We start from the raw sequence: 143,403 nt of genomic DNA, 5'->3' as shown, positions 1-143,403 counted from the left end.
GGTGAGCTCAACCCCGTGGGTGTGGTTGGCAGGGCAGCCAAGGGGGGATGGGACCAGCCTGATGGCACAGGGCGAGGCAGCCCGTGTCACTGTGCGAATTCGCTGCATGGCGTTTTAAACCCGTTCAAATTTCTGAGTAGATTTAAGATGTGTGTTGTCACTTTTCAAGGCCGTATTCAATAAAATATTTCAGCAATTACTACATACCCTCGGGTAACTGGCTTAGGTCCACCGAGGCCTAAAAATAGAAAGTTTACAGACCTGCGGGTTCTCTCCTCCTGACTGTGAGGCCTCGCGGGCCCAGCCAAGCAGTGCTGGAGGTGAAGGCACAGCTGGGCCCGGAGACTTGTCGGCAGAGGCGTTTCTGGTGAATTCCATGCTGCCAGGAGGGCAGATGCAGGCGGTGCTTGGAGTCTCCTAGTCCAGCAACCCGCTATTCGTTGAGAAAAACATTCTCATCCTAACGTCGCCTTCCTTCTGAACTTGAGCCATGACAGGATCATGGCTGGAGTCCCCCATCACGAAGGGCCACAGCCCTTCATGAAAGAAAATGGTAGGTGGACGGTCACAGGACACAGGACGGTCACCTTCCCTAAAGCACAGGGCACCCTCCCGCCCGAAAATGAGGGAGCAATCAAATGAATCCATTTCTGAAGTTTCAAACCAGTACACGATGCCTCAGTGCTTCCTTAACAGACCACAAGTTGTGAAACAGGCATGGGTTTCACCACCAGCAAAGAAACGATGACAAGTACCGTGGTTTAAAAAATGTATTGGGCTTCCTTGGTGGTGCAGTGGTTGAGAGTCCACCTGCCGATGCAGGGGACACGGGTTCGTGCCCCAGTCCGGGAGGATCCCACCTGCCGCGGAGCGGCTGGGCCCGTGAGCCATGGCCGCTGAGCCTGCGCGTCCGGAGCCTGTGCTCGGCAGCGGGAGAGGCCATAGCAGTGAGAGGCCCACGCACCGCAAAAAAAAAAAAAAATGTATAGGACAGGATGCTAATCATTGCCGTTTTCCGTTTATTAATTATCTTGAATTGGAGGAGTGTTTAATTTTAGCCATGAGGTGCCTTAGTGCAGCTCAGAGAGAACATGGTCATTCTATGGGAAGTATTTTTGGGCCGGACTCCTGCTCTGGACTTACAGTTGCATTTCAAAAGTTTGGGATTTGAAGGGAGTGGGCAGGGTTATCAAATACCCCTACACAAGGGGGCTGGAAGGAGGGTGCTCCAGCCTGGGGGGCTCTGCATGATGCATTTGCCTGTCCTGGCACAGACACTTTGAAGGAGGACCGTGCCCTAAGGTAGAGATGGGCCAGCGCCACCGGAAGTCACTTTAGCCTTCCTGGAGGGGAGGGTGAGGGCATCGAGCTGCAAAGAACACGCTTGCCTGATACACGCTTCCTTTGGCCTACACTATGTTGTTTAACGTTTTAAAATATAAATCGCTGGAATTCCCTGTCCTTCCAGTGGTCAGGACTCAGCGCTCTCACGGCCGGATCCCTGGTCAGGGGACCAGGATCCCGCAAGCTGAGCAGCGTGGCCATAAAATACCATAAAATACCATATAATGAAATAAAATAAAATAAAATTCACTTGATCAGTCAGCTTTGCTTGTTTATGCTGCAGTAACAACCCCCAGCCCCCGTCTCAGTGGCTTCTAGGAATAACACGGCACACTTCGGCAGCACCTCCCAGCACTGTTCCACATCATACTTTCTTCATTCAGGGACCCTGGCCGGAGGATCAGTCCCCAACTCAGTCACACGGCGAGGGAAAAGGAAGACATAGCCAAGCCGCACCTTGGCTCTCGGGATTCTGCTGGGATGTGGCGATGCCACATCAAGTCACACCCCACTGGCTGAAGCCACGCCCAAGGGAGAGGATGGGGTGCGTGATCCTCTGACAGAGGACGGAGAACAATCAGGGATAATGGAGATCCAATACCACCTCTGGACAAAGGGTGTCACCTTGCACGCTCCACATCTCACCAGTGGTCCACCCCACTCATAGACAATGCTTCTGTGTTCCAAGGTGGCGCTGGAATTTGCAGACTCTGGGCTCATAAATGCAGGCCTGTTCATTGCCTCAGTCTGGCTAAGTTTAAAAACAGCCATTAATAAGTCCATTTCTTTTTATCTTAAAAATATTTAAGACTAGTGGATGTTCTGACCTCAAGATGTTTGGAAACAAGAACGAAACCATTTCAACTGTCAAAGCTTTGCTTTGTCTTTGTGGTCGTGTCTTTCTCGGTTCTTCTGTAGATAAATTTGTCCACTTGTGCATTCATTATGCAATGACTGAACAGACCTATGTGGAGTCCTTTTGCCCCCATGGGATGGGTACAGGATGGACAGCAGGGAATACCGCAGGGATTATCCTCCCATCAGAAAGTCAGAATGAGGACTCGAGGTCAAACACCTTCCTCAGTCCCGGGGAAGGTCCCACCCCCCATGAGCAAAAGGCAAATGCCTGGGAAAAGGAGGTCAAAGTTCTGGGTAGAAGGTTTCAGTGTGACCGACCCTGTGCACAAGGGATGGGCCATGAGCCATGTCAGAGTGACGTGACCTTGGTGACGTCCCCTTCTGCTACCCCGGCTGGGGACAAGGACAGTGCCAACCTGCTCACCCTTTGGCACAGCTCAGTGGGGTGTCACATACACAGTTGTCAACTGAATAAAGCAACCGACATTCAAAATCCTCCCAACCGGACCTCAACCTCCAGACCAGCCTTCCCTCCAGGCACTCTGCCACTTGCTGGTGCCCAGGGTCTCAGAGTTCTTTGCTCACAGCCCCTGAGCTGAGCGAGCCGCAGTCTTTCTTGTCTCTGACCTGCGTTCAAGGTGCACCAATTTTCTGGAAGTTTCTCTCAACCTGATCTTTCCCTCTCCCAGTACAACTCAAACCTCCCAGACCCAGGTCCAGCCAAAACCTTTGCAAGGCTTTCCTGGCCACATTAACTCAAAGTGATGGAATCAGGAAGTGGAGATTTACAGTCATTCTGAACGTTACTGTAGTGATTTTGAAAAGGAGTGATGGACTTCTCCCACTGCCTGGAATCTGGCAACTGTGGGATCCCTTGATTTTTCACCCTTTTACTCGGTGTCCCAGGTGGACCATAGGCTTCATCACAGCAGGAGTCTTACCTCCTGAGCATCTGAGCCCTGCACTGGCCCCAGCCCCTCAGCTGGCCGGCAGGAGGCGCTCAATCCACGCAGGTGTGACGTGTTTCCAGCTGCTTCTCTGCTCCTTTGTAACTCACGGGACAGGCACAGGTCCTTCTGACACTGCCTGGGATAACCCAGTATCACAGGGGAGGAAATGTCCTTAACCGCAATTGGGTACAGATCTTTTAAAAGAACTACAAAAGTTTCAAATTAACAGAGGACAGACACCATTCATCTCCAAGTGCTCCAGGCAGCAAAAGGGGGAATCTGTAAGTATTTAAGTATTTAAGGAGTAATCACCGTGCCAGGCTCTGAGCTGCCCACTATCCGGAAGACCTCAACTTAGTGGATGAGAGAAGTTTTTCCACACTGGTTTGAAAACATAAGCTCTTATTAAGCAAAAAATCAAAAGATTGAAACGGGTCGCTTGTAGGATTCAGTGAACTCAGCACAATTGCTGACATGGATTATCTGGGTGCTAAAATTTCAAAAAATTGTCCCAGAGTAGAGGGAGATATTCAATTTATTTTGTTTTCATCCTTAGCTCAATCAAATAATATTTCTAAAATTCACTTCCAGAAGCCAGACAAAGATAAATATACGATATCTCTCATATGTGGAATCTAAAACAAACAAAAAACCCCAAAAAAGATACAAATGAACTTATTTCCAAAACAGGAAGAGACACACAGACATAGAAAACAAACTTAGGTTCACCCGAAGGGCAAAGGGGGGTGGGGGAGGGATAAATAGGAGTTTGGGATTAACAGATACACACTATTACATATAAAATAGATAACCAACAAGGATCTACTGTACAGCACAGGGAACTATACTTAATATTTTGTAATAACCTATAAGGGAAAAGAATCTGAAAAAGAAAAAATATATATATATATATATATATATAACTGAATCATTGTGCTGTACAGCTGAAACTAACACAATATTGTAAATCAACTATGCAACAATAAAATTTTTTTTAAAAATTTGCTTCCCATCCTTTTGAAACAGAATATGTGCTTTATAATGAAACACTACATTTTATCATGAAGTTAGCAAGTGATCTTGGCTAAGTTTTTCCCAGAGAAGCGGGCTCTTTTTCAGGACAATGCACTCAGCATGTTTTTTCAGGACAATGCACTCACCATGTTTTTTCAGGACAATGCACTCAGCATGTTTTAGAGACACAGACCAGAGCGTGTGTTCTCCACCAGGCACACGGCTATTGGAGGGAGACGGGAGAAACTTTGACCTCGTTTCTTTACCACTAATTTCTAAGAATGAGTTTGTGAAAATTTGAAGTGTCATAGAAAATATATGCACGAATCCTGTAATTAGGTCATTACTGAATAAAGGCCTGTGTAGTAACAGACAGGTGAACGCATTTCATGTCTAAACAATAAAATGATAAAATCATTTGTTTTTTCCAGGGGAGTTAGAAAGTTTTATTCCAAAAGCATCTTGTTTGCAAAATGTCTAGAGCAAAACAAACATGCTGTGGAGACAAAGACATTTCCAGAATTCAAACATTTTAAATTGCGGTAAAGAATTATTGCCAACACTGGTACATTACTTACAGCTGCTACTTAAAATGTTTGAAAGCTAGACATGTTTAAATCCAACCCCTTAGGACCCCTTAGGCCCCAGTCTCCTGACGTCTAAAATGTGACGTATAATTTCATGGGAGAACAAATACTTACGGTAAAGTTAAGCCCAGTACTGAAAAATATCTTCTACATTTGTGAATTTTTTATGAAAAAGTAATTCGAGAGGAGAACATGTATACTGTTTTCAACTGGTGGATCATGAAAATAAAACAAGGGTTCAATGGGTTAGTATAATATTTTGAGAATAATGATCAACCACAGTGAAGGGATAAACAGTTCATAAAATACTTCTTCTGACTGTGAGTCACACTTAGAATTTCTTCACCCATTCAAATACATATATTTATTTCCACCATATATGTATGCGTTTATGTTATGCATACACAATGGAAATAAATATATGCGTTTATGTTTCACATTTAAAACTTTAATGCATTTGAATTGATTTGTGTGTAAACTGTGAGATAGGAAATCTGATTTAGATTTTCCAGATAATTAGTCATTCAATCCAATATTTCTGGGCTTCCCTGGTGGCGCAGTGGTTGAGAGTCCGCCTGCCGATGCAGGGGACACAGGTTCGTTCCCCGGTCCGGGAAGATCCCACATGCCGCGGAGCAGCTGGGCCCGTGAGCCATGGCCGCTGAGCCTGCACGTCCGGAGCCTGTGCTCCACAACGGGAAGAGGCCACAACAGTGAGAGGCCCGCGTACCGCAAAAGCAAAAACAAAAACATAAACAATCCAATATTTCTCTGACTACTCTGATTGTGACATACTACATTTTTACAAACACTTGAGTATGTTTCTAAAGTTTCTTTCTGTATTGATAATTAGTCTGTCCATTCTTAAACCAGAAAATTACCATTTTAATTATTAGATTGTACATTGGTATGTCTAATGTCTGGTAAGGGGGGCGGTTCCTCTCCAGAGTTTTATGTTACTTTACAAGAAACAAATTATCTTGTATGTTTCAGTAAAGGTATTGTTCCAGGTAAATCTTAGAATAATTTTGTCAAGGTCAAATAAAGACCCAATAGAGTTCTATAAATTCAAATGTATTAAATTATATTACATTTTTAGATCCTATAAATCAATTCTATTACATTGTATTAAATATATATAAGAATTAATGTAAGTCTTCCCACCCTGAAGAATGTTATGTCTCTTCACTTATTCAAGAATTTTATATCTTGGGACTTCCCTGGCGGTCCAGGGGTTAAGACTCTGTGCTTCCAATGTTCCAACGCAGGAGGTGCAGTTTCTATCCCTGGTTGGGGAACTAAGATCCCTCATGATGCAAGGCGGGCCAAAAAAAAAAAAGAATTTTATGTCTTGAAGTAAAGTGCTAGTAGCGACTTGACAGGGACTCTGCACATTCTGTGTTTTACTAGTATCTTTATTTTTTTAATTGAAAATACGTAGATGATTTTTTAACTTTACTGCTATTGCTGCTATTTCAGAAAGATATTGATCTCTGTGTATTGGATTGCTAACCAACCACTCAGTTTGAGTTTGTCATTAATTAAAACAGTTTTAATAAGTTGATTCCCTTGGGCTTTTCAGGCAGTCAAATTGCCTGTAAAATGAGATAACATTGTCTCCTACTTTGCAATATGCAGCTTCGTGTTTTTTTCATCTTATTTCATTGTCTAAAATTTTCAAATGAATGATTAACCATAACAGTGATTGTAGGCATTTTTCTTTTCTTGATTTTAATGGGAGTGCCCATATTTTTTCACTGCTAAATAAATTTACCTGCTTATTTCCAATAGGTTTTTAGATTTTTAAGAAAATGGCATTCTGGCTCTAGAAGCTTTTTTTTTTTAATTCAGAAATGAATATTATCAAACACCATTTTTATATTTATCAAAAAATCATAAAGCCTTTCCACTTTTTGTGTGTGTGTGTGTGTGTGTGTGTGATACGCGGGCCTCTCACTGCTGTGGCCTCTACCGTTGCGGAGCACCGGCTCCGGACGCACAGGCTCCGCGGCCGTGGCTCACGGGCCCAGCCGCTCCGTGGCCTGTGGGATCTTCCCGGACCGGGGCACGAAGCCGCGTCCCCTGCATCAGCAGGCGGACTCTCAACCACTGCGCCACCAGGGAAGCCCAAAGCCTTTCTACTTTGACCTATTTATTCATTCAAGAATTATAGAACAAGGACTTCCCTCATGGTGCAGTGGTTAAGAATCCACCCGCCAGTGCAGGGGAGAGGGCTTCAAGCCCTGGTCCGGGAAGATCCCACATGCCACGGAGTAACTAAGCCCATGCACAACTACTGAGCCTGCATGCTGCAACTACTGAAGTTCACACACCTAGAGGCCATGCTCCACAACAAGAGAAGCCACCGCAATGAGAAGCCCACACACCACAATGAAGAGTAGCTCCCGCTCGCTGCAACTGGAGAAAGCCCGTGCACAGCAACGAAGATCCAACGCAGACAAAGAAAAAAAAAAGAATTGTAGAACAACTTAATTTATGTTAAATCTTACTTAGACATGGTGGATTATTACTGGACTAGACCACTAGACATTAATATTTTATTAAAGTTTTTGCATCTGTGAGACTCATACGTAGTTTAAATAGCGACATTTGTTCCTTAAGGATTTCATGACAATGATTTGTAAAATTATCTTGTGACAGCAATGTACTGAAGACTTTTAAAATTTCCAGAGTTCTTTGCTGGCTTTCTATTTCTTATCGAATCCATTTGAGTTATCTGCATCTTTCTAGCAAAACATCAGTTTTCACATTTCTATAGCATAAAGTTGTGTTTCTATCCATTTCTGTTTCGTAGTTCTAAATAGTTGTTGCCTTTTTAAAGCTCTGTTGTTTGGTCACTGAAGAGTCATTAAAGTTATATATTTGTTCTGAACTGTATAATCTAACAATGTAAAATGACACCCCTGTGCTCCATTCAATCCGCTTCTTCTCGCTGGTGAGTCAGCATTCTATCAGGATAACAGAGCCACTGTGAGCATTATGAGAATGAGGGACTTATTTTAGGACCCAGGGCTGACAGGTGTGGGAGAGGCTCGGGCACTGAAGGTCTGTGAAGGGGGATGAAGGATCTGAGAAGCGGTCACTCACCAGCTCATCTGAAGCTGGTGGACATACGGGGGCTTGCAGGTCTTGCTTCCAAAGTGAAACCACAAAGGACGAGTCCTTGGTGAGGGCCAGGGATACTTCTGCCTCAAGGGAGGCGCTGCCTCTGAGTACAGCCGTCTGTACAGGTCTACAACCAATTGCCTGGTGGTGGCCTGGGGACACGGTTTCTCAGCAGGACCAGGAGTCAGGAGCACAAGTTGGACCCAGAGCCAAAAGTTAGCAATATATAAACATGATGATACGTCAGGTCAAGTTTGGGGTGATTACAATAGAAGGTTTAACATTTGAAATCAATTTACCTAGTTTACCACATTAACATAAAAAGAAGAAAAAGCATATGATCATCTAGATAGATTCAGGGGAAAAAAGCATTTTATGAGATTTAACACCCATTCATGATTATAAAAAATCCCCAAAAACCTAAACTCTTGAAAACCAGGAATATAATGGGCCATCTTTAATAAGAAACATCAACAAAAACCTTGAAGTAAACCTCTTAATGATAAAATATTGGAACTCCCCCCATAAAATCAGGAATGAGACAAGGATGTCCATTGTTACACATTCATCATTATATGGTAGGTCTTCCGTTTGTGACAAGCCAAGCAAAAAAAGGCAAGAGAATTATAAAGAAATAAATAAACCTCATTATCTGCTGATGGCATCATTGTGCACATAGAGAAGCCAAAGCAATCTACAAAGTATTCAAATTAATAATCAAATGGGGCAGAGTGACTGAATACAAAACCAACACACACACAAAAATCAATTGTACTTCTATATGCCAGCAATAAAGAAGCAGAATACGAATTTTAAAAAATGTATCATTGACAATAACATAAAAATAAAATACCTAGAAGTAGATGTATCAGAATATGTGCAGGAATTTTACATTGAAAATGATGAAGCATTTCTGAGGGAAATTAAAACAGACCTATGTGAGTGGAAAGGTACATCATGTCCATAGATGGGGAAACCAATATGCTAAGGATGCCAGGCCTCTCAAATTGATCTGCGCCTTGAATCCAACCCTAAGTAAAATTCCAGCATGTCTACTATTGTGAAACTTGGCGAACTGATTCCAAAATGCATATGGAAATGCATAATGCTGAAACAGCAAGAAAATCTTGAATCAGAACAAAGCTGGAGTCCTTCTCCGCTTAGTTTCTTCCTTTAACTTTCAATCTGCTAATATCAGATTTTGTAGGCATGACTCTCATGAATAGTACTCACATTTTCAGAACTTTCTGAAAATTTTCTTTCTGATTCTGGGTTATTACACCATTTATATTTTTTATTCTAGTTGATAAATAATTGCTTGCTTCTGTCTTCTTGTTCTTTGCATTTATCTTCTACGTCTTTGTTCTTTCTCCTCGCCTTAATTTTTTTTTTCTTGATGGTATGGAGCAGAAGCTTTATATTTCGAAGTTAGATATCCTGACCTTTAATTCTGGAAATGGTTATATTGTTGATTTTTAATACAAGCTCATGAGCTAGCCTTCTCTAATTCTCAGAGTAAAGATCTCAATGTTACTTTTTGATTTACTATCTATTGCTCCATCTCACCCAATCCCCCAAATACACACATGCACACATACACACACGGACACATGCACACCTTTGCACACACATACGCATACACAAGCACACACCACACTGTTTTTCATCCTATCTTCTCCCGTCCATGTCTCCACATTTTAAATATAATCTTATATCCACTCATTTAATTTCACCATTTTTCACTTTCTAAAACTTCTCCATTGAGAATAAACTCATTATTTACATTCCAAGAGTCCTGTGCTCACTACATCACATCTGCAATTTTCTCATTCTCAGGCCCCAGCTTTGGCTGTATGTCCCAGCCAGCAGGAGCCCATCTTCCTGTAACTCATTTCAGTGTCCTGCACTGAGAAAACCTGAGTATTTACTACACACTGGTAAAGTGCATTATGGGGTGTTTTTGGCTCTTCCATTGGCTAAAAATTAAAGTGGGATCAACTTAAAGTGACATGAAATAACAGAAACAATACATTTATGGAAGCATTGTTTTTTTAATTTTAAAGAAAAACATTTTTAAAGAAAAATAATTACAGGGGACTTGTCCTTCCAGACATCAAACAACACTGTAAGAGTATAGTCTTCCAAGAAATCTTGTATCTAGTAAATTAATAAGCAAAGTAGAGAACGCCAAAACAGACCCTAGTAGATTCGGAATCTAGGAAATGAAAAGAAGTGGTATTTCAAAAACCTGAGGAAAAGATGAAATATTGGCCTTTCCCAGGAAAAAAAAGATACCCACGAAGCCCTGAGGCAGCAGGTCCTCAAACCTCAAATACTTTGATCTCAGACTTCCAGGCTCCAGAATTGTGAGAGCATGAATTTCTGCTGTTTAAGCCACCCCGTATGCAGTATTTTTCAAGGGCAGCCCCAGCTGACTAAGACAGTGAGTCCTACTTATTATCCCACCGCTGGTCCCGGGGGCTGCAGTCCTGCCTGAATCAGACATTTGTGCAAACCACACATCTATTTACGTGTGTACTGACTCATTAACAACTCCCTGCGAACGGGGCCTCCGCTGACTCAGCAAAGAAGGCTCTCAACAGATGACAGTTACATAGTGACGACTCATTAATTCTCCCTCGAGTATAAAGGCTCAAACCTGAAATATACAAAGAAATCCCGGTGGGTTCTTCAGTTCTCTGATTCCTAAACATGTCTCGATTGATTTTTTAAAAGACACTCAGCGAATTCAGGCGGCATTGGACTCGCTTTGCATCTGTAATGGTGATTTTCATCCTTTTTGGAAATGTTAAATGCCATGTTGCTTGATTTTTAATCACTTCCCCCAACTTGCTCAATTTTAAGTGGCCTCATAGTACTCTCATGAAATGAGTTTAAATTCTTCTGAAGAGATTTCTATGACCTTCCTAAAGATAATTTCAGATAACTTCACGTCAAAACACAAGAATGGGGAAATTCCCTGGCAGTTCAGTAGTTAGGACTTGGCACTTTTACTGCTGTGGCCTGGGTTCGATCACTGATTGGAGAACTAAGATCCCACAAGCTGTATGGCCAAAAAAAGCACAGGAATGGGAAAAGGGTAAGCAACTGGGATTGGAAATTGTGACACTCAGCTGGGACTATTTATGTAACCATGTTATAGAAAAATTCTTAGGTCTTTCCTGCAATCACTTTGAACCTTAGCAAACAGGTGCAGGTCATTTGTGGTTTGATCTTTACAAAATTGCTGGAGGATTCTCAAGACTGTCCAGGGGTCACCTCCTCCGAGAAGACTTCCCTGAACTTCCTGGGGTGCAGGAACATCCCTCCCCCGCTAACTCTGGAGCTTCCACAGCACCCTGAGTTTACCCTAACTCCGCCATCACCGCCTGGCAGCCTCCCCCTTCTGACTGTGGGTTCAGCTTCCTGGTCTTCACATCCCCAGGGCCCACTGCAGGCCCGGCCCCAGCAGGTGCTCAATGAATATGAAGGATGGAATAATCCACCGTGAAAGGAAGAGTGACACAGGTGGGGTTTAGAGAGCAGGAATCTGCCATCCTAACTGTTGGCGCCCCTCTGGTCCAACCCCAAGTACGTAGCAGCAGGCGGAAACCCAGTAAGCCTCTGTGATTGATGACAGCCCCCCAGTGGGGATGGGTGGGTGAAGGAAACAGAGCAGGTGCAGGCCCTGTGTCCTGTGCCCCGGCTCTTCCCTCCGAAGCGTCCCTGATTCTCCAGGCCGCCTACACCACCCTTAGCTCAGCCTCTGCCCAATTCCCGAAGCCTCAGATCTGCCCAGGACTGTTATAAACTCTTATTATGAGTTTCTCTCCATTAAAGTTTGGTGTTATTTTAAGGACTTCCCTGGCGGTCCAGTGGTTAAGACTCCGTGCTTCCACTGTAGGGGGCATGGGTTCGATCCCTGGTTGGGGAGCTAAGATCTCCCATGCTGTGCAGCGTGGCCAAAAAAAAAATGTAAGCTTAGTATTTTTTTTTTTTTTTGCATATATGTCATCTTTTCAAGATCTGAATTCTCCAGTGGAACTCTGGTGTGTCTAGGGGACAGCTATAGCTTATCTGATCCATAGGGGCAGCACCCTTGTCTCTGGCTGGGCCATTTTGAAACTCTATAGAGATAGGAGTTAACATGCACAGAACTGAGGAGTCCCCTTATTAAACATGCAAGTGAATCTTGTCCTGTCAAGATACAAGTGCTTTCTACCCTGTAGAAAGGATGATTCCAAACATCCTAGGGCCTCAATTGGCAAATTCATCTATATATATATCTATTCTGCAAATTCTCCTTTGAGCTGATTGTAACGTCTTAGCAGTTCTCTCACTAATAAGAGCCCTGAGTAAAAAAAAAAAAAAAAAAAAAGATCTGAATTCTCTAAGAAGAGCAGGACCCTTGCTTGTGAAGTGTGCTGGGAGGCTTAATTTTATGTGTCAACTTGGCAAGGCCATGGTGCCCAGTTGTTTGGTCAAACATGAATCTAGGTGCTCCTGGGAAGGTATTTTGTAGGTGTCATTAACATTTACAATCAGTTGACTCGAAATAAACATTCCTCTTGATAATGTGGGTGGGCCTCATCCAATCAGTTGAAGGTCTTAAGAGCAAAAACTGGTTCTCCAGAGAATAAGGAATCCTGCCTCAAGGCAGCAGCAGCAGCTCCTGTCTGCGTTTCTAGCCTGCCCTTCCTGCTGGCCTGCCCGATGGAGCTCAGACTTCTCAGCCCCACGATTGCATAAGCCTATTTGTTCAAATAAGTCTTTTTGTATCTATTTCTCTGTCTGTGTGTGCCTGTCCCTCTGTCTATCTATCCATCCAACCATCCTAGTGGTTCTATTTCTCTGCAAAATCCTGACTGATATAGGTACATATTTAAAATATAATGCAGGGGCTTCCCTGATGACGCAGTGGTTGAGAGTCCGCCTGCCGATGCAGGGGACACAGGTTCGTGCCCCGGTCCGGGAAGATCCCACATGCCGCGGAGCGGCTGGGCCCCTGAGCCATGGCCGCTGAGGCTGCGTGTCCGGAGCCTGTGCTCTGCAACGGGAGAGGTCACAACAGTGAGAGCCCCACGTACCGCAAAAAAAAAAAGAAAAAAAAAAGAAAAAATATATATATAATGCAGGTTTCCAAACAAGTGCACCTGTACAAGGCATAGTCATTCCGGTGGAACTGTCTGGTTGACTTTCTCTCTCAATTGAATAAAATGTACGGGGAAATTGCTTTACTTTCTGCTTTTCTTATACCTCAGAAACCTGGCTGAGATTAAATCAAGTTGCTAGTATGTAACTGACGCTTCTTGGCTACAAGTTATAAAAAGTTTTGACAGACAATATTAAACTATGACTTTTAACTTTTTATTGCTTATGCATATGACATCATGGCTACAACTTTCATTACTGAATCCTGTAGTTTTATGGGGAAAAGTAATATCCTTCCATCGTTATTGGAGAGGGGTCTGCAGACCTGGGGATGAAGTCACTCTCTGAGAGGGAATCTAGGCAGAGTCATGAAAAGCAGAGGGGACCAGCTATGAGTAGATACTTCAGATCCAAAATGCTTAAATCTGAAGCTGCATCACTGTTCACAACAGCCAGGACATGGACACAACCTAAGTGTCCATCGACAGAGGAGTGGATCAAGCAGATGTGGCACATATATACAGTGGAATATTACTCAGCCATAAAAAAGAATGAAATACCATTTGCAGCAACATGGGTAGACCTAGAGATTATCACATTAAGTGAAGTAAGTCAGACAGAGAAAGACAAATATCATATGATATCACTTATATGTGGAATCTAAAAAAAAAAGTGATACAAATGAACTTATTTACAAAACAGAAACAGACTCACAGACATAGAAAACACATTTATGGTGATGAAAGGAGGAGGGAGGAGGGATAAATCAGGAGTTTGGGATTAGCAGATACAAACTACTACATATAATATAGATAACAACAAGGTCCTACTGTATAGCACAGGGAACTATATTCAATATCTTGTAATGAACTATAATGGAAATGAATCTGAAAAAATATACATATACATACACATACATATATATGAATCACTGTGCTACACACCAGGACCTACTGTGTAGCACAGGGAACTATACTCAATATCCTATGATAACTTATAATGGAAAAGAATCTGGAAAGGAATATATATGTATAACTGAATCGCTTTGCTGTGCCCTTGAAATGTAACATTGTAAATTAACGATACTTCAAAAAAAAGATCTGAAGCTACTGCTCCTCCCAAGAAAGCCCCCGTTCCTTTAGCCCCCATCTTTGCTAACAATAGCACCTCCATCTTTCCAGTTGCTCAGATCAAAAACCTTGGAGTCATCCTTTCTTCCTCTCCTTCTGTTTCACTCTGGCTCTTCCTTCCCTGTGCACCCAGGACCCACCCCCTTTCAGCATCCCCGCTGCGAGCACCTCAGTCCCAGCCACCATCACCTCTGCCTTGAGTTCAACCATAACAGCCTTGTTACATACAGATTGAATCTGTGCATCCCCCCAAATTCATATGTTGAACACCTGATGCCCAAAGTGATCCTATGAGGAGGCGGGACCTTGGGAGATGATTAAGTCATAAGGGTGGAGCCTTCATGAATGGAGCCAGGGCCCTTAAAAGAGGTGCCGGAGAGCTCCCTGGCCCTTTCTGCCATTGGAGGATGTGGGAAGTCTATGACACAGGAAAGGACTATCAGCCCACCATGTCGGTACCCTGATCTCGGACTTCCAGCCTCCAGCATTGTGAGCAGTCAATTTCTGCTGTTTATGAGCGCCCCCAGGGGTGGTATATTGGTACAGCGGCTGGCCCAGCTCCCCCTGCCCTGTCTGCCTCCTCTGCCTAGCTCTGGCCACATTGGCTTCCTTGCTCTTCGCAAGCCCCCCAGGCTCCCACCTTAGATCTTTGCCATGGCCCCTCCCTCCGCCCACCCCCCTCCTCCACATATTCCCCTGGCTCCTTCCCTCCCCTCCGTCTCAGCCACGCCCGCCTCGGTAGCCCTGATCAGTACGCCTTTCTCTCCTCCATGATCCTGATGCCCCCAGTCCTGCCTGAGTCTGTCATTCTTCTCCCTACAGCACTTTGCAACTCCCAGCGTGCTGTGGAATTCACTTCTTTACTGTGCTTATTGTTTCTGTTCTGTCTTCTTCCACAAATGTGAGCTTTGTTCACTGATGTTTGCACAGTGCCCGGAACACACACACAGTAGGTCTTCATTAACTGTTGGTTGAGTGAATAAATGAAGGGTGAGTAAAAGTACTTTGTACTTGGCATGGGCCTGGGGCAAACAGGGACTCTTCCTACAACCACCTGTGATGGACAATCAAGGATGCACTGGTCAACCAGGCCAGGAGCCAACAGGAAGAAAGGATGGCTCCAAGAGATGAAGAAGTTGGCACTGACCAAGGGAAAAGGAAGCTCCCTGGCAACCAGCCTCTCGAAGGCCAAGCGATGTCTCCTTGGAGAACACCTTCTCCCCTTTGCGCTTATTTCACATTCAACCAAGGAAGTTCTGACCAATAGCAGAGGCTTTGGGGTACCAGAAGGGGTGCTGGGACAGGAGGTCTTGTTATTTTGGCTGATGGACAGAAGGATCCCAAGTTGGATGTCTCTCGGTGGCGCTCTGACGGGTACATTGTCCCCGTGGCTGGTCCTGCACTTCCCCTAAGCAGACCTGTGGTTGTGAAATATTGCACCCCACTCTCTGCCTGCCCAACAGCCTGTGGCCTCCTCTCCACAGTGCCTGGTGGTCGGGGAAGAACAGACACTTTGGGAGAGCAGTTCTTGAGCCCAAGGCTCTGCCACTGATGCCCTGAGCCCCTTGGGTCAACGTATTACAAAGGGAAGCAACCACAAAGACCAGCATCGGCCTGCATGCTAGGTTCCCTGCAGGAAGGGGGGACGGTCCAGTCCCCAGCTCCAGACATTTCGAAGAGCCATTCCATCCTTGGGCCAGATGTGGTCCCTGCAGAGATGCAGAGAGCTGTTTGTGTGGATGGAAGGTAGCACCAGACCTGAGGTGGGCAGCCTGAGCTGTCACAGCTGAAGCCAGAACCCACTGTGCCACTGCCCTGTGTCCAAAAAGGTGGAAGGAAGGAAAGAGGGAAGGAGGAAAGGAGGGAAGGAAGGAAGGAAGGGAGGAAGATAGGAAGGAAGGAAGGAAGGCTGGAAAGAAGGAAGGATGGAAGGAAGGAAGGCTGGAAGGAAGGAAGGAAGGAAGGCTGGAAGGGAGGAAGGCTGGAAGGGAGGAAGGCTGGAAGGGAGGAAGGATGGAAGGGAGGAAGGCTGGAAGGGAGGAAGGATGGAAGGAAGGCAAATAATTACTCACCTCCCTGAAATAAAAATAAATATCAATATTTATTACCAATATTGAATATGAAACTAACAGCTGTTCTGTGTGTGTTACTGGTGAAAACACAGAAGTGCGTGGCACGGCTCTTGCAGTCACTTTTCTCTTAGGGGGAGAACATGAGAAACAACCATGGAAGAACCCACTGAATCACTCTGTACAAATGACAAGTGTTACTCTGAAGAAGGCGAGTGAGGAGAGGTCAAGTTCACTGAAGAAGGCTTAATAAATATCAGAAGCAGACCCTGAACTGGGCTAAGAGCCACCTTGCTTGCGGGGTGTCCCTGTTTTGGCTGCTCAGATACTGTCTCATATAATCTTTTTTTTTTTTTTTTTTTTTTTTGCGTTACGCGGGCCTCTCACTGTTGTGGCCTCTCCCATTGCGGAGCACAGGCTCTGGACACGTATGCTCAGCGGCCATGGCTCATGGGCCCAGCCGCTCCGCGGCATGTGGGATCCTCCCGGACCGGGGCACGAACTCGTGTCCCCTGCATCGGCAGGCGGACTCTCAACCACTGCGCCACCAGGGAAGCCCTCATTTAATCTTAACAACAACTCTGCAAGGGAACTACTATCGTTCCCACTTTACAGACAAGGAAAGTGTGGTGCAGAGCTGTAAGGGATGTGAGGAATCCCGTAACTGGTGAGGTGTGGGGCTGGGAGTCTGTGCAGAGCTCCTGGCTCTTACTGTAGCACCACACTGGCCTCCACCAGTGGAGGGCAAGATGTGAGAAAGGGATTCTAACCTGGCCTTGAGGGGAGATGCTATGGCAGGGGTGCACCCCTCCCCAGGACCTCTGACGTCCTTGCCCACTGCGTGGCCTGCAGCAGTGGCCAAGGCGAGCTCCAGGATGGTAGTGGCCACACAGTCGGTAGAGAGAGGAAAAGAGAGTGGGCCCTCAACACACACACACACACACACACACACACACAGAGAGCAGCTCAAGGCCCAGAGAAGCCCCGCTGTTCCGTTGGTTCTCTCCCTTCACCATTTTGAAGTAGATTAACTATAATGCATCAGGTTAAAAATGTTCCCCTACCTACTTACCCCCTCTATTGGAAATTACAGTTGCCAGATCCACCACAGTGAATTCAGGCAGGGATATAAATATTTAAAGAAATTCAAAAGCAATGTCTTCGAAAAGTGAAGAATTACTCCTTGAAAACGATCACTACTGCATTTATTATGGGGGTCACAGATTAAGGTATTTTATAATAAAATATGTCTTAAGGGTATTTTTATTTTTTTTTAAGAAAACCTATTTCCTTTTAAATTTTTATTATTTATTTTTTTATTTTTGGCTGTGTTGGGTCTTTGTTGCTGCGCACGGGCTTTCTCTAGTTGTGGCGAGCGGGGGCTACTCTTCGTTGTGGTGCGCGGGCTTCTCATTGCGGTGGCTTCTCTTCTTGCAGAGCACAGGCTCTAGGTGCGTGGGCTTCAGTAGCTGTGGCTCGCGGGCTCAGTAGTTGTGGCGCACGGGCTTAGTTGCTCCGCGGCATGTGGGATCTTCCCAGACCAGGGCTCGAACTCGTGTCCCCTGCATTGGCAGGCGGGTTCTTAAGCACTGCAACACCAGAGAAGTCCGTTAAGAGTATTTTTAAATCCTCTTACAAATGGAGAGTCAATTTAAGATTTCCTTTTAAATGCAAGTAAGAAATGATTCACAGCAAATGGATGCCTCAGGCATATGTCAAGTCTCAAAGTGGTTTTAAGATTCTCAGAGAGGTTATGGAGAGTCTTTGATGGCCAGTGACTCATCTTATTCATCAATCATTTCACTGTCTGTCTCCCATGGATAGGGGGTCAAGAATTACGGACTGTGGGCCAGGTCCAACCTGCTTCCTGTCTTTATAAGTAAAGTTTTATTGGGGCATAGCCATGTGTATTGGGGCCATATTGTCTCTGGCTGCTTTTGTATTAGGACATCAGAGTTGAGCAGCGGTGGCTGGGACTCCCCTGGTCAGGCATCCACATCAAGGGTTTCTCCACGTTGTGTAGAACCAACTATAAAGCAGGCATGAGGGCTTCTCCCCAGTCAACTAGACATAACAAATCTCCCACGAGGAAAATGAGGCAGCTCGGCAGGGACGGAGGTCAGAATCTGAACCACATACTCATGCAACTTCCTTGTGCCTTCTGTACCAGCCAGGGGCCAAGCACATAGACACAACATCTACTTGGTAATGAAATACTCATGCATCCACCCACACTTGGTAGCTTAGATAGCACCTAGTCCAGAATGAGGCATTCAGCTCTCAAGGACACTGATCCTGTGGTCAAAGTTCCATAGTTTCCAAGGCCTATTACCAAGCCAGGTGCTTTTATTCAAAGAGAAGTCTGTTGCTCTGCAGAAGAGAGGTCTTTGCTCCAAAAGTGTATGGTTCTGTCCCATGGTCCTCTTGTTGGGGTTTCCCAGAGAGGCAACACACAGGGAACATCACCCATCTGCTCTGTCCTGAGGCTCAGGTGGCAGGGCAGTTTGGATTGTAATCCGCACCTGCTACAGAATCTTCTCTCGCTCTGAAACCCCACTGAAAACTGGGGGTCTTTCTGATTTTCTGTAGATAGGCTGGACTAGCAAACTCAAACGTGGTATGTGTTGCCTCCAAATTCTGAAAGTGCCCCTAAGTATTGAATCTGTTTTAGTTTTAAGTAGAAGTTGTGTGCAGCAACTTTTCTTTAGCCTTCAAAAAGTATTCCAGGGCTTCCCTGGTGGCGCAGTGGTTGAGAGTCCTCCTGCCAATTCAGGGGACACGGGTTCATGCCCCAGTCTGGGAAGATCCCACATGCCGTGGAGCGGCTGGGCCCATGAGCCATGGCTGCTGAGCCTGTGTGTCCAGAGCCTGTGCTTCACAACGGGAGAGGCCCCAACAGTGAGAGGCCCCAGTAATGCAAAAAAAATAAAGATCAAGGCTTGTGTGTCTATCTTCCAGTTTGACAGGATCAGATCCTAGGTGTCCAGAACACTGACTCTTGACCATCTCTCAGCCTTCTTTTTACCTAAAGACAGACCCCTTTTCCCTGTTTACCTCACTGCCTCGTGGTATTCTTGGCAAAGCAATCATCTCAAAAACTTAATGACTGCTGATATATTTGCCTCCAGTCACTCTCAGGTACCTATAACTGCACCCAAAGACTTTTCCTAAGCACTGTTCTGGAATCTCCTTTGTTTTCTGGCCTCCTCACTCCTGTGACTCTCTCTCAACAAAGAGGCAGCCTCTTGGAGGCCACTGGGCTTGAGGGGCAGTCTACCCGCTCACTCACACCTTTGTCCCAAGTCATGTTATTCCACTCAGAAAGTTCACCAAAATTGAAAGGTCAGCTCAATTACATTTTATTCCCATATTTTACTGTTTGGGGACTAGAAACAGTTACCTTTTGCAGCCTTACAAGTTCCTGAATTTCTGGACTCTCTATTACCTTTCATTTTCTGCTTAAAAGCAGCCAACTATTTCCTGAGTTCATCTCTTCCTTGGATTGCCTTGCCAAACAGAGCCAAGTCCAATTAAAACACGCTTCTAACATTCCATTTTCCAGTACACCCCTTATCGTGATGGGGTCTGCCTTCCAAATCTCTGCAGGTGACCCTTTGGTCGAATGATTTATCACTACATCACATAGATGTCCAGCCACCCAGCATGCTGTTTGTTCACCCTCTCTTGCCCAGCTGCTAAGAAAATAGCCACCTATTTTTTGTCACCCAAACAGCCCACTGCAAAACAGCAATTTCCATGGTGTTAAATAAGTTACGGTAGTTGTTGTAAACAACACCCAAATTTCAGTGGCTCGACAAAGTAAAACTTTCTCATGCACTTGATATCCAATGCAGATTTTCCAGCTGGGGCACCTCCCTCAGGCAGTGACTCAGCAATCCTGGCTCCTCTGTCTTGAAATGCTGCCATTTCTAACATGTGGCTCTAGATTTGCTACAGCAGAAGAGGAGAAAGGATCAGGTGTGCAAGGTATTTTATGGGCCAGCCTAGAAGTATCATCTATCATATCTGCCTACCTCCCACCGGCTGGAATTAGTTTCAGGGCCCCATTTGTGTAAATGGAGCTGGTAAATGTCCTGGTTGCACAGGAAGAGAATTAAATGGTTGATAACAATGAGAATTATTTCTGCCAAAGACTGGTCTGAAATGTTACCTGCTGTCTTTGCAGAATCAAACGTTTCCCCCTCCACTTACACATGTCTTGAACATAATTTGTATCACATACCTGCCACCTTGTGTTAAAAATTTATTTTACTGACTCATCAGGTAATGAGTGCCTCAAGGTTGAGAACTGTCCTGTATTCATCTCTGTAGCACCTGAGCCTGAGCTCTGCCTGCCACTTGGCAAGAGTTGAATGAATGCTTGTCAGGAGGATGTTGAGAGGGGAGGGAGGCGAGTGGAGGAGAGTGGACATTGAATCTATCCTCTCTGCAGGGTAGGATGGGTGTTCTCTATTATGTGAACTAAAAATGCTGCCTGCCATATCTATAAACAAAGGATGTAGCAGCCATTAAGCCATCACGTTACAGTCTCCTGACGGTGAGCCCTGAGGGAACTCAGGATAGAAACAGGATGCCCGCCATCAAGCCCTCAGTCACTGCAGTCACCCCACAAAGATGCACCCTGAGGAGACTCAGGATGGGAAAGCACAGGATACCGGCCCCAGACAGCTGAGGTGCACATCAAAGGAACAATTTCAGTGAGTCCAGACTCTTGCATCTTCCCATACAGAGAAGAGCACCAATTTCCTTAACTTGAGATGTCTGGTTTTCTTTAATTAACAATAATCTTTTGACATTCCCACTACCCAGTCTTTTTTTGCAAAAACTCCTCTATAACCTGGCTCCCCACCTTGTCTCTTCAGAGTGATCTGAGATTCTTTGTCCCCGGCTTAAGTCCTCATTTTTTGTCCACCGGATTAAACAACTCTCAACTTTTAGGTTGTGCATTATTTTCGGTTGACAGTTTGAAAGAGAAAAATTGGGAGCTATTATAAGGCATATTTTCTAATAAAAATGAAAGTAGTGACCCCTGAGAACATGGCTCTGCGAGCAGCGCCGAGTGTGTCAGCCGTGGTCTGCAGCCCGCGCGCCATCTCTGTGCCCAACGTGCCCTGCCCGCCGTGGCCCTGGGGACTGAGGGTGGGCGCCAGCGGGGCTCTGCGCACCAGCCCCGCTCTGCTGTCGGTGCGTAAATTCACAGACAAACATGAATGGGTAACAACAGAAAACGGTGTTGGAACAGTGGGAATCAGCGATTTTGCACAGGAAGCTTTGGGAGATGTTCACTGTAGGCTGCCTGAAGCTGGGACAAAATTGAACAAACGAGGAATTTGGTGCTTTGGAAAATGTGAAAGCTGCTAATGAACTCCATTCCCCTCTATCAGGAGAAGTAACTGAAATTAATGAAGCTCTAGCAGAAAATCCAGGACTTATCAACAAATCTTGTTATGAAGATGGTTGGCTGATCAAGATGACACTGAGTAACCCTTCAGAACTAGACGAACTAATGAGTGAAGAAGCACATGAGAAATACATAAAATCTATTGAGGAGTGAACATGGACCCCTAAGTAAACTAGTTTGAAACAACTTAATCTAGCATAGTTGTCTTAAATTAGTAGCTGATAGATTTTTTAAAAGCAACTTTTAGCAAAAGAAACTACTTGCTACAATATTGCCTGAAGAAAATACCCCTTAACTTTCTAATGATGTCAGATAAACCCTATGCATCTTTTTCACAACAGCCTATGATTTTTAGGCTAGTCTCCAGTTATAACATTCAGAATTCCTGAAATTATCTGTGGTAAAACTAGTTATAAAAATTATGTAATTCAAGAATAACATTGTTATCTTAACCTTATACAATATTGTAAATTGCTTACAGCCATCCCTGGATTTGGATCAAAATACTCAATGATTTTCCCACTGGAAATAAATGGCAGTGGAGAAAAGTTTGTGAGTTGTATAGTGTCCAATGAAGAGCATTACTCTCTTAATTTTGCGATATACTGTATTTGCTGGTACTATTTTTGTACAGTGAGGCAACAGCCTTGCAGGAAAATAAGAAACGGTTTAATAATAAAATATTCAACTTCTTAAAAAAAATGAAAGTAGCAGTATGCTCCTTTTCATTTATTCAAGAGGGAAAATTGTCCCCGAGCCCCACCAGCCTTGGCATTCACTTGCCAATCTTGAAACTCCCAGTGCTTTATTCTCAACACAATGAACATTCTTAGTAGAGGCTATTATTTATATGTCTTTGAATAACATCTGTTGTCCTGAATTAAATTATTACCTATAATAGAAAAAACAGCTGTAAATTATGGGCATTGGACATCCTCAGGACCCACGTTGCACTCAGTACTGGGAGGGTAATGTACGGGGAGTCTGTCCCCTGAAGATTTAGGACGGCACCCCAAGGCTTCTCTTCTCAAGGAGCCCAAGAGAGAAAACCTTCTTATTCAGGCAGAACCAAGTCCAATTAACTGATGGAAATAAACAGAAATGTGGAACAGTAGCCCATTTTTGTGCTATTAACCTAGGAAACTCCTAAGGACTCCTGATGAAGCTGCACGAAGGGATTCTGAACATCATCTGTGAGGTCTCCTGGTCCCTCAGCAGGGACGAGTGAGTGTGGAAGAGGATGCTTCCTGGGGGACAGAGGGGACCAGCCACCAGGATGGATATTCCAGGAGCTGTCGGGTGGTTGGGGAGTGCGGAGGTGGGCATCACGTCTAGGAGGTACCATCAGAAGCGTGGACAGTGCAGGTTTGTACTTATCTTGACAGTTTTCTAGCAGATGCAAGTGTCTTGTTCTAAAATCAGAACAAGACTGTTGGTCCAGTGGTTAAGACTCCGTGATTCCACTGCAGAGGGTGCAGGTTCCATCCTTGGTCAGGGAACTAAGGTGCTGCATGCCTTCAGGACGGCTAAATAAATAACTAAATAAGTAAATTAAAAAATGTGTTAAGTAGATAGACTACACTTAAAAAACTGGGTGACTATTATTGGTATATAAATTAAAATAAATAAATAATCAGAACATGTGACAATTTTCTGACAGGTAGACGCGAAGTGTCTTGAGGAAGGGCACATTTTTATAACTTGCCCAGCCCTGGCCATCCCCACCAGCCCTCCCTCCCCAGAGCCCAGCTTGGAAAGGGGATTAGCTGTGCAGATGGGGGCCACATGTGTCCAGCTCTGGAGAAGGCACTCCCTAGCTGGAGTTAGGCACCTGCCTTTGAGAAATTCATCCAGCAGAAAGCTCTGCGAAGCAACTCATCAGTCACCTATCCATTTTCCCTGGGCACCTTCAGCTGGAGGCAGTGGACAGCTCAGCCCTGGGAGAACCAGAGCATCAGAAGCTCAGGGTGCGGGCAGCCTCTCTTACCTACCGTGGGCTCCGCCCCAGGGCATCACACATCACACGTCTGAATGGTCTGTCCGAATGGGCAAAATGCCCTCATTCCACTTAACTATTGTTTCTTTAATTAATTGACTTTACTTTTTAGAGCAGTTTTAGGTTTACAGAAAAAAATGGAGCGGAAAATGGAGTTTCTGTATCCTTCCCTCTCTCCACACATAGTTTCCCCTATTATTAACATCCTGCGTTAGTGTGGTGCCCTTGTTACAATTAATGATATTAAAAATATAATTTAAATAAAGTAAAACCTAAATAGCATTTACATTTGACAATTAAATTATTTAAATGATGAATTAAAATAAATAATTATAATAAAAATAATACATTATTATTAACTAAAGTCCATAGTTTACATTAGGGTTCCCTTGATGTTGTACATTCCATGGGTTTGGACAAATGCATAATGACATGTGTCTGTTAGTATAGTGTCATACAGAATAGCTCTATGGCCCTAAAAATCCTCTGTGCTCTGCCTACTCAACGCTCCCCTTGCTCCCAACCCCTGGCAAGCACTGATCTTTTTACTGTCTCCATATTTTGCCTTCTTCAAAATATCATATAGTTGGAATCATACAATATGTAGACGTTTCAGATTGGTCTCACTTAGCAATATGCACTTATGTTTCCTCCATGTCTTTTTGTAGTTTGAGAGCTTTTTATCTCTGAATAATATTCCATTGCATGGATGTACCATAATTTCCTTATTCATTTATCTTTTGAAAAACATCTTGGGGGTTTCCCTGGTGGCACAGTGGTTAAGAATCCGCCTGCCAATGCAGGGGACATGGGTTCGAGCCCTGGTCCGGAAAGATCCCACATGTCCCCGTGGGGCAACTAAGCCTGTGTGCCACAACTACTGAGCCCACATGCCACAACTACTGAAGCCCACACGCCTAGAACCCATGCTCTGCAACAAGAGAAGCCACTGCAGTGAGAAGCCTGTGCACCGCAACAAAGAGTAGCCCCCGCTCGCCACAACTAGAGAAAGCCCGTGCACAGCAACGAAGACCCAACGCAGCCAAAAATGAATAAATTAAATAAATAAATTTTAAAAAATCTTGGTTTCTTCCAAGTTTAGGCAAATGTAAGTAAAGCTGTTATAAACATTCATGTTCAGGTTTTTGTGTGGACATAAATTTTCAACTCATTTTAGCTAGGTTGGCAAACGTCTAGGAGCGTAGTTGCTGGATAGCATAGTAAGAGTATGTTCAGCTTTGTAAGAAACCGCCAAGCTGTCTTCTAAAGTGGCTGCACCATTCTGCATTCCCTCCAGCGATGATGAGACTTCCTTTTTTTTTTTTGCGGTACGCGGGCCTCTCACTGTTGTGGCCTCTCCCGTTGCGGAGCACAGACTCCGGACATTCAGGCTTAGCGGTCATGGCTCACGGGCCCAGCCGCTCCGCGGCATGTGGGATCTTCCCGGACAGGGGCACCAACGCGCGTCCCCTGCATCGGCAGGCGGACTCTCAACCGCTGCGCCACCAGGGAAGCCCGATTAGAGTTCCTGTTGCTCCACGTCTTCACCAGCATTTGGTGATGTCAGTGTTTTGGACTTTGGCCATTTGAATAGGTGTGCGGTAGTATCTTGTTTTAATTTGCAATTCCCTACTTGATATGCTATCAAGCATTTTTTCATATGCTTGTCACTCATTTTTTCCCTATGGGCCTAAGGGAGATATTTGTAATTCAAAGCAGAAATAATTGGCTTGTCATTATGGGAGAAATACTTTTCTAGACTGATTGGGCCAAACACTCCCTTAACACATCTTTCAAAAGTGATGGGAAATGATACTAATGCCAAGTAACATTTTCTTTTTTACATGCTTTCAAATTAGACAGTACAATCAATATTAAAACAATGGGGAATAATTGATGCCCTCTCCAGAGGATCCTAGCTGGGAATGGAGTTTTCTCAGCCATGTGGAGCCTTTGAGACCAAATCTTGCTGATGTGCAATGTGCGGAAGCAACCAATCTAGACTGTTGAATACTTTGCAAAGAGCTAGACACGAATTAACTTGAGATAGTTCTACAATACTGCCTCCCACTTGTGTATTTTAGGTCATGCAAGCTAGAGTTTTAAAAAGAGAAAGGCAATTGTCACCTCATTGAGAGAATTGGCTTGTTTTCAATTCTATCAAACTGAAGAATTTATATTTAGTGTCTGTGCTTGCTCCAGCAAATTCTCCATGAGCCAATATTTATTAAGACGTTAACGTTATCTCTTAAGGACCACCCTGTCAGCCACAGTGAGAGACGCAAAGAGCAAAGAGTCGTGGCTCCCTTGTCACCTTGATGGGAAGACGGGATTAATACACAGACAACAGCCCAGACAGCAAACATCTACAAACAGGAATGCAACTGCCAGAAGTTTCAACATCCAGCTTGACCATGACGCTTGAGCTCTTTCTGTCTCTAGTTTGACATTGACAATGGGAGCTGTCTGCCCTGAAGCGTGCCACCCCAAAGAAGGACCTCCTCTTAGTGGGACTGAGTGACAGAGCCCAGTGGCTGTCTGTCTGAGATCCTCAATGTGTCCTTGCAATGGTCAGTGTGTGGGCACCATGGTTCCTAGAGGCCCCCTACTCACAGCTTGAGTTTTCCTCCTTAAGCTTTGGGGGATAATGAACTGTCAGGTCTCTGGAATGTCTAAGTCAGCGTTTCCAGGAATCCAGGCCAGACTCTTCCCAAATGCACCCAGACTGTGGAGCTCGACTGTGAGCTTCGTTGCTGCTCATCTTCATCCTGGCCAAGCTCTGTCGAGCATCGCTCTATGAGGCAAGACGGGAAGTGAGATGTCTTTAACACCCTTGGGCTTTGTCTTTAGCCCAGGGGCCCTTCATTTATCATGGTTTTCACTCCGCTCTGGGTATTACATAAAACTTTTCCAAATATTCCCTCCAAAATATAGAGTTTTAACAATCTCATTCATTCATTCTTCCTCAACCAACTCATTCATAGATACTGAAGAACCCACTCTTCCAGTGTAATCTATACAAAGCAGCTGGGTTTCCAGTATCTTCCTAGAGGAAATGCAAACTGAGGGAGGTACCCTGGCAAAGGGCAGATCTCTTTGACCAGAGGGCTTCATATATACAGTCTTCAAGAGATACCACCTCCCCTTTTCCATTTGGAGCAGAGCAAATGCTCACCGGGGGACTAGCTGCATGGATGATGTAAACCCTTAGTCCTCAGCCTAATGCTAAGGCAGCCCTCCCCAGCACCCATCAGCTCTCCATGTTCCAGTCCTGTTGAATCCATCTTGCTTCATTTCTGGTGGGCTAGAGAGTCCCATCATCCTTCCTGAAAGCAGAAGAATAGTATCTAATCCTTCCTGTTCTTCCCTATATACAGACACCTGTCCATCTGCCAACAGACGTCTAGATAGACCACTAAGTGCTGAGGGATTTTTTATACTGCTTCTTTAAACATATCTTCATTTTATGTAAAAACTGACTGCTTTAGGAGACCCAGGAATTGATGAGGTAACAATCTAATATTCCATTCGTATTGTATTTGACAAAGGTGAGGATTTTATAAATGAAGGTGAACATTCTGAAATATTATCTTTGAGTTCCATTAGTCAGTGGCAATATAAATATGATTTTCCAACCCCATTTTCTTCAGGGAAAAGTGAAGAATGTCATTTAAAAAAAACCTGCTTTCAGCAGTTTTTAAACTGGTTCGTAGTTGAATGATAGTGTTAATTAGATTCCATCATTCTGTGGGCAAGGTCCTAGAAGTTCAGAAAGACTATTTTACTGACTTAGCAGTTCCATTTACTATCTTCTGACAAGTTGGGTTTTGAAATGACTTAAAGCAGGAAGGACATTTTGACCAAACCTGATGTTAGCACTGGGGTTAGAACAAGGCAGTTTTACAAAATGTTCTGGTTCTTTGTGAGGTTAAGAGGATGTCCTGATATGTGTATATTTGTCTTAGCTGCTCTGAAAAGTTTTCCATCCTCAGTCCATTGTGGTTTTCAAACAAAAAAGCAAACCATCATACTCTTTATAATTGTATTAGTTACCTATTGCTGCATAACAATTGTACCACAAACTTTAAGGTGTAAAACAACACATGTTTATGACCTCAGAGTTTCTGAGGGTTGGGACTCAGGGGCACAGCTTAGCAGGGTCCTCTGCACAGGGTCTCACCAAGCTGCAGTCAAGGTGTCAACTGGGTTGGGATCCCATCAGAGACTCTAATTGGAAAGAATCTTCTTCCGAGCTGGTGTGGTTGTTGACAGCCTTCAGTTCCTGTGGTTGTAGGACTGAGGGCTTCAGCATCTTGCTGTGAGTCATCTGGAGGCCATTTTTACCTCCTTGTCATGTGGACCTCTCCATGGGGCAGATTCCACCATGGCAGCTGGCTTCTTCAAAGCAGAGAGAGCATCTTACAAGATGGGTGTTACAGTCCTATATGTCATAATTACACATAAAAGAAATTGAATCAGTAATCAAAACCTCACAAGAAACAAAAGCCCAGGGCTTCCCTAGTGGCGCAGTGGTTAAGAATCTGCCTGCCAGTGCAGGGGATGTGGGTTTGAGCCCTGGTCCGGGAAGATCCCACATGCCACAGAGCAACTAAACCCGTACGCCACAACTACTGAGCCTGCACTCTAGAGCCCACGAGCCACAACTACTGAAGCCCACATGCCTAGAGTCTGTGCTCTGCAACAAGAGAAGCCACCACAATGAGAAGCCCGCACACCACAACGCACAGTAGCCCCCACCCGACACAACTAGAGAAAGCCCGCACGCAGCAGTGAAGACCCTATGCAGCCAAAAATAAATAAAAATAAAATAAATAAATTTATAAGAAAAATAAAAAGTCCAGGACCAGACAACTTCACTGATGAATTCTACTAAACATTCAAAGAATTAATATTGATCCTTCCTAAACTCTTTAAAAAAACAGAAAAGGAAAGTAATCTTTCAAACTCATTTATGGGGCCAGAATTACTCTGATACCAAAACCAGGCAAAGCTGCCACAAGAAAAGAAAATTACAGGAAAATTTCCCTGATAAACACAGATGGAAAAATTCTCAACAAAATATTAAAAAACCAAATTCAACAATGCATTAAAAGGATCATACGTGGACTTCTCTGGTGGTGCAGTGGTTAAGAATCCACCTGCCAATGCAGGGAGCACTGGTTCAAGCCCTGGTCTGGGAAGATTCCACATGCCACAGAGCAGCTAAGCCCATGCACCGCAACTACTGAGCCCGTATGCCACAACTACTGAAGCCCACGCACCTAGAGCCCATGCTCTGCAACAGGAGAAGCCACTGCAATGAGAAGACTGAGCACCGCAACAAAGAGTAGCCCTCTCTCACCGCAACTAGAGAAAAGCCAGCGCGCAACAATGAAGACCAAATGCAGCCAAAAATAAATAAATTAATTAAAATATTTAAAAAAAAAAGGATCATACACCATGAACAAGTGGGGTTTATTCCAGAGATGCAAAGATGGCTCAATATCTTCAAGTCAGTCAATGTGATATACCACATTAAACAAAATGAAGGATAAAAATCATACAATCATTTCAATAGATGCAGAGAAAGCATTTGACAAAAGTAAACATCCTTTATGGTAAAAACTTTCGACAAAGCAGGTATAGAGGGAACATACCTCAACATAATAAAAGCCGTATTTGACAAGCCTACAGCTAACATCATACTCAGTGGTGACAATCTTTTCCTCTAAGGTCAGGAACAAGACAAGAAATCCTACTCTCACCACTTTTATTCAACATATTATTGGAAGTCCTAGCCAGAGCAATTAGGCAAGAAAAAGAAATAAAAGGAATCCGAATTGGAAAGGAAGAAGTAAAACTGTCATTATTTGCAGATGACATAACATAAATATAGGAAACCCCTAAGACTCCACCAAAAAACTGTTGGAATTAATAAACAAATTCAGTAAAATTGCAGGATATAAAATCAATACACAAAAATCTGTTGTGTTTCTATACACTAATAACAAGCTATCAGAAAGAGAAATTTAGAAAATAATCCCATTTACAATTGCATCAAAAAGAATAAAAAACCTAGGAAGAAATTTAACCAAGGAGCTGAAAGCTCTGTATACTGAAAACTACAAAATATCAGTGAAAGAAATTGAGGAAGAATGCAAATAAATGGAAAGATATTTTGTGCTCATGGATTGGAAGAATCAATATTAAAATGTCCATACTACCCAAAGCAATCTACAAATAAATGCAATCCTTATGAAAATTTCAGTGGCATTTTCACAGAAATTGGACAAATAATCTTAAAATTTGTATGGTACCCCAAATAGCCAAAGAAGCCTTGAGAAAGAGCAAAATTGGAGGCATCATGCTCCCTGATTTTAAACTATATTACAAAGCTATAGGAATTATGGTATTGACATAAAACTATGGGTTCGACTCTAAATTTTGTGGAAGCTTGATTCGAACGAGGTTTTTAGAGCTGAAAGTCTTGTCTCCAACTCCCAACAGTAACTGCAAATCTCAGAGTTTGTGTTGTAAGTATGTATCAGAAGTGGGCTTGATCTGTAGGCACTGTCCGCGATGCTGGGCTTACCAGGGGAAGGTGAGGTAGCCTGCTGGAGATGCCTTCTCCATGAGCTGACCCATTGGGTATCCATCCGCTTTGGCATTTCTCTTCTCACTGAGATGTAATATCAAGAGGGTCCTACCCCATAAGACAGAGGTTTCTAGAAATGGAATCAGTGGGCAGAGTGATTCAAACTGCTGTGCTGTGGAGCCCGGGACAGACATTCCCTCCTGGATCCAGCAGAAATGGAAGTCACAGGAGGAAGCCTGGCCCTGGAGAAGCAACCTCTGAGGAGGGCAGGTATAGTAAGCTCTCTGCCTTGTTGGATTTCAGATTTAGCCGAGACAGCCAGTGGATTGTTTTCCCATAAATAGCAGCAGACTGAGTAGGTAGCAGAGAGCAGATGACTGACGCCTTGCACAGTCATGGGAGGGAGGAGCCTGGGACTCAGGTGGTTTGGATGAGAAGCAGGTAAAAGGTAGAGAGAGAAGTCCCTGCCAGGCAGAGTGCCAACTGCTGCCAGGTCAAGTGAGGAGAAGCTTGGCACTGAGCCCTGGGGGTTGCTGGAGGGATTCTGAGTCAGTGAAGGAAAGGGACCATCTGTTGGGGCTGAGGGAAAAATCACTTGGGGTTAAAACAAATAAGGCAGCTGGCAATTGTAAAAGATGACAGCTTCTGCAATACTGCTTGACTTCAGTCCCTTCATGCTAAACGAGTCCCGCATTCTGTCCTGCACCTTGTGCAGCAGCAAGGCTTAACCACAAAGTTGAAGGGCAGAAAGAAAGCCCAGTTAGGCAAGTGAGGACAGCGTGGGAAGCCTGCCCCTTCCAGACCTGGGCACAGTGAGGGGAGGAAGGAGGGGCTCTCTGAAACTGCCCCCGGCTTGGGCCCCTGCTCCAGCCCCAGGGCTGCCACAGCAGAGTGATATTGGCAGAGGGAGGCCAGGTATGGGAAAGCATGCTGCTTATAGGAGACTGCAGATACTGAGAGGCAGCTCAGAAGGCAGCAGGTCTGTGGGCAGGGCGGCCAGCTCCTCTCCATGCTGAATGAAGAGCTGTGGGTTGGACCCCTGGATGCACCTGGTTCCCCAGGGATCCTGAACGATGAGGGAAGACTGCCCTGGCCACTAGAGAGAGGCTGGGACGCTGGTCCCCGAGGAGAGGCTATAGCCTCAGCAGTAGCAGGGCAGTTTCCCTGCAGACCAGCCTCCTGCCTGGGATGGGTGGACAGCGTCGGAGTCCAACGTTGAATCTCAGCTAAGAGTTGGTCCCAGTCGGGGAGGGAGACACATGTTCCGACGGGCAAAACAAAGACAGCGGATTCTCCCCAGGGGCATAGCGGAAGGCTGGAGGAACCAGGGGCCCCTGAATCATGCTGGAGCTACAGGCTGTTAAGTCGCAACTTATTTGGCAATCTTGGACTTCATCGTAGCGCAAGGATACCCCAAATCTCATCCTTAGTGATGCTAGTCAAGGCTGAGTCTGTGCTTTGAGAACAAGATCCAGGTAACAGAGCAAAGAGGCAGACATGAGGGCCCCAAGCTGGCCCAGGGTGGGGTCTTAGCTTCTGGAAGTTGCTTCTGTGCAAGAGGGGTCACCAGGGGACACCCCCAAGAGCCATCAATCATGTGTACCCACTCACTCGCTTCCAAGCATGCAGGATTCCAAGACGATTATGGGTCTAAAAATACACAGACCAGCTGTGTTCGGCAATACACTTGAATGACCTCCAGCCAGAGGCAGCGACAGGCACGCTTGTCCAGACTGTCTGTGTGAAAGCCACCAATTCCCCACAGGACACTTATTTCAGGATCCAGACCCTCGGCCCAGGTTGGCCCGTCCTAAAGCAGGGAGCTTTTCTACCTTGGTTTTCTTGTTGAGTGAGAAGCAGTGTGGGAGTCATTGTTTCATTTAACAAGTGTGTTTTGATCCCTGACTATGCCCCAGGTTCCCTACCAGGTCTTCAAGTGGACCTCGATGGACGGGCCCTGGGATAGTGCTGTCCAGGGGGGATAAAACGTAAGCCGCGGAGGCCACGCTGTGCTCATATCTAATCCTTGGAACCCAGCCTTCTGGGCACTGATCAGCCTGGGTGAATGGAACACTTGAGGTTGACATCTCTGTGTATGATGGCTGCTAGCCTGCTGTTCAGACAATCACTTGGGAAAATGCCAGAGATTTCTATCATAGGAAGGCATAAAATGTCTATCAGGGGAGGATTTCCCTGCAGGAAGTGGGAAGAACAGCTAACCCTCTGCACATCAAAAGAAGTAGTCTCCTGGCAGCCGCTACCTATTTTTCATGCTGGTGAATCCATGTTCTATGTAAATAATTAGCATATAACCAACCATTTGATGTCTGAATAATTTTAACAGGTTAACAATCAGCGTCCTGGTTTCATTGCCTACGTGTCCAATAGGCTCATACACTGTCATCCCCATAACTCATTCTGCAAATGCTCTTCTGGTGTGTCCGAGAGTGATTTCGTGAGGAATTCTGAGGCATGTGGTAGAAAATAAAATAGAAAATGACTTACGTCTCTTTCACTGTGGTTTGGAAGAGATGCATCTTTACAGGAAAAGGCCATTTTTGGACTAGCTTTTTAAATTAAATTTTAAAAAAGAGGGTTAAAATGTTGTCAATAAAGATTATATTCTTAGTAAGGTTTGCTTTTCTCTGGTCAAACAAAGTTGCATTGTACTTGGAGAACCTCCACTTTGAACAGACCTAGTTTTTAAATGATTTGAAGTAAATGTAACAGTATTTAATGGGGGGAAGTAAATAAGTTATGACTTATGAATCTTACTGAGGAAAATGTTCATTCTTATTCACTACTTGACCAGCTTCAAGTCTCTAGAAAGAGCAGAGGGACACTGTGAAGTAAGGATTCTTACTGTGCACGCCATCCTTTGTGGTGCCAAGGCTTTGAAAATGAAGTTATTTTTATTTATCCAAATTGAAAATTTATTTTCTTTTTAAATACAGCATTTTAAGTCTAAATTATATTTTGCCTGCCAACTTGAACTGGAGTCTCTTACGGTACTATGGTCTTTACTTCGTATGTGATAAACAGTTTCCAAATCCTCTAATGGCACATTCCCAGTTCAGTATGCCATGAAATCAATACTTCTGAGCTTTGACAATGAAGGAAAGCTTTCAGTAATTTTAAGTCCAGGCAAGATAAATATTAGGAATGTAACTCCTAAAGCTTCCAGCGGTGTGCTTATTAAATTCACACTGTCAATGGTCTTCAAAGAACAAGCAATACATTTAAAAAATTCAATCACTTTTACAGTTAACATTTCCTAAAATTCAATAGAAATTCAGCTTAACTTTCAAACTCAGAATTAAGAGCCTAAGAATATGTTACAGTGTTTTTGTATAGAGATAGATGGTATGTTGTAGACCAACGATGTTTGCTGTTCATGATCAAATAGTGATAAAAATGTAAGACCATTGGGTCTTTAATTAGCATTAAATATTTGACAATTCAAAACAAAATAAGGAAAAAAGGAAGGGAGAGAGAGAGAAAGAACATAAGAATGAAAAGAAGAAAACAAGGAAGAAACGAAGAAAAGACAGGGAGGGAGAGAGAGAGAGAGAAAGAGAGAAAAAAGAGAGGAAGGAAATTTCTGGTTTTCCAAATTTGTCTTGCTATTTTCCATTCCCCCCAGCAAGGTGGGTGAGACTTTGAGTTGCTTCTCATCCTCACCAACACTTAGTATGCTCAGGCTTTTCATTTGAGCCATTCTATCACATGCGTGGTAGTATGTTTGTGGTATCAATTTGCATTTTCCTAATGACTAAAAATGTTGAACATCTTTTCATGTGCTTATTTGCCACAGGTGTATTTTCCTTAGTGAAGTTCAGATCTTTGGCTCATTTAAAAATACAGCCTTTCATGGGACTTCCCTAGCAGTCCAGTGGTTAGGACTCAGTGCTTCCACTACAGGGGGTCGGGGTTCGATCCCTGGTCAGGGAACTAAGATCCCACAGGCTGTGCGGTGAGGCCAAAAAAAAAAAAAAAAAAATTAAAAAGAAATACAGCCTTTCAACTTCTACTCCTCGGTATTTATCACGCCCACCCCTCCCCCAACACCTGTCTGTGCAGGTCTACCCCTCCCCCAACACCTGTCTGTGCAGGTCCACACCTGCTCTTCTCCTGACTCCTCACCCATCTCCCTGTCCTGCCCACTCCTCTGCATCACGCTCATGGCTACCAGAGAAACCTCCGGAGCCTCCAGGTCTGATGTCATAGCCCCTCTCAGGCGTGTCTGTGGGCTCTGAACGACGGGACTTTCTGTCCCTTGCCTGCCACATGGTGTCTTCCTCACACGTGCCTCACCTGTTTTATCTTAGCCCCTCCAATTCCCCCTTTCTCACTTATTTTCACCAACATTGGACTAAATTCGGTCCCAGAAGCCTCCTGGCCTTCCACTCCTCTGGCCTCTACAGATATGGCCTCTGCCCAGACTGTTGTCCCCAAATTGTAAACATACAATAGCCACTGAGCAGACTGAGGGCCCTCTGTCCTTTTCATTTCCCATAATGCAGCGTCCCATTGTATTTTCCTTCTACACTAGACCCCAGATCTACTGGGGACACAACTACATTGTGCCTTTTAGCCCCCTTGTCTAATTCCGTGACTGGCCACGGTGGACCACAGGTTTCTCCAGAAACGTACTGAGTAATCTAACCCTGTATTTCTCTTTTGGGATACAGGGATACAGTATCTGTCATCTGTTAAACTTCCTCATTCAGTGTGTAGGAACTGTCGTCAAATCTCAGTGGTGTTCATGAACTCCTTGTGCTGCTTCTGACGGCCCTAACAACAACAACGACAGCAAAGGAAGGTGTGAGACCCTCTGCCCTAAGAACAGGATGGCTGCCTGTGTGGAGCTCTCCAGAGTCCTGTGAGTTTCCATGTGTACGGCTGCTCCAACTCAAGGCACGCCTTGCTTACAGCCCGTTTCCTCCTTTCCTATTTACAGCATCCTGGCTTCACTTTCCTCACCATCCAGACTCCACTGTCCACTTCCGTATTCTTTTCTTTTTTTAATTAAAAAATAAAAACACATAGAACTGCAAAGTATAACATAGCCACCCAGCATAAATATTATATGAAACATAGATTTGATATATTTGCTTTAGATCTTTAAAACAAACATGACTGGAAGCCTGAAGTAGCCCAGATTCTCCTCCCCATTTCCAGTCTCCTCTCCTTGCTGCCGAAATGTTGGCTTCCCTGTGCACCTAGGCTGAACAGAAATACGGAGATAGGGATTTTGGAGGAAGAGAGAGATGGCTTTATTTTTCTGCCAGGCAGAAGGGAAGACGCAGCAGGCTAGCACCTCCAGAGCTGTGTCCTCCCTCCTTGGGAATCAGGGAAGATTTTATATGTGGGGCTTGCAGTCCAGGGTATATGATAAGGATCAAAGTAGTGAAGGTCTTGCATTCTTCCTTTCCTTTGCATTATTTCAAAACAGTCATAGCTGGCGTCAGGCCGCCCCGTAATTGGGGTCCCGCTGTCTGGTAATTGCAACCGTTTGCCTCTGGTTTATTGCCCGGTGACCTTGTTTCTGAAATGCAAAACCTATAGGGGGTGATTTGTTACAAGGGGCGTATAGAATGTAAGTGCTGGACATAATAAGATTAGGGAGTGAGAGGCAGGGGATGTAACTCACACAGAGTTAGGGGTGATGGGTACTGAATGTAAATTACACAGTGTCAGGGAGTGAGGGAGTGAGGTTAGCTTTGTAAAGTACAAATCTAGTTACTCCAAATTAGTGACAGTTAAAGTAAACCAAGGCGTGATTAACTCTTTCAGGCCAGGTTATGTTTCTTCTCTAGCCTGTTCGCTGTCCCTTTGTTTGCCTTGCTCTCAGGGGAGGGAGGACTTCATTTCTATTTTTTTTGCCGAAACATCCTCCTCAAAGACAACCATGATCAAGGACTTCTGTGTATCCAATCCCTGTTTTTATGCTTTTACTACATGTGCACGCACATTCTCCACAGATACAGCGTTTTGTTTCCCTCTCAACTTGCAAACACTGTATCATTCTCCAGTGATTGTCGTGCCGCTTGCTTGCTTCCTTCACCAGAAGGCCAACCAGGGCTTCCTGTCTAGTCTGAGTCCACCTTGTTTCACAGGTCACCTTGAAGCAATCCTCAGATCAGCTTATGTGGACTGAGGTTCTTGAAATCATCCCAGTTAGGGAAGAATTGGGGAGAAGGCTTTTCTGTTATGCCCATGAGTCAAATGTGGGACCGTCTACGTGGTGCTGTGTTTCCTTGTTCTTGGTCGTTATATTTTCTAGGACAGCCTTGATTTTGCCTTCTACCTCTTCTATCAAATTCTCATTTTCTAAGTTCCTAGATTCATTGTTCTCAGATAAGTTCGTTTTCATAGCATTCTATTGTTTTGCAAGTGTAATAACATGATTTTTTTTAAAAGCTCGAGATATAAGGGACATACAATGAACTGCATATATTTAAAGTGTATAATTTGATGCACACAGCTTCACATAACCAAGATAACAAACATCAACCCAAAGGTTTCCTCATGCCCCCTCCCCCTTGCCCTCATTCCCAGGCAAACGCTTATCTCCACACAATGCAGCAGGTACTCTTTTTTATCTGGCTTCTTTCAGCCAGCATGATTTTGAGACACATTCATGTTGTTGCTGAGATCCATAGTTTATTCCTTCTTATGCAGGGTAGTATTCCATTGTATGGATACACAACAACTGGTGGACAACTGGATTGTTTCCAGGTTTGGGCTACTATAAATAAAACTGCGATGAACATTCATGTAAAAGTTTTTGTATAGATATGTGCTTTTATTTCTCTTGGGTAAATACATAGGAGTGAAAATTTTGGGTCATATATTAAATGTATGTTTAAGTGTTTAAGAAACTGTTAAAGTGTTTTCCAAAGTGGTTAGCTCATTCCCCATTTCCTCTAGCAGTATGTGAGGGTTCCAGGGTCTCCACATTCTTGCCAAACCTTGGTTGGTCATTCTTTTTAAGTTTAGATATTCAAAGAGATGGGCAGTGGTATCTCCTTGTGGTTTGATGGGTGTTTCCCTAGTGACTCAAGATGGTAAACACCTTTGCATGTGCTTACTTGCCATTCGAATGTATTCTTTGATGAGTGTCTGTTCAAATCTTCTGCCCATTAAAATATATTTAAAATATCTATTACTGAAGTTTGAGAGGTCTTGACATATTTGGATACAAGACCTCTATCAGATGTGGTTTGTAAACCTCTGTCAGCAGGCGGAGGAAGTCAAAGCATAAGTTCAGCTCATCATATTTAACTGGGAGCTTCTAAGTGAACTCCTAAAAACATAAAATCATTCCTAAGGTGCTAAAAAATAAAGGGAATTTTAACAATATAACTAACATGTTTGAATTAACTATAGAACAAACAGCACCAACTTTAAAAATGGTGTTATTTTATAAAAAAGGTTTGAGCCTACAAAGGAAAACTCAAAATCCACAAAGGAGAAATCTCACAGAAAATGGTCTCTACTATATCCACACATGTGAAAAGAACAAAAAATGTTTAAATAAAATCCCCCCAAATGGTTGAAAAGTAAAAAGCACCATTTCAAACAAAAAAAACTAGTTTCCTAACAATATTTGGATCAAAGCAAATCTAAGAAGTATAGCTGGGACTCCTCAGGATCATAATTATAGGAACTTGGTTAAACTTAAGGAAATGTGGTCAATGTTACTTAGCAGAAACACAGAGCCTTAATAAAAGCCAAAAAATACAGATGCTCAGAAGAGAATAAATGAAGCACTCCTTCTCAACAGCTATGAACACAATGGAAAAATCTCCCCCAAATTAGAGGAGTGAAATTAGAATAGTGAAAATAAGATCAAAGTGAATATTAACAAATTAGGCAATACAGAGGAAATTACCATAAAAAACATAGAGTAAAACAGAAAAAGATAAACTCCAAGAATATCTAATGAATAACCTACAAGACCAGACTGTCCAAGTGGGCCTGTTCTTAGTTTGCCATCTTCTCTACGCCTGGCTGGCCAACCCTTGTCTTCATTTCTGATTTGTATGACGTGCATTTGAAATTCTCAATAAAAAGATAAACAAAAAAAGCAAAGACAAGATCCCAACGGCTGAAGCTTAAACAGAACCATAACCACACAAGAAAATGAGTGCTCAAAATAATCATTTCACATTAGGCATTCCTGTCAAAATTATGCAAGAATCCTAGCAATCACCTCTATTATTTAATATTGCTTTTGAATTTCTTGTTAATATAAGCAGCAAACGACAATAGCAACAGCTTCCAATACTGCAAAATAAGAACTACTTGTTGAGAAAGGCATGACTGTAAAGCTAGAGAACCTAAGAATAACAGCAACAAAAGGTGGGAATTCATAAAATAATCTTAGTAGCATGGCTGGATGTGACAAATATACAAACCTCAATAGGTTTGATTTATCCTGGTTATAAAATGTATTTTGGGACATATTCTCATTCACATATATCTAAAAATAACCTTAAGCTGGGACGAAGTGAGAGAGTGGCATGGACATATATACACTACCAAAAGCTAGTGGGAAGCAGCCGCATAGCACAGGGAGATCAGCTCGGTGCTTTGTGACCACCTGAGGGGTGGGATAGGGAGGGTGGGAGGGAGGGAGACGCAAGAGGGAGGGGATATGGGGATATATGTACACATATAGCTGATTCACTTTGCTATACAGCAGAAACTAACACAACATTGTAAAGCAATTATACTCCAATAAAGATGCTAAAAAAATAAAATAAATAAAAATATCCTTAGCAGAAATGTACAAGATTTATACGAAGAATGTCACACAGCTCTACTGAGAGATAGAAGAGAATATTTAGCACTATGAAATATTAATATGGGTGGGAAAGAGATTTCAGGGCTGTCTGAACTTCTAGCGTGAAGAATTGTCCACACAGAAGGGTAACAAAACAACCGAACGTTTACCAGTAATTTTATTAATCTCCTTAATTATTATAACGAACACAATAACAAACTGTCATAATCTGCTAGTTACAGTTTTTAGCAAAGGGAAGACAGGCAGACAAGATAGAACAAGATTTCGTCCTGTCAGTCATCCACCCAGCACATGACAGTGAAGTAGCAACCATTCATCAAATCCCCACTTATCCCAAACTTTTGGTCACTCAAATAAAAAAGAAGCACCAACAGAATTAAAAGTCACAGTGAGCATCTCTAGCTCTCAGACAAGCATCTTTCTGGCCAGGTACACCTTCCAGAGCCCAGGGGCCCAGATCCGTCAAGACTTGCTCAGATTTCTGAGTTTTCTGGAGGAGATCCTAAATATTTATTGTTTTATGGTTTCAAGTAATTATTCAGTCAGAAAAAGGGCCAAAGTTTATTTGATCATAAAATTTCCCCACAAAAGCATTCCATTTTTAGTTAAAAATGAAGCACGGCCACATCAGGAAAAGTTTTCCGTGTCATTCTAAAACCCTAAGGGACTCTAAAAACCACCAACACCAAGAACACAGTTTCTACATGAAACCTCATGGGGAGGGAGCCCCTGGTTGGGAAGGTGAGCCAGGAGAAGGGGGGAGGGAGCTGATGGGGTGCCCAGGGGCCCCGGGGTGCAGGGGGCAGGAGGGCCTGCTCCCTGCCCAAAGGTGGCAGTCGGTCGGAGAACATACAGGACACAACGTCAGGCATGTCCCGGGGGCCTCTGCCACCCAGCATCGTTAGAGATCGTTAAGTGAACACGGACCCTCTCCACTTACACCTTGCTCGGTTCCCACCCCTGCAAATGCGGGAGCAATAGAGGTAGTGCTGTCCCAGGTGAGGAGGGGTCCGTACCATGTGTTCATTGGATTTTCACAGAGGGGGCAAGAGACTCAGTAGGTAGCCTTCCAGTGGGGAGATTTCTTTCACATATCTGGCAATAAGTAGTACATTTTATTACTGTCATTCATCTCCATGGAGGTTTTGAGTGCATCTAAAATAAGAAATTCTGCTTCAAATTATAGTTTTGCAATATTGAGAGGTATTTTAAAAGAAAAAGTGCCTTTAAAAAATGTTAATTCTACCTAGAAGGAGGAAGAAAAATCATCCCAAGCCAGAGACTCCTAACGGCTCATGGCGAGTCACCCGAGATGGGACGGCTGCCCCGCAGCACCCTCGTGCTCCCAGCTGAGGGCCTCCAGGAAGTAAGTCCCTTTCGTGGGGGACACAGCAGCTTGCTCCTTAGGAATGCCCCCAGCGCCCTGTCCTGCCAGTGAAGCCACCTGGTGGTCCAGGCTGGAGCAGGTGCCAGAGGCCTTTTGCATCGGCCTCCGCTGGGCCTCTCCTCTCTCTACGCCCAGCTTCTCTGCCTGCCCAGCACCCAACAGTGAGAGGCTGTGGTGGGTACTCTGTGGGGACCCGGGCCTCTCCGACCTAGGGGGATGAGAGGGACATGAAGACAGAACACACCTCCATAGGGGGAGGGGACAACATCACCTTTGACCTTAAACCCATTGCTGTAGGGAGTTGTGCAAGGGGTAGAGAATGTTTTGGTCCAAAGAGGCAGACACATGCGAGGAGGGTCAAGCTGCAATTAGAGTTCCAGATCCGTGACCCGGTATGCAGCGTCATACTTCCAGCTGCCATTTCAGTTTGATTAGACTGTTATTAGGTAGCTTACACATTGGCTACTGTTATTAGATAGTTTACTCATTTACACAATCCTAGAGCAAATCTTGAAAAAGGTGAAGTAGCAGAAACATTACAGAGACACACATCCATTTATATCATCCTGAGAGAAACACGATCGAAAAGCTTCAAGTTGAAGGTAATCCCATTGACAACGAACTTAAAACAAAAATGGAATCATAATTTTTCTGAATTTGGGGTAGTCTTCAAATTTCTCATGGTACCACCTGAAATAAGACAAAAACATACATTAAAAAAACCTTAATTTTCTCACTGAAACATCTAACAGTTGCTAACAAAACGGACAATATTTCTCATCATAAAGGGATACTGAGCTTCTTAAAAGTAGTAATACAAATTCTGGCAGCTCAGACACATAGCTTGACTTTGTATCATGAATGAACATATCAGACGGTACAGCACGATTCACGAAGATGTGACTCATATAATTCACCTTTATATTGGCAGAGAAAACTACAGGCATGTGATAAACACGCAGATCAGGATACCGGGGCGCTATCTTTGCAGATCTTGGGAAGCAGGCTGACTGGGGGAGGGGAGAGGAACCGAGTAGGTGTATCCTGAGTATCTCTTAGTTACCCCAAGAGTTTTCTCCAGTTCCCAGAAGAGAACTACTGCTCCAGACCCAGGGTCTGTGGCAGGGGCACACAGCTAAATGCCAGGTGACTCTCAAACAAACCTAGGAACACGTGACACGGGTCGTTCATAATTCGGCCCTGCACTCAAACAGGTATTTTCAGTTTTGATATAAATTAAATCAACAAAGGCACACTCATTCGTTGTGGGGTAATAGCCCGTTGGGAAGGGTGGCAGCTAAGTGGGTGGAGTAAAAGATTAAAAATAATTTGACAAAATGGAGAAATAGGCAGAAAAAAGCCTTTCCATAAGTACAAAAGAGTGCTAAACAGACTAAAAACAATGATGAAAAATAATTAGCTATTGTAGAGAACAAACGTATGGACACCAAGGGGGGGGAAATGGCGGGGGCGTGGGGGTGGGATGAATTGGGAGGCTGGGATCGACATATACACACTAATATGTATAAAATGGATAACTAATAAGAACCTGCTGTATAAATAAATAAATTAAATTTTTAAAAAAATTAGCTAATTTGTTAAGATGGCAGAAACATATGAAAACAACAACCTGAAAGTGAGTCAACAAAATCCTGTCGATTTTAGATCAACTAAACACTGTCATCCACAAATACAGAATTACAACATAGCAGATGCCATGGTGCTCTCATGTGCTGTTCTGTGTTCCCCAAAAGACATATGATGAGAACCACCCACAGAAGCTGGTCACTGGGCCTCAGATCAAGCAGCACCTCCCCTGACATGAGGCCACAGTAACAACGGACTTTTCCAGATCAGTGATGTGTGTGGAGACAAGAAGGGCTACGGGCAGCAGAGGTGCCAAGAATGTGTACAGTCCACATATTTACTCATGTCAGCCTGTGCTATGGTCTGAATGTGACCCCCGCAAAAGTCATGTGAAGGACCTAACGCCCGAGGCAATGATAGTATTAGGAGGTGAGGCCTCTGGGAGGCGAAGAGGTCATGAAGGTGGAGCCTCAAGGATGGAGTTAGTGCCTTGATTAAAGAGGCCCCCCGGCTCTTTCTGTCCTTGAGGTTACAGCGAGAAAGCAACCCAGAAGAGGGCCTTTCCCGGAGCTGCCAGTCCTGGCACCCGTATCTCCAACTTCCAACCTCCAGAACTCTGAGAAATAATCCTTTGTTGTTTTGTTTTCTTCTTTTTTCCGGCACGCGGGCCTCTCACTGCCGTGGCCTCTCCCGTCGCGGAGCACAGGCTCCGGACGCGCAGGCTCAGCGGCCATGGCTCACGGGCCCAGCCGCTCCGCGGCACGTGGGATCCTCCCGGACCGGGGCACGAGCCCGCGTCCCCTGCATCGGCAGGCGGACTCTCAAGCACTGCGCCACCAGGCAAGCCCTCGTTTGTTGTTTATAAGGCCCTGGGTTATGGCATGTTTGTGACAGCAGCCTGAACAGACTAAGACAGCCCGCTCGGGATCCAGGACACAGACCCGGCAGCCAGTTCCGAAGAGCCTCCCGTGGGGCAGCAGTGTGGACAGCACGCTAGGAGAGCAGGAGGCAAGCCCCTGTCCTGAAACTGCCCGGGGACCTGGGACACCGGCCTCAGATGGGCAAGAGTGAAGGCGGCGGCCCAAAGACAGCAAGAACAGGACAGGCGCTCCCGCCCACGCCCTCGGGACGGCTCCAGGCGCTGTGCAGCCACCCAGGAAACTTCTCATTTGTTTGATCACTGAGACCACAAACCCACCTCAAGAAAACATACTTTAAAGGACTTCCCCGGTGGTCCAGTGGTTAGGACTGTGCTTCCACTGCAGGGGGCATGGGTTTGATCCCTGGTCAGGGAACTAATAAGATCCCACATGCCACGCAGCCAAAAAGAAAAAAGACTTTAAGTATGTGTGTATGTATAGATACTTTTAAAAGGACAAGCGGCATATTTCTATTACTTTTCTCATTCATTTTGCTACCCTTAGAACCAAAGTTTATGTGACACTGACCAGGGCTGGATACCAATTTTTTGTCTTGATTTTATTACTGTGGAGACTGAACTAACATCTCACTGCCTTTCTGTTGAATGCAAAATAATCCCTAACCGTTTGTGTGTTTCGGGCTCAGAAACAGCTTTGTGTTTGTGAACACAGGGACGGGCCACTGACAGCTGAGTAAGCACTTTCCGAGCGTTCACAGATCACGGTTATGCACCCACGTCTCATGAAACAGGCTGTGACAAGATGGCAGCATGTCATATTCACATGGGTCTTTTAAAAAAAAAATAATTGTGTCATCAACGAGTGTCTTGAAGACTCATTGTGTTCATTTTTAAAAATGACATTAAAGTTAACAGATAAGCATGCAACAGAGTCTGCCCTCAAAGACTGTGCTTGAGGCCGGCCCCAACCTCCAGTGCCCGGGTGTGAATGAGCACACGTCTGAGTTCATCTCACACAGCTGTGAAATCACATGCAGCCACACCCTGGCCCCATCCAACAAGCATGGCTGCTGGAGGCTGGCAGGGAAGAAAACGGTGAGAAAACGTGCCCCCCTTAACCATTCCTTGAAATGTGGCCCTCGAACCTGAATATCTGTTAGCTACTCGGAACAGGTGACCCTAAGTTTCTGATCTACAGATCTAATTATCAATATAACAATCATTTATGGATTTAAACACTTCACATCTAGCTGTTACAGAAAGAAGTTCATTGTAATAAAGTATGGCTTTAGGAACATTGTCAGTAAGTCAAATATAGTGCAAGGACTAGTCCCAGGGATTGTTTCCTTTTGGAAGCAATTTATCTGATGGTTTCATTAGTTGGGTTGACTGGATTTAAAAAAAAAACAAAAAACAAAGATAGGCTTAATTTTGTCCTCAGCTTGTAAATCTAACATTTCTGAACATACTTCCCCTAAACCGAATTAATTGTTCAGCAATTAAAATTGCTTTCACACTGACATCAATTTAAACAGCAAATGAACGAAAAAGAGCCCTTTCAACCCGTGAATCTGCAAAGAACACCTTTGGGTTTTCTTTACAGAGACTTTCATTTGGAAAATAGGATTATTTTCTATTTCTATCTGTGTCACACTGCAGCACTGAGAGGGATTTTCCTGTGCCCTGTTTTCATTTGAGAAAACATCTTTACAACTGACCTAGTGTGCTCTTGTTCAATCTTCCTCTGTTCCACTTTCTTAAAATGTCAGGATTATCTCTTTTGCTTTTATTATTAGAAACCAATCAATATTCACTTTTTAATATCTAATATAACAAATGGACAGGAATAGTATCTCCCCCATGGCCATGAGAAGGTGGTCTTAGGCCCCTGCACTGGGCTGTGTGGGGTAGGTGCTGGTGCTGAGGTGGGGGAGGAGGGGGAGGGGAAGAGGGAGGGGAAGAAGGGGGAGGGAGAGAGGGAAGGGGGAGGGAAGGAGAGAGGAAGGGGAGAAGAAAGGGGGAGGGGAGGGAAGGGGGAGGGAAGGAAAGGGGAAGGGGAGAAGAAAGGGGGAGGGGGAGGGAAGGGGGAGGGGAGGAAAGGGGAAAGGGAGAAGAAGGGGAAGGGGAGGGAAGGAGAGGGGGAGGGGAGAAGGGAGGGGGAGGGGAGGGAAGGGGAGGGAAGAAAAGGGGAAGGGGAGAAGAAAGGGGGAGGGGGAGGGAAGGGGGAGGGGAGGAAAGGTGAAGGGGAGAAGAAAGGGGGAGGGGGAGGGGAGGAAAGGTGAAGGGGAGAAGAAAGGGGGAGGGGGAGGGAAGGAGAGGGGGAGGGGAGAAGGGAGGGGGAGGGGAGGGAAGTGGGAGGGAAGGAAAAGGGAAGGGGAGAAGAAAGGGGGAGGGGGAGGGAAGGAGAGGGGAGGGGAGAAGGGAGGGGGAGGGAGATGGGGACACAAAGGGGAGGGGGAGGGGAAGGAAGAGGAGAAGGAGAGGAAGGTGGAGGAGGGGGAGGGGACGGGATGCGGGGTGGGGGTGGGGAAGATAGTTTGCAGTTGTTGTCACTGCTGTTACATGAACCTAGTTTTGCTTTATTCATTTTCTAGGACGTTGTTAGATACTTTTATTCTAAAGTGATAATAACATATTATTTCAGCCAGGCCTGCTGAGAGTATGAATCTTTCTGGTTCTGAGAAAAGTGTTTCATAGGCATGAGATCTGGGGAAATCATCTAGCAGAGGAGAAAACTGAGGACCTCAGGCTCACTGCCTTTGCTTACAGCCCCATGGACTGTAAATCCTGGAAGGGCTGGTGTGCTGGTTTCTCAGGGCTGCTATAACGAAGAGCCACAAACCCGGGGCTTGAAACAACGGCATTTATGCCGGGCGGCCAGAAGCCTGCAGTCCGGGTGTGGTAGGGCCACTGCTCTCTCCCAGGCTCCAAGGGAGGGTCTTTCTGAAACAGGAGCGAAAGAGGCAGGGCACAACCTTTGAAAGAATGACACAGCCCGAGGACGTGACATAAACGGATTAGAACCAAATGGGTCCAAGATGGCGGACAAGTCGACTTTTTCCACTAGACCTTGAGCCTCGGTATCAGCAAGCTCACGTTAGCACGCTAAATGACACACCCGCAGGCGCCATGACAGTTCCAGGACAGGCCATAACGATCAAAAAGTGGGCGGTGGCCCAATTCCTGGAAATCCCCGCCCCTTCCTGAAACAACTGGAACACTCCTCCCCCTCATTAGCCTATGAAATTACCCGCTCCCATACCCTGGTGCCTCTCTCACCTTCTGAGATGGCCCACACTCTGTCTGTGGAGTGTGTTTCTCTCTACATAAATCCACTTCTTACCCATCACTTTGTCTCTCACTGAATTCTTTCTGCCATGAGACATCAAGAATCTGAGCTTCATTTAAGTCCTGAAACCCGGTGTGTGATCTCAGTTGGAAGACTGTGGGTTTTGGCCGGGTTCGAGTCCCGGCCGGCGTGGGTTTAAGTCCCAGTCTGAGGTGTACGGTTTCACTTCCAGCCTTTCCCAGCTTCCGGCAGCCTCTGGGGTTCCTCGGTTTGTGGCTGCATCACTGCCACACTCTTGGCCCTCAGCTTCCCTCTGTGTCTGTCTGCACGCAGCCGTCGCTTCTTTTGCGTGCATGTCTGTGTCCAAGCGTCTCCTCTTCGTAAGGACACCAGTCCTACTGGACTAGGGCCTGACTCCAGGGTGACCTCATCTGAACTAAGCCCGTCTACACGGACTCTGTTCCTGGGGTTAGGACTCAATCCAACCCTAGACGGCGAATCATTCCTGAACGTTTGTGTGTCTGAGCCACTTCTGACGCTGTAACCCCTTTCCTGAGCCCTTGCTGGTATGGGCTTCCTTCCCACCCCTGTCTTCACAGCAGCTCCGGGATACACACGGGACCTGGCTTTGTGGCCCTGCTCCCCTCACTGGCAGGAGGGAAGCTCAACAACTCACCAGCGCAGGGGGTACTTCAAAGAACAGAGGTGCTGCTCTCAGGATCTCAATAACTCTCACGCTTTTGCTGTAATGTCTTCAACTATTAGCTAAACAGATATTTTTAGCTCTCCCTTACTACCTCCGATAATAATCCTCTGTGTCTTCAAATACATGGTGAGCCTGGGAAATAAACCCAGGACTTCTGACTCTAAGAAGTCTGTGTTTCCCACTGCACCGAGATATCATCTATTCTTCTGCTGGCCTTCCAGCTCTGTCCTGTTCCCCAAAGAGATGGCAAAGTCCGTGAAGCAGGACAATGATATACATTTTTGGATGCCTCTGTGTCAGCAGCCCTGGAGGTCAGGATGGAATGTTTCCGAGTGCATGAAGCCAGGGAAGCAGAGCAGCGTCCCCTCGAGCTCAGAGGACACGAGCTGTCCATGTGGGCACTGGGGAACGAGCTGCGCCAAACTTCCAGCATTGCTGTGGCATCAGGGGACTGTCCCGGTGCTCAGATGGTCTGCGAGCTCTCCAGTCTCAGCGAGACGTGACTTCCATCCTGTCTGAGCCTGAGCCTCAGTTTCCCCACCTGTTAGATGGGGAAGATGCCCTCCAAGCTCACTTCAGCTTTAACATACTTTGTTTTCTATACTGTTGGTCAAATGGATCACAGACCCTTTTGGGGATCTGATAAAGGCCTCACACTCTGGAAAACAATGTGACCTCGAGGTGTGGTATCCCAGGAGTCCATCAGGGACCCTGCACAGTGGGATGCCCTTGTGGGAAGGGGCTCTGCCAGGGCCAGACACTGATGCTTCCAACTGCAGCCGCCCGAGGGCCTGCTGCCCGGTCAGTGTCCCCTGTTATCATTGGCGAGTCCACGTCAGACCCTGAATCCCCCTGCCTGACATTCAACTTGACCACCGAGTCCAGCAGCAGACATTCAAAGAGGCTCAGAGCAGGGTGGAGCAAATGATGTGGCTGACGTGTACCTGACGATTACAGCTGGGCTATACTTCAGACATTTGCGTGGTTCCATGCTCGTTTAGCTAAAGCCTGGTTTAAACTGGGATTTGGCAAATTGATATGAACATTTCAAAAATCTAACCTGCAAATTGCTCTACCAAGGTCGGAGGACAAATTAGAAATGCTAAAAGCGTTTTCAAACGTACTGGTGATGCTGCTGAGCCCTGGTGAGCAGGACACAGAAGGTGAACACAGCAAAAGCCCAGCCTTGGATGGACCAGCTGGCGAGGGCGAAGCCACACCACTCGACGACCTCTCCGAAGTAGTTGGCCGCAGTGATGTATTCAAACAAGCCCCCTAGAAGAAAACAGAGACCCAGCAGTGCGTTTACTATGAAACAGTGCCTAATGAAATCCTGACTTAAGAGATACCAGTGGATACGTCCTCGGAGAACACACAAATCAACTCTGGGGAAATACAACCTTTACAGAATTTTCATCAATGAGACACATCTAACATGACCGGTTTTACTATTTCATATCACAACTTCTGGTAGGAAGTACATGCCTGTATCAATACCTATCTGTTTGTCTGACTATAAAATGCTACGGTTTTAACACACTTCAATATATCACCTCCCTGGTTAATGAATCACGCTGATAAAACTTAAACAAGGATGGGGAACACAGACTAACAGTAATGAACCAACTTGATAAAATGGACCTAAGGGACCCCTACACAAAGAGCTGGAGAAAATACAGATTTTCAAGGACAGACTCATTCATTCACTCCTCACATCTTCACAGATGCATCAAGTCTACATGACAGGCCAGACCTTTCTCGAAGCACGTGGGGTGCTGTGTGGACCAGACCCCTCCCCCAACATCTGGGCCATTACACCCCAGGGAGGGGGGGGCACCCAAGGGGCAGAGCAGGGCGCGGGGGCCTGGAAGTCATCGGGCCGGAGAGCAGAGCTGCACACTCCAAGGGGAACCCCAGGGCCACAGTTTAAGTCATTTGAGCTGTACAGGGTTTTTTGGTCATTTGTTCTGCTGTTGTTCCTGTATGGTTTCCAGGAAGATAGGCTGAAGGATTCCAAACTAAGTGCTGCTGTGTGCTTCTCACGTTCACTCTAGTTGTAGTCTTACCTACTGATATTTAAAGAAAATTTTCAGAAGCTCTGTTGTTTTCCAGCTTGTATCTATGTTGTCCTTTTTAGAGTATATTGCTCCTTTGCTCATAATTTCAATCCCTTTTTTATTTTTTAAATATTTAAGTATTCACTTTACAACTTGTGTCTATGAACTCTAAGATCTGAGCTCGCTCACGTTCATGAAGCTCTTGTTCATGGTGCCCTTTTCCTCATGGGCTCTACAACTTTTGACTGCGGCCCTTATTCTGTGGCGTGTGGTCTGCTGGGCTCTCGGAGGCCTGAGTTGAAGGCAGGTTCCCTGGGGATCTGGGCTTGCGTTGGCCACAGGCATGAGCGCATCGCCCCCAGGAATACATGGATCCTAATTCACAGCTGGACGTTTCTCAGACCAGGCGAGTGGCACGAATTTGGGCCACAAAACCAGCATGAGGGTCAGCTAGTGGTTAAAACAAGATGCACTCCGGACTCTAGCACTCACTTAGATTTTGCCCTCTGATGATTACTTGCTTTCTTGATACCACACTGACGCATTTAAATTTTTCACCCAACATTTTAAATTGTTTTCGGAGGGAGGGTCAATCGAGCTATCGATTCTATTCTGTGGCTAGAAATGAAGTATCGGACACCCCTTGTAGACCACAAATTCCTACTAATCTCTCTTTCCAAACACAGATATAACTAGAGCTTCCTTTCTGCTTAATAAGCGTCCCGTTAGTCAGAATTGCTTCTTCTATCATTTTAACAAAACAGTCATCAGTCACTGTTACGAACAATAATGGTGACTCACACTGCAAACCTGCAGCTAAAACATACTGGCCCTTAGTTACGAGATCTGGCAAAACTAAAACAGCAAAGCATCGTTCAATACGATTTTAGAATAAATTCCCCATCTTCGGTACATACCCCTTGGTATTTTATATCCAGTCTCCCCTGGTTTCCTGAGGTTCCTTAGGACATGGTCTGAATGGATGTTAATCAGCAGACCTAACAACCACAAGACAAAACCTAAAGAAAATGAGATATAAAGAAAATAAAATATTCAAGAGTATTACGGTTAATAAACTACAAAGTTTACAAACCCAAGCCTGAATGAAGGGTATTATTGGTATAACACATTAGCCATGACGGATAGCAAAAATCATTGTATATAATAAAACACTGTGCTTTATTGAGGAAGATGACTTAGAAGCACTGCTCTAGGCCTGCTAGATAGGGCTTTGCTTTTCTAATAATACTATTAAATTATCTAAACTATTTAAGATAGCTTGACCGGATGGCCACAATCTATGTTTTTAGGATGACTGGTATGATCAGAAATTTGACTTATGACTAAGGCACAAGGCTCTTTTCTAGGAAGAGGTATTACCATTGTCAGTGGGTCAGCCCACAACGTTTATTTGTCCTCTCAAACACTGTCTGAAGCACGATGCCCCCTCTGGCCCCTCTGTTTCGCAGAAGAGGAGACGGGAAATCCCAGCGCGTGCCTTACCATGACTGGTTGCATTCAGGCCCCTTGAGGGGCGGTGCGGAGGAGCTAACCTCTGGTCCTCTTCTCTTCTTTCTCCATAACCTCATTTGAACAATTTAACGCACATCCCCGGCCTCCCCCACCCGACTTCCTGCTTATTCATCAGTCGGTGTTCCTGGGTCTGTTCGTCCACCTCATCTCCCCCAACTAAATCTTCAACTGCCAGCCGCCCAGCTCTGCGTAGATATTCCACAGCATCTGAACATTTTCTCTCCAGTTCTCCAAAGCCTTCAGAGGTTTCTCATCACTTAAAGGAGACTTATCAGTATCATACCAATTAATTCCAACAAGAAAAGGCAAAATGTCAAAATAGTGCTTGATAAAAGGAATAACTTGATTTCATAAAAAGAGTTAATTTGATTATTCTGAGATACTTAAAACAATGTGAAAGGTAGATGGTGCTTAATGGTGGCATTCAATTCAATTTCAAGGGAACGTACACTTGGAGTAACATTATTAGTTACCCCCGTGGCATTAAATAGTTTTCCACAGTTAGAACAGGGACATATGAATCATGTTCAGGTCTACAGTAAGACCTGCAAGATTTCTTCCTATTGATTTCACTAGACAGCTTCCTTTCTAAACAGTTTGTACCAAATTGTCTCATACGTTTTGTAAGTCACTTATTGGATCCATCAATTTATGGCTGACTCGCTACCTTGTTTGAATTTCAGTATGTCCCTTCTAGGTGATTTGGCCCCCAATGTGATGCTCCAGAAAGCATCACGTTCTCAAAATTCCATGCTTCCTTTATTTGTCTTCTAAGAGACAAGCTCCCTCTATTGCCTAGATTCGTAGGAAAACTAATATTTGTGCTTATCTGAACTAAACATTTAATTCCATGGTTAGGGATCTTAAAATCTCTGTACAAATTCTTTTAGCTTAACCACTCTTACTTCTCTGGGAAACTTTTTGTTAGGGTTCTATTACTATTGATACTTGCTTAACCTTTTCATAATAACTATTGTAAGTATAATTAATTATGTGATTTCCAAAATTATTCATGTAATTACAAAATCTATAAACTTTATGAAATGAATATGAAAAAAGTAACCCAGTTTGTTTCTCAGTTGGCATATTTCCTCATTTTCAATTACTTCTGTTCAATCATAGAGAAGTCAAGAAGTCTGTATACAATTTATTGATGTCTTAAATTTTAGACCAATTTCAAAGGCACCTGCAGGTAACATGGTCTATCTATAGAGCTCCTTTAAATGACACTGAAATTCACAGACCAAAGAATTCTTTTGTTTTGTTGTTCATCAAAAGTTCAAACAATTCATCATAAACACGATTCCCATGAGAATCTCAAATAAACATTTAAAACCTTTATCTTTTAGTTTAAAAAACAATCCCCTTTCTCTGTCCCTCATTGCCTTTTGTGGGCCAGTGTGATGAGCTGGTTTAAACCACCACTCTGCTATTACTCGATTTAGATCTGGGGCCAGCTGCTTAACCATATGACCTTTCCTTCTCCTGTGAAAAGGACCTAACTTTTGCCCTTTTCTGAACCTCAGACAGGCAGAAGCATGGGTACAGCTCCTGGCAGATGGCCAAGCCTGTTCTGTCTCCTTCTGAGAGTTGGGGCAGAAGAAAATCAGACAGTCAGGGAGCAGATAAATCAAGATGATATTTGGGGGCAGGGTGCAAACGAAACAATTTAGTCTGGTGTTTCATGGAGGCACAGACTTGTGGAGCTAGAAAAGGCTCTTGAAAATTTTCGCATTCGTCCCCCCCTGATAGATGAGGAAGCAGATCCCTTGTTGTCACAGTTCTCGGGTTCGATGAGGACTCTGCCCTGGGAGCAAAATTTTAATTCACAGAAAAAATATGACCGAGAAATGTGAAACTGCTTCGTCAACAACAAAGTACTACTCAAATGTTCGTTTTCTCTATTATGACAAATTCATACACATGGAGAAAAAGCCAGATGAAACGTAAGATCACTTTATGTACTTTAGGGTGAAGGGCTCTGGGGCAGTTTGAGAATTTGATGGACCAACTGCAGATCCTTAGCATGCTACCTTGGGGGTAAGCTATACCTGAATGTGCTAGAATGTCTAAATGTTAGGAGGGTAAACATATAGAAGAAACTTCCTTACAAACAAGAGCTCCCAAATTACGTAGTTTTAACATCCTTGCAAATATTTTTGATGGCTAATGTTCTATCATCATTTTTGTTCAGAACTTGTAAGGTTATACTTAGAACTTGAAAATGTACATTACATTCATTGATAAAAATTTAAAAAAAATTCAAAAACCTCACAAACCTCAAAGTTTAAAGTCAGTATAACCATAAAAGTCTAATTACCTTGTTGGAAGATGACCCAGTCTGACTTTCTCTCGCTTTCCGGAAGAAAGCGTAGGAGGTTTAACCACTGTCTTAGATTACACAGTCAACTAGTGCCCAAATGAACTCACTCTCCGTCCACTGCTCACTCTGCTGGAACTGGTTGCTATTTTTAGGCTCACCTTAAGAACAGGTATTTGTGCTTTCAGTGCTTGAGTGGGCAAGGGTGAGGGGCACCTGCGTCATCTCCTGCTACTGATGCGGCGCTGGGACAGCCTGACCCTCCCTCCCGCCAGTGCTTGGCCCCCTGCTAGGTCATGGACCTACGCAGACTCTCTGTTCTCTCAAGAAGTGTGCGCTTTCTCACTGGACACTACTGGAAGGTGAGCACTGAAGTTATGATTAGGAGGATGGAGGGCATCACTAAGGACACTCACCTGTTAGAAATCGGGGGTCAGTGAGCCAGTTGTCAGCATACACCGCATACTGGCTCAAGTATCTGCTCTGCAAGTAGCCATTATAGGTGCAGAACATGAATGCCAGGATAAAGGTGTACAATGGCATGGGCTTTCCTCCTCGGATCAGAAATGGGAAAATCAAGGCCCTTCGGAAAAAAGAAACATACATATATATATATATATATATATATTTTTTTTTTTTAAGAAAAGCAACAACGATAAAGAATCTAATTTCTGCAATTCTACTTTAAGTGTCTTGGGTTTTTAATCCTGCTTTTTGTACAAAAGTCATTCTTAGTAATACTTGCCCAGAGTACCACATCTGTTAAAAGCAGCATTTCTAGTTAAAGAATTAACCGTGTTTCAATAATGGACACCACTGTGCACAAACTCAGGATTCCAACTGTACAGAATGCGAAACAGACACACTGAATGAGAGAGACTGAAGGCTTCAAGAGACTCTCAAAATTCCCACCATCCTAAAACCAGTAACTCGTTCTAGTCTGAGCACTACGCGTTGGGGACCACCATCACGTTGTCCATCACCATCACAGTGGCTCTCATTCCCTGAGTGTCCATCACAGCAAGGCCTCCCAGCTACCTGCACAGGAGATAGCGTTACGCACATTTGACAGAGGACAAGATTAAGACTCAGAGCGGTTAAGTAATCTGCTCAAGGCCACAGGGCTAGAGAGTGGCTGAGTTTCCGTGTAAACCTGGGCAATTTGACATCATGTTCTTTGGTTATATCACGCTGGTGTAGGGGCACGTTACTAAAAATTTGAGGGAAAATACAAGGACAAGAAACGTGAAATGTATGAAGAAAACAGGATGCAAAATTTTATTCTGTGTTTGAATTTTCTCTTTAGAATCAGTGTGTAATACATTTTAAAAAGGGGCATCACTATGTAACCTACAGCACTTAAGAGGATAATAAGAAACTATTTTCAACAGCTTTATGTCAATACATTTGACGTGGATGAAACAGACAAAATTCTTAAAAGACAAAGGTGACCAAAACTGACCCAAGAAGAAAGTGACAACTTGAATCCCTCTGTCGGTGAAAGGAATTGTTGTACACCAGTTCTGTATCCAGATTGTGGCCATGACTACACAACTTAATCCAATCACCAAAATTGATCAAACTATAGACTTAAAACGAGTGAATTTTATTTATGTAAATTATAGCTTAAAACAAGGAAAAATGTAAACACTTATTGTTTCCATTTTGGCCATCTACTCTAGAGTAAAAACGTAATTGATTGTTAATAGTAATAGTAATAGCATGAGAATAGTACTATAATGTTGGCTATACATCCTCAAGGGATTCTCTCCCCAACAGTCTCACTCAGCATCTTGGGAGAACTTTCACACGAATCACAAGCAGCCTTCAAGGTTCTCATCTTGTTCACGACACGTCCCCCAAAGAAGACCTTATTCAAATTCAGGGCAAAGCATCCCTTTGGTTATGACATCATCAGTGAAGTAGAGATTTACCTGGAAACTATAGTGTCGACCAGCCCCTCAAAAAGAACAGGGAATCTCAACCATTTCTCTCTGCCTCGGGAAAACACGGTTCCTATCTGGCAGACAGTTGGTACAGTGGGCTGGCACTGGGGATGCAGGTTCACTGCGAACACTCACACTGCAAGATCAGGACTTGGTCTTGATTGGGGGTAAGTGTGCGCGTCTTGGACCGGCAGAGGCTCCCTTAAAAACAGGCAGGGATTCTGACGTGTTGTGATTGGGCACTGTTGTCAAGGTGCCTTTCTGCCTCTCCCTGTTTCTCAGCCCTGGTAGGGGCCCTTGTGTGAGACCCAGGGAAAACGATAGATGGCAGAATACAAAATGGTTCTCACCCTGTCCCTGAGTGCCCAGACTTCAGAGGTACCAGGAGTGAGGAGCCTCATTTCCACAGTCAGCATAGGGGATTCTCTAGCCGTGGGAAAGTAGAAAGGGGACAGTATGGTGAGAAAGTTAGGAAAAATCTCCTCGGGGAGTTATGGTCTCAGGGAAATTTCCAGGAGGCAAATTGCAGGACTGAACTGAGAAAGTGTTAGAATTCCAAGTTTGGAGAAACATGGAAAAAAAAAGAAGAGAGAGCAGGATATAAGACTTGTGGTAGACGCAGGGGTTGGACTTGGTTTAGAAAGATGCCTGTTAAAATGTAGAATGCTCCGCTCCTGAAAGACTGGGACTGTTGACCTGAATGGAACATGCCGAGTTCAACACAGGCTAATAGAAACGCAGGGTCAGAGAGTGGAGGGAAAAACAGTAAGCTTGGAATAGGAAAAACAGGTACTAAAAAATGGTGGGAGGCAACCTTCTAGGCTAGATGTCACAAATTTCTAGATTATAGATGTATAAAGTGTTGTAGGAGCAACTCTGAGGAAACATTCTGCAAAGGTGGTAGACGTTTCTGTACAGCAAACTTTTGATGGATTTCTCCCAATCCGGTTTCAAGTTCAGGGCTGAATTCTGAACTGGCAAACATTGGCAGGCACACTGTAAAGGTGAAACCCAAACCTCTCTTTTGTTTTGCCTTCACAAATGTTCCTCATCTGTCACTAATGTTCTATGCCTGTGATATCAAAACGTGAGTCTGGATCAGGCGTCAGCAAACAGCCCCTGGGACAAATCCTGTCCACCACCACTGTTTTTTACAGTCTGTGAGCTAGGAATGCTTTTTACATTTTTAAATATTGGGGATAGGGGAATCAAAAGAATATTTCATGATGCGTGAAAATTATATGAAATTCAAATCTCAGTGTCCATAAATGAAGCAGTACTGGAACGTGAGCATGGTCCTCTGTTTACACGTTGTCTGCGCAGAGTTCAGTAGCTGTGGCAGAACCTGTACGTGACCATCTTATCGCTTTGCACTGCTGCTTGGTGTGCTCGCTGCCCATCACCGTGATGCAGTGACCTGAGTACCAAGCACAGCACTGGGCTGTGTGTGACCAGTGCATACCCATCCTGTCAGAACAAGAAAAGTTGACGGCCTCTTCGTGCTTTGAAGGTACAGTGGAGTGTGGGCTATTTTGTTACTGCATCAGAGGGCAAAGCATTCTTTGGGATGCAATGCCACTACAGCTGTGCCAGGAGAATATAACAGAGGTCCCCACTACCAGGCTGAGCCGTCATCACAATGTCCCCAACTCCCAGGAAAGCAACGATCAAAAAAATCACAGAATATAAAACAGCACCCCATGACAGAATTTCTTTACAAAAGAAATGAAAATGAGGCTACGGACCCCCAGGAAGCTACCAAGCAGTTCATTTTGTTAGCCAAACAAGGAAAACCATATGCCAATGGTGAGGCAATTAATTGCAGCAGCCAAAGAAACATGTCCAGGGAATATAAACTTGTTGTACATTATTATTAGCCTTTTGGGGAGAACAGCACTTGAGGAGTTAGGATACCAGGAGTGATGTCTATAGTTAAAAAGCGAGGCAGGGGGCTTCCCTGGTGGCACAGTGGTTGAGAGTCCGCCTGCCGATGCAGGGGACACGGGTTCGTGCCCCGGTCCGGGAAGATCCCACATGCCGCGGAGCGGCTGGGCCCGTGAGCCATGGCCGCGGAGCCTGCGCGTCCGGAGCCTGTGCTCCGCAACGGGAGAGGCTGCAACAGTGAGAGGCCCGCGTACCGGAAAAAAAAAAAAAAAGCGAGGCAGAAGATGCAGCATGTGAGCATCCTTGGCTCTTGGTGTGTCCACGGAACTGGATGCTATCGCTCAGCTGTTCATTCTAGGGTTCAGTGCCGAGGCTGGAGCGACTGCAGGCTCAGGCTCTCTAAACAGTCTGCGTGGAACAGCTAAAGGTGAGGATACTTCCAAAGAGGTTGAGGAAACACTAGTTCAGTACAGCCTAAAGGGGAATCAGCTAGGATGTAATTACTCATGGTGGTAAAAATGTGTGGGACAGACACACAGATAAATTACAAATTTACAAAGCTTGTGAAAATGTAAGGTGTTTAAAGCTATCTCCTATACCATCAGGTACTCGGCAAAACAAACAAAATCTATTGTGTGTGACTGAATCAATAGTGTCAACAGTGCATGTGACATTCCCTCCATGGACCTGACCACTATTTAGAGCTCAAGACAAATTTTCTCATTGAGAAAAATTGCTCTCAACCACTACTGAGTTTTTTTTTTAATTAATTAATTTATTTTTGGCTGCGTTGGGTCTTTGTTGCTGCGCGTGGGCTTCTCCTTGCGGTGGCTTCTCTTATTGTGGAGCACGGGCTCTAGGCGTGTGGGCTTCAGTAGTTGTGGCTCGCGGGCTCTACAGTGCAGGCTCAGTAGTTGTGGCGCAGGGGCTTAGCTGCTCCGTGGCACATAGGATCCTCCCGGACCAGGGCTCGAACCCATGTCCCCTGCATTGGCAGGCAGACTCTTAACCACTGTGCCACGGGGGAAGCCCACTATTACTGAGTTTTAAAGGGTTTGGAAATTAGCTTTTGCTGCAGGTTCAATTCACCTTCTTAGTGAATCCACCTAAAACTGTAGGACAAAAATCACTCAGGTGCAAAATTTACACTGTGTTAGTTATTTCAATGACAACTGACACTGTTTGAATCACAAGTCATGTCAGAGTGCTCTATATATTCATACTTTCCGTGCTGTTAAAATTAAAAGCAGCAGCAAGATCTACTTTCTCACATCAATGTGCAGTGGACAATTTCTAAGCCCAGACTAGTTCTAGCAGTGCTTCTCGAACTTTGGTTTCCATACTTCAAAATCCACTTAGCTGTGTAATCGAGGAGCTGCCACCTGATATTCAATCTCAAGATATTAATCTACAATGTCATGACCCACTAAAAGGCAGATATCAAGAGAGAAAAATGCAATAGAATTTCATGGGACTTCCTTGGTGACTCAGTGGTTAAGAATCCGCCTGCCAATGCAGGGGACACGGGTTCAAGCCCTGGTCCGGGAAGATCCCACATGCCGTGGAGCAACTAAGCCCGTGCGCCACAACTACTGAGCCTGCGCTCTAGAGCCTGCGAGCCACGACTACTGAGCCTGCACTCTAGAGTCTGCGAGCCACAACTACTGAGCCTGCGTGCCACAACTACTGAAGCCCACATGCCTAGAGCCTGTGCTCCACAACAAGAGAAGCCACCGCAATGAGAAGCCCGTGCACCGCAACGAAGAGTAGCCCCCACTCGCCGCAACTAGAGAAAGCCCACGCGCAGCAACGAAGACCCAACGCAGCCATAAATAAATAAATACATTTATAGAATAAAGTTTAAAAAAATTTCACAAAAGGGTTTCAAGCCAGGGTTGTGTTAAATTGCAATCATAAACTTGTAGACTGATACGAATATTTGGCAGGACATACATGCGCGAAAGGACATTTTCAAAGATAAAATGTCATCGCGGTAAGAGGTAGACACAAGAGATTTTCATAGGAAGGTGCCCTAACCCTGATGTCCAATTAAGTTACATGTTATTCCCCAACAAAAAAAAGAACCCCATTCTTCTCATTACACCTGTATTACCAAAATTGCACTAAGGTATCATATTTCAAATTTTGTCAATACAACTTTTGTGAAATCTTTTCTCTTTTGTTATAAATTCCTACACCATGTACTTTATTTTGTCCTTTGGCCCAGAAAGCTTAACATATGCACTATCTGTCCCTTTCCCAAAAAGTTCACAGCTCTTGGTCTAGATTAAAACAGGAGATCTAACCTAGAACCATCACTTTGATTTTTTAGAAAACACTCCTGCCCGTGGCCCCAGCATTTGGACTTCGGGCGGCCGCTGCGTCCCGGGGCTCACTGTGGCTTGGTGGCTGGCAGGGACTGCGCACCCGTGTCCTGTTACCTGACCAGGCAGGAGAGGTGCACTGACTTCTGCTCCTATGCATGCCCTGGGGGGAACCTGGGGAAGACAGTCATAAAGAACCTGGGGATTTACCTCTCTTTGGTCTCACGTGAATGTCAGTAAAGGGGCAAGGACTGGAAACAGGGCCTTATAAAGGTTGACACAGGCCTCTTCCGTTGCTCTCTGCTCTCTGCCCTTGGAGGGGACAGCAGTGACCCTGATGTCCACAGGTCTGGCCATAAAAACCATCGAAGTCAGAACAAGCTATGCTGAGCAATGCCACCTATGCCTGCAGACCTCTAGGACTGCCTCTGAGGACATGCCGGCCAGGGTGTTCAGGGGCCAGATGTCCAAATGCAACATGCCTTCCAGAGGGGAGTGCTCTGCCCCCTCTTGGCATCTTTTCGATTATTTTTCTCTTTTGGGGTTATTCCCTTTAGCTTTACATCTTTTCCTCGGAAATCCAGGCAGCTGTTGTCAGCAGTATTTTCCTTTGACTTGGGCCATTTAGGAATCAGAATGGGACCAAGGAGTGGTGGCTTCTGGGCTTGGCTTTCATCTGAGCCTTCATCCAGACTTTGGAGGGGCAAGAGCAGCTCAGGGATTGCTGTGGACCCAGCCACCTATCAGGGCAAAGGATCCAGGCTCAGACAGTAAGGAAGGCAGGCACACCTGCTGGATGGACACAGCACCAGTCATGCGCCAGGGTCTGGGACCCAGGCCACCTTGGTTACAACAGACACTCGTCTTCAAAAGCTCTTCTCAGACACTGCCTCACCCTCACACTCACCTATGGGAAATGAATACCACCCCTCTTTAAAATAACGGCATTAAGTCAGAGGTTGAAAATTCCTTAAAATAGAAATAATCTTTTGAGAAACTATGAAGCACTTGGACTTAAAAGTATTTTATTTAGGGCTTCCCTGGTGGCGCAGTGGTTGAGAGTCCGCCTGCCGATACAGGGGATACGGGTTCGTGCCCCGGTCCGGGAAGATCCCATATGCCGCGGAGCGGCTGGGCCGCTGAGCCTGCGCGTCCGGAGCCTGTGCTCCGCAACGGGAGAGGCCACAACAGTGAGAGGCCTGCATATCGCAAATAAATAACTAAATAAATAAAGCCACAAATTCCACTTATTAAAAAAAAAGTATTTTATTTAGGTACTGGGTTATAAAGCCATTTCCTCTTCTGGATACACAGTAGCCAGGTCCCAAGGAGCTAGGAAGGAATTCTGTTTCCTACATCATCAGAAGCAGATATGGTATTGAATTTGACACTTTGTTCTTCATTGTGTTACAGTTTCCTTATTTTATTTTCCTTCTGTTCCATGTAAAGAAAGAATATGTACTTTCCATCAAATTGTTTTTTTTTTTTTTTTTTTGCGGTACGCGGGGCCTCTCACTGCCGTGGCCTCTCCTGTTGCGGAGCACAGGCTCCGGACGCACAGGCTCAGCGGCCATGGCTCACGGGCCCAGCCACTCCGTGGCATGTGGGATCTTCCCGGACCGGGGCACGAACCCGCGTCCCCTGCATCGGCAGGCGGACTCTCAACCACTGCGCCACCAGGGAAGCCCAATCATCAAATTGTTGCCACCAGGGAAGCCCAATCATCAAATTGTTTTTAATTACCCAGGGTAACTTACAAAAGTTTGTGTTTGTAGGACCATCAGGAACGCAGGGAATGTTTGACGACTGGATGAACCAAAAGCCCTGAGATGCCGGAAACTCCGCGGGGCTTTGATGCTCAGGGCAGTCTGCCACCTGTTTACTTTTTGGGTGAGTTTCCATGCTTAGAAAGCACAAAGGTGCTTCTCATAGTTCCTGATAAAAATGTTCCCAATAATTCCTAATCCTATACAACATGCTTTTTTTTTTTTTTCCAAATACTTTCAGAACTGTTACTATTTACCCTATTTAATAGATCAGGACCCAGAGGCTCAGAGGAATACGGTGCCCTGGGTGATGGAGAGAGACAGTAGGCTAGGAAGAGGCAGGCTCCGAGGCAATGACCCAGGTGTGCCATCCAACACATCGCAAGGTGGTGGCGAGAAACAGGACCAAGCAGGGCTGGCTCTGTCTATTCACTCTGTGGCACATTGGTCTTTAAAAGTCATCCTTAGTAAGTATTTCTACTAGGCCAGTATAATACTTATGTTAAGTGACAAAAGTGGGATATAAGGTTTTATGCGTGTTTATACGTGTTATCTTTACTGCTTAGAAAAAAAAGTGATCAAAAACTTATTAAAGACAGTGAAGGAGATGGGAAAGAGATATGCCAAAATATCGTCAGTGTTATCTCTGGGTGATGGAACTATAGGTGGTTTTTATCTTCTTCCTTCAATTCCTCCACATTTTCTAAGTTTTGTACAGGAGTATGTACCTCAGTTGTAGGTTCTTTTGCATGCAATATGCACACATGTATTTTAAGTCCTGGAACCTAATACATTCAGAACAGACCTGATGAGTGAGAGGGAGAAATTTGATTTCTTGGGCTGAAGACTTGCAATTGCTTATTGGAGAAGGCTCAGAGAGAATCAGGCAAAATTAATAAAGCAAACCAAAAATTTTTCCTTAAATTTTTTCCTGAATTTTAAGGAAACAAGAAAGTATCCTATTAGCACCCATGAAGGAAAATGGATTACAGAAAAGAACAAAGTCCCCAGAGCTAGCCCGCATTTCTACTCTCACTGCAAAGTAGCGCCCAGAGACCCAAGCTTCTCATCCTCCCAAGCAGCTCTCACGTGGTTTCTTGAACCACTCAAGCCAGTAGGGTTAATGCCTACACAAAACCCAAGTTAACTGGCAAATAACCACTGTGCCCATCTGCTGGAAAGACTCAAGTGAAAGCATTCCTTTCAAAGGTCAACATGCCGGCAACCATGTGGAATGACAATTCTCTAATGGTTGAAAGTTAAGATTTCAATTTTTGGGCTCCCAGACACAAGCTCCATGACTGCTTAATTTGCATAGTGAAGTATAAGAATTCTCTCTTAAAATGTTTTCCCAATAAACTGCAATAACAACACTGCAGTTTTCTTGCAACGAGAAATAACACAATCACTCAGCAAATGATTTGACTCTGGAAATGGAAGCAGTGGGACATCATCTCCTAGGACAGCCTATAATGTCGCCCACCCAAGTTTGGGAACACTAAGTAACCAACTTGGTGATCTGGCAGTAATTTAGGTAATGGTAGATTTAACCATTTTTAAATGTTTAAAACTGAGAGTGGTTGTTGATTTTAATATTTGACTGTATTACTTTTTTCTCAACAATTTGACATCGTTGAAATCTACAGCACTTCCTACCTTTGGATCAGTTCCCTTTGCTTTTCTTTCCCTGGAGTGATTAAACTGCAGTAAAGCTACATACTTAAATAAGCACTTTGCTCTTTCAAGGCAAGGTCACAGACACAATTAATACTTTACTTTCTGTCATTCTATACTTTGACATAAAAGTCTTCCTCTTCTCAAATTATTTGAATCCACAAGGCAAGGGCCAAGGATTTGGTGTGCCCTTCACCCTCTCCAGTCCTCTGCTGTGTTTTAATGTTATACGTGCTTTATGACACAGTTAAAAGAGAGGCTGGGCCAGGCTCTCCCCAGACCATTAACAGGCCCCAGCTGGAGGAACGATGAACCTGAAGTAGGTGAGGGGCTTTGAGGCATTGCAGTCAAGGATGACAACAGAATCAAGATCCCACAAGGTCACAGATCTGGTTGAGCACAGACCTTGGGGTGGGTGTTTGAAAGTCTGCACACTTGGGAGGTGGGTGTTTGGCACCCTTCCTCTGTGGCCTCAGGGTGACTGGGGCCCCAGGGGTAAATAAACAGCTCAGCGCTCAAGTGGGATTTTGGTTTATAACTACAGTTAAACAGAGGAGCTGTTAAGAAATAATCAGTGACTGACTCACTCACTCACTGCTGAATGGAAAGGGAAAATCTATGACACAGGTACCCTGGGTTCGGGTCATATCGAATCCCTGCTTGGCTGGACAGAAAGCAGCAGAACACGAGGTGAGACGGGGTGGAGGGAGCCACACCTGGGCTTCTGACAAAGGCAGAGCAGCTCTGAGTTGACTTGAGAACAGGCAACGGCCCATTTCCGGCATACACTTGCCTCAGGTGAGCAGGCGAGAGGTCGGATACGCTCCACACACACGAAACCAAGGGCGGTGTGAGAAGATGCGGTGGTGCCCTTGGGAACTCAGAAGCCCGTGACCAACAGGAGGTGACCTCAGTGCAGACAGGATGCAAAGGCCACAGGCCGCTGGCGGGACAACCATGTGGTTTGCCATAGATTAAAAAAACCTTCCTACGGGGACTTCCCTGGTGGTCCAGTGGTTAAGACTCCACGCTTCCACTGCAGAGGGCATGGGTTCGATCCCTGGTCAGGGGACTAAGATCCCACATGTCACACAGTGCGGCCAAAAAGTTAAAATAAAAAAAAGTTACTACAAACATCCTTCACCGTCCTTGGGGGAGCTGGTCAGGGCCCTGGTGTGTTCTGTCCCACAGTTGTCCCCTCTTGCCCTCCTAGGCAGGCCTTCCCTCCCATCCCTGGCTCTTGTGCCCCAAAGATCCTGTTGATTCTCCAGAGTCTGTCCTGTATTCATTGACTCAAGAGAACATCTCAACTCTGTACGCCCAACGGTGAGTAGAATGCCAAATACATCAAACAATCCGTAGTCAGTGTGTGCCGAATGAAGAGCTAGAAACACACAGGCAAACACTCCTTCTCACAGACCGTGGGAAGCCTCCTTCTGGCTTCAGTCCTCAAGAGGCTCAAGCTCCCCTAGGCGGGGCCCCGCCTCCCTCCTGTGTCAGCCCACGTCTTAGCACAGGGCCTCGGCACACGTCTGCCAAGTTCTGGAAGTTGCTGCCCAGTCGGTCTCATGTCTCCCAAGCATGTCCCATGGTTTGTGTTTCTCCCGCCACTAGCCTGACTCAGGCTTGGATTCACCTGTCTGCCTTCTTACTGTCTTGTCTGGCCTGCAGAGCCCTGACAAACGAGGGGCTGAAGAAACAGCTTCTGGGTCAAGGAGTTCAGTGGTTTGGAACAAGCGCTCAATGCGGTTTGCACTTCCGTTCTCGTCCAAGAGCTCACCGACTTAGGTCAAATGACCGTTTAATAAATTAGTTGCTTGGGTAGAATGGAAGATGTTTATCTTTTCTATTTGGAAAAACTTAAATGCCCCCAAACCACATGGGCTATGTGTATAGTAACATGAACGACTTGGGGAAAAAAGAATAGCCCAGCAGTTTAAAAAACTACACGTGACCCGTCAAATCCTTTGGAGCAGAGTTTCTGAAACCACTGGTCTAGAAACCGAGGAGGGGAGCAGGGTGTTAGTCCCGGCAATCGCTCATCCAACAAGCTTGGATAAAACACCTGAACTCTGGGGCTCTGTGGCCTCATCTGTATGAAAGGATCTATTCCAGTTCTATCTGTAGAAGCGACTTCGGCCCTCTGGGAGGCCGCATCCAGTCTCCTACTAGAGTGAGCCCCGATGCAATTACACATGACACCTTACATCAAAAAGCTTCAACTCCGGGCTTTCAGACAAAGCTCTGTAAAGTGCTCCCTTCACATCTTTCCAATGCCTTCAGTGTCTTCAGATTTTTTTCTTGGCACTGGAAGCTGGCTGTAGCGTGCACAAATGTCACGCAGAGTGTGTATGCGGATACGCCCATTTGCATGGTGATATCAAGTGGTGTTATTTGTCACCATTGAGCATTCAGATTTCCCAGAACCTCACAAGCATTTTATGGAGTTGCCTTTAGTATTTAATATGCATGCCAATCCCACTGGTGGGTAGCTGGTACCATGGCTATGCCAGTTTCATTGATGGGGCAATCTGCTGCAGAGCAGCTTAATAACTTACCTCACCAGTCACCAGTGATGCGGTTGAGATAACACCTAGCAGTCTGACTCGAGAGCTTGCTTTTAGTTGTGACAAAAACAGACAGACACAGGTTCTGGCATATTTATGGAGAAATGTATGTAGTCATGAGAATTCTATTGATATGCAAATTGCAGTAATGCTCAATCACATTACAGAACCTCCATGAGTCTGGTAACAACTTTGCTTACTGGAATTCTCTAGGAGTGTCAGAAACAGGGCACCCAGAAAGCCTTGTGGAACGCTGACTCTGCCCACTTCCCGTGCCTGCTTAAAAGCAGGTGGGGACACAGCTGTGCCAGGGCTCAAGAGAGGCTTAGAGACACCCACACTTCTTTCCCGTCCCACTTTATGAAGCGGGCGTAGTGGGGTGGGACCCATGATCACAGAGGTCAAGTAACCTGCCCACGTTCACAGAGCAGGTGAGCCCAGGTCTCTCACATGCAGAGAACGCCCTTTTTAACTTGGCAGCCTTTTGAAGTCTGAATACACATTTTCAAATTCTGATTTTAAACTTTTGTCCAGCCATTTGGTTTAGCGGTGTAAAAGCCAAAACCTAAGAGCTGGAGAAAGTCCCAACTTATTACGAGACCTGAACAGTTCAGACACAGCCATTGAGCATTCTTCACAAAAACGAAACACTTGGAAGTCAGTGTAAAGACCTCATGTGTGTTTAAGGTTATTTCTTGGAAAGCCACTTCCACAGTCGCGGGGGCCCTTGCATAATGTGGAGGTGAAAGTCTCTGAGCGTGATCCATTCAAGCCCATACAGTCCGTACATCGTAAAGGGCAAGTCACAAGGAGTTTGAGGAAACCAGGCTCCCAAGTTGCAGGTGACCATTTGGCTGGAGGAAAAGAGCTCCTCCACCCACAGCAAAGAGCCCAAAGTGGAACTAGAAAAGTAGAAAGAGGATGCTGGGAGAAGAAGCAGAGGCGCAAGGAGAGGGCGCCAGGCCCTGCTACACAGGTGGAGGGAGCCAGCCTGGGGTGGCAGGGAGGGGACAGGGCACCAGGGGTGGCAGGGAGAGGGCAGCGCACCAGGGGTGGCAGGGAGAGGGCAGGGCACCAGAGGTGGCAGGGAGAAGGGAGCGCACCAGGGGTGGCAGGGAGAGGCGCGGGGCCGCCCGCCCTCACCTTTGCGCGTAGTGGACGAGGAACATGGTCAGGAGGATGCAGTTGGGCCAGCGGTTGAGGCGCTCGGCGGGCGCGCAGGCGCACGCGAGGAGCGGCACCGCCAGCGAGGGCAGCTCCTGCACCGCCCAAGCGGCCCGCGCCGGCAGCCGAAATGCGGTGCGCGGCGACGCGTAGCGCCCGTAGGGCGAGCCCACCAGCTTCAGCAGCACGTAGCACAGGAAGCCCAGGGCGCACTCCAGGTAGGCGAGCGCGTCCAGCAGGAACCGCTCGGCCAGCTCCATTGTGGGGGACAGCAGGCGTGCTCCATGGCCCGGCAGCCGCGACGCGCCACATATAGGGCGGCGGCGGGGGCGGCGGGAGGCGCGGTTACCTGAGGTCGGGGCCCGCTGTCAAAATCCGGGGCCGCGATCCACGCCGCCCTGGCGGCCAGGAAGCAGTGGGTACGCTGACCCCGCCTGTTTCACCAGTACAAGGGGCGCGCCGCGGACTAGGCGGGAGGTGGGTCTGCCACCCGCCCCGCCCACAAGCCAGACCCATGCCCACTCCGGGCCCGCTCCGCCCCCCCCGTCGCCTTGGTGCGCATGCGTGACCTCGGGCTGTCCGCATCGCCGCCTGAGCCCGCGCGGAAGCCCAGGCCCTCGGCCAGTAGGCGTCTCTCGGCCTGCTCTCTGGAGCCACTTTCCCACTCAGGACTGTCCCCGGCTCCTCCTGCTCGTCGTTTTCCGGGAGCACGGGTCGCGGCGCTCTGGCTTGTTTCCTGAAGGGTCCTGCAGGTCCGGGAGAGGCGCAGGCGCTGACCCACGGGGTCCTCGAGCTGCAGCCCGGAAGTGCTCGCGGCCGAGGGTGGCGGCTCGCTGTGTGCGGGCGGCGTGCGCTGCCGCGTGGGCCATGGGGCGGCGGTCGCGGAGCCGGCGGCTCCAGCAGCAGCAGCAGCAGCAGCGACCCGGGAGCGCGGAGGACGGCGCCGAGGACGGCGGGAAGCGCAGTGGGGCGGTAGGAGCCGGGGACCCGCGGGGACCTCCCCGATCCCCAGGCCTGTGGGGCGGCGAAGGGGAGGCTCCCCGGCCCTGGGCACACGTCCCTCTTATTCCTCAGGGCTGGGAAGGCGGGTACCCCGAGATCGTCAAGGAGAACAAGCTGTTCGAGCACTACTATCAGGAACTCAAGATCGTGCCCGAAGGCGAGTGGGACCAGTTCATGGAAGCGCTCAGGGAGCCTCTCCCGGCCACTTTAAGAATTACGGGTTACAAAAGGTAGGGGGTCGTGCTTTTCGTATTTCCTGGAAAGTTGGGGTTAGAACGCCCAAGGTTTAAAACGCGGGTGTTATTTTTTCCCCTAAGAAGCGCATGTCAGCGGTGCGGATTCGAGATCCTGGAGGCCTTGAGGGGAGGGAGCTTAAGTGCCCTACGGCGTAGGGAAAGGAGGGATTGCAAGTTGGGAGGCCAGAATGAGAAAGGAAAATGCAGCCTGAGGAAGGGTTGACTCCTGGGAATTCGTGAGTTGAGGATGCCCACCCTTTGGAACACATGAGAATTTGTGACATTACCGAGTTTAAGCGAAACGTACAGTGTTCTCTTTCCTTAAAAAAAATGGTTTTTTGTAGTCTTGTAGGTGAGCAAGTGCGCGCCCATTGCCCGCTGCACTAAGACCAAATACCGAGGCAAGGGGCTTTTGCAGAAAGTGAAAAGGCTTTACTGCAGGGCAACCAAGCAAGGAGACAGGAGGCAGAGCTCCGCTCTCCCCGTCAGCTGTTGAGTGGGGTATTTATCTTGGAGGTGGCCAGTAAGAGGAGGAGGGGGCTCGGAAATGATGGGTGGAAAGTTGGGGTGAGTTTCAAGAGCTCCCTACAGGTTCTCTGTCCTTCATGCCTGTTTATGGGTCCCATGTGCAAATTCGGGGTGGGGCGTTCTGTCTGTTACATGTGGTGGATTTTCAGCCTGTGATGTCTAAAGTTTACCGTGGGTTATTTTAGTCCCTAAACGCGCCTGTGCCACGCGAAGGGGCCTTTAGCACGTTGTTTCCATGTCTGCACATCCCTGGTCTTTTGCAAAACAAGCTTAGATGTCTCAGTTAATCACTGTGGTTTGCCTATGGGCCTTGAGTGTGTAAGTTACAGGGTATGGTTTCAGTTATACCTTTTGAAGATGACCTGCAAGTGAAATTGGAACTCGAGGAATATTTAGGAGGGAAGGAACGCAGTAGTATCGTATTTAGTTTATCACCTTTTAGTGGTCAGACAATGAGGATTGTTATCTTTGAAAGAATAGAGTAAAAAGGCAGTAATTAAAGAATGTGTTCTCTCCACACAACGATGGTTTTAGTTTTAAAACATAATCTTGAATTTACAGAGAGATAAAATTTATTAAATTAGCTTTCCAGATGGATTTGAAACTTGCTTACTTTTTAATAGCCACGCAAAAGAGATTCTCCATTGCTTAAAGAACAAGTATTTCAAGGAACTGGAGGACCTGGAGGTGGACGGGCAGAAAGTTGAAGTTCCACAGCCCCTGAGTTGGTAGGTATAACGAGGCTTCATCCTGTTGGATATTTCTCTGGAGTTTTTTTTTTTTTTTTTTTTTTTTTTTTTGCTGTATGCGGGCCTCTCACTGTTGTGGCCTCTCCCGTTGCGGAGCACAGGCTCCGGACGCGCAGGCTCAGTGGCCATGGCTCACGGGCCTGGCCGGTCCGTGGCATGTGGGATCTTCCCAGACCGGGGCACGAACCCGTGTCCCCTGCATCGGCAGGCGGACTCTCAACCACTGCGCCACCAGGGAAGCCCCTCTCTGGAGTTTTAATCTTTCTCACTTGAATGTATTTCTTGGTAGTGCGTTTGCTGTTGGCCTGAAAGAACCTGAATATGCTTTCCGGGCATTCTCCTGTTCTTCCCAGTGCTTTTTTTTTTTATCGCTGTTAGTTCACGCTGGTGTGCAAGTTTTCCTATGTGATTTGCAGCCGTAGTGTGTTGAAGTCTTGATTTCAGTTAATTTTTCCAAGTCAGTCCAGCCTCTTACCTTCCTTGACGTTGCCATTTCCACCATTTCCATTTCCACCCCTTGTCTTCATGTCAGAAGCGTTGCAAACTTAATGTTTTGTTGCAGGGCCCAGCGGTTAGGCCAGGTAAGGATCACGGCCCGGGAGGTAACGTGGAGGGTAGCCGATGTTCAGTTTGTGAATCGCTCGGTTTATTGTACACACCACACTACACAAGAGAAGGGAATCATGCACCTGAGGGAAGGAAGGGGGTGACGAAGGGGGCGTCTCAGCATGAATGTTGGTCCCCTTTCCTGGGGTGTGAGCAAGCGGGAAGTCCCCATCTGATCTGACAGTGCCTCCAGCAGCGTCTCTGTCTGAAGCAGCTCCTCGGCCTTGGAGCATAAGGTCCTGGGATGATGAGCCTTCCAGCCACTGTCTCAGTGTTTTAAAGAGTTATGCACCTGGGGTTCTCTTCTCTATCTGTCACCCTTCTGTTCCCATGCCGTCTTTCTGAGAACGTTACCAAAAACCAGACGTTTCCGAACAGTCACCACGGAGATTCACACTGGTCACTGTGACTCCATTTCGGACTACTCAACGCTGCCAAAAGTCATACAAGAGAGTAGGAATCGGGGCTTCCCTGGTGGCGCAGTGGTTAAGAATCCGCCTGCCAACGCAGGGGACACGGGTTCGAGCCCTGGTCCAGGAAGATCCCACATGCCGTGGAGCAACTAAGCCCGTGTGCCACAACTACTAAGCCTGCACTCTAGAGCCTGTGAGCCACAACTGCTGAGCCCGTGTGCCACAACTACTGAGCCTGCGCTCTAGAGCCCGCGAGCCACAGCTACTGAGCCTGCGTGCCACAACTGCTGAAGCCCATGCACCTAGAGCCCATGCTCCGCAACAAGAGAAGCCACCGCAGTGAGAAGCCTGTGCACCGCATCGAAGAATAGCTCCGCTTGCCACAACTAGAGAAAGCCCGCACGCAGCAATGAAGACCCAACGCAGCCAAAAATAAAATAAATAAATTTATTTTAAAAAAAAGAGAGAGTAGGAATCACATGACTAGAAATCACAACATAGCCCTTCACCTGGCAAAGGCTCAGCAAAGCTGCTTCAGCCGTCCTGTGTGTCGGCTGCCTCCAGTGTCTCCCAAGCACACTCCTGCCCTCTCTGCTCACTGCCCTTTAATCTTACTGTCCCGTAGGTGTCCTGTGGCTTACTTGTTTCTCAGGGTACAGTTCAGGGCTCAGATGTGTGAAGGCAGACCCTTCTGTCTCGTAAAATGTCTGGAGTACTCGAACACAAACCATAGCAATGCCGAGCCCTGGACTAATTTATAAACAGAAAAGTCGTTAAATTGCTGTAGCTCCACATTTCCGATGATCAACTTTGCGGTATTGAGAGTTCTCACAAAACAACAACACATTTTAAATGATTGCTATAAAAAGCTGAATTTAATCAGCATTTCCTGGCAACTTCTGAAGCTTTGACTCTTCATGTATTTGATGTTACCTTTCATTTTTACCCTTGTGATACCCTTTAGTGATCACAGACCAAGGTCAGGTTCTCATTAATCATGGGCTGTGGATTTGCTTCCTTTTCATTCTTTTGTTGGCCGTTTGGATTTTCAGTGTCTGTATCACAGATGTGCACATCATCCACCTTTAGAATGAATGCTGAATGGCCAGATGCTAAAATCAGATCAAAACCAAATGTCAGCATTATAGAATGCATTTCTGGGACACAGGACTAAACCTTCAGTATTAAGCCAGAACATTTCATGGTGTTTTTTTTCGTTAAAACGATTTTAGTCAGAGTTTAAAAGCTTGACTGTTAGAGGACAGGAAAAGGACTCAGGTGCTCGGTGGCTGTTGGTGGTCACTCACTGCATGTCCGCGGTCCTGAGGCCAGTGGACAAGGAAGATGTATTTCCAGTTGCTGTACCTACAGTGTTGCCGAGTGAGGTAGCCTTCACGTGGTGAGCTGCTCTTCCTCTCAGAGGACTTGGGTTGTAGACTTAACTCTCCCGTGCCGAGGTTTGGAGATGTGATTGATGTCCTGGCGCTTAAGCAGGGGTCATCTGATGTTTTCAGAAGCAGGTTTAAGGTTGTCTTTGTGCACGTTTCTATTTCTAATAATCTTGCCTGCATTTGCTGCCTCTCACAATCACCTGAAAACATTTTTATTCCTTCAGCCTTATGTTCAGAGGTGCAGCTTTTCGGATGCGAAGGTCTCTGAGTGTCCTCTGGGTCTGGGCAGTAAGAGGAGGTGAAAATTCAGCACGTGCTCCTGTGGGAAAGAGGCGCCTTTTCTCTGGGCCTGTTCTCGTGGGATTTTCCTCCACAGCTCCAACAAATACGGGAATTAGTCTCGCTATTATTTTTTATTTATTTATTTCTTTTGCGGTACGTGGGCTTCTAATTGCTGTGGTCTCTCCCGTTGCGGAGCACAGGCTCCGGACGCGCAGGCTCAGCGGCCATGGCTCACGGGCCCAGCCGCTCCGCGGCACGTGGGATCTTCCCGGACCGGAGCACGAACCCGCGTCCCCCGCATCGGCAGGTGGACTCTCAACCACCGCGCCACCAGGGAAGCCCTAGTCTCGCTATTTTTATTGTTTTCTGCAAACTGTGGTCATACTTTTGTTTAATCAGCTCATTGAACATTTAACGGCTATTTTTCGCTCTCGATTTTTGAATTTGGGGTATGGGTACAGGACCAGTCAGGACCAGTTCCCAGACTTGTTGGAAAGGCTCTGCAGGTGTTCTGTGGGTGAAGAACACAAGCGAGTCACTCCAGTAACAGCCAGGCATTCTCTACACGTTACTGTTTGCTTTAATTTTCTGAACATGGCTGAAGGGTGTGAGCAGCATGTTGTAAGATTTGGGTTCCTGATAGTCAACCTTCTTCCATTATCGGTGAAGTTGTGTGATAGTTTTATTGTATAAACATTTAATCAATCAAATTCACTTGTCAAGTGTGGGAAACCCATAAATCAGTAAGCAAGTAAAGCAGAAGCTTAAACTACTTCTGGTGGTTTTCTATATTGTTCAAAATGCAGAAATAGGTCATGTATTCTTCTAACCTTTTGCTACATCGTGGGATATAATATAGGAGAAATGTTTATGGGAACCAGGTTTTCTAGAAGGTATAGGACTTATCATGTATAGGACTTATAGCTTGGGCAGATTTCATTTTTATCCTTACTTTTCATAGACTAGGAACTGTAAGGAATTATCCTAAAGCAATTTTTAAGAGACCTTGTTTTGACAATCAGTTGTTGAGAACACACCTTATTGTCATGCTGTTTGTGTTCTTTTTAAATGTCTGGGTTGAAGATGATTTATCGTAGGTGTTGTATACATTTAGAGACTGTTTCTCTTAAGAATTTTTTAGGGACAAAGGGGACAGTGGTGCTTTTAATTTATCCTTAAAAGATACGACAAGTTTGCAAAATAGGACTTTAGAGACTCAGGAGCTAAATTTGAATTACATAACTATAAATTAAATACAGTTTTTTAAGATTGTTTGATGTTGAAATCTGTGAAGATTTTCATAAACATCTGTTAGCTCAAAAGAGTTGTTCCTAAAGCTATATAAGAAACATACTTTTTCATTTTAATTGTCTGTGTTTAACTGTCTAAAAGTTCTTAAATATTTTTCTCATATGAGTAAGAGCTTTCACAATCATAATAACGTCCAATAACTTACAATCGAATTTTATTCTTATAATAGTAAATTTACATTTTAACTACTAGAAATTCAACCTGTAAGGCACATAAGGAAATATTCCCTCAAATTATATCTAGAGACTGCTGTCTCTATTTGAAAATGAAACTTCAGCCATGTACAATGAATAGTGGCAGGCAGCATTCAAATTCGTGGTGTTCGGTGGCTTGGTAAAGTAGTAACTGGCATGTGTGCTGTCATTAGTCACGGGCAATTTGGGGTTGCCAGTAGACGTCTGGATATCAGCAAAGGTAGCAGTGGGTCAGCAGGTTTTCTTCAGTTCTACAGCTGGAGCCAACCTGAGTGAATCCCTGCCATTCAGCTCTAGTGAGGCCAAAGGGAGTATTTAAAGCTAAACGCTTTGAAATTGTCTGATAAGTATGATTGCATTTTGCTTCTGTATTTTTGAAACAGGTTAAATATTGAAGAGAGAAGCAGGCATAAGAGATAGAAACAAAGCACCGGGACATTTGGAGGGTGGCCGTGAACAGATTCAGCCAGTTTAATCTTCATTGTTCGGTGGAAAGTATTTTTCACATGTATCTCATGATAACATGACAGTTGAGCAGTGTCTTCAGATCTTAAGCCTGAGTTTGTGTCTGTCAAATAATCAGAGTCTCAAAGCAGTCAGATATGTTGTTTTTCAGATGTTCCAGCTTCATTTTCATGGCTGTCACCTTAGCTGCAGTTTGACACATGGAAACATTGTGACCCTGCATTGTTAAGTTGAGCTCATTATTGTACCTCAGAGTTAACAATGAGTTTGGTATGATTTGTTACCGAGTGCCACGTTATGCTGAGCGTGGCCCCATGTGTCCTATCCGTGTACTGACCTGTGCAGTTGGAGCTCAGTGGGTGGGCCGGTGCAAGCTGCGATGAAAAAGCACACACTTCCTAATCAGTGGTGGTGTGATTTATAGACAGTTCAAATATATTCCCAGAAATGGCAGGAGAAGCTTCATTCTTAGGTCTGTATAAGTAGCAGCCTAGGAGCTCAAATTAATGCATTGGTGATTTCCAAGGTTTTTTGGTATGTAAAACATTTCAGTACATTATTGGACTGATTTGTTTTGGAAATAGTGAAAAATATAGTAAAAAGGATTGTAATCAAACGTTTGGCAAGCATTCTAATACCTGCCCTACGGCATCACTTTGATTCTGTGTGATCTGCATTTTAAGTAATTCGTCACCTTATGTCCTCTGTTGGCCCCTGTGCCGTCACGTTAGCTCACCACAGTGGAGAGCAGCGGGGTGGGAGGCTCCCGTTTCATCAGATCGTGGACATGCATCACCATAACTTAGTGGTGTCATGTGCGTGTGTCTCTCAGAGCGCCCAGGCCGCCTGTGCCGGGGCCACGGGGCGCAGTGAGAGTGCACCCGTGTGTCCCAGAGCTCTCACGGTGCTGCTGGCCGTCACGCGAGGACGGGACTGAGCGGCCGGAACACAGCCGGGTGTCTCGTTTGGCTTATGACCTGTATAAGCAAGAAATTGTGAAGAGACCGCTTTAACATAACCCATAAATGTTTTGCTTTCTTTTCGGTCAGGTATCCTGAAGAACTTGCCTGGCACACAAACTTAAGTCGAAAAATCTTGAGAAAGTCTCCACAACTGGAAAAGTTTCACCAGTTTCTGGTTAGCGAAACTGAATCTGTGAGTAGATGCCTCTACGTTTGCTGGTTTCCTTGAAACTTTAACTGGGCCTTAGTATCAGTCCGGTAGTTTTATTTTAACCGTACGTGCCTCTGGGAGTGCCGAGGTGGATGAGGCAGGCAGAAAAACCCGCTGAAGTGTGTGCGCGCCCCCTGAATTTCTGGTAAGTTACATGGCTGCTGTCTCGTTTGGCGCCTCTGATCGTGAAACGTCCGGCGGGCGCCGGCGTGGCTCCTTGTTTCTGGCCGCTCCGGGTTGGGGTGGCTGCAGCCGGGGGCAGGGCACAGCGCCCTGCTCCGTGGGCCTCGCTCAGGAGCAGCTGCCCTGTCTGCTCTCATGTCCTTCCGAGGTGCGTGTGCCACGCGCCTTTCCCGCGGAGAAAGCGATATGCTCTCGCGGCCATGTGTATTTTATTAAAGTGTTTTACCCCGCCTTTGCCAGGCAGACAAACAAGACCTAAATGCGACAACTTTGATTCTCGTAGAACGACCTCGCCTTCGCCCTGTCAGCCCCTCCGCCTCCCCAGGTTCCCTGATGGCGGTTCAGTCACTTGAACTTCTAACCTTTAGCCTCACATCTTCCCCGACAAAATAGCTGTTCCCGCGTGTAATGCATGATTGAGTGAATGCCCATAAAATTTGGATGTTGTGAGCTTTGCAGTTTACTTTCAGTTTTTTTGGCATTCTTAATAGTCTCACGTTTAAAATCAGAAGCTGCCCCTTCTTATTTTGTAATCTCCTTTTTCTAGCCAAGGAAACCTCTGTGTGTCACCAGATGGTTTTTATTTCTTTTTCACTCGGAGCTTCTGTGTCCAGCTGACAGGATTATCGTGCTTCCCATGTTTCTTGCCTTGAAGCCATAACCAATTTAGAAACCTTTCACCTCGCTCCGCTCCGCTCTAGTAGCTACTCAGTCCAGGGTAGAGCTGTTCCCTCTTGTGGCTCTGTGTCCAGCTTGGTAACCCGGTAACCTGGGCTCCGCTTGCCTGGTTTCCCACCCCCATCCCTACCCTGGTAAGGAGTAAACAGAGCTGAGCACCACCACGGGCCCAGTTCTGTGCTCGGGCTCATACAAGAAGGGGTTCTCTGGCTCAGCTTTTAATCTACTTGGATGCGTTAGAGAGCAATTTAGGTTCGAACTTCAACAGAGCAGAGGGTTTGTGGGGAATGGAGGGATACACAGTCCGGTAGGTTGTGAAGAGCTGGGTTTTGGCAGCTTTGAAAGGTAGAGGACACTGGAGTTTAGTGTTGGCGGAGTGTATGGTAGGGAACCAGTCCAGATTTTTGATCAGGAGTCAGCAGGGTGCAATACTCCCTGGGTTGTTCAAAGTTGACTGCAGAGTGTCCATGAATCCAGGGACCACCTGCTGGGGTGTCTAGCCAAGGGCCTGACATCCTCGTCCTACGTGAATGCTCTGAGTGACAACTCGGGTGAAAACAGAAGGCAGGCTCTTCAGAATCACAGGTGTAACCCAGAACTTGGGATCCGTGCCCCTGGCGAGGCAGTCATGGTTCAGTCCTCACAGATGCAGTGCTGGCCGGAAACCCATGAGGTAAAAGGAACAGGTGTGAGTGGAGGCCTGTGTTTAGGTTCTGACAGTCAGGTGCGCAGGTGTAAGATGAGTGATGGCTGCTTGGGTGGCCTTTCCAGGACAGGGGCCCCAGGTTGTAAAGAAGCAGAAGCCTCCTGGTAGCTGATGCTTTTTTTGGCTTTTTGTTAAGTGTTTAGTCGTAGGCTGTTACAATAGAGTTGTGATTGACACAAGTGCTGGATTTCACTAAGAAACTTTGTCTGAATCTGAACAGCTGTACATTTTAACAGATGTCCTGACCCACAAGTGAAGATCTAGAGGATGGTTGGTTTAGTGAGGAGTTTTAATTATTCTCTCTCTTCCACAGGAAACATGGGGGCAGTGGTTGATGGGGACAGTTCTCAGGAATACAGAGCAGGCGTGGGCTGTTCTGGAAACAGGAGAACTAAGAGATAGAACTTACAGTTTCAGCTATGAAACTTCTAACGGGGACTTCCTGTCCTGTCCTGTGCTCGTGTTATACTTGAATTTCTAATATTCTAATGTTGTTTTGATATTTATGGTCATCCTTACTTAGTCTTTTGGTAGCAACCATTTATCCACTAGTATAAAAATCTGTCTTACTTACTGTCTATGTGATAGTACTAACTTTTGTGTTCTGGTATAATTATATGGTATTTTCCTGTTGCATTGGAAATAACGCCCAGTATTAATTTTTTTCTGCCCTTCTTAATGCCATTGCTGATTTTTAAAAAATTTTATTTTCTAAGGGAAACATCAGTCGTCAAGAAGCCGTTAGCATGATTCCACCACTGTTGCTTAATGCTCACCCTCACCATAAGGTATCGTGCATTGAATAGAAAATTCTGGTGGGTAGACCACCCTCAGTGTTTGTGTCTCTCTGTTCTGTTGAGACCTTTTTTTCTTTATATAGTTAATCATTTCTGTTTTCCTTTTCACTTTGGGTAAAGTGGAGAATGACATTTATTTTAGGTTCTTTTTGCAATTTTTACAACTCAGTTTCTTTACTTACTACTCAGATAATCTTCAGTGTTCTTGATTGACTAAATCGGTTGAAAATCATAGTGAACATGTATTGAGGACTTGTTGAATGCTGAGGATTGTTCTGTTATTTTTGTGAATCGATTCACTTTATTATCCACATACCCCTGTGAGGGTAGATGCTATCACTGTCCCCCTTTTTCCAGATGAGGGGAAGGAGGCAAAGGAAAGTGGAGCCTGAAGTCACCAACTAGTCACCAGTGACTGAGCTGAGACTTGAACCCAGCTAGCTCTGCCTTTTAGCATTTTGTTATACTGCTTCTCGCACTTAGCATCTTTACTCATCATCCCTAAATGTATTGCTTTCACTGGTGTCTAGTGCCATTTTGTTCCTATCCCCTGTGGAGTAAGTATCTTTATCCTTCTGTGGTTTGGGGACATCATATAATATTAGGCCTCTGGAAGTTCAGTATAATATGCTATAGATTCATTCTATAAATAAATGTATTTGGGTTGTGAAATAGAAATGAGAAACTAGTTTTAAGTCGTTCTAAATTAAATGTAGGATGATTGATTTATTAAAAGAAGAACATCAGACATTTTCTTGCTTTTCAGTAGATTTTAGATATGTGCGCAGCACCTGGATCAAAGACCACACAGCTAATCGAAATGCTGCATGCCGACATGAGCGTGCCTTTCCCAGGTATGCACTGGGCTGGTTTTTGAAGGGTAGGGGTGCTACTTTGGTGGGTTGTAGACAAGGAAAAGAGCATAACACAGGAGGCATCAGGCAGATGGGTTTTGTGTCTCTGGAAGTAGAGCTGGACGCTGTGCACACCTGTCACTTGTCCTCAGACCCACACGTGCATTGTGGGGAGGGCCTTTACTTTAGAATTACGTGTATTTTCTTTTTCTTTTCTTTTTTTTTTTTTTGCGGCACGCGGGCCTGTCACTGCTGTGGCCTCTCCCGTTGTGGAGCACAGGCTCCGGATGCGCAGGCTCAGCGGCCATGGCTCACGGGCCCAGCCGCTCCACGGCACGTGGGATCCTCCCGGACCAGGGCACGAACCCGCATCCCCTGCATCAGCAGGTGGACTCCCAACCACTGCGCCACCAGGGAAGCCCCCTACGTGTATTTTCTATAAAAGCAAGTGGTGTTTCTTTTTAAAGCCATAGTAGGTAGATTGCCCTTTGAGTTTTCAGTAGTAACAGTCTCACATTGGGGTTTTTGTTTCCTTTTGACTCTTTACTACCTATGTGAGAGGCAGGAGAATGTAGTTGTCCAGAGCTGCTGTCAGACTCCCCAGGTTCAAATCCCACTGCCATTTAATAGGTGAGTTCTGTGACATTACCAGACATCACGTACGAAATGGGACATCTGTCTTGAACTTGGAGGACATTATGTAAGATTGCAAAGGTCAGAGCCTCCCAGGGAGCGGGTTGACTTGACCCTGAGGAGCCTCGGCCCCTCCCCAGGAAGCAGATTCGCAGGGTCCAGAATGGAGGCCCAGCACATGTGCACTATTTTAAACACTTGTTGGGGGATTTCGTTGTTTTCTACATCTTTCTTCCCTTACCCTCCTTTTTAGTTAATCGTTAATAATGGAAATGTTACTTTTGGCACAGTAATTGGTACAAAGTGAATAATTGTTGAACAGATGAATTTTGAAGTTTTGACATTTTAATTGACTGTGAAATCCATGCCGAGCCACCTGGTTCCTTTTTCTGGACCACTTCCCTAGTTCTAGCAAATCTGAAGCTCGGTCTTAAGTTTGCTCAGTTGTCCGTCTCACCTGCCAACCTAGAGGTTACACATTTCAGGAAATTGCTCCACTTACGCCACCTTTCACCTGACGCAGTTTTATGTTCCCAGAGGGGTTTGTCATCGCGAATGACGTGGACAACAAGCGCTGTTACCTGCTTGTGCATCAGGCCAAGCGGCTGAGCAGTCCCTGCATCATGGTGGTCAACCACGATGCTTCCTGCATCCCTCGGCTCCAGATGGATGTGAACGGGAAGAAGGAGATTCTCTTCTATGACCGCATCTTATGTGACGTCCCTTGCAGGTACGATTAAGAGGCCGGAAAGCCCAGAGTCCACTCAAAATCAAATCAGATATAGTCTAAAGTGAATCTGCACACGGTGTGCATGCAATTGCAGGTATCAATCTTATGGCAACTGGTTTGAAGAGAGAGACACTGAGCGTAAATCAGAAGCCAGAAACTCAATTTTAGTGATAAACAGAACGAAGAGATAAGAAAGGGGGTGGTTTTGATCGTCTTGAAAAGGGACACGAAGAAGATACCTGAGAGGCAAGCAGTGTGGTTTTGATCATCTTGAAAAGGGACACGAAGAAGATACCTGAGAGGCAAGCAGTGTCGTCATAAAGCCTCGTTAACAAGCATTTCAGGATGCTAGTGCCGCGAGCGATTTGCTTGTGCTTACTTCAGTGAGTATGTAGGATACTTGTCATAGGGTAATACGTGATCACATTGGGCTTCTGTGGTGAATCTTATGTAGCACAGTGAAACTCGGGTTCCAACCTTTGGGAAACTCAAGTGTATTTGTACACGTGCCTTTCTTCAAGTTTTACAAATAAATTATAGAGTTTTAGCGTTTACCTATAAAAGAATTTCATGGCATAACTGAATAACTTAGTTTTTCCAAAAAGAAGAGAATCAAACTTAAAACGTCTGTTAATTTCCTGGAGGCAGTGACACAGGCACTGGTGTCACACATGTTTAATACCTTCTGAACACACGACTTTGTTGAGACAAAGTACAAACTTTGTTGAGACAAAGTTTAGTACAGACACTGCCATAGAACTTTGTTAGCACTAAACACAGTGTTTAAATATGACACATCGGAATTAAATCCTGTCTTATTTAAACAAGGGGCAGATTACTGTTGGTGGCAGAACTCATTAGCACTGAGTGTGACTGCCTGTCAAATACGGAAAGAATTCTCCTTCACAAAATTGAAATAGGTCATGAGCTACGTTCCTTTCTTTCTAGATTGCAGCTTTTTAGTTTTCCTTTGGATCAGAAAAACTGATTTTTCCCACCCCTGTGGTTTTGCGATCACAAATATCATACTGTGAGAAAGACGTGACTCATGAGCTCTGAGTTGTAAGCTGAGGGAATTAGAATTAAGCCACCACCATACATGCAAGGGATGTCATTTGAAAGTAGTTATATCGTATAGGACGTTTCCATCCTGCAGACCCCTCACCTCAAGGACATGTGACTAGACCATCAAGGAAAATTAAATTTTACAGAGAAAGCCAGCAGACACAGGAATTACTCAAATTCTGAGTAGATAAAATTCGACATGGACAGAAAGATTAATTGATCAACTCTGTATTATGGAATTTACATGTAAATCATTTCCATTAAGTAAAAGCAGAAATTAAAAAATGTTTAAGTGTGATATATAGAAAAATCTTGGTAAAGAAATTAAATTGGCTTAATTGAATTTGCTGTGGAAATCCTTTATGAGTATAAGTTTATCATTATTCTTGTAATTCTGATTAAAATGTTACTGTTGATTAGCCAAGTTTCTTTTCTAAGTAGCAGGATCAAAAGGTTCTGTGTCCTAGGTCTGAAGATTAGTTTTTTGTTTTGTTTTGTTTTGTTTTGCGGTACGCGGGGCTCTCACTGTTGTGGCCTCTCCCGTTGCGGAGCACAGGCTCCGGACACGCAGGCTCAACGGCCATGGCTCACGGGCGCAGCCGCTCCGCGGCATGTGGGATCTTCCCAGACCGGGTCACAAACCCGTGTGCCCTGCATTGGCAGGTGGACTCTCAACCACTGCACCACCAGGGAAGCCCTGAAGATTAGTTTTGCTATAGTATTTTTTCTCAAATGGAAACAAATTACTATCTCTTTGTTGAGAGAGGTGTTCTTTTCAAATCATATTTCCTTATTGCATTGAAATGGAAGTGCAATTAGTTTACTGTACTAGAGTGTCCCCAAAACAAAAATAGGAAGTTTATTGTAGCTTGTGAGAATTTAGATTGTTTTCTAATTGGTGTTTATAGTAATAATAATGATACCTGTTTTGTAATTTAACTCGAATATGACATATTTGTTAAGCTGTGATCATCTAACCGGTACAGAGTTTTAAGTTCTTAAATATCTTTCTTTGCAGTGGAGATGGCACTATGAGGAAAAACATTGACGTCTGGAAAAAGTGGAGCACCTTAAACAGCTTGCAGCTGCATGGGTAAATAAACTGTGTAATTGGTAGCCCTGTGTGACTAAGAGATTAGTGAAGGTTTATGGTTGAATTACCTGGGCATCCAGAGCTTCAGCTGATTGACTGTAATCCTCAGAATGTTAATGGCCACCTTCATGCGAGTTTGCTTATTTGTCAGAAGTAGTTGTTTTTAAAACCTCTCAAGAGTAGGAAACTGAAGATTGTATACATTTCAGGTATACATTTATTGAGAACACCTTTTATAAAAGTTTCCTGTAATATTTCAGACATGTGTTTTCCATGAAATGACCATTTCTTACTAATATTTCTCCTCTCTGTTTTCAGTTCTTTTGTGTTGAATTATTTTGCTTAACATTTTGACCTCTCAGAAATATGTTTTGGTTGTCTTTAAAGAAAATTTGGAAAGTTCTTAGAAGTGAAAGGAAAGAGAAACTCTTATAACTCAAAGATAATTTCTGTCATGCCTGGTATATTATAGTGTTTTTCTGTGCAGAGGGATTTTTAAAATAGCTGTTTGATTTTACTGTCTACAGAGCTTTGCTTTCTTTTTTTCATTTAACATTAAAATTATACAAATGTAGAACTATGGGTGATCTGGAGGGTACTAATGAATAGTTACCATAAATAACTTCAGGAAATTTTGTTTCTCTGTTAAAAACTTACTACTGTTTTTGTGAAACAGGCAGTTGGGATTATAATGTACTAAGAGATACAAACTGCTCATGGAAAGAAAAAGCAAATATTTATATAAGTATGGAGACTTTTTAATAGTGAAATTTAGCTAATATATTGAATTCATTTGTTAATCAGCTTTATGCTTTGCTTGTTGGCATGTTGGGAAACGTTAACAACAGTAACAACATTGTAGTAACAACATATAGTAACAGCATCTATAAATAGGTGCTTTTTAGATAAACAGGGAACATCTTATATTAGGGTTAATCTAACTTCGCTTAAAAATCTTAAAATTTTTGTTGTTATTTTTTTCTTTATATGGGAGTTGCTCATCTTACGTAGAGTATTTTATATTTTATTATGTCTGTCATAAAATTTGTAATGAATATGTGCTACAGTCAGTGCCTCTGACGTATGTGCCATGCGGATGTGCTCGGCACATAGGGTAACCTAGTCTCCGGCCCTTAGTTTACAGCTGCGAATTGCAACTCGGGGCGCTGAACAGCTAGTGGAAGGCGGCAGGATGGTGTATTCTACGTGTTCGCTAAACCCCATTGAAGATGAAGCAGTCATAGCATCTTTACTGGAAAAGAGTGAAGGTGAGTGCATGATGATCTTTCAATGAGAGTATGTACTTTTCAAAACCTTTATTGCTATAGTGTATTTTTCTGTAGGCTTTTTCTACGTTTGCTTGTGTGATTAGCCTATAAATCCTAAAATGAGGTATCCCTGATTAAAAACATGCTTATATAATGGGTTTGTTGTGTTTCGTGAGTTATGCAGTTTGCCCATTTTGTTTCTCTAGGTTTGAAAGGTTATGTCAGATCCTTACCACACTGTTGCATTTTTTAAAATTTGTGGTAAAACTTACATAACTTAAAAATGTACCATCTTAACTATTTAAAAATATATAGTTTGATAGTGTTAACTACATTCACATTGTTGTGTAGCCAGTTTCCAGAGCTTGTCACCTTGCTAAACTGAAATTCTGGACCCATTAAACAACTCCCCAGTATCCCCTCTGCCCGCCCCCCCCCCCATTATTTTTCTGTCTCTGTGACTTTGACCACTCTAGATATCTCCTTTGAGTGAAATCATTACAGTATTGTTGTTTTGTGACTGACTGGCTTACCTCTTTTCAGATAATGTCTTCAGAGTTTACCCATGTTATATAATATATCAGAATTTCCTTCCTTTTTAAGGCTGAAAATATTCCGTTGTATGTTTAGACCATGTTTTGTTTATCCATTAATCTGTTGATGGACACTTGGTTTTGCTTCTGCATTTTAGCTGTTGTGAATAAAGGCTGCTTTGAACATGGCCGTACCAATAACTCTTTTATACCCTGCCTTCAGTTCTTATGTGCGTACACACAAGTGGAATTGCTGCACCAGATGGTTATTCTGTGTTTATCTTTAAGGACCCACCATACTGTTCTCCACAGCAGCTGCACCGTTTTACATCCCCACCAACAGCACACAAGGGTTCCAATTTCTCCACAGCCTCGCCAGCACTTGTTATTTTCTGGTTTTTTTTTTGTTGTTGTGGTTGTTTTTTTGTTTTGTTTTTTGATAGTAACCATCCTAATGGGTGTGAGGTCTTACCACACTGTTTTATACTGAGGGACCAGCGTAGGTTGTAAGAACATTTCATAATGTTTTCATGTTTTTGCTGAAATGTTAAGCTTTCCATCAGTTTCTCCTTAACAGAAATAATTGGAGATTTCAAACTAACTACATTTCCAGAATAGAATGCTACCGAGTTTTCTACTTATGTATGAAGCAAGTTGAAATGCAGATGTTGAAACAGGTATGCATTTCCTGAGGCAGTAACCGAGACCGTCTAGGCTTCCGTTACATTCTTAGTGGCCGAGTGATCTCTGTGCTGTGTGGTCAGCCCTCTGATTGTTCACACCTTTGGGGTCTTTTCGACCTGAATTTACTATGTTGTGTTTATTTTGTTTTGCTATACTTACATGAAGATGTGATTTCTTTTTTTTTTTTGCGGTACACGGGCCTCTCACTGCTGTGGCCTCTCCCGTTGTGGAGCACAGGCTCCGGACGCGCAGGCTCAGCGGCCATGGCTCACGGGCCCAGCTGCTCCGCGGCACGTGGGATCCTCCCAGACGGGGGCACGAACCCGTGTCCCCTGCATCAGTAGGCGGACTCTCAACCACTGCGCCACCAGGGAAGCCCGAAGATGTGATTTCTGAACAGTGTTTCTTGCATGGTTATGAGCTCTACATTTTTGATGGTACTTTATTTCGAAAGGCATGTGAAGAGGAGAGCTGTGGGTGATGTAATTTGATAGTAAATTTAACTCTTAGTGTCCTATTCTGTAATTACTTTCTAACCAGGCAGGTGGGTTTCCAGTCTCGGTTTTGCTCTCACAGCCATCTCTGCACGTGGTTGCTCCAGACCACGTTGTACATGTCTCATCTCTGTCCTCCGTCACGTGTAGACGTCATGTAGAGGCGTCATGCGTGGATGTGGCTTCATCAGACAGTAGGCCTTGGCTGGGCCTTGTACTCTGCAGTTGCTGGGGATTTCGACTGGAGAGGCTGTGGTCCCCGCCTTGAAGTCCTCAGACTCAGCTGGGGGAAGGGTGGCTGATACGCATTCAGTCTACACGCGCTGGGCCAGCGTTGGCAGCTTCTGACCCAAATGCTGGCAGAAAGTCACTGCTGAGCGCAGGGCAGTGTTTGATTGAGAAAACCAGTTTTCGTACACTTGCCCTATTATTTAGTGTTTGCTTTTAAAAGCCAGAATATTTGGATGTACTAGTGGAGGTCAGTATGATGCTTTTGTCAAAGGTTTCTTACTGTTGGACCTCCACCTCGGGGATTCTTTCGCTCTGTTTTCATGATTGCCTGCATTTTTCATAGCTTCCACGGAGCTTATGTTGGATTTTCCTCTTCCTGAGACCGTCTGCTCTGTCTGTGTTCTGTGGATGGTAGTTCATTTGAGAGGTTTCCTGTAATGGCCCTAACTTACAGCTTCTTGTAGCAGTGCTACTGTGGACACAGTGTTCTTTTTTTTCTTTTTATGAATTTATTTATTTATCTTTGGCTGCGTTGGGTCTTTGTTGCTGCGCGCGGGCTTTCTCTAGTTGTGGCGAGCGGGGGCTACTCTTCGTTGTGGTGCGCAGGCTTATCACTGCGGTGGCTTCTCTTGTTGCTGTGGACTTTGTCTCGGACGTGGTGTGGACTCTGCAGCTCCTTACTGCAGCAGCTTTACTGTGCTGTCATTTATGCACGTAACATTCACTTGTTCTAAGTGTGCAGTTCAGTGACCTGTAGTGACTTCACTGCATTTTCGAGAAGAGCTCATTTGCAGTCTCTCCCTGTTCCCACCCCGCCCGCCACAGGAACCACTAATCTGCTCTCTGCCTGTGTGGATCTGCCCTCCCTGGACATTCCCTGTAAATGGGATCATACAATATGTGATCTTTTATAATTAGTTTCTTTCACTGGGCGTAATGTGAATTTTTGTTTTGTTTTTTGTTTGATACATAGGTGCCTTGGAACTTGCTGATGTGTCCTCTGAGTTGCCAGGACTAAAGTGGATGCCTGGACTCACACAGTGGAAGGTAGTCTTTCTGCAAGGACTCTGACTCAGAAGGGCAGATCAACTTGATAGACCTGTTAGACTTGTGGTGTTTTAGAGCACCCACAGTTGGGTAACTTGAATAAATAGTACATTTGGTTATGCAACTCAGAATCAATTTCAAAATTATGTTTAATGACAAATGGTATGATTACACAAATATTTCTCTCTGGCACTGGAAAAGTTTTCCTGTCTTTATTCTGCAGTTAGAAGTCAGCTTTGTTTATTCTCATCCCCATAAGTATAGTTTTGCTTTTTTTCTTTTAACTGGCTGGAATTCAAGCCTTGTTTCCAATATGAAACAATTCAGTTTTCAGTTTTAAACGAGGAACAATCTGAGGCTTGTTTTAAAAAAGAAAAAGAAAAACCCACATGGAAAATGAAAATGCTGCTTTCTAGAACGATTGTCCTGTTTCATGGAATAAAAGGTTGTCGCATTTTTATCTTTGCAAACAGTCCTCGCTTTGGAGAGAAATGAGAATTGCCCACTCTGACTTTTCCTATTATTAGGTGGGGCTGGTAATCTAGAATCCCACCCTCTCGTTCTGCAGGTGATGACGAAGGATGGGCAGTGGTTTGCAGCGTGGGATGATGTTCCGCACAGCAGACACACCCAAATTCGGCCTACCATGTTCCCCCCAAAGGACCCCGAGAAGTCACAGGCGATGCACCTAGAGCGGTGGTGAGCTTGTGGGGAGGTGGGACCTCTAGCGTGTCCTGCGTGGTCTGGGCTGCGCCCATGGCCGACCCCTCATGTGTGAACTTTTCAGCAAGTAAGGTTCTCAGGGCCTGAGCTGCAGGCGTTGAGCATTTGTAAATAACAAAAATAAATGGCTTGAACTTAATTAGGTAATACTTTGGCCACTACGTTAACTTTTTACACATTACACATTGATGATTCTGTCAGTGAGGGTTGGGTGAATATTTACAGCAAAAGAATGTACTTAGGATCAGTTAAAAAGGGTAAATTGTGTGGGCTTTTTTTTTTTTTCCAGTCTTAGGATATTACCACATCATCAAAACACTGGAGGGTTCTTCGTAGCAGTATTAGTGAAAAAGTCTTCAATGCCATGGAATAAACGTCCCCCAAAGGTAAACATCTTCCGAAACAATGTAGCATACCGTGTGGTCTTTTTGTGCAGTTGAGGCAGAAGCTGGCCGAGGTCAGTGGAGCGTTTTTGTGTGTGAGGCGGTGATGGTGGTGTTCTTAAATTTAAATTTTGAGGTTTCCAGAAAGCAGCCGTGTCTTATAAGGGAGGTGGAAAAGGCGGAGTTGGGAAATGCATTTCTTCTATATCTTAAATCCAGTTCTTTAATAAAAATTGGAAAGTCATAAAGACGGCTGCTCTGTGGTTTAGGATCAGAAGGAACCCCTGCAGGCCAGTGTCTGTGTCTGCCTTCCTGTGGGTAGTTTTCAGTCGGAACAACTCTGCCAACCTCAGGCCAGCCAGCCTTTGCCTTGGCCATAAGAGGTAATGACAAGCTGTCCAGGCCTGGCTGAAGTGGACATAGATAGGGCCTGACCTGTCGAACGAACCTCAGCCGCCCCCTGGGTTATGTAAGGGAGGCCATGAAGCCGAGGGGTTCGGAGAGGGCAGCCTTGAGTCTTGACACAAAGTTGCCGTGTGATGCGCTCTCCTCGCCTTTATCAGTGTATCAACGTGGGGAACTTTGTTAGCGTGTCCATCAGCCTTCCTTCCGTTGCCATGGAACATGGCCTGGAGTCACAGTCCATGCTGGAAAACGAGGACAAATAATGCTTGGCCTTTGGAGAAACAGAAAGGAAACTGTTCTCTGGGGTATGGCTAATCCAGACGAATGCTTGGGTCACAGCCTCACACTGAAGGGACGTGGCATTTGCGGGCCGTCGCCGCGGCGCTTGTGAGGTTGGAGAGGTCTTCCCAGAGGCGGAGCCCCTGGCTGTCACAGCCCCTCACTCCCGGTCAGGAATGGGGCCACGGGGCTCGGAGCAGCACTCCCTAACACATGAACACCAGCCACATGGTAACTTACATTTTCTTGCAGCCGCATTATAAAAAGTGAACGAAAAAGTGAGATTAATGACATTTTATTTATCGCAGTATAATAAAATGTGATTTTCATGCAATTAAAGTAAGTTATTAGTGAAATATTTTTCATGCTTGCATTCCGAGATTTAAAAACAGTGTGAACTTTCACTCTAAGAAGCATCTTACATAGCACCGGGCACATTTGACATGGTCAAAGTGCACGACTGTGCTGTACTACAAGGGTACTGGTCAGAGCCTGTCACATACGTGTACTTCAGGTTCACTTGCACTTGGGGCTGTGTTGACATTTTTGTCACATAAGTGGTTTTGAGCTTTCTCTTCAGTGTGCCACCTCTGATGGGGCATCTTACCTTTTAGAACAACTTGGTATCATTTGCTCATTTAAATCTTACTACTACTTCTGTCTCCTGTGAGTATGTCAGTTCCTCATTCATTTAGCTTTGAAAACCTGTTTTGGCGGCCTGCCCCGTGAGCTCGCCCAGCGTGACTGCTGGGGCCGCACTGATAGCTCAGATTCTCAGTCTTCAGGACGCCGTTGTCTAGCTGAAGTGATGGAGCTTGTAAAAACAGTCAGAATTGGAGCCGGGGAGAGCCATGCTGACAAAGTGCTGTTGGTATCCTTGTGAGGGGGCGGGATTAGATCTGGGTCATTGCAATGGAGCAGAAAAAGCCTCCTGCACAGAGCGCCGTGGGAGACGGGCTCCGAACAGCGGCACAGGTGGGCATAGAAAGGATGCGTACCATTGCTAGCCTTGGCAAAGGGTTTGTTCTTTTTTGCCTTTTTTTTTTTTTTTAAACAAATAGAGTACATTTTCTGGGAGGCAGTGTTGCCTAGTGTTAATAGCTTTAGAACCTTACCAACGTGTCCACTTAATAGCTTTGTGAACTGAGGGACATGTTGAACTTTTCTGTGTTCAGGTGTCCTAATTTGTAAACTCACTTCATAGGGATTGAGAATTATCACTTTTACCAATCTTGTGACCTGTTAGAAAGGACGTGTAGCTTTAAAGAATTTTATTAAGTTGAGGTGTAATTGACGTAAAACATTATATTAGTTCAGGTGGACGACATGATGATTGTGTTTGTATATACATAGTTACAGAATGTATTTCCTCATGGTGAGAACTTTTGAGATCTGCTCTCTTAGAAAGTTTGAAATATGCAACAGTGTTATTACCTGTAGTCACTGTACTGTGTTATGCAATAGTTTTTTTATATAAGCTTGTATATAAAATATACATAAAAAATTAATGTAAGTGAAACATTTTGCACATTCTTAAAGCCAAAATTATACTGTTATCCCAGATCAGAAGTTCGTTTTTCTACAGGTAGTTTCTCAGTCCCTAGAGGTCCACTTTATCTTTCCACTATCTTTCTTCTAACTTCCACAGCGGTTTACCCAGGGATCCTGGGAGAGTTTCCACTGTCCTTTATGTATGTCCTTGTCTTCTCGGCCCCAGATAGTATGTTTGGGGCAGCATGCGACTCATCACGCAGAGCAGATGCACGGCAGCATTTCTGAGTGAAGACAAGCTGGCGTTGTTGGCCTTTGCTAGGAAACAGGAAGTTAAAACTAGAATCAGTGCCCGTGAATTCTGCTTATAATAGCAGATAGATTTAAGACACTTGTTTTAAAAAAATTCTGTTGTCTCTCTTTTGTACATGAAATGCTGTATTCATTTGGATGGATTTTGTGACATTTTGAGTTCCTTCTTTTCCTGTATCAGGGCAGAGGAGGTTGTTGTCTGAGTTTAAACAAGCTTACCCCCTGTTCCAGCTGCAGGGTGAGTCTGCAGAGCCGCGGGGGCCTGTGCAGCCGGGCCCCGCAGATCCCATGGGAAGGAGCGTTTCCCACCCCTTGGAGCTGGAGAGTAAACCGGCCGCTGGTATTAGTGACACAGAAGCAACTGAAAGAGCTGAGAATTTAGAGAATAATGAAAATAAGAAAGATGGTGTGTGTGGGTAAGAAACGGTTGTGTCTTTTTATTTTGTTTATTTTCTTTTTGGCTGCGTTGGGTCTTTGCTGCTGCACGCAGGCTTTCTCTAGTTGCGGCGAGCGGGGGCTATTTGTTGTGGTGTGCAGGCTTCTCATTGTGGTGGCTTCTCTTGTTGCGGAGCACAGGCTCTAGGCATGCGGGCTTCAGTAGTTGCAGCACATGGGCTCAGTAGTTGTGGCTCGCGGGCTCTACAGTGCAGGCTCAGTAGTTGTGGCACACGGGCTTAGTTGCTCCGTGGCATGTGGGATCTTCCCGGACCAGGGCTCAAACCCGTGTCCCCTGCATTGGCAGGTGGATTCTTAACCACTGCGCACCAGGGAAGCCCAACGGTTGTGTCTTGATCCTCACGTTCTTGTGTCTCCCCAGCCCTTGTAGATTAAACAGGAACCCAGATCTCTCTCGGGGGTGGTTTTGCAGGGGTGAGAAGGTCCTTGCTGTATAGGACACGGTTCAGTGCTGATGACCCCCGGAGGGAAGAGACCTACTTCCCTCCAGAGCCTGGGCGGCATGGAGCTGGGATGAGGGCTGGGCGGGAGGAGGGATGTGCTGTTGGGATTTAGTGGTATTCCTCGGATGACAGATTACCTCGTCTCCATTCCCTTCTCAGTCCTCCTCCATCTAAGAAAATGAAGTTATTTGGATTTAAAGAAGATCCGTTTGTATTTATTCCTGAAGACGACCCATTATTTCCACCTATCCAGTAAGGATGAATTCAACGTTTTAAATTCTTCTTTTAAATTTACCGTAGGGTGAAATGCACATGTGGTCACATTTAACTGTAGTTTTTCATTTAGCCCCTTTTTAACAACGCATGTCAGAGCTGGATGAAAGTTTAGAGGGTGTTTACTGAACCCTTCAATTTAAGGTGAGCAGTAATCAGAGAACCTAAGCCACCCAAAGGTATAGAAGATAGAGATGGAAAACTCTGGACTGCAGCCAGGGCTCCCCGCCTTGCTCCCGGTTAGGAAATGAAGAGTAGTGCGTCTGGGTGGGATTTCCAGGTAGAACAAGGTGCTCAGGATAACAGTCTTGGGTTCATCTCTTCCTTGTTTGTTGAACTTAGTATCTTTAAACCAGAGTGGTCACTTACATTCATCGTCTTGTAGATAACTGGCCCTTTGCCTGTGTTTGTAAAATTCCCTCCTAAAATGCCTGTGGAGCAGGTGGGTCCTCTCAGGTGTGCTGTTGGAGCAGCAGTTGGGGGGAGAAGTTGCACTTGTTAATGCAGGTCCCAGATCTAGCTGTGCTCAGGCGAAGCTCTTGGAGGCCCAGGTGAAGCAGGTGAAGGTGGGCGTCCACGGCAGAGTGCCAGCACCCTTAACCCCAGCAGCTTTGAGAAATGGGATCTGTCGGGGAGAGCAGGCCGCCAAGAGGCATTCGTCACATTCTGAACGGAACTCTTATAAGCAGCCCTGTCTTTTTCACAGGAAATTTTATGCTTTGGGCCCTTCCTTCCCAAAGATGAATTTGTTAACTCGAACCGTGGAGGGGAAGAGAAGGCAGCTCTACATGGTGTCCAAGGAGCTGAGAAACGTGCTGCTGAACAACAGTGAGAGAGTGAAGGTACAGCTCACACAGCCCCGGGGCCCGCGTGCGCTCAGCGCGCGGTGCTTTCGTGTCTGCTCGGACTCGGTTGGGAGGGGCTGGCCCTGATGCGGCCCTGCCAGTCTGTCCATCGTGGGCAGAGGGGAGCCAAGCTGCCCGGGGGCCTCAGCCACTGCCAGGCACAGGCTGCCCGGCCGTGTCCCGTCCGCCCCGCTGGGCTCACACCGTCTGCGTCACGGGGGACCGACGTCTCCCTGCTGCTCCTGTGGGCGCTTGGCTTTGTTTTTTTCCATTTTCCTTAGATTTTTTTCCACTTCTGGGCCCTCTTTTCATTTGCTTTGCAGTTTTCCCAGCTCATTTCCCTCTTGCCTGCTTGTTTAACGCAGCTCATCTCTGTGGTCTGGAGGCCCCCGAGGTCAGAGTGTTCTCAGGACAGTGCTAGGCCATTAGGTGCCGTCTTTCCTGTCCTCTCTTGGGTGTCCGCTGGGGCTTCCAGGTTGACGGCATCCTTGCTCCCGATGGCCCGTGGAATGTGTGCTGACCTATTCTTGTGTTTTCAGAGTTTCCTGGTTTTAACGTCTATTGTAATTATCAGTCCGTATAAGCCACAGAAACCAAAGCCGTGTGAGAGTATCGGTCGGGGCAAGAGAACGTCTATTTTAGTCAGATGACTGTTGAAGTATTTTCCACTCCTTTTTTCCTTCTTTTCAGCAGCTACTTAGAGCTCTGTCTCCTTGTGCTAGAAAGGAGTATTTTAGTCGATTATCCTGACTTTCACTTACGTGCGTTTCACCTGATATTTTCCATTCCAGGTTATTAACACTGGGGTTAAAGTCTGGTGTCGAAATAACAGCGGTGAAGAGTTCGACTGTGCTTTCCGGTTGGCGCAGGAGGTAAGCGCAGCTGGTGGGGCGGCACGAGCCGTGAAGGCGTGGATGGGTGATTCTGAGCCGGCCCGGCGGGTCAGGACCATTGAGCACCGGGCTGGCTGCTGCCAGGGGGGCTCTCGAAGACACTGAGCTTTCCCGGGGCGCCAGGGTGGGGCTGTGCTTGCTGGCGTGTGTCACCAGCGTCCCGCCTGCCTGGGGCTGTGGTGAGGGGTGGGGCTGACGTGAGGGGAGGGCCACCAAAGCCCGCGGACTTGGGCGGGCGGCTCACCTCACGTGCATGGGCGGTGTGCTGCCATTCGTAATGGCCACCTCTCTTTATTCCCACAGGGAATATATACATTGTATCCATTTATTAATTCAAGAATTGTCACCGTCTCGATGGAAGATGTTAAAATTCTGTTAACCCAGGAAAATCCATTCTTTAGAAAACTCAGCAGTGAGGTGTACGGCCAAGTCAAGGACATGGGTAAGCAGTTTGACTGGCGCAGAGGCGCCGCTTGTCCGCGCACACAGTGGAGATGCAGGCGTCCCTGCCTGACGGAGCTCTTCACTTTCATGCGCGCTGCGGCTTTGCTCTTAGTGCCTGTGTCGCTTTTCGGAGGGATTTCTGGAGACACGCCTGATAATCCCTTTCATTGAGGGTCAAGGGCATTGCTGGGGTTGCTCTCCTTCCCCGAGCCAGCCTTCCACGGTCACTGTGCAGGTGTCGGGGCCCGGCCGGCCCACCTGCCAGAGCCCCAAGCTGCCCGCTGTCACTCAGGCAGCCAGGACCAGGCCCCGCGTGGAAGCAGAGGGCAGGTCGCAGCGTTCGGGTGTGTCTGCGTCTCGAGGCCCAGGAGAGACGAGCGCAGGCTGTCGGCTTGGTTTGGCACCTTGACCAGCCCCCCGCGGTAGAATGTGCATCCTTGCCCAAGGTTCCTGCTGCTCTGTGGGTAGTGGTCACATCCTTGCTTTTCTGTTTCATAAACTTCCACCTCGAATCACTGAGTGACGTTTCCTCCTACGAATACAAATAATTCCACCTGGGACTCTAGTTCTGTTTTTCTTTTCATTCTTGCTTGCTTTTTTTATAACTTATTCCTTATTTCCGGCTCGATTGGATGAAAAGGGCACAAATCAGTCACTGAAGTTACGTGGTCTCATGCCTTACGTTCCGGCCTGAAGCCTGAGCGGTAGGAGCTCGCCGTGCCGAGGCGTCCTCGTCTCCCCAGGCAGGGCTGCGTTCAAAGTAGGGATTGCTTTAAAGGATGAGGGGACGTGTGTTCTCTTTCTCTTTTAATCCTACATTTGGACGACCGCAGCATAATTTTTGACAGTTTTTAATGTGTTGCTCCATGCTCTTTCTGGGAGTTGGAGCAGTTATTTACTTAGTCTTGAGTTCTGAGAATTGAGCAGTAGTTAATCCCCACCTCCCTGCTCCTGAGAGAGGCTTGCTGAGTGTTTTCAGTCTCTCAGTGGTCTGACGTGAGCCTCTCCTACACTGTCCCCGTGACCCCACTTGGTGCCTGGCTTGCAGACGGCGTTGTGAATTTAGACGGAAAGGCCTCTTTTCTGCCTCAAGACCCCTGAGATCAAGAGTCCAGATTACTGTTCTCTGGGCACATAAACGTGCACCGCAGAGGTGTCCCTGCTGGCAGAGCTCGACCAGTGTGTGTCTGTTTCTTTTCCAGCCAAGGGCAGCGTCGTCCTGAAGTACGAACCGGACCCCACGTAAGTGAGACGCTCCTGCCATCGGAGCCTCCGTGTTCTTGGAGGTGGGAGGATGGTGGATGGTCTTAGAAGCCTTTTATGATGTTCCCCTCAAATAGTACTGTGCAAATTTTAGAAATGGAATATTTTCGTATATCATGAAGATACTCTTGAAAAAACATTCCTTTCAAGCCATGTGTATTTTTATTTAGAAGATAAAATGCAGAGTCCTATTCTCTGTGCCCCAGAAATCTAATTCTGATTTTTATCTTAAACAGAGGAAGTGTACAGATAGGACAGTCAAGAGAGGTTGAGTTCTTCCACCTCTGCTGTTGGTTCGGCTGGTGTTTGTGGATCACCTGTTAGGTATCAGGCAGTGTTGCTCTGGGCCGGGGCATGGGGGGCCGGCCCCCGTAGCTAGACTGACAGCCACCTCGGGAGCACGGAACCACTGTTCTGCGACACCCCTCACAGGGGGAGCAGGTCCCACATGGTCAGCACTTGCCAGAAACAAGACAGAGGACTTGGGTGTCAGGCCCAGGGGTCCTCAGCAAGGGGGTGGCAGAGTCAGCGTTTTCATCCCCAGACTGGTTTACATTTAACAGCTGCCTCTGTCAAATACAGCACCATTTCCAAAGGAGGAGATAGAACAGGGTCTGGGCTGGAGAGGGGTTTGGGCAGCTTCTCTGGAAGGCAGGACCCAGCTGGACAGCAGCCTGGGTGGAGTCTGCACAGGAGGCCAGGTCCCAGCATCCAGCATCGTCTGCAGGGAGCAGCCTTGAGGGGGGGGTGGGACCAGGAGTAAGACGGCAGGTGGGTTTTAAGGTAACAGTTCTTGGGTGGCCCACGTAGAAAACTGTAGGCTGTTTTAAGATGTGGGTCCACTTTTCCACATACACTGGTTTCTACCAGTTGAAGTACACAGGTGAAAAGACAGGTGAAAAGACAGCTTCAGGAATTAGATTTTTTAAAGAGGAAGACAATGGGAGTATGGGAATTTTCTGGTATTTTCCTGTCATCGTTTTTTACCAAACCACTAAGAAAAGGAGATGTGTTTCCATCTCCTTTTCTTAGTGGTTTCTCTCTTCCTGGTTCAGGCCTTTCTCTTCTCTTTTTCTGTTTGTTTTTTAAGAAATATGATTGAAACGCTTGTTTGTTCCGTGCACAGCCTGTGTCACTGATGCCTGGCATCAGGTAGGCTTGGGACACATGTTTACTTAAATGAGGGCTTTAGGAGCCTAAAAACTAGACCAGAGTCACGTTTGAAAGAAAGTAAATAACAGTATGCATGGTACACGCTGATACGCACAGTGCTTGATAAGGGACACATGCGTAATACAGACAGTAGCCGCCCTCCCAGTTAGGAAAGGGGAGTCGGTGCCGCCTGGGAAGCCGGTTGCGCAGCCAGGGTGTTTGGGCCCGGTTGGCACTGCTTGCTGGACACAGGCAGGCTTGGTGTGCTGGGCATTGTACTGTTGTGGGGGTGGGTGACCAGACCCAATTCTGGGAAGCACTGAGTCTGCAAAGAATGGTGGTCCTGGCTCCCGGTCCTGGCACCCCACGTGGCTGGCGCTGTTGCTCTGGGTCCAGTTACCCGGCCTCTGTGGGGCCTCAGTTGGCTCACTTGTAGACGTGGGCAGGAGCTGCAAGGAGCCATGAGGGACAGGACAGATTCCTGTTGGTGGGTAGGGTGGGCATACAGATAGGTCTTCACATTGGCGAAGACGCAAGCATTTGGAGATTCTAACACTGAAAGTGTTTGAAATCTGCAGATTTGGGGGTTATTCCACTGTGAGTTTTTAGAAGGAAAGACTGGCCAACCTGAGGGTGTTGATGCTCTTCAGGACAGGAAGAAGGAAGCTGGTTTTCTTTGAGAGAAGCCTCCATAGAATCACAGACTAAAATGCCTTCCCCGTGGCTTGGGGGTATTTTTGGGGGAGCAGTTCTATGTTAGTACTGCCTACGGTGCAGTTAGGAGGATGTTTAACGCTTACCCGGAGCCGTTCTGTTCACAGGAAACCGGACACACTCCAGTGCCCCATCGTGTTGTGTGGATGGCGGGGAAAGGCCTCGATTCGAACTTTTGTGCCAAAGAACGAACGGCTTCACTATCTCAGGATGATGGGGCTGGAAGTGTTGGCAGAAAAGAAGAAAGAGGGAGCTGTTCCGACAAGCGAGAGTGCAGCCAGCCCTGGGGCTCCGGAGGACAAGGCGGGTGCCGAGCAAGGGGCAGAGTAGCCGGCCGGCCGGATGCCGCCACAGGCAGTGACCCGGCGGCCGGCCCGCCCTGGTGCGCTGGCTGCAGGGGCCTCCACCTCGGCGTCGCCGCTGAGACGAAACCCAGGCCTCCTTCTGACTGGTGCGGCACACATCTGTAAAGACTGGGAAGTGGCGGAAGGTTAGGTCTTTGAATGACCCCCGGACTCCTTTCACATGGAGCGTATGGAAGGTATTTTTTTAGCTTGTTAGAATTTCCCCATTTCTTTGGCAAAGATGGGTCCAGTATGCCTGTTGCTGGTAATGGACTTTCATTGTTAAAGTCTTATTCTACCAAGACATATAACTGCCCTGGCAGAAAATTTCAGGTCCCTTTTGTTATGCCTATATTGGTCTTAAGGCCTAGTGCTTCTTTTAGGCATTTTTTTAGGGAGAATCTGTAACTACGCATGGATTGTTGGAAAACTGTACTATCAGCTTTAATAATTGTATTAAGTTGCCCATTAGTGCGACATTAATACGCAGTGGGGTTAATATCTGAGGTCTCAGATGACTTCTGTGCCTTTGTAATAAAAGGTAAAATACACTTTCTCACAGTAAGAGCTGTATTGTGAATGTGATACTAGTCGTGAGGGGCTTATGTGCTTTTATTGGAGTACCCTGCAATTTTAATTTTTAAATGGGGTTTGGGATCCTTGGGAAGTTTAAATAAAGAGTCATTAATGAAAATGGGTATGTGTACGACTCTAGTGTTTACTCCGGTTCATGAGGCAGAAGGAACTAACTTATTTTGGGGTAAATGGAAACATTAGGATTAAAGCCTTAGCTGGTGGAAGGAATTTTAATGTGAAGACAGCTCTTGAATAAAGTCAGTAGTTAGGCCTGAAAGCGCTTGAAGGACTTTCTTGTGGGTTTACCTTTTATCCTCCAGAGGGCGGTATTGACCCTTCAACTACAGTGAGCCCGATTTGGGTGGGTAAGTTAGCAGCTTGGGAACCATCTCCAGTGCTGAATGGGCTCCCTCGGGCACTGTGCTGACCAGGCAGGAGCTGCGCGGTCATTTCAGTTAATCACTTACCAGGTCCCTGCTATGTGTCAGGCGGGGTTCTGGGTGACACATCTTATCATGACAATCAAAATTTCAGAAGAGAAGAGTATGGTGTGGTGAACCTTCATGGCCCTGTCATCTGGCTTTCACAGTGAATACAGTCTTATTAATACCCACCTTTTTATATTATTTTGAAGTAAATCGTGTCTAACATTTCAGAAGATAAGGACCCTTTTCCTTTTTAAAAAATAACCTCGGGGCTTCCCTGGCGGTCAGTGGTTAAGACTTCGCCTTCCAGTGCAGGGGGTGTGGATTCAATCCCTGGTCTGGGAACTAAGATCCCACACGCCTCATGGCCAAAAAACCAAAACATAAAACAGAAGCAACATTGTAATAAATTCAATAGAGACTTTAAAAATGACCCACATCGAAAAAATCTTTTAAAAAATAAAAATAAAAAATAACCTCAGGGGCTTCCCTGGTGGCGCAGTGGTTGGGAGTCCGCCTGCCGATGCAGGGGACACGGGTTCATGCCCCGGTCCGGGAAGATCCCACATGCCGCGGAGCGGCTGGGCCCGTGAGCCACGGCCGCTGAGCCTGCGCGTCTGGAGCCTGTGCTCCGCAACGGGAGAGGCCACAACAGTGAGAGGCCCGCATACCACACAAAAAAAATAAAAATAAAAAAATAACCTCAATAACTTCACACCAAAAGCAGTAACAATTCCTTAACATCAAATAACTTACATGAAAATTCTGTACACCGAAAACTATTAAGACATGGATGAAAAAATTGAAGACACAAATAAATGGGAAGATACTCCATGCTCATGGATTGGAAGAATTAATACTGTTGAAATGTCCATACTGCCCAAAGTGATCTTACAGATTTGACGCAAGCCCTAAAAAATTCCGATGGCATTCTTCACAGAAAAAAGAATCCTAAAATTTATATGGAGCCACAAGAGACCCTGAATAGCCAAGGCAATCTTGAGAAAAAGGATAAAGCTATAGGCATCATATTCCTGATTTCAAACTGTATTAAAAAGCTATAGCAAAGCAGTATGCTATTGGTAGGAAAACAGGCATGTAGAGCAGAATAGAAAGCCCAGGAATAAACTCACGCATATATGGTCAATTTTTGGCAAAGGAACTGAGACTATACAATGAGAACAGGACAGTCTCTTCAATAAATAGTGCTGGGAAAAGAGGATTGCCACATGCACAGAGCATGAAACTAGACCCCTATCTTACACATATACAAAAGTCAGCTCAAAGTGGATTAAAGACTTAAATGTAGACTGAAACTCTGAAGTTTCTAGAAGAAAACATAATAAGCTCCATGACATGGCTCCTGGCAATGATTCTTTTGGGTATGACAACAAAAGCAAAAATAAACAGGTGGGACTACAAAGGAAACCAACAAAATGAAAAGGTAATCTATGGGATGGAAGAAAATGTTTGCAAACCGTATGTCTGATAAGGGGTTAATACTAAAATTTAACCTGTTAATACTAAAAATACAGGGAACCCATACAACTGAATTCAAAAAAAAATCCAATTTAAAAAAGGGCAAAGGACTTAAGTAGGCATTTTCCCAAAGAAGACAAATGGCCACAGATACATGAAAAAGTGCTCAACAGCAGCAGTCATCAGGGAAATGCAAATCAAAACCACGAGATGTCACCTCACAATTTGTTAGGATGACTGTTACCTAAAAGAAGAAAGGCTGGTGAGGACATGGGGAAGAGAGAACCCTGGTACACTGATGGTGGGAGTGGAAAACGGTCTGGAGGTTCTTCGAGAAATTAAAAATAGAACTACCAGATGATTCAGCAGTCTTCTGGGTATTGATCCAAAGGGAATGAAACTTATCTCCAAGAGATATCTGCACCCCCGTGTTAGTCATAATGTTATTTACAATAGCCAGGGTACGGGAAACGGGTAAACCTAAGTGTTCATCAACAGATGAAAGGGTAAAGAAGTGGCGCATGTATATATAACAGGATATTATTCAGCCGTAAAAAAGAAAGCAGTCCTGCCATTGTGACAACATGGATGGACCTCGGGCGTTGTGCTGAGTGAAATAAGGCAGACAGAAAGACAAATACGACATGGTGTCGTTTATGAGTGGAATCTAAAAAAGAAAAGTTGAACTCAGAAAAAAGCAGTAGAAAAGTGGCTGCTGGGAGATGGAGAAGAAATAAAGACCAAAAAACCCCACCAATAGCTTAGTTAATGTTCACATTTGCTTATTCTCAGTTTGTTTTTTAAATTGGTTTGGACAAATAGGCCACACGCTGTGTTTGATTGATTTGTCTCCTAAGTCTTGATTTTGAAATACTTTCCAGCTCAGTAGTGTGAAGAGTTCCTATTTACCCTTCACCTAAATTCCTGTGTCTGTGTGTGTGTAACTAATTTTTTTTTCTGAACCATTTGAGTTAGTTGCAGACATGTTTCATTATCCCTTACTACTTCAGCATGTCTTTGCTAAAAACAAAGGCACCAGGAGCATATCAAGAGGCTCGTGACGTGGATTTGTCGCTTCCTAGTTAAGTTTTACTTGAGTAAAACTGCCTCCACATTTCTTCACTTAAAACATTAACAGGTATTTTGCAGGGAGATACTTTGACTCTGTATCTCTTTGTTATCAAACTTGACCAGCTTTAGCATTTCTTGGTAATTTTTCCTGAACTAGTATTTACTATGAGATCTGCAAAATGATAATTTGCAATTTTATCACTCCTCTACATTATTAGTTTGCATTCTACACTAAACACTTTTCCCCTCTCCCCTATTTACTTCTTTATTCATTTATGTCATGTGGACTCAGGGATTCCTATTTTATTCAGTAGGCTATATGTTACTGTCATTGTCCCAGGATTTGCTGATGGGAGTTGCTTCTAGTCGGTTCTAACGTCCTTCCACATGTCCCCATCATGCTTCTTTCTGGTACAATGATGGTCCAGTCCTGGAGCCACCCCGGATCCCCAGATCCTTTCAGTGGAACCTGGTCGTTAGAAACCAACGTCTGGTATTAGGTGTGCTCACAGCTACTGGGGTGTTGTTTCTTACAGGCCCTCTCAGCAGAGAGAGCTAGGAAATAAATGTGTGTGTGTGCACACACCTTACATTTGTACATCTGTATGTGTTACCTGTACATTGTTTAAAACCATGTCACACTAATACCTCTGATGCCAACCCACCACCTGGTTCTATTGTAGTCCCCCTTCCATATTTACCCTCCCTTTTTTCCCACGTAAGCAGCGTAGCCCTGGTTTTCCTATTTGTATTTGTTCAACATTTGAAGGTACTAATCCCCTCTTTCACTGGAGCTGAAAGCCTCAGACCCTGGCCCTTCCAATTCCCACCAGCTGTGCCGAGGCCAACTTCACCAGCCAAAGGGAAGGGGGAGCTCTTAGTTCTGTTCAAGTTTCTCCAGAGCTGCTTTAAAATGCAGATTTCTGGCCCTATTATTGGGCTCTTATTTCTTATGGCCGGGTGGAGTCTAAACCCCATATGGCCTGACTTGTGATCAGGTTGAGGACCATTGGTTTATATAACCTTAAAGGCAAATTAGAACGCTTGCCGTTTTCTTTGCAGTAAAGATGGCTAACATTTGTTCAGTTGAGGTACTTTACAAACATTTTGTGTAGCTGTAGTCTATATAGGCATGGTTAGATCGTCACGACCAATATTAAATGACAGCCATAATTCAAACCCAGGTCTGTCCACACTGCATCATAGTTGCTGTGGGCCCACGCAGTCGATAAAACACCCTTGAGTATTTAGATCTCATCCCAATTTAATGTATAAGCAAACCCAAGTCCTAGGTAATAACAGTCATTTAACAGGGCAATGTCGGACCTTTGCCAATGATAGTTAAGTGATTTACTTACACTGACTCATATCAGTCAGGTGTGACCAGGAGAAACCACATAGTAATTTGTGGGAACGGGAAATTTAATAGGAAGGATGGCTTATGGTAGTGGAGTCGGGGTAATGAGGGCTTGGCTGGTAAAAAGTAAAGAGAATGGTGAAGGGTATGGGAATGACAGAAGGAGCAGCTAGCCCTGGGCGAGAGCACCGCAGGAGGAGCCCATCACTCCTCACCCTGGGATTTGTTGAGGAGTGTGTGACCGCAGGGACATTGCTATGGCTCTGCGTTGGTGGAACTTGCTGGAAATCTGCCCTCTAGGGTGCCGGGGAAGGCTGCTGGCCACTGGGCGCTGCTGGCCATTGCACCTCGCAGGAGCTGGGCACGGAGCAGCTGCACACAGTGGGGCAGCTGGGGAGCAAGGGCACCAGAATCTTGAGGCAAAACCCCTTCTTCCTGCAGTGTCTCTCTAGTGCCCTCTACTGCCAGAACTGGCAGAACTGTTTCAAGGACCCAGATCCCTTTTGGCAGAGAGGGCAATGATGGATGAACTTGTAGCCATGAGACAATAAACTGACCAGTGATATGTGACTCATTCAATACAGCAACCTAATGGAGGGGGGTATTCTCACCCCTACTCACAGATAAGGAAATTGAAGCAAGAAATAAGTAACTACCAGACATCACACAGAGTAAGTGACAAAGCCAGGATTCCAATTTTTTTGGTTTTGTTTTTTCTTTAAAACACAGTAGTTTATTTTTTTTTTATCATATTATGAGCAGCCTGCAGGTAGGCTGTTTTGATAAATACGGGAACTTTAGTTACCAAACCATAAAGAAAATAATTCAAATTTAAATGTAAATGATTTCCCCTGATTCCCTAATTAGGGGTACAGCAATTGGCATATAACATTTATTATTATTATTTACATAACCAAGTCTTCATTACCTTTTGAAAAAATAAATTCAGATTTTTTTCTTCAGACCTGCTCCTTCCCTGAATTAACAGGATTCTAATTTTTAAAAAAGTCTTGACCTACAGGAGCAGAGCCGGCAGTTCAGTTGTGACTGGGGCCTCTATCACAGGACACCTCCCTTTTTAAGGGATAGTTGCATTGCAAGGGCTGCTTTTTAGTGATCGCATTTTCATGGTTTCAGCAGCTTTTCAAAATTGCCAGTAAGGAGTGAACCTCCAGAGGAACAAATGTGATACATGAGTATATGTTTTCTTGCTTCTTTTAAAATTAAAGCTAGTTAAAACCTCTAAGCTTTTTTTGTCAAATGTAAATTTATGAGCTTTTCTCGAAGCAGAGGATAATTAGGAGGGTTTGGTTTGAGACATGGATTGAATCCAGGCATCTAATTTCACTGCCCCCCAAGCCCTAATAAAACTACAGTAACCATATTTTAACAAACAAAAACAAAGAGAGGGCAGTACAGAAGCAACACAATTTCAGAAGCTGGAAAGCAAACTGAGAGGTAGTACTAAGAGAACCGAGAGAGTGAACCCCTACGTCAGTGGTGAGCACAGCCGAGAAGCAGTCCGCTGTGGAGCCGTCCACAGGCGGCCCTTCCCTGGGCTCCTGAATGTTTGGGGCAGCCAGTGTCCCCGTGGGAGATTATTGGGAAACACTTCTCTGGAACCTGCCCAGCTCCAGGGGAAAGATCTAAAGTGTGGCCTCAGGGTTCCCAGAGCTGGCCGCCTAGAGTCACCCTCAGGTGGCATTCTCTCCAGCAGTGCCGCTGAGACGCCTTGGAGCCCTCGGTAGTCAAGAGTGGACAACCAAGGATTCCCCAGACACCTGGAAACAGCCTCTGTCATTGAATATAGGAATCAAAGCAAACAGGACAGAGCAGCTAGGAAGAAGCACAGACTACAGGGAGAAGAAAGCTTCTTAAAAAATATCCCTTTTATTAAAAAATAAGCTAGAGGATGATGGTATATGGCTAAGCCTGATGAGACCATTTAAAAACCCGAAATAAAAATTGACAAGGATGTTCTTAACATGAACACTTACACTGAAGGTTTCTCTCCAGTTCTAATCAATATTTTGGTGAGGGGTTTCTGCTCTGAAAAGAGGGTGTTGCAGGAGAAAAGACCGATCTGGCTGAAGAACGAACGTTTTCTCGCCAGGACACAGATACGCTCGTATTTGCCTAGAGGGCATCTCTGAAGGAGACCCACACGTCCAGAAATAGCGGTGGGTTGGTTGCAGGTGAGGCAACCTGGGAGACAAATTTTTCACTTAAAAGCCTCTGTTTCCTTTGAGCCTTGGAATGCCACCTGAGAGAAGATGATAAAATAAAGTTCCTAAAAAAGAATGACAAATATACATAACCCTGACCCAGCAAGTCCACTTCCTGCACTTGCAAGTGAGCAAAATGATGTGTCTGCATCATGCAATGCAACATCGTTTATGGTAACAGAAAACTGGAAAGACCTGCGAAGCCCATGGCAAGGGCACTGGTGAAATTAATGATGCCTAACCATGCAGAGGAACACTCCCGCCACGGGAGGAAACCAAGAGTCCTCTCCCAGGGGACTGGGAGAATCATCCAGCCAGTTGCGACATACGTGTGAAGTGCTGTCCACCAGGAAGCTCATCAGAGACTCAGAGCCCAAGGTTTGTACCAGGGCTGGTCATGTAGGCACCCCCTGCCTGGCACATTCAAAATCCCAGCCTTCCGCAAGGAAAGCAGGTGTTCAGGACATTGCATAAACAGTCGAGGCACAGAAACCCTCCCAATCAGTTAGGGTGGGAGGAACACTCCCCAAATTCAAGTTCCCAGAGGCCAGCCTTGCATTCAGGCCTTTCTGAGGACAGTGGTCTCAGCCCTGCTGTGTTAGCTCTTCCCGGAACATCTCTGCCCTGGCTCACTCACTTTGATGATGTGAGTGCTGTGTTGAAGGAGCAAAGAGCTGAGGGCCCTCGGGCAGCATCTCACATGGCACTGAATCCTGCCAACAGCTGTGTAGGCGGGCCTGGAAGTGGGTCCGTCCTTAGTCAAGTCTTGAGATGACTGAGCCTCGTGAGACACCTTGAAGATGGACACCCAGAAAAGACCCAAATTCCTGATCCACAGAAACCACAAGGCGGTAAATGTTTCAAGCCACTAAATCCTGGGGTGATTTGTTATGCAGCCATAGATAACTGATATAGTCACTTACTGACTGATTGACTGACTGTGTGAGCCCGGGCAAGTTTCTTAACATCTCTGGGCCTCCATTTCCTCATCTGTGAAATGGGCATAATGACGGCACCCACCTGATAGGGCTGAAGTTGTGACAGAGTGGGACACACTGGGGACAGCACTTGACAGCAAGTGTTTCAACGTGGAGGCTGATTTTTTTAGGCTGCTAGGATAAGGCCTTCACTGCTAAGCCCTTGTTTCTTTTTTTTTTTAAGATTTAATTTTATTTATTTTTGGCTGCATTGGTTCTTCGTTGCTGTGCACGAGCTCTCCCTAGTTGTGGCGAGCGGGGGGCTACTCTTCGCTGTGGTGTGCGGGCTTCTCCTTGCAGTGGCTTCTCTTGTTGCAGAGCACGGGCTCTAGGCGTGCAGGCTTCAGTAATTGTGACATGTGGGCTTCAGTAGCTGTGGTGCACGAGCTCTAAAGCGCAGGCTCAGTAGTTGTGGCGCACGGGCTTTGTTGCTCCGTGGCATGTGGGATCTTCCCGGACCAGGGATGGAACCCGTGTCCCCCTGCACTGGCAGGCAGATTCTTATCCACTGCACCACCAGGGAAGTCCATAGCCCTTGTTTCTTTTCCCTCTTGGATAAAACCTTTTGATCAGGTAGACAGAGATCAGCTGGGTGAAGTACATGCAGCTTAAACTGTGGTCTCGCTCACAGGTTCTGTTGCTGCAAAGGTCCTCAGTCTCAGGAGTGACTAAGGCAGTCAGACACGGAGGGAAAGCCCGGGAACCGCGTAGCACCACCTGGTTCATATGCTTCTGCTCTCACTTCTTTTCCTGGGCTCGGGGAGGGGGTGTTTCATGCCAGGGGTAGCAGCTCAGGAACTGGTCTCGGCAGGAAATACGGAACTGTGTAGTGGACCCCATTCTTTGATTTTCAAGCACCAGTTTCCATCACCAGCTCCTTCCAGCCTTAAAGTCAAACTTCAGTATTGAAGATAGTTTTAAAGTAGCAAATGAGAAACTCATAAAACCTGGAAAACATAGGTCTTGCATTAAAAGTATCCAAGCACCTGGGAAATTATGCAAATTTGTGTTCTAATTAGATTATTTATAAGATTGTCATTGGTGTCAGGAGAATGGCTACACTTCTTAAAATAAAAATAAATATCTGTGGTTTGTTTTTCCAGGTGGATTTTGGTTGCAACAGATAGCATTTCCCAGTAACAAAATGTCTAAATATTTAAGCCAGTTTTAAACAATGACAAGTACAAACAGTATAAAGGGTCCAGAGCATGCACTAACAGGATGCAACCAGTGCCAACGTTCAGATATGCCTTTTATAACTGATCTCTCATTATTAGCGTTGGACCGTTTGCGTGGCCCAGTCTTTGGAAAGGCAGAGACATAAAGTACATATAAATATAGAAGTGGGCAGTGCTCTGCTTCCCAATGATATCAGCAAGTCAAGTCCGGTGGGTGAGGGAAGGTCGAGGTGTGCTGAGGGCCTGTCCTGCTTGGGAGCGAGGTGACAGTTCTCTAAGGCTGATTAATCAATGCATGTTTTAGTTAGGTTCCCTGGGAAACAGCCCCGGGCTGGAGATCTGCATGCAGGAAGTTTGGATCAGAACGCTAGGCCCAGGGAAGAAAGCAGGGCTGGGCTGTGTGCCCAAGCATGGTGCATTCCCTACACAACTGACACGTGTTTGTCAACATGGTAGAGACATAAAAATAGGAATTATGACTTCCCATCCACTAGAGGAAAAAGGTAACAAAATTTTATCAGTCTAAGGGGAGCAAAGAATGGGGGAAAAGGATAGAAATAACAAGAAAACACAAACACAAAACAGCTCAAACAATTGAAACGAGACGGACACAGGCAAACACTAACGAAAGATGGAGGTGTGGGTGTTTTGCTTTAATATTATTTGGAAGAGTCCAACATTCACAGCGTTCAGTATTTGAGAGGTTCAGATCAGCAAGATGCCTCCCCCCACCTTCTCCCGGCCCCCTTTCTCCTCCATGGCAGCCACGAGCATCAGTAATTTCCTGTATATTCTTCCAGAGATATTCCATGCAGGTATTTTCTCCCTTTTACACAAATACGACTTCTGTACAGAATGTTCTGCTCCCAGCATTTGTGTTTATTTAATAATGCAGCTTGGAAATGATTTCATGTCAGGACATCAGGAGCTTCGTTCTTTCTTAGGGGGCAGAGGATCCCCCGTTTAGCCAAAACCTTGTGAATAGACACTTGGGTTGTTTCCGGTCCTTTGTTACTACCCCAAAAGCCTGCAAGAATAACCTTGTACCTTTCATTTCAAATACTGCACGTGGCATGTGGGTTAGAATAAATTCCTAGCAGTGACATTTATTGGTCAGGGAATATGTGCATTTTAAATTAGGACAGATATCAGGCGTGTTGATATTAATATCAAATAAAACAGAATTCATTGTAAGACACATTAAATGGGAAAAACAGGAATATTTTATATATTTTATATTCATAAAAGAAATAATCTACCAAGAATATATAACAGCCTTTAACATTAAAACACCTTACAACAAAATACTAAAAAAGCAAAAAGTATTACCAATAGAAGAAGAAATCGACAAATCCACAGTTGTATTAAGAAATTTTAATAATAACATCTATCAGAAATTGACAAGCAAAGTAGAAGATAGCGATTTGAGTATCAATTAACAAGCCTGAGCAAACACAAAGTAATGAAATAGAACACATACTCATTAGGGGTGACCGATCATTCAAAAGCTTTTGGAAAGACCTGTAAAACAGGCACCTCTCTGGTAACTGCTCAAGGAAGAAAGAGACAGTGAGAGAAGGCAATTGCACTACTGGAGAGACTTGTAAGTGTGCAAGGACACATCCATCCCCCTTCGTGCCAATGGTCTTGAAGGCATGGGTGAAATGAAAACATACAGGAAATCACCAGATTCGTTCCAAGAAACGGAGAGAAACAAAGGGAAAGGGCGGTTGGAGATGCACCCACCTCCTCGCCCCAAACAGGCACGAGGCCCAGGGGGATTTCCAGGTGAACTTTGCCAAATTTTCAGGGAACACCTCTTTCCTATGTTAAATTCACTTTATAGAAAAAGTTAGGACATTTCCCCCATCGTTCTGTGTTGGCGTACCCAGGAGGCCCCAAGTGGTCAAGGACACATACAAAAAGGAAACCCTGCTGCTGACACATCACTACCATGGATGTGAAAAGACCTAAGTAAAACATTAGTGAGACAAGACAAGCCGGGAATTAAAATAAGGGATGTGCTATGATGTATTCACGGGGCATAAGGAATTACATTCTCTATATAATTATATATTCTATTATATATACTGTAGATATTATTTATTATATATTTACATTATAAAATAAACTATATATGAATGTATACATTTAATACAGCTACATAAGGAATACTCAGTGGTTAAAGGAGAAAAATTAAAATATTGACTTAATGAAATTCAAGACTCATTCCTTACCTTAAAAGTAAAAATAAGCTAAGAATAGAAGGGAGGGCTTCCCTGGTGGCACAGTGGTTGGGAGTCCACCTGCCGATGCAGGGGACACGGGTTCGTGACCCGGTCCGGGAAGATCCCACATGCCGCGGAGCGGCTGGGCCCGTGAGCCATGGCCGCTGAGCCTGTGCATCCGGAGCCTGTGCTCCGCAACGGGAGAGGCCACAACAGTGAGAGGCCTGCGTACTGAAAAAAAAAAAAAAAGAAAATGAAACTTTTTTAACTTCATGAAGGGTATTTATCAGAAATCCTGTATCAAACATCATAATTAACAGTAAAAAATATTAGAAACCAGAACCAACTAACAGATATTGTTCACTATTGTCTCAATTAGTCCACATCGACAGTCCTGGTCAGTTCAGTGAGACCAAGAGAAGAAATGAGGGAAAGAAGAAATCAACACTGCCATCATTTGCATGTCAAATAATTATCTATGTATGAAAATCCAAGGGAATGAACTGGAAAGGTATATAAAAATCTCTTATTTAAATAGTTCAGTGATTTGATAAAGATATAAACAAAGATTTTTACAAAGTGACACGCTGAGAGAAAATATTTGCCATATGTGTAACAGATAACACATCACCTCCATTCTATGTAAATAGCTTCTTCAAATCACTAAGAGAAAGGTGAACAATTTGAGAGAAAAGTAGGCAAAGGAGAGACACAGGTAGTTTGCAGAAAAAGATGTGCAAGTGACCACTAGACAGCCCCATGCAGACTTCAGAAATGAGAAATGATAGTGTCAAGGAGTTTTGATTATTCACTCATCAAAGGGACCAAAGTTGAAGGGGTGAAGGTGGTGGGCAAATGGGTCCCTTCTGGTTAGCGCCATCATCTTGGGAGGTGGGCTCTCCCTGTGCTTCCGGTTAGATTTCAGGAGAGGCTGTGGTGCTGGGCTAGGGGCGGGGATCTCCGTGGATCTCTGTTGCTCTAGGACTTGGGTCCCAGGAGTCGGACGGATGAGGCTCTTCCCTGTTCTCTCACGGGGCTGAAGGGTGGCCAGGTGTGTTTGTGTGCGTGTTTAGCCTCTGCCTGGCTGGCTGTGACTCTCCAGGGGTGACAGTCCTAGTAGAGGTCTTCACTGGCATGATGTGCATAAAAGCCACAGCGGTGGTGTCAGGTGTCACCCAGAGTCTGGGAGCTGACGTCTCCCAAGCCCTCTCTCACCAGCTGAAGCCGCAGGCCCCGCCCAGGGGCTCACCTGTTGTCATAAACCCTGGCGGCCGCATTGGCACCTGCGCTTCCACATGCCCTCTAGCATTCGGTCTCTGTCTGCTTCCCTCCCTCTAGACAGCAAGCTCCGCCAGGATGGGGAGGTTTACCTCTCTCCGCAGGGCCTGGTGTTTGTAAGCGAATCCCAGCGGCAGGCATCCTGTGTGATGGATGCCAGCCTCTCGTGGGGACACTGGCTTTTCTGTCCCTCCCTCAGGCTTATGGTTTGGGAGGAAGTGAGACTGGCTCTCTGGTCACCTGTGTGTGTGTGTGTGTGTGTGTGTGTGTGTGTGTGTGTGTGTGTGTGTGTGTGTGTGTGTGTGTGTGTGTGTCTGCTTTGCCCAGCTGGTCACAGGACTCAGGGAAGGGGCTAAACAAGCCCCCATCCCCCCACCCCTGGGACACCAGCCTATTGTGAGATTCAAGGAGCGGAACCTGAACCAGCCGGTGCTTGGGAAGCATCTACCTGGCGTGCGACTCCCACGTGATCTCCGATTCATCTCCCAAGCCAACACCTGCTGGATGCTTGTGCCTTGTTCCCACATGGAGACACGCTGCCTGGTGGGTGGGCATCATTGCCTGGCACGTTTCAGGACGAGGAAACGGGAGGAAGCTCTCAGAGGGCTCTACCCAGGGACAGAGCTGGGGTTTCTCTCCTGCCTCGCAAGGGCAGCCTGTGGAGGGAGGAGAGACCCCTTGTGCAGTCTTGTGCAGATGTAGCTTAAAAAGCGTATCTATTCAGCATTATGAATATGAATTTTACACTTGGAACATGACACTAAGAACATTAAAAAATCATTAATTGCAGAAAATTAAGCTCATCTGAATCTTGGCAGGTGGAGCTATGTAGAAGACCCGCTTCCCAGCCTGGGGCCCTCCCAGCACCTCCCCTCCAGGCAGGCACAGTATCAGAATCTCCAGGAGGGGGAGTGAGAGGAAAGATGCCAAGTTTCAGCCACAGGATTTTAAAAGCTCCCCCTGGAGCTGCAGGACCAGAAGGCCGGGTGGGTCTCAGACGTCCCTGAGCCCTTGTTCTCCTCTCCCTCTTTGTCATCAGGAAGGGGCAGAAGGGGGTGCATACATGGAGGGCAAACGCTTCCACGTTTCTGTGAAACGTGCTGCCCTCGCGGTGGGGGGGCGGGGAGGTCCTTCCTGTAACTGACATGCAAAGAGCCACTGCCTCACCCCGCTGATGAGCATGTCTGTGCAGCTGTAACTGGTGCATCTTCAAACCCCGGATCTCTGGGAACAAACGACGCACTGGCCCCAGGAGCTGCAGAGGCTGCCCGCACCGCACAGGCGAACGCGCTGCCGACTCCGGTCCCCGCATGGCTTGCCTTTCCCAGGCTTGCTCGGCTCCCGGGCTCTCAGCCAAGGGGACAGCAGGGGGCAGCTCTGAGTCGCTGTGGATGGGCTGGATTGGAGGAGGGACCCGGGCGCCCAGATACCTCGGGCTGTTCCTGGGGACAGAGGGATGCGCCAGGAGCATGTTGGTTTCCTTTGCCTGGGGAGGGGTGGGTGGGTGCATTCCGAGGCTCCTTCGATGATGGACGAGGGTGAGCATCCGGTGCCTGGGATCCGCAGGGCTGGCGGGGACGGCACAGCCCTCGCCGAGGAGGGCACACAGGTGTGCTTTCCATGAGTTCTTATAAGGGGCTAACTCCTGTGGAGTAGGGCCAGCCACAGGCCACAGGGCACCCCGATATCTGTGAATAATAAAGATCAGGCCAGTGGTTGATGTCGGCCTCTGAACACCCCTCCCCTCCCCACGCCGGGCCACACTGCCCCACCAGCCTCCCGTCACATTTTCACCTTTGCTGCCCCCGAGGGTGGGTTCCCTGTGGCCAGTGCTCACACAGCCACATGGCCAGTTGCCAGTGGGACTGCAGGTGGTGAAGGTCACTACAAGCGGGTCTCAGTTCCCTCACTGCTTAAACAAGGGGGCCAGACCTGTTGACCTTTGATCTCCCTCCAGCTTAGAAGATCAGTGATTCTATGGGGGGACATTAAGCAGTGTGACTGCAGTAGAGTTGCATTTAATACAGTGTGAGTGTGAGTGTGAGTGTGAGTGTGAGTGTGAGTGTGAGTGTGTGTGTGAGTGTGGGTGTGTGAGTGTGAGTGTGAGTGTGAGTGTGAGTGTGTGTGTGAGTGTGAGTGTGAGTGTGAGTGAGTGTGTGTGTGAGTGTGTGTGAGTGTGAGTGTGAGTGTGTGTGTGTGAGTGTGAGTGTGTGTGAGTGTGAGTGTGAGTGTGAGTGTGAGTGTGAGTGTGAGTGTGAGTGTGAGTGTGTGTGTGTGAGTGTGAGTGTGAGTGTGAGTGTGAGTGTGAGTGTGGGTGTGTGAGTGTGAGTGTGAGTGTGAGTGTGAGTGTGAGTGTGAGTGAGTGTGTGTGTGTGTGTGAGTGTGAGTGTGAGTGTGAGTGTGAGTGTGAGTGTGTGTGTGTGTGTGTGTAGGGGGCGTTTAAAGTTCAACTGATTTTTACAACCTTGGGGTGGGGAAGGCTTTAAAAAATATGCCCCCAAACCCAGAAACATGAAAGAAAAGATTCAAAAATTCAACTACATAAAAATCCCCTGTATGGAAAAAAGAACCTATAAAATAGTCAAGACGAAAGATAAATGGAAAAGCACGCCAAATCAAAGGGCTAATTTCTCCAGTTGAGTGCCTCCAAATCAAAAACAAAAAGATCAACAGCCAGAGAAACAGGCAAAATCTATAGACACTATTAGCCAGTAAACATCTGGAATGTGCCCAGCCTTATGGGAGGATGCAAATTTAAGCAATGGGGTAGTTTGTCTTTCCCCTGTAACACTATGAGCAAGGTGCCCTGGTACATTGCTGGCGGGGTGCACACTGATCAAGCCTCTCTGGATGGCAGTTGGGCAACCTCTGTCAAATTTACAATTCCTATACGTTTTGACTTGGGAATTATACTCCCAGAAACTTATACAACAAATATTTTGGTAAGTGGGAAAAGGGTGTGTATTCAGTTTAATTACCATGGCATGGTCAGAGCAAAGGATTGGAAACCAGCTGCTAATAGGGGATCGGTGAAACAGATTGCTGTATGTCCACAATGGAATAAAACTTGCTCAAGGAATAAGGCAGCTCTATATTTACTGGTGTGTATCTCTAACATACATCGGTGAGTGCAGAAAAGCAAGGTGCAGAATGGCCCATATGGCCTGCCAGCTTTTGCACTATTTATATGGCTATCTCTGGAGGATGCCCATGGAACTTGTCACTGCACTTGTCTCCAGAGAGGAGACCGGGTATCTGGGGCAATGGGAATCAGAGGGGAATGCATTGTATACTTTAAAATTTTGTCCTGTGTATATATATTACTTGTTAAAAATAAATGGCACACAAAAGTAATACAGTTGCTTTGGACTGAATGTTTACGTCCTCCCAGAATTTACATGTTGAAACCCAAATCCCTAATGTGATGGTATTTGGAGGTGGGGCCTTTGGGAGGTGATTAGGTCATGAGGGTGGGGCTCCCAGGATGGGATTAGTGTCCTGATGAGAAGAGACAGAAGAGCTGCTATCTCTCTGCTCTCTGCCACATGAGGACACAGCAAGAAAGCAGCATCTGCAAACCAGGAAGAGAGTCCTCACCGGAACCCGACCTCACTGGCACCTGATCTTGGGCTTCCAGGCTCCAGAGCTGTGAGTAATAAATTTCTGCTGTGTAAGCCATCTGAGTTACCAAGATGAGAGCTAACCACTTCGTGTGACCAAAGTGATGCGTGGTGCCATGTAGGAGGTAGACAGAGCTTTTGTCTCCCTGCTGCAGCAGATCACTCCTTCTTCACCTGAGCCTCAGGTAAGGAGATGATCTGGGGCTAAGGAAACACGTCCTCAAGCCCTGGGATAACCTCCCAGGCGGTTTGATGCCCACGTGGGCAGTTAGACTCCTTCTCGCCTCCCCTGCGCTCGGGCTGGGTGCCTGCTCGTGAGCTCACGGTGGGTGGAACTGTGCCCTGCCACCCCACCCCTGTGCCTCTCCAACATCCTGGCCCAGGATGGGCTGCCTGGACCACTCAGGCATCAGGCTCGTCTGTGGCTAGCACAGCCCAGCAGGTGGTGACCCTGCCCTCTGAGGCTGCAGGCTGGCACCAGACAGCCCGTCAGTGACTCAAAGAAAAGCGTGTCTGGAAGCCATGGAAGAGTCATCAGAATCCCTGAGCCGGGGCCCTACCCTCCCTGCTGACCCGCTGCCACGTCACCTCCACATCAGCTGAATCAGCAACGCCCATCAACCTCACACCAACGACGGACACCGGCTCTCGTGTGTGGTCCTCCCTCGTCCCAGGACTGGCAGCCACTATGAATCAGGGAGATCCTCCTCTGTCTTGAAGATGCATCATTCCTCTTCCGAGGATGAATACACGCTGAGGCTTCAGTAGCTTCCCAGACACGCGTGAATGTCCCGCGGGGATCAATCTCTGGAAGAGAGCGCAGTGGCTCTAAGAAGTACTTGCAGGCCTTTGGAGAACCCCCTCAGTGCCCTGCTTCCCCATCGTGGCATACAAGGCAACACGAGGTGTCTGGGGCCTTCCTCCCCCAGCCCCCGTTGCTCTGCACCTTCAGGACCGTCACTGTGGGTCAGCCACAGCAGGGAACTCGCAGGCCGACCCCCGACCGTAGCAGAAGCTCTCTCACCCCGTGATTGGGAGAGCCCGGCACAAGCACCACAGGTGTTTTGCCGGAGTGCATTTCTAGAAACGGTTAGAAGGCAGGCAGTATTTCCCCAAGGGAACAATGAGAATAAGAGATGGTATAAAATGGGGGCGAGCTGGCTGTCATAACAAGGGCTTGGCATCAAATAAGTCAGAGCTAAGACCAAAAAAGTTGTCATGCAAATAAAAATATGATTACTATAAACTTCCATAATCAGGGGCGGGAATATCATCACCCTCCGAGATGAAGAATCTCAGAGCTTACACAGCCCTCCCGGCTCGCTTATCGGTGAGGAAATGGCGTTCGGGATGGAGGAGGGCGTCACCCAAAGTCACAGAACTGGAGGTACAGGAGCCCCAAGGCTGGCAGGCCTCCTCCTCCAGAGCCTCTCCCCGCAGCTGGGACTGAGGGCTCCGGTCCACCCCCTGGCTGTTTGGCGAGGGAGCAGACCACACGGGGTCCAGCTAGGGCCTGAGCCCTCGTCTCCTGAGTGGGGCCCCCTGACCCCTCCACAATCCGTGTCGCATCAGATAACTGCCTCACTTTCCCATCTCGTTAGGGGGTCTCGCCAGATACAAACCTGTGGGCTGCGTGCTTGCCCCATCAAATTAGGTCGCCTGAAGGGCCTTTTATGATTACTGCTGTTCAGAGTAGCTCTGCCCCCTTAGGGCTCTGTAGACAAGGACACAGCACCATCACCAGACATCAAGATATGCAAGCACATGCCCCTTCCCCCCCATCCTGGAGGTGACAGTCCAGAGTGGAAACCAAAGTGGGTGACAATCTTCCAGTCAGTGCTATAGTTCTCCGGTCCCAGCTGCTGCCATGGGCCCCACAGCTCAGCAAGCTTTTTCTTTTCTTTTAAAAATAATGCTGGTATTTGAGGACAAGATACATATTAGCCTGTAGCTAATCGTAACGTCAGACTTTTACTGTATATGGCTTTCTGGAAACACGGCTTGATTTGCTGCATGTAAAGAAAACCAGTAAGCACAAACGTGCCGTCCTGGGGTCCAGGTATAATGGCGAACATTTCAAAACCCGATTCTGAGACACGTGTGTAGTGACCATGGATCAACGATTCATTGATGATTCATAAGGCAACGAGGGGAGCGGCGGGAAGGTGAAGCTGGTTTAGTGAACATTTGAGGAACGGAGATAGGTACAGTCAGCTGGCAAGGAGATGCTGGAATAAGCTTGATATGAGATGCAAAATTGGGCACTAGCCCACGGGGCAGCTGTGGCATAACATTTGGGGACAGATGTCGCTTGAGGTTTATCAAGTTAACAGCCAGCGTCTCCGAGTGGGGCTCTAATCAAGGCCCAAGCACGTGCGTTCCGGGCGCAGAGGTAAATCGTTGGCAGGTGAGTTGAATGATGCTCTTGCATTTCCAGGCTCGGAGAATCTCTTCTCAGGGGGGTCCTCCCGCCTCGCCCTCTTCCCAGCTCACAGCCTGGATGCCTCAGGGGGCAGAGGGGGAGCTGTGTTTGCTGCCTGTGGTCACCTGGATGAGGTGGGCACCCAACCACACGATGAGGCCAGCCCAGCTGTGACCTCGGCTTCCCCATCTGAAATGGGTGGAATCACGACTGCACGGTGTCGATTAGAGGATCATTCGTGACACGTATGTGACTGTGTGACTCAGGCAGCCGGCAGGCCCCTCCCCAGCTTCGGGGGAGCACAGAGGTACTGCAGGTACCATACCTCCCTGTGTGCACATCAGCGTCCTGAGTCTCCGCTTCCTTCTTTGAAATCTTGGGGGCGTAGAGGTCCTGCTGCCAGAGGCCATTCTTTCTTGTCCCAAGTCATCACTGGGCTGGGGGAAGGGGGGTAAATGGCCACCTGGAGAAGCGCAGGGTGGGGTCATCAGCCTTCGGAAATAAGAACACGGGACACGTGGTCAAATGTGACTAGCAGATAAACAACACGTGTACAAGCTGACCTCAGAGATATCCCGGGTTCGGTTCCAGACCACCACGGTAAGGCGAATATGGCAATAACGTGAGTCACAGGAACGTTTTGGTTTCCCAGTGCACATAAATTTATATTTACATTATACTGTAGTCTATTAAGTGTGCAGTAGCAGTTATGTCTAAAAAATGTACATGCCTTAGTTAAAAAATAATGCTGTTGGAAAAATGGTGCCAATAGACTTGCTCAACACAGGGTTACAAACCTTCAATTCGCAAAAAATGCAGTATCTGAGGAGTGCAATAAAACGAGGTATGACTGTATATTTTTTTTATTTTTTTATTTTTCGGTACACGGGCCTCTCACTGCCGTGGCCTCTCCTGCCGCGGAGCACAGGCTCCGGATGCGCAGGCTCAGCGGCCACAGCTCACGGGCCCAGCCGCTCCGTGGCACGTGGGATCTTCCAGGACCGGGGCACGAACCCGTGTCCCCTGCATCGGCAGGCGGACTCTCAACCACTGCACCACCAGGGAAGCCCATGACTGTATATTTTTAAGCATAAGTATGTCCCATGCAATATTTGGGATATACTTATACTAAAAAATTATTTGTTGTTTCTCTGAAATTCAAATTTGACTCCTGTCTTGTATTTTATCCAGTAAGCCCAGTCCAGAGACCAGCAAAGGCAGAAGGGGGAACAGGAGGGAGCACGGGCAGCAGGGGCAGAAGTGGGAGGAAAACGGTCTGGGGGTGAGGGCTGTAGAAATGACAGAAGGCCCGCCACGTGAGGAGAGCAGAGTCTGTTTGCCCAGAGCCGGCTGTGGCGAGGCATTCTGGCAGAGACGAGGAGTGGGCAAGCTTCCTGGTGGAGAGAAGGGACGCTCAGGTGGCCCAGACCGAGGCTGCGGGCCTGGGGGCTGGACGCCGGTAACCTACGTGACTGATTAGAGGAGCACATCTGGCTTTCTCTGGCTGCTCCTAAGTAGGAAGGGGAAAAAAAAATTAGGGAAGTCAATAGTTATTAATCAAGTGCTGTCCACATGAAGCTGGGATTATTGTTTTGCTTCCTGGATTGTCACTAAATACTGCAGGCAGCGTCCTGGGCTGGTTACTGCAGAAGGCGTTTCTTCCCGTGCTGGTTACTGCAGGCTGTGGGCCTGTGTGTTATAAGTCCTGTGTGTTTCTTCTACCACCCGCTTCAAGGTTCAGATCTCCTGGACTGGTTTGAGTCCTGCATTTTCAATATTGCGACTCAGCAGTCCAAATCCCCGAATGGTTTCTGTCTTCTTTAAAAGGTCTCCAGCGTGGAATATGCCGTAACTGCCTATTGATATAATGAGCTTCCCCCTCCCCTCCCCTCTATCCCCCTCTCCCTCCCTCCCTCCCTCCCCCTCCTTCCTTCCTTCCACAGTGTACCCTTACATGCCCAGCGCCATGATGTGTGCTCAGGATGGCTGGTGAGAGAACAGCCATGACCTCTGCCCCGTGGGATGACCACACAGCAAGCTCTTCAGCGTCTCTCACGTGGCTCACCCCTGATCCAGAATAGAAACCTCTCATCTCCTTTGGGTGCCACATGGAGAAACAGCCAGTCCCATCCTGGTCCAGACCTTGCACGTCTGCGGTTTGCCTTTGCTCCCCCTGCTAAGGCCCTTCTGTCTCAACATCTCCACTGTCTCCATTGTTTACATCCTTGGGAAACAGGGATCCCCAGATGGAAGCATCTTCTGCAAGGGCCTGACCGGACCTGGAAGGAGAAGAAGAAATCAGTCGGTTTATTTTGGTTCTGTAAACGCCCAGCGATTTTTCAGGGACTTCTCTGCACCATGTGCTGTTCCAGGCGCTGAGGGTGCAAAGAGATGCAGACCTGGCCCTGCTGTCCCGGAGATCTTGGTGGAGGGGGTCCTATCAAGAGCGCTGTCTCTCTCTCTCTGTCAGGAGCCCACGGCCAAGGCAGGGGCAGGTCCCAGCCCAACGCAGGGTCTCGCATATGTGTCAGGTCATAATGCACGTGGTTTCCAGGTTCAGGGCCGTGACGATCTTCTCATGCAGCGGCAGTGCTCCGTGCCGCTTTGAACTCCTCTGTTTCTTCTTAAGGTAACTTGTAAAATTTTAATTGATGTGTTATTCTTTTGTCTCCTGGTTCATCAGATTAATTTTGTTAACTTTTATTATGGAAAATTTCAAATGCACAGAAGTGGGGACAATGGTACAATGAACCCTCCGTATGCAACCATCGCTCAACTCTGATAAGTCACATTGGGGCTTACATTGTTATGTCTACAGATCCTGCCCCCTGACACACACACACACACACACACACACACACACACACACACACACAGAGCCAGGATCTGAGCAGCTTTTGGGACACATTGTGTTGCTACTGTATGTGCCCAGGAGACCACAGCTCCATGAGGGCCGTGCTGTGCACAGTGGGCTGCGTCTCTGGCCCCGTGAATCCTCCTCTGACTCTGGATGTCCTGGAAACAAGCCATCCCTCCCCCATTGCATGAAACCAAGTTCTTTCTAAGCTGTATCCCCACTCCCTACAGGGCTCCAGTTTTGCTCTAAAAAGCTGGCTACGCTTTCATCGAAATCAGCTTGGTTTCTAATTGTTATCTTATTAGGACGTGTTCCCTAAATGATTATCCAATCTAGTGGTTCTCTGCCTGGGCCGCCCGTTAGTGCCACCTGAGCAGTGCTGAGAATACACGAGAGAACATGATGTGATCAGTCTCGGTGGGTAGGGCCCAGGCACCGGTTTCTTAAGGGTCCCTAGGGGCTCTCACGGGCAACCTGGGTGGAGACCACTGTCCACCCGCCTCCAAGCACTGACAGCGTCTAGAGCACAGACAGGATGCTCAGCGGACAGAACTCTTTCGCAGGCCTGAAATCATTTCATTTGACCCAGTTTTTTTACCCTCAAGTCCAGGCAACAGACTCTTAAGCCAGCAAACACAGCTAATTGACAACCACAAGGGCTTCTCTTTTGCAGAGAGATGGAGCGACTCACACGCTAACCGTTCCAGCTGCCTGTGTCTTGCAAATGCTGCTCCTGAGGTCTTCAAAGCAGGCTGGCCTGTGGAAGGGTAAAGACTAATTTTTCATTCCTTCTGTGTCTCACAGTAAAACCTTCTTTCCCAGGAGGCTGTACAAGGCAAGCGGAGAACCTCAGTGGAACAAGCTGGATATTGTAGGTTAAATCAGATTTAGTGGGACTTCTAATATACACGGGCAGGTGCGGTAGCAGGACTCTAAGATGACCCTGAGATTCCCATCTCCTGGTGGGCATGCCCTTTATAATCTGCCCCCTGGATTGCAGGCAGAAGCTGTGAGTCCGATGGGATATCATGCCTGTAAGCAGGTCACTAATCAGTTGACCTTGAGTTAATCAAAAGGCAGAGGATCCCGGGGTCCTGGCCTAATCAGGTGAGTCCTTCAAGGAGCTGAGCCCTTCCTGGAGCAAGAGGTTGGAAGTTTGAGGGGCCCACGGAGGGGGCCACATGGCAAGGGCCTGAGGGTGACCTCTAGAAGCTGAGGGTCATCCCCGGCTAACAGCTAGCAGGACAATGGGAACCCCAGGTCTCCTACGACTGCAAGGAAATATGTTCCACCACCACCCCGAGGGCCATGGAAGGTGATCATTCCTCACCTGAGCCTCCAGGTAAGGACACAGCTGGCTGACAGTGTGATTTCAGCCTGGAAGTCAAGGACCCAGCTGACCTGTGCTCGAGTGCCATGGAAACCACGAGAGAAATTTAGGGGTTTTGTTTGTTTATTTAGGTTTATTTATTGTAAAATATACGTCATATAAAATTTACCATTTTAACCATCTTTAAGTGTACAGTTCAGTGGCATTAAGTACATTCACAACGCTGTGCGACCATCACCACTACTTCCAGAACTGTTTTGCCGTCCCAAACTGAAACCCTGTGCCCATTAAACACTAACTCCCCGTTCCTCCCTCCCCCTGCCCAGTTAGCTTTGCTCTACTTTCTTTCTCTAGGACAGTAAATTCTGCCTCTTTCTGGGCTCAGGTCAGAGCCTTAAACGTGCTCCTGTGTCCGTAGATCCCAGGAAGGGCAGACGGGGCGCTGCCCTTTCCAAATGCATCCCCTCAAAGGACTTGGCAAAGAGTACCTCCTAGGATAACGTGCTACGACCCTGGGACGCCTGGTGGCCGGTGATAGGGAGCAAGGGAGGGGCTCTGAGCAGGGCCCACGCTGTCAGGTGGGCAGTTGGGAAAGGTCTCCATGGTCGTACGGACCACGTGGGCCTGAGGCAGTCCAGGCATCTCAGAGGTCAGCACTGTCATTCAGAAGAGACCTGGGCGGTGGCTTCGGAGCGGGACAGGTCGAAAGGGGTGCAGGCAGTGGAGTGGGGGAAGTGACGCCCCTCACGGATCCCAGGGAGCACGGGCTTCAGGGGAGAGGCTGGGCTGTGCCCTGGGGAGGGGGCTGATAGGTGCCTCCAACCTTTGTGCCTCACGCCCCACATCTGAGGCCACAGCAGTGGCCTGGGCGGATCAGAGAACTTAGCAGGTCAGCGAGTGCCACGGCCCTGGTGCCTGGGCTCCGGCGAGCGCTCAGTGAACAGCCTGCACAGACTAGCGGGATTAGAGTCGCGGAAAGTTGGAGAGAATCTCGTCTCTCCTGTGGGCGCCCACCCTTGTTTATGTCGACGTGTCCAGCCTCTCTGTCTCCTCGGGCCGTGCTGGCCGGGGCAGTTAGGTCCAGGCTCATGGTGATGGCAAAGGTCAAGGGTGGCTGCCCCGCTTCCAGCCTCAGGCTCCGGAAGCAGGAAGGGCTCTGGGTCCTGGTCCTTCCAGAGCAGGCCATCCATGTGACTTGCCAGGGGCCCATCCTTCCAGGCACCCTCTCCCCTTCACACGTCAGCCTCCCTCCTCCTGGCTCTGCTGGATGCTGAGGCTGGTCCATGCTGTTGTCCCCGCAAGCCCCAGAATGTCCTTGCTGCCCTCTGTCCCCCTGGGCAATGCTGAGGTTTAATCGCACATCTTCAACAAGTAATAATCACACTTGATGTTTTACAGTGAACATGGGCTGAATGGCTTTTTTGTTTTTGTTTTTGTTTTTTGCGGCACGCGGGCCTCTCACTGTTGTGGCCTCTCCCATTGCGGAGCACAGGCTCCGGACGTGCAGGCTCAGCGGCCATGGCTCACGGGCCCAGCCGCTCCGCGGCATGTGGGATCTTCCCAGACCGGAGCACGAACCCGCGTCCCCCTAATCGGCAGACGGACTCTCAACCACTGCACCACCAGGGAAGCCCCGGGCTGAATGTTTTTAAGGCAACAGGTACTTTGCTAGAAATATGTGAGGTTGTCCCATTATGTCTCTGTTTATAAATGACCAACTAAGCCTTCAGGAGGTTTAGCAACTTGCCCAAAAGGATGGCACTGGATTCAAAGATCGTGTGGTCATGACTAAGTCCGAGGCCCTCCACGGCAAGCTACAGACTTGGGCAAACGGGACGTCTGGGGAGACGGAAGCAGGAGCAGGTTCTCAGAGAGGGAGAGAGACAGGAGTTCGGAGAAGGGGCTGCACCTGAACTTTCGGGTCCTGGTTCTACGCCAGCCTGGCCTCATCTTGAGTGTGTGTGTGCTGCATAAAGAAGCTGGAGCTGACGTGAGTGGATTTGTCCTTGTAACAAACTGTCTTAAATAAAATAAGATATTATGTAACTGTCTCATTATATTTTACGTTTATCGTTTCCCTTTTGCCTAAGAACTTCCTGTGCATTTCAAACAGGCTAGGGGAAAAAAACCCCATAAAAGCAAGCTGAAACAATTCCTACTCGCAACACAGAGCAACTAACGAGGTTATTTGTTGCTTATCCATGCGATTTTTCCTCTTTCTAAATGTTTTATGAAATGTCATGATCAGTACCTACTGGTTTATAATCTGCATGAACTCTAGATCACTGACATCTCTGTAGAACTGTCTTTGGGTGGCTACATAGATGTCATTGAATAAAAGAACCATAGTTTATTCAATCACGAGTTGTCGAGTATGAGTGTCTCTGTTGTTTATGCTGTGATCAGCACCATTGTTACCACTCAGAAATACGCCAGCAAACACTCTATTAATAAGATGAAGGTCTGTGATACTGCTTTGTGGAAAGGAAAATCCAGATTCTTAGGTGCCAGTATTTCCAATCCTGGCTGCAGGTTAGATCCACTCAAGAGGGCTTCTAAAAAATGCAATGGCTGGGCCCAACCCCAGAAAGTCTAGTCTAATTGGCCTGGGTGTGCCTGTCATAGGCAATTTTTTTTTTTTGCGGTACGCGGGCCTCTCACTCTTGCGGCCTCTCCCGTCGCGGAGCACAGGCTCCGGACGCGCAGGCTCAGCGGCCATGGCTCACGGGCCCAGCCGCTCCGTGGCATGTGAGATCCTCCCGGACCGGGGCACGAACCCGTGTCCCCTGCATCGGCAGGCGGGCTCTCAACCACTGCACCACCGGGGAAGCCACACAGGCATTTTTTTTTAAAGCTCTCCAGGTGATCCTATTTTGCATCCAGGGTTGAGAGACACTGAAATAGGCTGTCTTTATAAAACGTGTTCTTGTTCATAACCTAATAACTTGTTAAAATGCCCCTCTTGTCTCTTTTTGAACTCCTTCCCATCTTGCTTACTGAGCTGGCCCTGTTAACTTGAAAATGTCAACAAGGAGAGATAGGAAATTAATTTATTTGAGAGAACTGGCTTTTGCTCCTTCTCTAAGAGAGGTATGACCTTGAAACCAAGGATAGTATAAGAAAGCCAAATTGTTGGCCCATCTCACTTATGAAGATGTATCCCTAACAAAATATTAGCAAACTGAATCCCAGAGTGTATGAAAATGATTATAGCCAATACCTAAGGACTGCCTACAAATTCAAGGAAGATTTAATGTTAGAAAATCTGAAAATGTCATTCTATTGAGAGAGAAAATCATTTCAGTAGAGGTTGAAAAAACCTCATATAAAATTAACCATTCATGATGAAAAATAAAAATTTCTTATTAAACTAGGAGTAATAGTACATGTTCTTCACCTAATAAAGGGTACCTAATATATACACAATGAATCATTCCGATGACGAAACATGGGAGCATCCACTTTAAAATCAACAACAAGGCAAAGCTGTCCCATATCTCTATGCTTCTCTTTTTTTTTTGCGGTACGCGGGCCTCTCACCGCTGCGGCCTCTCCCGCCGCGGAGCACAGGCTCCGGACGCGCAGGCCCAGCGGCCACGGCCCACGGGCCCAGCCGCTCCGCGGCATGTGGGATCCTCTTGGACCGGGGCACGAACCCGTGTCCCTTGCATCGGCAGGCGGACTCTCAACCACCGCGCTACCAGGGAAGCCCCTATGCTTCTTTTTGACATTACATATAAAAAGGAATTAATAGCATAGGATGAAAAAGAGAAACACTTGTCATTATTTTCAGATGTGCAAATATTAATATCTACAAATCATTATTTGCTTACTGAGCAAATACAAATCATTATTTGTAGATATGATTATCTACAGTGATAACACAAAAGTCTATAAATTATTAGAAAAATTGGGTGTTTAGCAAGGTGGCTAGATGAAAAATTGATTTTCAAAAGTCAATAGTGGGGCTTCCCTGGTGGTTCAGTGGTTGGGACTCCGCCTGCTGATGCAGGGGACACGGGTTTGTGCCCTGGTCTGGGAGGATCCCAAGTGCCGTGGAGCGGCTGGGCCCATTAGCCATAGCCACTGAGCCTGCGCGTCCGGAGCCTGTGCTCCACAACGGGAGAGGCCTCAACAGTGAGAGGCCCGCGTACCGCAAAAAAAAAAAAAAAAAAAAAAAAAAAATTAGTGAATAGTGGACTCCCCTGGTGGCACAGTGGTTAAGAATCCACCTGCCAGTGCAGGGGACATGGGTTTGATCCCTGGTCCAGAAAGATCCCACATGCCACGGAGCAACTGAGCCCGTGCACCACAACTAATGAGCCTGCACTCTAGAGCCCATGAGCCACAACTACTGAGCCCACGCACCACAACTGCTGAAGCTTGCATGCCTGTAGCCTGTGCTCCACAACAAGAGAAGCTTCTGCAAAGAGAAGCCTGTGCACCGCAACGAAGAGTAGCCCCCACTTGTTGCAACTAGAGAAAGCCCGCACGCAGCAATGAAGACCTAACACAGCCAAAATAAAAAGAAATAAAAGAAAAGTGAATAGCAAAGAAACGTTATAGTAGAAAAAAATCTGCAAGTTTCTTAGAACAAATCTAAGAAATTATTTGTAAAACCCTTACACAGAAAATCTGTACAGACTATGACATTAAAGAAGGACCAAAGACATGGCTGGATCCATGTCCATGGCTGGATATCCTATGTTCGTGAATAGGAAAACAGAACGGCTCAAAAATACAAATTCTCTCTAAATAGATCTCTAGATTTAAGACAGCTCCATTCAGAATCACAACAGGGTTTTCATGAACTTGACACCTGATTTGTAACACGTGTAGTGAAGATCAAAGGACTGAGAAAGAGCCATGTGTATTCTAAACAAACATGAGGAGGATTTGCCTAGCAGACGTCAAGTATTATCACGAAGTTATAGCAATTAAGACAGTGTGGTGTTGGGCTAAGGATAGCAAATCAGCCAATGGGGCACGACAGAGAACCCACAAGCAGGACCACTTGATACACGACTGAGGTGACATTGCTGGTTGGAGGGAGATTGTTCAGTGAATGGAACTAGAAAAGTGGCTTTTCTTCGTCCATACAGAAGAAAGCAAAATGGGATCCCTGCCTCACATCAGACACAAAGGTCAACTTTACATGTACGAACATCAAAACAAAACGTTAAAATTTTTAACGAGAAAATATAGGTGATTATTTTTCTGACCTTGGGGTAGAAAAAGCTTTCTGTAATGATACAGCAAAAGCCTGCGTTATGAAATGGATGAGTTTGGCAACTAGAATACAGTATTAGCAGCACATGCAACTGACACGGACTATAAAACAAACTTCTAGAGATTAATAAGAAAAAGACAATTGATGTGAAAAATGGGTGAAAGATATGAACAGGCCTTTCAGAGAAGAGGCAATACAGGGGCCCAGTAAACTGTAATAAACTTCATTAGAAATCAGGGACATGCCCATGACATAATGAAATACCATTGCACACCTATGTTTGGCAAAATTATGAAGCCCGACAGTGCCAAGTATTGGAGAGGAAGCAGATCAAGAGTATACTTTAGGGCTTCCCTGGTGGCGTAGCGGTTTGAGAGTCCGCCTGCCGATGCAGGGGACGTGGGTTCGTGCCCCCGTCCGGGAGGATCCCACATGCCACGGAGTGGCTGGGCCCGTGAGCCATGGCCGCTGAGCCTGCGCGTCCGGAGCCTGTGCTCCGCAACGGGAGAGGCCACAAGGTGAGAGGCCCGCGTGCCGCAAAAAAAAAAAAAAAAAAAAAAAAGTATACTTTATACATTGCTGGTGGGAGCGTTAAGTTGTTAAAACTACTCTGGAAATCAATCTTTGAACTTTGTAAAGTTGAACATTAGCCCACCCAACAATCTGGCAATTCCAGTCCTAGAAACCATTAAGAGAGATACTTACAGTTGTGTATAAGAAGTCTTGAACAAGACACAAATGTAGAGGACAAAGGTATGGACACCAAGGGGGGAAAGTAGCGGGGGTGGTGATGGTGGGATGAATTGGGAGATTGAGATTGACATATATACACTAAAATGTATAAAATGGATAACTAATAAGAACCTGCTCTATAAGAAATAAATAAAATAAAAATTCAAAAATTAAATAAAAAAGTCTCGAATAAGGATGCACATAGCAGTGCTGCTTCCAATAGCACTGGAAAAAAACTGGAAGGATCCCAACTGCCTATATAAACGGAGTCCACTCACACACAGACTACTATACAGGGCTGATAGTGAGTGAACTACAGCCAGATTAAAAACGCAATGCTTCATAGCACCATAAGGTTGCATGAAGAAGCAAGTCCCAGAAGACTTCATATAGCATGAGAGCCTTCTAATATAGTTTTAAAAATGCACAGCTACACAAAATATTTAGGCCTACATGTGTATGTCATAATAGTTTTCTTTAAAGCAAAGTAATGATGAATCCCAAATTCAAGGCAGTAGTTGCTTCTGAGGAAAGAAGCAAAGTGATTATGGGAAAAGAGCACATATGAAGGTATTAGTTATCTGCAGTGTTCTCATGCTTGAGCTGGCTGGTGAGTTCAGGGTGTTTATCATATACAGACAGACAGACAAAGACAGCCATACATGGACCAATGGTTGTATTATAACCTGAATCTAGGATTATGCACAGACCCCAATTCTGCACATCTGAGGTCCAATTTTTTTTCAAAAAAGAGAAGAAACGAGAACAGAAACCTTACTTTAGTTGAGCTACCACATGTCAAGAAGACCAGGAACAAATGCACTGTTTATAAATCTTGTGGTTTGGCTTTAGTTTCCAAGTCCATCTTCCAAGACTGACAGACACTCTTGGCTCAGGTGTGTATTGGGGAAGGTTGAAAGGGGCTGTAAGGCTGCAAAAGTCTTCCCAATAGTCCTGATTACCTCCACCCCAAGCAAATGCACCTTCCGTTCCGTGCTGCTCTAGAACCCAGGCGTAGAGTCTGCATGGAGCCATCACGCCCCTGTCAACAACTTCCTTGAAACTGTCTTGGTTTGGTCCTTCTAGCACCAAAAGTAGCATTGTGTTCCCAAGGCTTCTTGTAGATGAAGCCAAAGCCTGTGCTCTGTAGAGACTCATTGTTTGAACAAGTCCCTGATGACATACAAAGAACTTCCTTCCCAGGCAGTAAACTGCCCTTGAGTCTTCCCTGATCTTGGCTGACATGCTCTGACCCTCTCGAAGGAGTATGAGGTGACTGATTTTTCTTGTCAAGCAAACATGGACCTGCTGGGCAGTAGGAGGCCTTTTCTACAATGATGCTATTAATCTCATTCACGTTTATTTTTTAAACTAAGTTTTATTGGAGTATAGTTGATTTACAAGGTTGTGTTAGTTTCTGCTGTACAGTAAAGTAAATCAGTTATACATATCCATATATCCACTCTTTTTTAGATTCTTTTCCCATGTAGGTCATTACAGAGTATTGAGTAGTGTTCCCTGTGCTTTACATGTTTTTTCTCAAATTTATTTTTTATACAGCAGTTCTTATTAGTTATCTATTTGATACATATTACTGTATATATGTCAATCCCAATCTCCCAATTCACCCCACCACCATCACCCCGCCCCCCCTCGCTTTCCCCCTTTGGTGTCCCTATGTTTGTTCTCTACATCTGTGTCTTTATTTCTGCCTTGCAAACTGGTTAATTTGTACCATTTTTCTAGGTTCCACATATATTTGTTAATATATGATATTTGGTTTTTCTCTTTCTGACTTACTTCACTATGTATGACAGACTATAGGTCCAACCACGTCTCTACAAATGACACAATTTTGTTCCTTTTTATGGCTGAGTAATATTCCATTGTATATATGTGCCACATCTTCTTTATCCATTCATCTGTCGATGGACACTCATGTTGCTTCCATGTCCTGGCTATTGTAAATAGAGCTGCAATGAACACTGGGGTACATGACTCTTTTTGAATTATGGTTTTCTCTGGATACATGCCCAGTAGTGGGATTGCTGGTTCATATGGTAATTCTATTTTTAGTTTTTTAAGGAACTTCCATACTGTTCTCCATAGTGGCTGTATCAATTTACATTCCCAGCAAAAGTGCAAGTGGGTTCCCTTTTCTCCACACCCTCTCCAGCATTTGTTGTTTGTGGATTTTTCTGATGATGCCCATTCTAACTGGTGTGAGGTGATGTCTCATTGTAGTTTTGATTTGCATTTCTCTAATAATTAGTGATGTTGAGTAGGTTTTCATATGCCTCTTGGCCATCTGTATCTTTGGAGAAATGTCTATTTAAGTCTTCTGCCCATTTTTGGATTGGGTTGTTTGTTTTTATAATATTGAGCTGCATGAGCTGTTTATACATTTTGGAGATTAATCCTTTGTCTGTTGATTCATTTGCAAATATTTTCTCCCATTCTAAGGGTTGTCTTTTCATCTTGTTTATAGTTCCTTTGCTGTGCAAAAGCTTTTATGTTTCATCAGGTCCCATTTGTTTATTTTTGTTTTTATTTCCATTACTCTAGGAGGTGGATCAAAAAAGATCTTGCTGTGATTTATGTCAAAGAGTGTTCTTCCTATGTTTTCCTCTAAGAGTTTTATAGTGTCCAGTCTTACATTTAGGTCTCTAATCCATTTGGAGTTTATTCTTGTGTATGGTGTTAGGGAGTGTTCTAATTTCATTCTTTTACATGTAGCTGTTCAGTTTTCCCAGCACCACTTATTGAAGAGCCTGTCGTTTCTCCATTGTATATCCTTGCCTCCTTTGTCATAGACTAGTTGACCATAGGTGCGTGGGTTTATCTCTGGGCTTTCTATCTTGTTCCATTGATCTGTATTTCTGCTTTTGTGCCAGTACCATATTGTCTTGATTACTGTAGCTTTTTAGTATAGTCTGAAGGCATGGAGTCTGGTTCCTCCAGGTCTGTTTTTCTCCCTCAAGATTGCTTTGGCTATTTGGGGTCTTTTGTGTCTCCATACAAATTTTAAGATTTTTGTTCTAGTTCTGTAAAAAATGCCACTGGTAATTTGATAGGGATTACATTGAATCTATAGATTGCTTTGGATAGTATAGTCATTTTCACAATATTGATTCTTCAAATCCAAGAACATGGTATATCTCTCCATCTGTTTGTGTCATCTTTGATTTCTTTCATTAGTGTCTTTTAGTTTTCTGAGTACAGGTCTTTTACCTCCTTAGGTAGGTTTATTCCTAGGTACTTTATTCTTTTTGTTGCAATGGTGAACGGGATTGTTTCCTTAATTTCTCTTTCTGACCTGTTGCTGTTAGTGTATAGGAATGCAAGAGATTTCTGTGCATTAATTTTGTATCCTGCAACTTTATCAGATTCATTGATTAGCTCTAGTAGTTTTCTGGGGGCATCTTTAGGATTCTCTATGTATAATATCATGCCATCTGTAAACAGTGACAGTTTTACTTCTTCTTTTCCAATTTATATTCCTTTTATTTCTTTTTCTTCTCTGATTGCTGTGGCTAGGACTTCCAAAACTATGTTGAGTAATAGTGGCGAGAGTGGACATCCCTGTCTTGTTCCTGATCTTAGAGGAAATGATTTCAGTTTTTCACCATTGAGAATGATGTTTGCTGTGGGTTTGTCATATATGGGCTTTATTATGTTGAGATAGGTTCCCTCTGTGCCCACTTTCTGGAGAGTTTTTATCATAAATTTGCGTTGAATTTTGTCAAAAGCTTTTTCTGCATCTATTGAGATGATCATATGGTATTTATTCTTCAGTTTGTTAATATGGTGTATCACATTGATTGATTTGCATATATTAAAGAATCCTTGCATCCCTGGGATAAATCCCAGTTGATCATGTTGTGTGATCCTTTTAATGTGTTGTTGGATTCTGTTTGCTAGTATTTTGTTGAGGATTTTTGCATCTATATTCATCAGTGATATTGGTCTGTAATTTTCTTTTTTGTAGTATCTTTATCTTTGATATCAGGGTGATTGTGACCTCGTAGAATGAGTTTGGGATTGTTCCTTCCTCTGCAATTTTTTAGAAGAGTTTGAGAGGGATAGGTGTTAGCTTTTCTGGAAGTGTTTGATAAAATTCAGCTGTGAAGCCATCTGGTCCTCGACCTTTGTTTGTTGGAAGATTTTTAATCATAGTTTCAATTTCATTACTTGTGATTGGTCTGTTCATATTTTCTATTTCTTTCTGGTTCAGTCTTGGAAGGTTATACTTTTTTAAGAATTTGTCTATTTCTTCTAGTTTGTCCACTTTTATAGGCATAGAATTTCTTGTAGTATTCTCTTATAATGCTTTGTATTTCTGCAGTGCCCGTTGTAACTTCTCCTTTTTCATTTCTAATTTTATTGATTTGAGTTCTCTCCCCCTCTTTTTTGATGAGTCTGCCTAAAGATTTATCAATTTTGTTTATCTTCTCAATGAACCAGCTTTTAGTTTTGTTGATCTTTGCTATCGTTTTCTTTGTTTATGTTTCATTTATTTCTGCTCTGATCTTTATGATTTCCTTCCTTCTACCTACTTTGGTTTTTGTTGTTCTTCTTTCTCTAGTACCTTTAGGTGAAAGTTTAGATTGTTCATTTGAGAATTTTCTTATTTCTTGAGGTAGGATTGTATTGTTATAAACTTCCCTCTTAGAACTGCTTTTGCTGCATCCCATAGGTTTTGGGTCATCGTGTCTCCATTGTCATTTGTTTCTAGGTAATTTTTGATATCCTCTTTGATTTCTTCAGTGATCTCTTGGTTATTTAGTAACGTATTGTTTAGCCTCCATGTGTTTGTATTTTTTACAGATTTTTTCCGGTAATTTATTTCTAATCTCATAGCATTGTGGTTGGAAAAAATGCTTGGTATGATTTCAATTTTCTTAAATTTACTGAGGCTTGATTTGTGACCCAAGATGTGATCTATCCTGGAGAATGTTCTGTGTGCACTTGAGAAGAAAGTGTTATCTGCTATTTTCAGATGGAATGTCTTATAAATATCAATTAAATCTATCTGGTCTATTGTGTCATTTAAAGCTTGTGTTTCCTTATTAATTTTCTGTCTGGATGATCTGTCCATTTGTGTAAGTAGGTGTTAAAGTCCCCCTCTATTATTGTGTTACTGTCGATTTCCTCTCTTACAGATATTAGCATTTGCCTTATGTATTGAGGTGTTCTTATGTTGGGTGCATATATATTTATAATTGTTATATCTTCTTCTTGGATGGATCCCTTGATCATTATGTAGTTTCCTTCCTTGTCTCTTGTAACATTCTTTATTTTAAAGTCTGTTTTATCTGATATGAGTATTGCTACCTCAGCTTTCTTTTGAATTCCATTTGCATAGGATATCTTTTTCCATCCCCTCACTTCCAGTCTGTATGTGTCCCTAGGTCTGAAGTGGGTCTCTTGTAGACAGTATATATATGGGTCTTGCTTTTGTATCCATTCAGCAAGCCTGTGTCTTTTGGTTGGAGTATTTAATCTATCCACATTTAAGGTAATTATCAACATGTATGTTCCTATTGCCATTTTCTTAATTGTTTTGGGTTTGTTTTTGTAGATCCTTTTCTTCTCTTGTGTTTCCCACTTAGAGAAGTTCCTTTAGCATTTGTTGTAGAGCTGGTTTTGTGGTGCTGAATTCTCTTGTCTGCAAAGCTTTTGATTTCTCCATTGAATCTGAATGAGATTCTTGCCGGGTAGAGTAATCTTGGCTGTAGTTCTTCCCTTCATCACTTTAAATATATCATGCCACTCCCTTCTTGCTTGTAGAGTTTCTGCTGAGAAATCAGCTGTTAACCTTATGGGAGTTCCCTTGTATGTTATTTGTTGTTTTGCCTTTGTTGCTTTTAATAATTTTTCTTTGTCTTTCAGTTTTGTCAGTGTGATTACTATGTGTCTCGCCATGTTTCTCCTTGGGTTTATCCTGCGTGGGACTCTCTGAGCTTCCTGGACTTGGGTGTCTATTTCCTTTCTCATGTTAGGGAAGTTTTTGACTATAACCTCTTCAAGTATTTTCTTGGGTCCATTCTCTCTCTCTTCTCCTTCTGGGACCCCTATTATGTGAATGTTGTTGTGTTTAATGTTGTCCCAGAAGTCTCTTAGGCTGTCTTCATTTCTTTTCATTCTTTTTTCTTTATTCTGTTCCACAGCAGTGAATTCCTCCATTCTGTCTTCCAGATCATTTATCTGTTCTTCTGCTTCAGTTATTCTGTTATTGATTCCTCTGTCTTCCAGGTCATTTATCCATTCTTCTGCTTCAGTTATTCTGTTATTGATTCCTTCTGTCTTCCAGGTCATTTATCCATTCTTCTGCTTCAGTTATTCTGTTATTGTTTCCTTCTAGTGTATTTTTCATTTCAGTTATTGTACTGTTCATCTCTGTTTGATCTTTAATTCTTCCAGGTGTTTGTTCTTTAATTCTTCTAGGTCTTTGTTAAACATTTCTTGCATCTTCTCGATCTTTGCGTCCATTCATTTTCCGAGGTCTGGGATCATCTTCACTATCATTATTCTGAATTCTTTTTCTGGAAGGTTGCCTATCTCCCCTTCATTTAGTTGTTTTTCTGGGGTTTTATCTTGTTCCTTCATCTGGTACATAGTCCTCTGCGTTTTCATTTTGTCTGTCTGTAAATGTGGTTTTTGTTCCAGAGGCTGCAGGATTGTAGTTCTTGCTTCTGCTGTCTGCCCACTGGTGGATGAGGCTATCTAAGAGGCTTGTGCAAGCTTCCTGATGGGAGGGACTGGTGGTGGGTAGAACTGCGTGTTACTCTGGTGGGCAGAGCTCAGTAAAACTTTAATCCACTTGTCTGCTAATGGGTGGGGCTGGGTTCCCTCCTGGTTGGTTGTTTGGCCTGAGGTGACCCAACACTCGAGTCTGCTCGGGCTCTTTGTTGGGGCTAATGGTGGATTCTGGGAGCACTCATGCCAAGGAGTACTTCTCAGAACTTCTTCTGCCAGTGTCCTTGTCCCTGCAGTGAACCACAGCCACCTCTGCCTCTGCAGGAGACCCTCCAACACTGGCAGGTAGGTCTGGTTTAATCTCCCATGGGGTCACTGCTCCTTACCCTTGGGTCCTAATGCACACACTACTTTGTGTGTGCCCTCCAAGAGTGGAGTCTCTGTTTCCCCCAGTCCTGTCAAAGTCCTGCAATTAAATCCTGCTAGCCTTCAAAGTCTGAGTATCTGGGAATTCTTCCTCCCATTGCTGGACCCCTAGGTTGGGAAGCCTGACATGGGGGTCAAAATCTTCACTCCAGTGGGTGGACTTCTGTGTTATAATTGTTCTCCAGTTTGTGAGTCACCCAACCAGTAGTTATGGGATATTATTGTATTGTGATTGCGCCCCTCCTACCATCTCATTGCGGCTTCTCCTTTGTCTTTTGTTGTAGGGCATCTTTTTTGGTGAGTTCCAGTGTCTTCCTGTCGATGATTGTTAGTTGTGATTCTGGTGTTCTCGCAAGAGGGAGTGAGCGCATGTCCTTCTACTCCGCCATCTTGAACCAATCTCCAGACAAGATGGCTTTTGATGCATTAATTCAACAAATGGCAGTCTCTCATGACTGAGTGGGCCCCCAGACAGCCTCCTCACCCTTGAGAGGCTCGCTGGGCCTGGATGAGTGGACCACACCCAGGAAAACTAGAAAGAATATGGTATAAAGTAGGATGGGTTCAAGGTCGAGTTCAGTAGAGTAGAACTGCAGACACTCAGAGGAAGACAGTAACACCTTGGCTCTGTGTGCTCGCAAGTTCATTGTCTGCCTGGGCCCATCATCTCCACTGCCACTGCCACTGTGCTGGGAGCTCTGGGAACCCCATTCACTTTTTTTTTGCAGTACGTGGGCCTCTCACTGTTCTGGCCTCTCCCGTTGCGGAGCACAGGCTCCGGACACGCAGGCTCAGTGGCCATGGCTCACGGGCCCAGCCGCTCCGCGGCATGTGGGATCCTCCCGGACTGGGGCAGGAACCCGCGTCCCCTGCATCGGCAGGCGGACTCTCAACCACTGCGCCACCAGGGAAGCCCCCATTCACTTTTATTCATGCATTTACCTTGTGTTTCATTCTACCTTATATTCTATATTAAAGTTATCTAATAATCAATTATTAAAGCAACCTGTTCCTGCTCAAATATTGGCTCCTTGAGCAAACAGTTTTATGCTGCTCAGAGAGAGAGCCAGGCAGAAAATACTGTCTTCATGAACAAAGGGAGTTGCTTCTCTGACGCCTTTTTTATGAGTAGCCTTTAGGGCCCGCGTTGCAAATCAACATTTTAAAATTTAAAGATCTGGCCCACAATGCAGGTGATATTTCTCAAGAGATTCAAAGTGATAAAAAGAGCATTCTGCAGTTTTCCTAAGAAGAGCTATGACTCATTTGTATGGAATTTAACAGCTCAGAAGGCTGATTCTAAGAAGGGCAGGGAAGGAGCTATTATTTCAATTTTAGCAACTCTTATTAGTTGACCATTTCTTCCAGTTTTTACTGCTGAATATCCAATCAGCCTAAAATGTAGTGGCTTAAAGCAAAGACAATAATTTTATTACTTTTAAATTCATATTATTGCCCCCTCTGCTCCTCCTTTAAGGAGCTGACCAGGGTCTCTTGCAGGATTGCATCCAGCCGTCAGCTCAGAACCACACTCATACATGTCCGGTGGCCATTGCTGGTTGTCAGCTGGGACCTTAGTGAGGCTGTCGGCCAGGACATGCCCATGTGGCCTGGGCTTCCTCCCAGCATGATGGCTGGGCAACATCAAGCCCCAGGGTACAGGATATGGAAGCTTCCTCTCCCTTGAGGCCTGGCCTTGGAGACAGGCACTAGGGTCATGCCAGCTCTGTGGACAGGACGTGAACTCAGGAGTGAGGAGACAGGTGTGGTCCTTGGAGGCATGTCCACTGAGGCTGGGATGCCCAAGGGCTCCAAAGTCAGCAGTAAAAGGGAGACCCTGCTTCTGCCTGTTGAGTAACTTGAATGCTGGCCTGGTGCTTGGGGAGGGGAAACAGGAGCCACGCAGCAAGTGGTTCTGGCTTCAGCTCTTCAGCGAGTTTAAGGCGCCATTTTTTCATTATTCATCCACTCCCTCCCTCTCTCCTGCCCCACCTCGGGGAGTATTTGGTGAACGTGTCCACCAGGCCCTGTGTCGGGGGCAGAAAGCAGCGGTTATGGAGCGGGGAGATGGGCCTGTGGCCCTCAGTGGCCAGTGAGTGAGAGGCTGCTTCTGCATCCCCATATCCTTGCTGGGAGAAGTGCACAGGGCACCCCGGGGTTGGCGGCAGGGGCCAACCTTTCCAGGGGGACCTTGACCGGTGCTCAGCCTGCAGGGTCGTCAGCTGATGCCCCGGTGCTGCCTTCTGAGGCTGGCTCCTCCTCAACTGGTCTCCTGGCCTCCTAACTGATCCCTATTAGGAGGCTGGACCCCAGATCGATGCTAGAAACTAGAGATTGTTGAACAATCAGGTGTCCAGGTGGTCAGTTATATCAACGTGCCAACCTAAAAGTGACAACCGAGGTCTCGTTATTGACTCACGAGGAGTGTGACAGGCAGGGGAAGACATCGGCTCCCATGTTTCATGTGCTCCCTGGACAGACGGCGCCAGGTGGAGCTCCGGAGGACCAGCACGGCCTGGGGACATCATTCCACTGCCAGGAACTCCAAACCTAGAGGGCTGGGGGGCCGTGGGAGGGAGGGGGGAAGGGCCAGGAATGGAACAGTGTTGAGTCGCAGTGGTGACCAGAGCCCTAGATAAGGTCCCCAGTGAGAGCTCTCCGAGCGGGGTGCCTGGGTGCGGAATTCATGCTTGTGCAAGAGCATGTCTGGCTTACGGGGGCCCCTTCCCCAGCAAGCTCCTCCCCCAGCTCAGTGTGACCCTCACTCTTACTGTCCCAAGAAGGCAAACAGCCCTTCCTGGGCCTCTAGGTACTGCTCTTTCTCTCCTGTTCTCTGTTTGCAACCTGAGGACATGGCCTGACCCACTGCCCACCCTTCCCGGGATCCACTGCCCCATCCCTGCAGCAGGGTCACTGGGCCCCCATTTCCTTCTGAAGGGTCTTCTCTGTGTTTGGGGCAGAGCTGCTGTTTGCCCATCCCGTGTTCACCTCTGCCTTCCTTACCAGGGGAAACCCAATGTCATCCAAGACAACATTACATCCATTGAAAAAAGTCAGTTTCCAGAGCCCCTTTCAGCTAAGGTGGGAGGGATGTGATCACCCCATGCACAGCCCTGGGGAGAAGAAGCGAGGCCCCCTGGATTCCTTCACCAAGTGCCACCAGATGTCGGGCCCGAGCTCTCAGTTGGCAGGGGTTTCAGCCCAGGGCCGAGGCAGCGGCCCCTCTGCCAATATTCGCATCCACCATTCGTGGAGGGAGGGGACGGGGTCCCTGCGGGAGTTTGGCATCTGGTCGGGTTTCACCTCCTCGTCTTGTTGCCCTCTTGGGCTGTGAGCCAAGGCATGAGTCCCAGGGAAACCGCGCATCCGAAGGCTTTGCTGGAGGGAGATCTTGCAAGCGAGTTTCAGCATCCATCGCCCTTCAGAGCGTTACCAGCCAGGCTGGGCTGCAGGAAGGACGTTCTCTTTCATCTCTGCCAAGAACGTCACATGTTCTTTTAGAAAAACAGCTCTTCTTGGCCAGAGCCCTGGCATCTAGGCTCCTGGGTTGCCAAGACGCAGGACCTGCATCAAACAGAACGAAGGAGGTGACAGAGAGCTTTGGATCAGGGAGCTGCCCCCGGTACTGATTCACCCCAAACCCTCCCAGGCAGGAAAGGCGTCCTGGTGGGCTGCCTCTTCTCCAGGTAGGTAGTGCCCTGCATCCATCTCTGCTGGACACTGACTCAACAGGAGAGAGGTCTGACCCCCGATGTTAATGGGAAGCTTCTGGACACGGAGGCTTATTTTGGGTTCAGCCCCCAGGAGCCCCCAGGGTCTGGAGGCTGGCTCCTCAAGGAAGGGGCACGAGTAGGAAACGGTCATTCTGTGGGGTTGGGAGACAGACAGCAGAGAAGATGGGAACGGGTCCTGGGGACTGGGGCTCCATCCACTCCCCAGCTGCCCTGCTGCCCTGTGCTGCACTCAGCTGAGGTCACTCTGTGACCCTGCAGGGACAGGCCTCCCGCTGCTCAGAAGGCCCCAGTGGGAGGCTGCTTCGCTTTGGCCTGCAGGGAAGTAGGGAAGGAGCTTTGCCCACAAGACCCCATTCCCTCTTTCTGGGGCTGACCCATTCCTAAGGCCTTCCACAATGTCCCAAGCAAGACGCAGAGCTACCTCAGTGAGGCTGTTTGCAGGGTTGGGACAAGAGGCCCCATTCTTGTTGTCCGAGGGCCACCCGTGGGCAGAGGGCCACCTGTGGGTGGAAGGCCGACTCACAGCTGGGACAGGTCTCAGCCGCATGGCCTGTGCCCGTGGTCAGCTGCCTGCAGAGCTCTGGGGAGGCGCGTGTTGTCCAGGCAGGCTCCCCTGAGCGGTGTCCCCTTCCGCCCCCATCCTCTGGTCTGCTCCCAGGAGAGGTGGCCACCACGGTTCTCGGTCTCCAGACGAGCTGGGAGGGGCTGCAGGAGCAGCTGGAACGTTCTAGAACAGGAAGGAGAGTCAGTCTTGATCATCCTTTCTTATATTCCTCCTGGCACAGAACACAGAGTTGAGTAGGGACGCCATGAAATGTGAAAAGGTTCACTTAGAAATGAGTTTTCTTGGACAATTTGAAAGTGTCCCAGACACAAAGCATTAAATATTTTATTTACGTAACCATTAAAATGTTAGTATTAAACGTAATGCTCACATACAGTTTTCAGACTTGTCTAGAAGTAATGAACTGTAGCTTCTCTTAGGGATTTATTAATTATTTCCTAAAAACTAACTGGCAAGCCTCTCTTATGTACCAGATGGCTTGCTAGATGCCCCGACTGCCGGGGTTCAAAGTGATCCAGGCCTGACCTCTGCCCCCAGGAGTCCAGGATCTTGGGGGGGTGGGGAGGAGGAGAAGCAGAGCGATGGTTGTGAGCGAGCACAGCCATCGTGGCATTTACCTCGGTGGGGATGGTTTGGGGGGGATGGAGGAGACCCTGAGTTCTGTTACTGCCTGAGGGTCTGGGTGGCCGGAGGAGGGACCAACTGGACATGGGTGAGGAGGGGGTGCCCGGCTCTGCTGGAGAGGGTGAGGAAGGGTGGCCCCCTGTGACGGGCACCTGCTGGGTGCGGGAGGGGAGTTGTGGAAGAGGTAGGTCCGGGAATGGGAACAATAGGGTGTCATCTCCCGGGAGTTCAGTGGCCTGGTGGGGCCGGGGCAGATGGGCAAGAGGTTGTGCAGAGCCACAAGAACATTCCAGTGACATCAGAGGAGCACAGCCGGGAGAGGCACAGGTGGAGGGAGCTCATTTCCGAGGGGCCGGGAGGGCAGGGGTCCCGGGGGAGAGGAAGGCCCCAAACGGGTGTCAGCATCCTCGGTGACAAGGAGGAGGGCCTTGGGCCCCCGCCCCCTGGCTCTAACCTAGGTCTCACTTCAGCAGGGGGCCTGGCTCTTCCCTCACCCTCTCCCTGGATGGAAGCCCTGCCTGAGGACGAAGTCACCGCCTCCCAGCTCCCGCTGCCGTGTCCGCGATGCCCCGCCCAGAGCGTGTGGCGCCCCCTGCGCCACAGGCGAGCAGTTCCCTCCCTGGACCCCTCAGCCATCCACACGGCTTCACTCTCCGCAGCCTCCTTCCCATTCACGCCTGGCTTGGTGCTGCGGACTCAATGTTTGTGCACCATCGACATTTAAAGGCTGAATCCCCGGCCCCAGTGGGATGGGTCTTAGGAGATGGGACCTTTGGAAGGTGACCAGGTTTCAATGAGGTCCTGAGGATGCAGCCTCCACGATGGGATTAGAATCCTTACCAGCAGAGGAAGAGAGCGCAGAGCTTCCTCTCTCAGCCAGGTGAGGACAGAAGCCGGCCGTCTGCAAGTCAGGAACAGGGCCCTCACCGGGTCCTGGCTGTACTGGTATCTTGGTGTCAAACTTCTAGCTTCCAGAGCAGTAAAACCCCGTTGTTTCAGCTGCCCCGTCTGAGGCGTTCCATTACGGTAGCCTGAGCTGACTGACACCTAAGACACCTGGACTCTTAGTGCCCTCAGCCACAGCCCTGTCCTCCCACTGCCGTACACCTGAAGCCATACACCTGAAGCCCTCCCTGCCCTGCTCCAGACTTCACATCTTGATGGGGACGGCCATTAGCAGCTCGGGCCGCCGTAACAATGGACCACGGCCCGGACGGCTTCAACAACAGACTTTCATTTCTTACAGTTCTGGAGGCTGGAAGTCCGAGATCAAGGTGTTGGCAGGGCTGGTTCCTCCTCAGGCCTCTCTCCTTGCGGTGCAGATGGCCGCCTTCTTGCTGTGTCCTCCCATGGCCTTCCCTCTGTGCATACCTGTGTCCTAATCTCCTCTTCTTAAGGTGGCACTAGTCCTGTAGGATTAGAGTCCCACCTTTATGACCTCATTTAGCCTAGTTACCTCCCTGAAGTCTCCGTTTTCAGATACAGTCACATTGGTGATTAGGGCTTCAACGTAGGAATTTGGGGGGACACATTCAGTCCACGCGAGGGATGCTGCTCTCATAGTGACCCATAGGAGGCACCCTGTCCCTCGGCACCAGCCCCACCACTTCTACGCCAGTGGCCTGGAGCCTGTGTATCTGGGGAGGTCCCTGGGGGGAGGTGGGGGAGGCTCCCATGTCCCAGCAGGGCGGCACTTCGGCCAGCAATGGGGGGAGCCTCTCTCTCCATTCAGGTTCTCACTTCCAAACTGGAAATCCTCTCCTCACACTACAAGCACAGAAATCAGTCAGAGGGCGAATTGATGGGCATAACCAGCTTCTTGCCCTGAGCTACAGGCTGAAAAAATTGACTTATTCATTCCAAAGAAGATGGGACGATCACAGTGTTATACATAATTATGTGACTTAAATTTGCTCCACAGAAGAGCCCGTTGATAACATCCACCACCTCAAGGGGTTCTGGGAGGTATTGTCGAGGTATAAGCAGGTCACGGTTGGCAGTGATTCCATCTTGTCACTGAGAGAAGAGAGGGATGTTATGGGCTGAATCATGTTCCCCCAAAAGATACATTGAAATCCTCACCCCTGGAAGCTCAGAATTGTGAACAGATTTGGAAATAAGGTCATGGCGGTTGTAATTATAAGTTATGATGAGTGACACCACAGTGGGTGGCCCCTCATCCGATGTAATTGGTGTGGTCATAACAAGAGGAGAAGAGATACAGACATGCACAGGACAACGTGTGTGATGGGGCAGAGACTGGAGCAGACGTTAGGGGCATGGGGATATGGGCACCACTGGAAGCTGGGAGGGGAGAGGAAGGATTCCATCCAGAGTCAGGGGGAACACAGCCCTGCTGACACCTTGACTTTGGACTTTTGGCTTCTAGAGCATTGAGAGAATAAAGTTCTCCTTTATTAAGCCACCTAGTGTGTGGTATTTATTATAGCAGCCCGAAAACCAGCCCTAGGAAACCAGGGACGCTGACCCGTCTTCTTTATACCCAAGGTAGCCGAGTAAGTTGAACGCAGAAGCTCTAAAAATACCCACTCCTGGGCTATAAGCAGCCCTGGGGCAGCTCCAGGCAAAGGGAAGGATTTTAGAGCCTTGACAACAGTGTGTGCAACCAGCCGGTCAGAGGGGCTCAGCTGTGACCCTGGTCCCGGCCTTTAGAAACTTCTATGTGTCCATGCACACATGCTCCTGCCCTGCTCCAGCTCTGGCTGACCTCTCCCCAACCTGCTGCACCCTCTGCTTTCAAAGGGGGACCCATCACCCCGTCCTGCACTTCCTGCAGGCACAGGGGTCTAGATTTGGGCTAAAAGGGCATCATTTCAATCACAAAACACCCTTATCTGCATTGAGCTAATTTGATCATTTGTTACATTTACCTGGAACAAAACTGCCAGAAACACAAACATCAGAATAATCTAAAGATGAAAAAAAAAGGGTGGGGGAAGCATATAACCAATCCAACGACATGTTTAAATTTTATCCCATGAGCCCCACGGGTGTCAATGTTAATCTCCAAGTGACAAGAGGCCAAATGTCCAGGTAGCTGGATGTGTAAAGGAGACGGACAGTGTCCTACTCAGAGGCCACTGAGCAAAGAGCCAGGTCCAGATGGCCGTGGAGTCTCAGGGGGCGGGGAGCAGACTGCCTGTTGGCAGAAAGCCGACAGAGACAGCAGTGATGTCGCAGACGAAGATGAAGAAGGACAGAGGGGCGCTGGAGTGGCCAGAGGGACAGGGGGGTCCTGAGCAGAGACCCTGAAGATGCCTGGCCCTGTCATCAGGCTGTAAGCCCCTGTAAGAGGAGGGGCGTGTGTGGCTGTGTGACAGGAGCCCGTGCAGCACAGAGTGCCTGGGGGACCCGTGACACCCACGGGACCATGTTCTTACTCTAAGGTGATGTGCATTCGCACGTGGATAAAAGGAGGACACACATCAGACATTTAAGGGCAGGCAGGTACCTTCCTGGAGTGGAGGCGAGGATCGGGGAGAGGTATACTTTCTCTCCTTATGCGTCTTTTGTACAAAATATTTCTTCCCAATGAACTGAAGTTTCTTCCATAATGAAGAAAAGTTCCAAGTTTGCAAAGAGTTTGAGTTTTTTTCTAGGGCAGATGATGCTAAGCTGGGCGATCCTCTCCTCCCTGAAGGCAACCTCTTCAATGTTTTATGAAAACCAGGGATTCAGTTTGGATGGGAGAGAAGATTTCAGTGACCTTTATAATTGCTCAACTCTGAGCTCCCATAAATCTATGAAGCAGCAGCTCTCAGGCTTCAAGCCCTGGGAATTATTTTCTCAACTCTGAGGTGTGTCCAGCCGCTGCCCCTCAGAACCTAAAAGGGTGGTGGTTTCTGAGCGACCCTGGAGATCTTGGATCCAGGGACACCACTAGGGCCAAAGACCGGCCAGAATGGAGTTCGCAGAGGGTGTTTAGAACCATTGCCCGCTTCCTGGGCCATGAAATTTCCCCTCGTTTAGCCCCTGACCCCAGCACCCACCCCACTGCCTCTCCTTCCCTGGCCCCTCTTGCCCCAGACACAGCCGAGCTGCTTGGGCTAACACCTGTGCAGCACATCAACGTGGGCCTCCATTTCTGGTCTCTCAGTAACCAGCAGGCTAATGGGGGCAGAAACAAAGGTGAATGGAAGGGTTAATGACTAGCGGTTATTTCATGCACTTCCTCCTCTGGTGTGGGTTACACTGAGTACCCCAAAGATATGGAGAAGTCCTAACCCCTCCCACCTGTGCAGGTGACCTTATTTGGAAATAGGGTCTTCACAGAGGTCCTCAGGTGAAGGTGTCACCCTGGATGACTAGGGTGGCCCTAATCCAATGACTGGTGTCTTTATCAGGAGAGAGCCATCTGGGCACAGATACCCGGGGGGGAAGCCACTGCTCTGAAGACAGAGCAGAGATGGGAGAGATGTAGCCACAAGCCAAGGACTGCCCACAACTGCCAGCAACACCAGAGGCTGGAAGAGGCGGGAAGGCCCCGCCTTCAGAGCCTTCACAGGGACTGCAGACACCTGATTTCAGTCTCCTGGCCTCCAGAACGCTGAGACAATAGATCTCGGTTGTTTCAAGCCACACAGTGGGTGTGAATTTGTTTCAACCTCCCCAGGAAAGGAGCACACACTCTGAGATGTCATTGCCGTTTTAATTACCATCTTCAATAATCTTCAGCAAGAGAACAAGTAACACAAGAGCTGGGAAAACCTTGGGGGACGTGGAGCCTTTGGTGCCCGCGGGGACGGTCACACCAGCCATAAGCGTCTGTGCGGGTCCCCGGCCAGCACAAGTCCTGTCTGACTGGCTCTCACGCCCGTACCCCGAGGCACCTGCTTCCCCGTTTCCGCTGGTGCCGGTCTGGGGTGTTCAGGGCACTGGGATGGATGTCCCTGCACTAGTGCCGGTCGGCTCTATACAGACAGGCATCCGAGTCCAGAGAGGCTGGTCACCTGCCCGAACGCTGCTGGCTCCTCATTCTCCTGGCTTTTCCAAGCCCCTCCCTGAGCCCAGGGCCTCACGGGCCACCAGCAAGACTTTCTGTCTCCCAGACCTGTGCTCTGAAGCTACCGCCCCGCTTCTTTCTCCACCTAAAACCCTGAGGGCATCGCCTCGCCTGGGCTCCTCTGCTCTCCCCGCTCCCAGTTGCACTGATGCAGGATGGCGGGGAGGGAGCACTGTGAGGACCCTGCAGACCCCTGTCCCCCTTCCCCTCTCCTCCCAATTCCGGGAAGCTCCTGTCCGCGCTGCTCACTGCACCCCCGCTGTAGCCCTCCACGCCCGCTGCTGAAGTGGGGTCCCTGCCCCAGCAGTGTCAGCCTCACCTGAGACCTGTTAGAACGCCTGCTGTCAGGAGGCCACCCAACACCTGCAGTCTGCAAGGTCCCGGGTGATCTGCACGCATCTCCCTGCAGACCCCAGGGCACACACCTTTTAATCCACAGCCTCACCTCCTGTCTTGCATCTTGCTTTTCTTTCTTTGCTCTCATCTATCCCATAGGAAATAGATGGGGAGCTGGCCTTCAGGCATGGCGTAGAGCAGACACTGTCTATGTGCCCCAGACTAGCGGGTCCCTCTTCCTAGACACGTGAGGAGAAAACAAGGTAGAAAAATGAAAGTGTCTGCTTTTCTGTTTCCTGCACTCTTTCTCTCCATAGCGGGGGTCATGAAGATATCGATTACTGCTGGGCCCTTCCCCTCCACCCCTGTCAAAATGGGGTATTACAGAAATAATAAGATAACGTCTAAAGACAGCCGTCTCTCCAGGAAGAAATGTTCTTCACTTGACTAACTAAGCTGTGTTCATAGCTCCAAAAGAAAAGGAAAAAATGTGCAATTTGGAAGATGCTGAGGAAAAATTGCCTACGTGTTCCAATTGTTCAGTTTTTTTGTTTTTGTTTTTTTTTTTTTTTTGCGGTACACAGGCCTCTCATTGTTGTGGCCTCTCCTTTTGCGGAGCACAGGCTCCGGACGCTCAGGCTCAGTGGCCATGGCTCACGGGCCTAGCCGTTCCGCGGCATGTGGGATCTTCCCGGACTGGGGCACGAACCCGCATCCCCTGCATCGGCAGGCTGACTCCCAACCACTGCGCCACCAGGGAAGCCCTGTCCAGTTTTTAATAAAAGTTTCCTCTCCTTTCCTCTTCTGCTGCTCTGAAAATTGGAGCGGGCCCAGTGGAACTTGGACACAGCCATTTTATTAACATTTTTCAAAGTCTTGACAGATACAAGTGGTTTACAATATCTTTTTTTATTGCATTCTTAGCGCAAACATGTTTCTGAAGATCTGGGTCTGTGACCTGTGATGCGCAGCTGAGGAGGCTGCGGTGGAGGAGGGGATGGCTTGTCCCACGTTGCAGAATGAGCGGTGACAGAGGCACTGGGGCTCTGTCCCTCTCGGGCTCTTAATCCACCTGCAGCTTTCAAAGTGGTTTCCTGCTGAATATGG

At 46.4% G+C, this 143,403-nt stretch overlaps 2 protein-coding genes, 1 long non-coding RNA gene and 1 pseudogene across 3 annotated transcripts in view; 2 read left to right on the top strand and 2 right to left on the bottom strand.

The window, feature by feature from the left end:
* The first annotated feature begins 21,287 nt into the window (after positions 1-21,287).
* LOC132517957 (glycine cleavage system H protein, mitochondrial-like) lies at positions 21,288-21,804 on the top strand (annotated as a pseudogene).
* Positions 21,805-39,198: 17,394 nt separating this feature from the next.
* On the bottom strand, positions 39,199-66,593 carry SRD5A1 (steroid 5 alpha-reductase 1). The gene is made up of 5 exons (XM_060146851.1): positions 66,118-66,593; positions 53,230-53,396; positions 49,878-49,979; positions 48,028-48,178; positions 39,199-41,131 (listed from the first exon to the last, which is right to left on the bottom strand). The coding sequence occupies exons 1-5, from the start codon at positions 66,396-66,398 to the stop codon at positions 41,065-41,067; spliced, it is 768 nt and encodes a 255-aa protein (XP_060002834.1). The 5' UTR covers positions 66,399-66,593; the 3' UTR covers positions 39,199-41,064.
* Positions 66,594-66,699: 106 nt separating this feature from the next.
* Positions 66,700-96,598, top strand: NSUN2 (NOP2/Sun RNA methyltransferase 2). Its single transcript, XM_060146850.1, has 19 exons — positions 66,700-67,110; positions 67,213-67,370; positions 68,528-68,632; positions 74,365-74,470; positions 76,772-76,843; positions 77,622-77,706; positions 78,877-79,069; positions 81,153-81,227; positions 82,365-82,495; positions 85,411-85,484; positions 86,053-86,183; positions 86,497-86,593; positions 89,309-89,493; positions 90,136-90,228; positions 90,956-91,091; positions 91,886-91,966; positions 92,291-92,429; positions 93,634-93,673; positions 95,668-96,598. Exons 1-19 carry the CDS (start codon positions 67,006-67,008, stop codon positions 95,888-95,890), a joined length of 2,229 nt encoding a protein of 742 aa, XP_060002833.1. The 5' UTR covers positions 66,700-67,005; the 3' UTR covers positions 95,891-96,598.
* A 46,532-nt stretch (positions 96,599-143,130) lies between these two features.
* The window catches only part of LOC132518797 (uncharacterized), a 4,083-nt gene continuing 3,810 nt past the window's right edge, over positions 143,131-143,403 (bottom strand). Inside the window, exon 2 of the long non-coding RNA XR_009539962.1 lies at positions 143,131-143,403. This exon is cut by the window's right edge and continues 1,222 nt beyond it. This is a non-coding gene — a long non-coding RNA (uncharacterized LOC132518797).

This window comes from Lagenorhynchus albirostris, chromosome 3 (genome assembly GCF_949774975.1).
Source record: "Lagenorhynchus albirostris chromosome 3, mLagAlb1.1, whole genome shotgun sequence".
Lineage (NCBI taxonomy): Eukaryota > Metazoa > Chordata > Mammalia > Artiodactyla > Delphinidae > Lagenorhynchus > Lagenorhynchus albirostris.
This window is presented reverse-complemented; position numbering and strand designations above follow the sequence as displayed.

Excerpts from the sequence above, each read along its gene's own strand:
- NSUN2 (XM_060146850.1), top strand. The coding sequence starts at position 67,006 with ATGGGGCGGCGGTCGCGGAGCCGGCGGCTCCAGCAGCAGCAGCAGCAG. Across the intron at positions 81,228-82,364 it reads AACAGCTTGCAGCTGCATGG|TTTACAGCTGCGAATTGCAA; the intron begins GTAAATAAACTG and ends TCCGGCCCTTAG. Across the intron at positions 92,430-93,633 it reads CGGCCAAGTCAAGGACATGG|CCAAGGGCAGCGTCGTCCTG; the intron begins GTAAGCAGTTTG and ends TTTCTTTTCCAG.
- SRD5A1 (XM_060146851.1), bottom strand. The coding sequence starts at position 66,398 with ATGGAGCTGGCCGAGCGGTTCCTGCTGGACGCGCTCGCCTACCTGGAG. Across the intron at positions 48,179-49,877 it reads TGGATATAAAATACCAAGGG|GGGGCTTGTTTGAATACATC; the intron begins GTATGTACCGAA and ends GTTTTCTTCTAG. Across the intron at positions 41,132-48,027 it reads AGGGCTCAGCAGCATCACCA|GTGGTACCATGAGAAATTTG; the intron begins GTACGTTTGAAA and ends GTCTTATTTCAG.